The sequence below is a fragment of the Excalfactoria chinensis genome, unplaced genomic scaffold (assembly GCF_039878825.1).
Source record: "Excalfactoria chinensis isolate bCotChi1 unplaced genomic scaffold, bCotChi1.hap2 Scaffold_85, whole genome shotgun sequence".
In the NCBI taxonomy this organism is placed as follows: domain Eukaryota; kingdom Metazoa; phylum Chordata; class Aves; order Galliformes; family Phasianidae; genus Excalfactoria; species Excalfactoria chinensis.
The window spans coordinates 121278-261734 of NW_027315717.1; the positions used below are offsets into that span (position 1 = coordinate 121278).

Genomic DNA, 140457 nt, shown 5'->3' on the forward strand with positions numbered 1-140457 from the left:
TGATGTAGACGCGGCAGAGAGAGGCAGCATCACAGTGAGCAACGTGGGTGGGGTGGAAGGCAGCTGTGGCACCGCCAGCGTTAGGGCCAGAGTGGCAGCAGAAGGCACGGGCGTGCAGGGGGGTCGCGATTTCTCTTCTCCTCACCATTGGGGGGGGTTGGAGCCATGGATCGAATCTGGGCAGGGACTGTTTTCGGCTCTGAGGAGCAGCAGCGAGGGTGGGAGGGAGGGCAGTGGGGAACAGTCAGAAGAGTTTTTTCCTTGTCCAATTTGTTTAAACCCTTCCATCCATTCCAGAATAAACAACACATATTCTGATGGCGTTAGTAACAACCAAGCAATATTACGAGTGTCCAGCTGCATTTGCACATCCGCAGTGAAAATCCATTGAATAATTTGCTTAGAAGCTTTGGATTTTATCCCGTAGTCAGTCACAGTCCTACGAGCCTGTTGTAACAATTTCCAGTCATGCACTTCCCACCAAGCAGCTCCCTGCTGATCGTATATCACCAGACAAGCGAGCTGAGATGCAGCTTGCCACTGTCCCTACAGTATCGCATCTCTAATAGGCCCAGACCAACGTGAAGATGGAGGGCTGCTATGTCAGAGGTAAAAGTGGCATAGGCAGGGTCTGTAAAGACATCAGTGCTCGTAGAGACTGTTGCCTCCTTCATATGCAGTTCCAAGTCCTGCAGATTCTCAGTTAATGTTTTAATATATTCCTCTAACGCTTTCCCATTCCCACCATTATCTGAGTTGCTTTCTCTCTCAGGATCTTCTTGCTGCTCTGCACACTCCTCCCCCCCCCTTAGTCCCTCTCCATTCCTTCCTCACTTGCTGCCACTGGCCCTGCTGGGACATCAAAGAGGTTGAGGTCAGGGGAGTATTCAGAGCTTCTGCAGAAGCCCTAACTTGTGAGGCTGATGAGCAAACTGAGTACGAGACTTCTGGTAACATGGAGTTAAATTCTGACCTTGACTGAGCACTAGGTCCAGATAGGGCTTGTACTGTAGCAGCAATCTGACGCTTGGCTTGCATATTCTTTGATGTATTTATAATCAGCTTCCATGTAGGAACCAAGCCTTGCAAATGCTTAGGTTCCTTATTTTCCAAGATAACAGAGTCCCACATACGGTCCCCTATTTCTCACCATATGGTTATGCTGAACATCAGTGCCAACTCCTGAAGATGTCCACTCTTCTGAGCCCATTTTACCAGCTCAGATATGCCTATAGGAGATACCTGCTCCCCTCTCTTAGAGAGAATACTTATGAGCAGTTTCTCCGCAGCTTCCCACTCCATCGTGGCTTTCAGAGCATGGGATGCGACCCCGCTTCCAGCTACCACAACACTTACAGCTTTTCGCTAGCCAATGCCAACCATCTGCTGCGACCGCTGTCCTCTCACAGTTTACCCACTATCTTTGTTCCAGACAGTGCTTCGGGAGCCTGTCACATCAGCTCAGGTCCCGGTTTCTCCAACTTCACTCTCCCGTTCCTTCAGTGAAGTTTTGAGGTCCAACCTTAAAGTGCCCCACATTGAGCACCAATTGATGGTGAGTGTGAGGGCAAAAAGTCAGAGCGCTGGGACAAACAGCCACACACCAATAAGGTTAAATATAGCTGCATCCATGTATTGCCCAAAAAGCTGTACTTTTATAGCAGACAGAAGAGGGCGTCCAAAAATCACACACAATGACTGGAGGAAAGCTACTGCAATAACAAACCTACCTCCCCTCCTCCCCCCCAGCTTCAAAGCCGAGAGCCATTCATTCTTTTCCTACAGGTGTCCTTGGTTCTCATGCAGTTTATCCTGCTCCGTAGCTGCTGCTCTGTGAAGTCCTTATCTTGATCCATGGGTGCTGCTCTGTAAAATTCTTCTTGTATTACAACAGAATGGCAGTTCCATGGGGTCTCCAGCACACCCCCAGCCAGCTGGAAAATGCAGCTGAGGACCTTCAGGAAATCCATGCCCTGATAGTGTCAGTGCTTGATGAACAACTGTGAGTTCCATAATGCGTCTCGTACCCGTGTGCCACCTTCTGATCATCAGTACCACGGTGTAGATGCAAGGCCCAGCCAGGCTAAATCAAAACATGCTTCTGGAAGGGGATGCTTTCTGAAGAGTCTTTACACTAAGGAGAGGACCACGATCATTCACTCAGCGAGACTGAAATCGCTGTGCATTTGCAGGCCTAGGGTCTTGTTTGGCTCACAGAGACATGGTGGGTTGATTCTCACCTCTGAACTGTAGCAAAGCAGATTCAGACTCTTCATGATGGATGGGCAAGGAAGATGAGGAAAGGCTGCTGCCCTCTGTGAGAGTGCACTGAGCTCTGCCTGGGGATGGCAGAGGAGCCGGCTGAGAGCTGATGGAAAGGGCTCATAGAGAGCAGCAGATTCTGTTCCTTGCTTCCTGATCAGAAAGAACAAGAGGAGGGGGACAGGCAGGTAGCTGAGTTACAGCTGGGATGGCATTGTTTTCTTCAGACTGTCTGCTCTGGTGCAGTGTTTTGGTTCTAGGAGAAAAGTATTGATAACATTGTAATGTTTACAGCTGCTGCTAAGCAGTGTTGTACTAAGCCAAGGCCATGGTCGGTGGAGGGCACATGGAACTGGGAGGGAACAGAGTGAGGACAGCTGACTGAAAGTGGCCAAAGGGATGTTCTGTACCAAATTAGAGTGAGTAAAAGGAGTATTGAAAGGGGTGGGAGTTCATCTCACTCTCTTCTGCTGCCCAAGGCCCAGCTGGGCATCAGTCTGGTGGTGTTGAGCAACTGCTTGTGCATCAGTTGTTACGTACTGTTCCATATAAATGGATTCATACTGATAACTATTACACCTCTCCTTGTATCTCTCTTAGTAAATAGCTCCATTTCAACCCACAAATTGTACTTTGTTTCCCAGTGCTCTTCCCCATCCCACTGGGAAGAGGGCAGTGCACAAAGCACTGTGTGCTGCTGAGTCACCTGCTGGGTTCTGCCACCACCGTCTTTTTGGTGCCTGATGTGGCGCTCCAAGGATTGAGATAACAGCACATCTGTCCAGAGCAAGTTAACACAGGGCTTTGTGGGAGTTGGAGAATTGCTGGCCATGATGCTGATTGTTTCCCTATTTGTAGAGCTCACTGAGACTTCTCATGATGCTGCATTGCACAGCTCCTTGCTTGCTGCTTGTTTTCCCTTCTGCACTGTTTGTCAACTCTGGGGCCATGTTTGGGGTATTTATTTTGCTATGTTGTTTGGCTTTGGTTAATGTTGCGATAAAACTGGCAGCTGTCAAACATTGTCTCCTTAGGGTGCCTGGCTATGGAGGAGAGATGGGAGGACACTTTCCAGCTGTCCCTCAGCCTTCCTCTCACTTATCTTTCCCTGGAACTCCAAATGTAGTTACAACAGCTCCTGAGGATTTTGACTATCCATGGGATGCTCCAACCATCATGCTCTCATTGCTACATGTCATTAATGTGTATCAAGTTGGGTTGTGTCTCAGACTAAAAAATTATTTGAGAATGTCACTGTGGGATCTGCCCCAAGGTGAGACAGCTCTGCATGACAAGGGGTGTTGGATGGTCTGGGCAACTGCCTGGAGCGGTGGGCACCACCAGGGCTTAGAAACTTCATCTCTGAGAAACTGAAGGATCCTGAGAAACGGGTAGAATATTTGTGGAAAGTCTGCTGTGGCCCTGGTAATACCAAACAGGTTCAAATGACTGAATGGTGCCAGGGCCTGGCCCCCTCATACTGAACTGTGTTCAGTATTCTTCAGCATCCTCAAGGAGAAGAGAGCTGGCAGTGCTGCACTCTCTGTAACTCCTGGCACAGACCCTGTAGCAGCTCCAAGGTTTTGCTACACATTCTGCAGTTGCTCCAAGCTCAGGACAGATCTTCCTGTCACTCCATCCCTCATAATGAGCTCTGCAGTCACTCCTGCCACATGTCCTGTAGCTGTTTCAAGTACTGCAATAAGAAAATGAAACAAAACCCTCCCAAGGGAGGTTCACTGTGCCAAGAGGTACAGCCCTGCGGTCGCTCCAACCCCTCCAATGAGCCCAGTGGCTGCTCCAACTTAGTCACAGGTCCTGTGGTGTTTCCAGCTCTGGCAATGAGCTCTGCAGTTGCTCCAGCTCCTGTAACAGCCCGACAGCCACTTCAGCTCCTACAGTGAATCCTGTGACTGCTAAAACCCCTGCAACAAGTCCTGGACTTGCAAACAGATAGGCATAGGGAATAGTATCTTTGCAGATATGCCTGCAACTGCATATGATGTACATGTGTGAAAATGTACTAAATATATTATTTATGTATAAATATTTTTTATCATAATTATTATCCTTTTCTTTTTCTCTTTATCTCAACCTATAAACTTTAAACCACAGCACTGCCCCGAGTCGCTTAAAGATCTACTTGGGACTCTTGAATCTGACCCAGTCACACATGGAAGAGCACCAAAAGATCTCAGGGAGCAGCTCCTGAGGTATATTCCATGCACCAGCTTTGGAAGAGGTCTCCAGTTCTCAGGTCCTGCTCTGAGGAGTCCTTCTTGTTATGGCAGTGCCAGCAAGGAGACCAGCTCTGACACAGCCATTCATATTTCCGGCTACTGACTGCAGCACAGGAGTGCTGCTGTAGAGACATCAGAACTGTTGTCAGACACACAAGACCTTCAGACCTGCACAAATGAAAGTACTCGAGAGAACTGTGGCAGTCTAAATAGAGCAGAAATGAAAGATCATGTTTTGCTGCTGTCCGTGGCTGTACCTCCACCAGATCCAGACAAGGCAAGAAGAGAGAAGAGCTAAGGAAAAGTCTACATTGCAATTTTTATTTATCGCTTAATATATTTAGGGAATCTGGTTACATGTTTACAGGAGCTCATGGAGTGATAAAATATAAAGTAGGTAGAAGTGAGAAAATGTGAAACATATTTCTGCAGATTACTGTATCACACAAAATCAAACTATCAAATATGCAAAAAACATAAAGAACCATCACTGAGAATCATGTGAGGAAGATGTACACTTTATGGAAGCTGAAATAGTGCGTATTGCAACACCTTCCTGAGAGAGTGCTTGATCTCCCTGTTCCTCATGCTGTAGATAATAGGGTTCAGTGTTGGAGGCACCACCGAGTACAGAAGTGACACCAGCAGGTCCATAAATGGGGAAGAGAGAGAGGGGGGCTTCAGGTTGGCAAAAATGCCTGTGCTGACAAACAGGGAGACCACAGCCAGGTGAGGGAGGCACGTGGAGAAGGCTTTGTGCCGTCCCTGATCAGAGGGCATCCTCAGCACGGCCATGAAGATCTGCACATAGGACACAACTATGAAAACAAAGCACCCAAAGCCTAAACTGGCACTAAAAATGATAAGCACAACTTCCCTAAGATTTGAGTCTGAGCAGGAGAGCTTGAGGATCTGGGGGATTTCACAGAAAAACTGGTTGACAACATTGCCTTGGCAGAGAGGCAGTGAAAACGTACTGGCAGTGTGCAGCAGGGAATTGAGAAGCCCAGCGCCCCAGGCAGCTGCTGCCATGGTGGCACAAGCTCTGCTGTCCATCAAGGTCCCGTAGTGCAGGGGCTTGCAGATGGCAACGTAGCGGTCATAGGACATGATGGTGAGAAGGTAATACTCTGCTGAGATGAAGAAGAGAAAGAAAAAGAGCTGTGCAGCACATCCTGTGTAGGAGATGGCCCTGGTGTCCCAGAGGGCGTTGGCCATGGCTTTGGGGAGAGTGGTGGAGATGCAGCCCAGGTCGAGGAGGGCCAGGTTGAGGAGGAAGAAGTACATGGGGGTGTGCAGGCGCTGGTCGCAGGCTACGGCTGTGCTGATGAGGCCGTTGCCCAGGAGGGCAGCCAGGTAGATGCCCAGCAAGAGCCAGAAGTGCAGGAGCTGCAGCTGCCGCGTGTCTGCCAACGGCAGCAGGAGGAACTCGCTGATGGAGCTGCTGTTGGGCATCTGCTGTTCCTGGGCTTGGAGTTCTGTTCAGAGTAAAGATAATAGTGACAAATGCAGACCATTCTCTGAGACACTCCTCCAGCTATACTATAAAAGTTCTCCTTTCTGCTCACTTCTGTTCTATAAAAAATGGCCTTTCCCTTTGGAAAAAGTTCATTTAACTCCAGAACTTGAATTTATTTTCATGCAAAACCATGACAATGAAATTCACAGTCACTTAATGAGTAGAAGATTAGGGACCTCTTACTTTCTTCTCATTTCCTAATCATAGCTCAGCCTCCTGGATATTTTCCTGTTTACTTCAACTGCTCTTCGAGACTCCAGCACCAGTCTCTGTGAACTTCAGCTTCTCGTAGGGAAATCAGACTATTTGCAGTACGTATGAAATATTAATGTCTGCAGAAAACCATAAGAACTGAAACTGGTCGTATCCTTTCAGGAAGGATAGGCTGAATCTACTTTCTTTGTCACTATTCACAAAACAAACGATGGATTGAAGAAATACTGGGGAGTCTCAGAGTTGTGTTTAAATTTGACAGCCCCTTTTAGATTTCTGCCTGGTATCCTCTTTCCTTCTCTGAGAACAGGAAAATGAAAATCCCTGCCTTGGCTCTCCTCTTCAAAAGAACACTCAGAAACATTCAGTTGTGCAGTGGAGCTGTGATCCCCCTGCCCCAGGCAGCAGCTGTGTCAGCACAAGCCCCTCTACCAGGGGCTCCTTCCCCCCACCCGTCTCCCCGCAGCACCCTGGACAGCTCCCCGGGCAGGCTGAGTGCTGAGCCTGGCAGGCGGCAGAGTCCCATAGCCGGCACACAGCCCCTGGGGCACAGCAGGGACCCTGCTCTGCAGGACAGCCCTGGGCACCCGCCTGCAGCCCCATATGCACAGCCTGCAGCCCTGCTGGGACATGCAGCACTCAGGGCTGTGCATTCATACTGCAGAATGAAACCCTCAGCTAAAGCAGAAGTCTTTTTCCACAATAAAGAAACATGCAGTGCCTACAGCCAGATCTGCTATGGGATGTCCCGCATTTAGTTAACCCTCTATGGAAAGCAGCTCACGGTCTGCAGTGAGACTTACCATGTCGTGATCTGTGAGCAATGCTCCTGCACTGAGCTCACAGCCCGCTCACACCATTCACATCCTGCAAGCTCTCTCCCCTTTCTCTCCTCTCTTTCTGTCACCTGCAGGCTGTGCTGTGCACATGAGCTGCTCCTGAGCACAGCTGTCTCTGCAGCACCATCCTCTTTTATGATCTCCCTGAGTCCCAGGAGCCCAGCCCAGCTCAGCAGCAGAGGATGTCATCTTTATCCTTCCCACTCCTCTCCCCTGAGATGTCTGCATCTTCATGGTCAACATCTCCTGAAAGACAAAAGCATCATGACAGTACATTAATATCTGTTTAATTTAACACCAGATTTCTAGTGGTCAGTAACTAATTCCAGACATGTGGTGAGTCCTTCCAGAGAGTGTTTGCAGAAACAAAAAGGGCACACATACAAGGACAGGATATCATAGAATCACCAAGGTTGGAAAAGATTATCCAGTCCAACTGTTCACCTATCACCAATAGCTCCCACTAATCCATGTCCCTCAATACAACATCCAGTCATTCCTTGAATACCTCCATGGTCAGTGACTACACCAACCCCATGGGCAGTCCGTTCCAGGTCCCAAAGTGCAGGATGTGGCATTCGGTCTTGTTGAACCTCATCCCATTGACTTCAGCCCAGCTCTCCAGCCTGTCCAGATCCCTCTGTAGGGCCTCCCCTTTCTTCATAGGGGAGATGCTCCAGTCCCTTCATTACCTTTGTGGCCCTCTGCTGGGGTGTTTCCAAGAGGTCCCTGTCTTTTTTTGTACTGGGGAGCCCAGAACTGGACACTGTTCTCCAAATGATGCCTTACCAGGGCAGAGTAAAAGGGTAGGATCACCTCCCTCGACCTGCTGGACATGCTCTTTTTCATGCACCCCAGAATGCCATTGGCCTCTTTGGCCACGAGGGCACACTGCTGGCTCATGGCCAACCTTTTGTCCTCCAGGATGCCCAGGTCCCTCTCTGCAGAGCTCCTCTCCAGCAGCTCATCCCCCAACCTGTCCTGGTGCATGCAATTATTTCTTCCTAGGTGCAAGACTCAACACTTGCTTTTGTTAAACCTCATCTGGTTTCATACCGCCCAGCTCTCCAGCCTGTCCAGGTCTCGCTGAATGGCAGCACAGCCTTCAGGCGTGTCAGCCAATCCTCCCAACTTTGTGTCATCAGCAAACTAGATGTTGGTGGCCACTGTTCCCTCATCAAGGTCACTGATAAAGATGTTGAACAAGACTGGACCCAGCCCTGACCCCTGGGGAACACCACTACTTACAGGTCACCAACCCGACTCTGCGCCGCCAACGACGATCCTCTGTGCTCTGCCAGTCAGCCAGTTCTCAACCCACCTCACTGTCCACTCATCTATCCCACACTTCCTCAGCTTTGTTATAAGAATGTCATATGAGACAGTATCAAATGCCTTGCTGAAATTAAGGTAGGCTACATCCACCGCTCTCGCCCCATCGACCAAGCAAGTGAATAAGTCATAAAAGGCGACCAGGTTGGTCGAGCATGACCTCCTCTTGGTGGACACATGCTGACTTCTCCTGATATCCTCCTTTTCTTCCAGCTGTCTGGAGATGGCTTCCAGCACAAGCTGTTCCATCACCTTTCCAGGGACTGAGGTGAGGCGGCCTAGCCTGTAATAACCCAGATCTTCCTTCTTGCCCTTTTTGAAGACCGGAGTGACACTGGCTATCCTCCAGTCTTCAGGCACCTCCCCCACTCTTCAAGACCTCTCAAAAATGATAGAGAGCGGTTCAGCAATCACCTCTGCCAGCTCCCTCAGCACTCATGGATTCATCCCATCAGATCCCATGGCTTTATGAACATTGGTGTGGCCTAGGCGCTCACGGACCACCTCTTCCCTGACTAAAGGCAAGCCTTCCATTCCCCAGACCCTCTCACTGGGTCTGGGATTCCTGAGGGAGATCTTTTTCACTGAAGACAGAAGCAAAGAATGCCTTCAGTATCTCCAGCGTCTCAGCATCACTCATTACCAGAATACCCCCCTCACTTAGTAGGGGTCCCACAGTCTCCCTAGTCTTCCTTCTCTTCATAACATACTTTATAAACTAATAAATAAATAAATAAATAAATCTTTTTTATTTTTCTTTTTTAATGAGTGTCAACCAATTTATGTAATACTGTATTCTGCTTGCAAGGAACTGTGTGAGAGATGTGGGCCAATCTGTGCTGTTTCTGGTGTTTATAACTGAATAATACAGACCCTTAATGGAAAAGTTATATGGTAGTAAGGGTGTATATGGATCTAAAAAACAGTATTGTTTGACAAACTGTTTTGATGGTATAAGAAAGTGTAATTGTTGATGGCATATGGAAGTGTACTTGAGGGTGTGTGGAAGTGTAAATGAGGGTACAAATAGTGGAATAGTTTACAGAGGAAAAAAGGGATAAAGAGGAAGTGATTTTATCTGCACTGACATGAGAGCAACTCTCCTCACCTTTCCCCTGCGATCAGATCAGAGCAGAGTCACAGTGCCCATGTATCATGTAGTGTTATTCTGCTTACCAAATGGAGGAGGTCACAACAGAAGAGGCAGGACTTCCTCTCTGCTCCATCTGTGGCATACTCTGGAGTTCAAGGCATTGCAAAGCTATGGCACATGTACTTTCTTACACTGATGACACCTTAATTTGCTCTGGGCTCTCATTTCAATTGCAACTAAATAACTCTGGGGTCATGCCCATTGACAGGAAGCTGGTAAATGTTGTCTCCTTGTAAGGAAGAGCAAGAATGATGACATGGGCAATTATGGACCTGTCAGTCTCACTCCAGTGCCTGGTGAAATTATGGAGGCAATGGTGGTGGGAGTTATGGAAAAACAGCTGAAGGACAATTCTGTCATTGGTCGCAGCCAACACAAGTTCCTGAGGGGACGGTCCTGTTTAACTTCAGGTCCTTTTATGACACGGTTATCCATTTAGCCGACCAAGGTAATCCAGTTGAAAATGGATGAAAACCTTGAGGAATTCAGTAGAGCTTTTGATACTATTTCTCACAGCATCCTTCTAGACAGAATGTCCTGCATGCAGCTAGACAGAAACAGAACGTAGGGGGTGAGCAGTTGGCCAACAGGTCAGTCCCAAAGGATTACAGTCAATGGGATCCATCGGGCAGGTAGATGGTCACTATCAGGGTTCCTTAGGGCTCCATTTTAGGGCCACTTCTCTTTCATGTTTTTGCAGATGACCTGCATGCAGGACTTGGAGTTGTTCTGAGCAAATTTGCTGATTGGAGGTGCTGTTGCGTCCAGTGAGGGTGGAGAGGACTTGCAGAGAGATGTGGACAAGACAGAGAAGTGGGTACCAGTTGGTCCTAAGCACCAAGTGCATAAAGCATAACAAGAACAAGTGCCTGATTGTGCACCTGGGTAGGAGCAACCCTGGACATACACACTGACTGGATATGGGACACTAGAGTGTCTGACTGAAAAGATTGGGGGTCATGGTCAGCATCAAATTGAACGTGAGTCAGCAGTGTGCCCAGGCAGCCAGGAGAGCCAGTGGTCCCTTGGAGTGCATCAAGCAAGGTATTACCAGGTCAGTGAGGGAAAGAATTGTCCCTCTCCGCTCTGCACTGCTTCAGCCTCACCTGGAGCACTGGGTGCACTTCTGGGCAACACAGAACATAAAGGACGTCTAACTATTGGAGGGTGTGTAAAGGAAGGCACTGGAACTGAGAGATCTGAAGTTCAGAGTTTCATTGGGATTGACTGCGTGTTCAGACTGGGCCCTTCTCACATCCCACAGCCTGCCATGAGACACTGGTCACAGCTGGGACATGAACCTCACAGTGTCCCTGCAGCCCATGCAGAGCCTGGGATCTTCTGTCCCCATGTCTTTCATTTAACATCATACTGACCTCCAACCCACTGCCCCAGGAAGGATCCTTAGTCAGCATGAGGTTCTCTCTACCAAGGGTCTGGGGATCAGGGCTTGGCCTGTCTGCTTCATAAGAAAAAGCAGGGGTTTCTCAGCATCAGAGCCACCATGCCAGTGCCTTTGCCTGCCTGTACTCATGGCTTCCAATTATCTGCTCTAACAAGTCCCTGGGGAAGCTTGCTTGTTAGTGTCCCTCAGTGGGCCCATTAATACTCCAAGAAAGTTCACTGTTACTTCTGCCTTTGTCTTGTTGAGCACTCTGTGCAAACTTCTCTCTGCACTGGAGGTTGACGGACTTGTCAACAAGTATCGCCTGGGGCCCATTATCACCTGAAGAGCCTCCTGAGCCTTGTGCCTTCCTGTCATCATCTTAAGGTATTCAGAACCTGTACAGCAAAATAGAGAGCAATATGGAGAGAGCTTAAAGTGGCCGAAGCCAGCAGTCGTTTACTGTTTATTTATTTATATTTGAGTTTAAACAAGTCATTAAAGCAGCACTGTGCAACTGGTATCAATCCGGAATGTTCCCAATGAGTTCTATTCTGTTACTGTGTGGGCAAATGTCCTCCTCAACCTCCCCACCCTATTTCTACTCACATTGGCCCCATGGGACTTGCATCCCTTTTTTTCACATCAATCTTCTCCTCTGCATTCACCCGCTCAGTGTTAAAATTCATATGCACCAGCTCCAACTAGCTTTCCACAGAGAACCAGAAACACATGGTCCATGAAAGAATTCCTTTTGTTTTTGGCCAACAAACAGCAGGAAAAGTGTTGCAAGTGAATGAACAGTAAAACACAGTGGTCAACTGCATGCCATGTCCATTCCGCTTCTGTTGAGGTTTGTCTTTCACTGGGAAAATTTGTACAAGAAATGAGTTAGACACAGTCATGATGCTGTTGATTTTCAGGAGCTGTTGGCCATCAGGACCCAGGGATATCTCAGGGGAGAGGAGTGGGAAGGATGAAAGTGTCATCCTATTCTGTTGTGCTGGGCTCCTGGGACTCAGGGAGCTCATACAAATGGGCAGTGCTGCAGAGAGACAGCTGTGCCCAGGAGCAGCTCTTGTGCACAGCACAGCCTGCAGGTGACAGAAAGAGAGGAGAGAAAGGCGAGAGAGCATGCAGGATGTGAACGGTCTGAGCTGGATGTGAGCTCAGTGCAGGAGCATTGCTCACAGATCACGACATGGTAAGTCTCACTGCAGACTGTGAGCTGCTTTTCATAGAGGGTTAACTAAAAGCGGGACTAAATGCGGATAGTTCTGAAGCAGAACTGGCTTCAGACACTGCATGTTTCTTTTCAGGGGAAAAAGACTTCTGTTTTAGCTGAGGGTTTCCATTCTGCAGTATGAAAGCACAGCCCTGAGGGCTGCGTGTCCCAGCACGGCTGCAGTCTGTGCAGATGGGTCTGCAGGCGGGTGCCAAGGGCTGTCCAGCAGAGCAGGGTCCTTGCTGTTCAGGGGGAGATGTGTGAGTGGAAGGAGTCCCCAGGCAGGGCTTCTGCTGCCACAGCTGCTGCCTGTGGCAGGGAGATAACAGCTCCACTGCACAACTGAATGTTCGTAAGGGTGCTTTGCAAGAGGAGAGCCAAGGCAGGGATTTTCTATTTCCTGGTCTGAGGGAAGGAAAGAGGATTGGAGGGAGAAATCTAAAAGGGGCTTTCAAACATAAACACAGCTCTGAGGCTCCCACATTCTTCTACAGTCAAATGCTTGTTTCGTGAACTATCACATAAATATCCAGGAGGCTGATATATGATTAGGAAAAGAGAAGGAATTAAGAGCTCCATAATCTTCCGCTCCTTAAGTGATGGTGAAGATCATGAAAATAAATTCAAGCTCTGGAGTTAAATGAATATTTTCCATTTTTCTGTCATTCATAGTGTAGCAAGAGGAGTGTCTCTGAGAATGGTGTGGACTTGTCATCATCTTCTGCACTCTGAGCAGGACTCCAAGCCCAGGAACAGCAGATGCCCAACAGCAGCTCCATCAGCGAGTTCCTCCTGCTGCCGTTGGCAGACACGCGGCAGCTGCAGCTCCTGCACTTCTGGCTCTTGCTGGGCATCTACCTGGCTGCCCTCCTGGGCAACGGCCTCATCAGCACAGCCGTAGCCTGTGACCAGCGCCTGCACACCCCCATGTACTTCTTCCTGCTCAACCTGGCCCTCCTCGACCTGGGCTGCATCTCCACCACTCTCCCCAAAGCCATGGCCAACACCCTCTGGGACACCAGGGCCATCTCCTACGCAGGATGTGCTGCACAGGTCTTTTTCTATTTCTACTTTGTCTCATCAGAGTTTTCCGTTCTCACCATCATGTCCTATGACCGCTACGTTGCCATCTGCAAGCCCCTGCACTACGGGACCTTGATGGACAGCAGAGCTTGTGCCACCATGGCAGCAGCTGCCTGGGGCACTGGGGTTCTGTATTCCCTGCTGCACACTGCCAGTACGTTTTCACTGCCTCTCTGCCAAGGCAATGTTGTCAACCAGTTTTTCTGTGAAATCCCCCAGATCCTCAAGCTCTCCTGCTCAGACTCCTACATCAGGGAAGTTGTGCTTCTCATTTTTAGTGCCAGTTTAGGCTTTGGGTGCTTTGTTTTCATAGTGGTGTCCTATGTGCAGATCTTCCTTGCTGTGCTGAGGATGCCCTCTGAGCAGGGACAACACAAAGCCTTCTCCACGTGCCTCCCTCACCTAGCCGTGGTCTCCCTGTTTTTTAGCACTGCCTTTTTTGCCTACCTGAAGCCCCCCTCTGTTTCCTCCCCACTCTTGGATCTGACAGTGGCACTTCTGTATGCAGTGGTGCCTCCTACACTGAACCCCCTCATCTACAGCATGAGGAACAGGGAGATCAAGCACGCTCTCAGGAAGGTGTTGCAGTATGCACTATTCCAACTTCCATAATGTACACGTTTTCCTCACACGATTCCCTGTGATGGTTCTTTATATTTTATGCTTATTTGCTTGTTTTATTTCGTGTGATACAGCAATCTGCAGAAAAATGTTGCAAATTATTCACTTTTTTTCCTAACTACTTTCCATTTTCTCACTCCAAGAGCTCGTGTAAACATTGAACCAGATTCCCTGAATAGGTTAAGAGATAAATAAAAAGCTTTCAAGGTAGTTTTCCTTAGCTCTTCTCTCTTCCTGCCTTGTCTGGATCTGGGGGAGGTACAGACATGGACAGCTGGCCAGTGTCCTCTTTTCATTCCTGCTCTATTTACATTTCCACAGTGCTCTCAAGTCCTCATATTTGTGCAGGCCTGAAGGTCTTGTGTGCCTCACAACAGTCCTGTTTTCTCTACAGCAGCACTCCAGGAGAGCAGTCAGTAGCCAGCAATATGAACGGATCTGTCTCTGTCCATGACAGGGGGGCAGTAGGCCCGTGGGATGCCTGGCTCCAGCAAGTGGGAAGGGTAAGGTATAGGGTTGGGAGATGGGAGCTGGACTTAAGGAAACACACAGAGCAGTGGTAACTACCTAAGGAAGTAAACTTGTTTTACTAACTGTGATATGTGGAATACCAGTAGGAAAATTTCAAAACCATGATATTCCACCCCTTACTCTACATTATTACATCAAGGTTATTATATATACATATATACTCGTATATAAAACTATGATAACTAAATAGTACAATTAAATGTAATATAACTCTAATAACTAAAATACACTACACATGCAAATATATACATAGATACATGGAATTACTGACTGCACTCCCCCAGCATCAAATTCCCTTGTGGAACACACTGAACATCCCCATCCTTCTGCATCACCCACCAAGTGCACCCAGGTCCCAGGGCAAAAACAGTTCCAGAAGTGTCCCTACTGCCCAGAAGTGTCCCTACTGCTCCAGGTGAGGATGTTGCAATGCAGAGCAGAGAGGGATGATCCTTTCCCTCACCCAGCTGGCAATAACTTGCTTGTGCTCCAGGGGACCGTTGGCCTTTCCGGCTTCCTGGGCACACTGCAGACTCACATTCAGTTTGATGCTGAGCAGGACCCCCAATCATTTTCATTCAGAATGCCCTCCAGTGTTCCATATCCAGTCAGCATGCATGTCCAGTGTTGCCCCTACCCAAGTACACAATCAGGAACTTGTTCTTGTTATGCTTTATGCACTTGGTGCTTAGGACCAACTGGTAACCATTTCTCTGACTTGTCCAGATCTCTCTGCATGTCCTGTCCACCCTCACTGGAGGCAACTGCACCTCCTCATCTGGTATCATCAGCAAACTTGCTCAGAACATCTTCTAGTCTTGCATGCAAGTCATCCACAAAAACATGAAAGAGAATAGCTTTTAAATGGAGCCCCGGGGATCCCTGACAGTGACCCGATGAAACCCATTGGCTATAATCTTTTGGGCCAGACCTATTGGCCAACTCCTCACCCACCACGTTCTATTTCTGTCTAGCCATATGCAGGACATTCTGTCCAGAAGGTTGCTGTGAGAAACAGTATCAAAAGCTCTTCTGAAATCCTCAAGGATAACATCAACTGGCTTCCCTTGGTCAGCTAAAGGGATAAACGTGTCACAATAAGACCTTAAGTTAAACAGGACCTACCCCTCGTGAACTTGTGTTGGCTGCAACCTATGACAGAATTGTCCTTCAGCTTTTTTACCATAACTCCCATCATCTTTTTCTCCATAATTTTACCAAGCACTGGAGTGAGACTGACAGGTCCATAATTGCCCCTGTCATCTTTCTTGCTCTTCCTTACAATGAGACAACACTTGCCAGCTTCCTGTCAACTGGTATGACCCTAGACTAATATAGATGCAATTGAAATGAGAGCCCAGTGCATACTAAGGGGTAATCAATGATAGAACTTAGATGTGCCATAGTTTTCCAGTGCCTTGAACTCCGGAGTATGCCACTGATGGAGCAGAGAGGAAGAACTGCCTCTTCTGTTGTGATCTCATCCATTTGGTAAGCAGAATAACACTACCTGATACATGGGGACTGTGCCTCTTCTCTGCTCTTCTCACAGAGGAGTGGTGCGGGGGGTTGCTCTCTTGTCAGTGCAGATAAACTCACTTTCCCTTTAACTCCTTTTCCTCTGTAAACTATTCCACTATTTGTACCCTCATTTACACTTCCACATACCCTCAAGTGCACTTCCATATGCCATCAACAATTATACTTTCTTATACCATCAAAAGTGTTTGACAAACAATACTGTTTTTTAGTTCCCATATACATCCTTAATACCATCTATCTTTCCATGAACAGTTTGTATTATTCAGTTATAAACACATCACAGCAGAACCAGCACTCATTGGCCCACCTCTCTCACACACTTCCCTGCAAACAGAGCATAGTATTATATAAATGGGTTGACACTCATTAAAAAAGGATAATAAAAAAGGTTTATTTATTTATTTGTTTGTTTGTTTGTTTTAAGTATGTTAAGATTAAAAGGAAGACTAGTGAGATTGTGGGTCCCCTACTAAGTGAGGGGGGTGTTCTGGTAATGGGGGATGCTGTGAAGGTGGAGATACTGAAGGCCTTCTTTGCTTCCATCTTCTGTGAGAAAGCTCTCCCTGAACCATCCCAGACCTTGGAGCTTAGTATGAGGGTCTGGAGAATGGAAGACTTGCCTTTAGTCAGGGAAGAGCTGGTCCGTGAGCACCTAGGCCACACCAATGTTCATAAAGACATAGGGCCCAATGGGGTGTATCCACGGATGCTGAGGGAGCTAGCAGTGGTGATTTCTGCACCAATCTCTATCATCTTTGAGAGGTCTTGAAGAATAGGGGAGGTGTCTGAAGACTGGAGGATAGCCAGTGTCACTCTGTTCTTCAAAAAGGGCAAGAAGGAAGAACAGGGCAATTACAGGCTAGGCAGCCTCAGCTCTGTCCCTGGAAATGTGATGGAACAGCTTGTGCTGGAAGCCATTTCCCGACAGCTGGATGAAAAGGAGGTTGTCAGGAGTAGTCAGCATGGGTTCACCAAGGAGAGGTCATGCTCAATCAACCTGACAGCCTTCTATGACATTGTCACCAGCTGTGTGGATGAGGGGAGAGTGGTGGATGTCTTCTACCTTGATTTCAGCAAGGCATTTGATACTGTCTCCTACGAAAGTTTGCTTAGAAGAAAGCTGAGGGCATGTGGGATAGATGAATGGATAGTGAGGTGAGTCGAGAACTGGTTGACTGGCAGAGCACAAAGGGTCGTCGTTGGTGGTGCAGAGCCCAGTTGGAAAACAGTTAGTAGCGGTGTTCCCCAGGTGTCAGTGCTGGGTCCAGTCTTTCTCAACTTCTTTATCAGTGTCCTTGACAAGAGGATAGTGGACACCCTCAGAAAGTTTGCTGATGACAGGAACTTGGGAGGATTGGCTGACATACCTGAAGTCTGCGCTGTCATTCAGCGCGGCCTGGCAGGCTGGAGAGCTGAGCAGTAATAAACCAGATGAGGTTTAACAAAAGATAGTGGAGAGTCTTGCACCTAGGGAGGAATAATTGCATGCACCAGGACAGGCTGGGGGATGAGTAGCCGCATAGGAGCTCTGCAGAGAGGGACCTGGGTATCCTGATGGACAACAGTTTGGCCATGAGCCGGCAGTGTGCCCTCGTGGCCAAAAAGGCCAATGGCATTCTGGGGTGCATACAAAATACGGTGGCCAGGGTGTCGAGGGAGATGAACCTTCGCCTCTAATCTGCCCTTGTAAGGCCTCATCTGGAGTACAGTGACCAGTTCTGGGCTCACCATTATAAAAAAAATACACGGATCTCTTGGAAAGAGTGATGCAAAGGGCTACAGAGATGGTGAAGGACCTGGAGCATCTCCCCTATGAAGAAAAACTATGTGAACTGGGTCTGTTTAGCCTTGAGAAAAGAAGACTGAGAGGGGACGTGATCCAGGTCTATAAATATCTGAGGTGTGGGTGGCAAAGTGGCGAGACCAAACTCTTTTCAGCAGTGTGTGGAAACAGGACAAGGGGAAATGCCAAAAACTGGAGAGTAGGAAGTTCCGCACGAATGTGTGCAAGAACTTCTTTACAGTGAGGGTGACGGAGCACTGGAACAGGCTGCCCAACGGGGTTGTGGAGTCTCCTTGTCTGGAGATATTCAAGACTCGGCTGGACGCCTACCTGTGCGCCTACTTGGTGTTCCCCAGAGGTCAGTGCTGGTGCCTTTCCTCTTCAATACCTTTATTGTTGATCTGGATGAAGGCATCAAGTGAACCCTAAGTAAGTTTACAGATGACACCAAATTGGCTGGGAGTGTGGATCAGCCTGGAGTTAGCAAGGCCCTACTGAGAGATCTGGATAGGCTGGAGAGCTGGGCTGAAGCCAGTGGGATGAGGTTCAACAAGACCAAATGCTGAGTCCTGCACTTTGGGATGTGGAATGGACTTCCCAGGGGGGTGGTGGATTCACCAGTTGATGGTATTCAAGGAATGAATGGATATTGTGTTGAAGGACATGGATTAGTGGGAGCTATTGGTGATAGGTGAACAGCTGAACTGGATGATCTTGTAGGTCTTTGCCAGCCAAGGTGATTTTATGATTCTATGATACTGTGTCCTTATCTGTGTGCCCTTTTAGTTTCAACAAACACTCTCTGGGAGGACATACCACATGTCTGGAATAAGTCACTGACCACTAGAAATCTGGTGTTAAATTCAACAGATTTTAATGTACTGTCATGATGCTGTTGTCTTTCAGGAGCTGTTGACCATGAAGATGCAGAGAAATCTCAGGGGATACGAGTGGGAAGGATAAAAATGATATCCTCTGCTGCTGAGCTGGGCTGGGCTCCTGGGACACAGGAAGCTCATAAAAGTGGATGGTGCTGCAGACAGACAGCTGTGACCAGGAGCACCTCTAGTGCACAGCACAGCCTGCAGGTGACAGAAGGAGAGGAGAGAAAGGGGAGAGAGCTTCCAGGATGCATAAGGTGTGAGCAGCCTTCTGAGCTCACTGCAGCAGCATTGCTCACAGACCATGACACGGTAAGTCTAACTTCAGGCCATGCAGCTGCTGTTCATAGAGGGTTAACTTAATCTGGGACATCCCATAGCAAATCTGGCTGAAGGCACTGCATGTTTCTTTGCTGTAGGAAAAGACTTCTGCTCCAGCTGAGGGCTTGCTTGCTGCAGCGTCAGAGCACAGCCCTGAGGGCTGCATGTCCCAGCACGGCTGCAGGCTGTGCATGTGGGGCTGCAGGCGGGTGCCCAGGGCTGTCCTGCAGAGCAGGGTCCCTGCTGTGCCCCAGGGGCTGTGTGCCGGCTATGGGACTCTGCCGCCTGCCAGGCTCAGCACTCAGCCTGCCCGGGGAGCTGTCCAGGGTGCTGCGGGGAGACGTGTGGGGGGAAGGAGCCCCCCGGCAGGGCTTGTGCTGCCACAGCTGCTGCCTGGGGCAGGGGATCACAGCTCCACTGCACAACTTAATGTTTGTAAGGGTTCTTGGCAAATAGACAGTCAAGGCGGGGATTTTCCATGTCCTGTTCTTAGGGAAGGAAAGAGGATTTGAGGCAGAAATTTAAAAGGTGGTGTAAACTTTGAAAACAGCTCTGAGACTTCCCAGTATTTCTTCAATCCTTTGGTTGTTTTCTGAACAGTCACACAGAACGTAGTTTCAGCCTTTCCTTCCTCAAAGGATAAAATCAGTTCCAGCTCTCGTGGTTTTCTGCAGACTTTAATCGTTCACCTACCCTGCAAACAGCCTTATTTCTCTAAGAGATGTTGAAGTGCATAGAGGCTGGGGTTGGGATGTTGAAGAGCAGTTGGAGTAAAGAGAAAAATATCCAGGAGGCTGGGATATGATTAGGAAATGAGAAGAAATAAAGAGCTGCCTAATCGTCTACTCCCTAAGGGATGGTGAATCTCATGAAATTAAATTTAAGTTCTGGAGCTAATTGTACATTTTCCAAAGGGAAAGGAAATATTTTGCAGTACAGCAGAAAGCAGAAATGAGGAAAATTATAGTACAGCTGAAGGAGTGTCTCTGAGAGTGTTTTGAATTTGTCATCATCTACTGCTCTCTAAGCAGGACTCCAAGCCCAGGAACAGCAGATGCCCAACAGCAGCTCCATCAGCGAGTTCCTTCTGCTGCCACTGGGAGACACGCGGCAGCTGCAGCTCCTGCACTTCTGGCTCTTGCTGGGCATCTACCTGGCTGCTCTCCTGGGCAACGGCCTCATCAGCACAGCCGTAGCCTGCGACCGCCGCCTGCACACCCCCATGTACTTCTTCCTCTTCAACCTGGCCCTCTTCGACCTGGGCTGCATCTCCACCACTCTCCCCAAAGCCATGGCCAACGCCCTCTGGGACACCAGGGCCATCTCCTACGCAGGATGTGCTGCACAGCTCTTTTTCTTTGTCTTCTTCCTCTCAGCAGAGTATTTCATTCTCACCATCATGTCGTATGACCGCTACGTTGCCATCTGCAAGCCCCTGCACTACAGGACCTTGATGGACAGCAGAGCTTGTGCCACCATTGTAGCTGCTGCCTGGGGGACTGTGCTTCTCTATTCCCTTCTGCACACTGCCAGTACGTTTTCACTGCCTCTCTGCCAAGGCAATGTTGTCAACCAGTTTTTCTGTGAAATCCCCCAGATCCTCAAGCTCTCCTGCTCAGGCTCCTACCTCAGGGAAGTTGTGCTTCTCATTTTTAGTGTCAGTTTAGGCTTTGGGTGCTTTGTATTCATAGTTGTGTCCTATGTGCAGATCTTTCTTGCTGTGCTGAGGATGCCCTCTGAGCAGGGACGGCACAAAGCCTTCTCCACGTGCCTCCCTCACCTGGCCGTGGTCTCTCTGTTTCTCTGCAATGTCCTTTTTGCCTACCTGAAGCCCTTCTCCGCTTCTTCTCCATCCATGGACCTGATGGTGGCAGTTCTGTACTCGGTGGTGCCTCCAGCAGTGAACCCCCTCATCTACAGCATGAGGAACAGAGAAGTCAATGATGCAGTGAGGAAAGTGATGATCAGATGTGTTTCAAAAGCAGTGAACTGCCTATCGTTTTTGAATTCATGACATTTAATGCAGCTTTTTACTAAATTGATCTGTATTTTAATGTTTTTGTTTGTTTGTTTGTTTGTTTTTGTGCCATTTTGTATTTGTAATATATGCTTGTTCATTTTTTAAAATACTGTGATGTTTTTCTCCAAAACATCATTACTCATGTCAATTCCTGTTCAGCTTGTTCCTTTCTACATTAGCCCAGACATTCTCTATATAATGAACCAGGCTCTCTGTGATCCTTAACAGAATAAAGGACATGCAGTGTATCTGTCTGTCCTTGTTCTGGAGCTGTTGGGGTTGGATGTTCTCAGAAGCCCACAGTCCAGCAGGAAGCACAAGGCTGTTTATCAAACTGTGTGGTGCCTTCAGCCTGCAAAAGCTGAGTGGCCATCTCTGGGCTCCTGGCTGGGGTCTGTGCTTTCAGGCTCACATCTGTCAGTACCTCTGAGAGGCCAGCAGCAGCAGCTGGTTGGCATGTTGGCTTTCATGTCCCGTCTTCCTCATGTCCTGTGTGTTTTGTCTCCAAGATCTGAGAATTTCTCCTCTTAACATGAATTTATGTCAAAATTTAGACATTTTTCTCTCGAATATCAATTTTTATCCCAGAAATTACAAATTTTCTCTGATAGATATCACACTTGACCTCACCAAAGAGACAGTTTCTCCTCAAAATACTGCTTTTCATCCCCAAAAGAAGACATTTTCTACACACAATTACTCTTTTTAGCACAATATGATGCTTTCATCCCTAATTGCCCTTTTTTGTCTCCAGTATATGACAGTATCTCCCCTGAGTATCGATTTGCAACAATATTTTGACATTTTTCCCTGAATATCACTATTTGTCCCAAAAATAAAGCATTTTCTCTGTTAAATATCACACTTGATCCCACCAAAAAGACATTTTCTCCCCAAAATGTCAGCGCTCAGTCAGGTTAGGGAGCTCTCTTAGTTTCTTGTAGCATCAGAACAGTGTGTCTTTCTTGTGTTCAACATACATCTTATATACCATTCACTTTCAAGCAAGACATTCCTGTTCCTCTAACAGTTCCTCCAATCAGTTAATTGGTCCCAGCTTCTCCCAAACAACAGTGACAAAGGATGAAAGGTTTCTTAAGAGTAACAGGATTAACAATGCATATCAGTGGAACCTCCTGTCCACCCTTAGAAGCAAACAGACACTGCTTGCTCTTGTCTCACACTCTGGTCTCCCAAGGTTTCACAGTGATAAGATCTATTAAAGAGTCTGATAAGCTCTTTGGTGACTTGCTCACAGTTACATCTTCCCCCACACTACATCACCCTCCTTTTACCCCCTCTCTTACTGCAGCCACTTGTCCCTCCTTTGGATCTACTTTAGTCTTCTTGCTTCAGTGCCCCATCACCCAGAACAAAGTCTGCACATGCCCTCCCATGGACACCTCAAATCTCCTGATGATCAGTGAAGCCCTTTGATGACCAGTGACACCCTCTCCTGATCAGTGAAGCTTTCTGATGGTTAATGAACATCTCTGACAACCAGTGGAGCCATACATTGTGGTTTTATTAAAAAAACATGCATTCTCCAAATTCTCCACTATGCCCAGAAGAGACTGTGCCTGTTTCTTGCTCATGGGTGGAAACACAGCCCAACCATTTGCCATGGGTTAGTCCAAACTGTACTGGAACAGGGTGGTGCTTCTGAGCACCTGCAGTACACTGATGGTATTGTTGTGTGGGGCAATAAAGCAGAAGAAGCTTTCACGAAAGGAGAGCAAATCATCCAAATTCTTCTGCCAGCTGGTTTTGCTACTAAGCGAAGCAAAGTAAAAGGGCCTGCATTGAACATTCAGTTCCTAAGTATAAAGTGTCAGGATGGACGTTGTCACATCCCAACAGATGTGATCAACAAAATCACTGCCATGTCTCCACCCACTAGCAAGAAAAAGACACAATCTTTCCTGGGCAAAGTGGACTTTTGGAGGACTCGTGTTCCCAACTACAGCCTCACTGTAAGCCCCCTTTATCAGGTGACACAGAAGAAGTAGGATTTTACACGAGGCCCTGAGCAGCAGCAGGCTTTTGAGCAGATTAAACAAGAGATAGCCCGTGCCGTGGCTGTGGGGCCAGTACGGATGGGTGAAGAACATTCCAGCAATGGGTGGTAGAGCATTTAAGCACTGGGAGAAGCATCTGGCAGAAGCCACTTGGTTGGTCAATACTAGAGGATCTGTCAATCATGATGGTCCTAGCCAATCTAGTCCCCTCCATACAATAGAGAGAGATAAGGTCTCTGTTTTACATGTAAAGAACATGTTGGGAAAAGCTGTTTGGGTCCTTCCAGCCTCTGGAAAGGGCAAACCTTTTCGTGGAACTGTTCTTGCCCAGGGACCTGGGTGCACTTGGTGGGTAATGCAGAAGGATGGGGATGTTCAAAGTATACCATAAGGGAATTTGATGCTGGGGGAGTACAGTCAGTAATTCTATGTATGTATGTATATATATGCATGTGTAGTGTATTTTAGTTATTATAGTTATACATTTTGTTATATTGCACCACGTTTTACAACTTTACATTGATTTTACTCACATTTTACTGTGGGTTTTTCTCACACTTTACTTGTTTAGTTGTTGTAGCCCTTAAGACCACCAACCAGAGCCAGCCAAGTGTTTACCAGCCTGACCCAAGTCAAAGAAAATCAAGATGACAGCCTTCATCTGAAAGACCACCAATGAACCACCAAGAGATTTGCATGTGTAAAAGAACTGAGACTTGGGGAGGGAAAAATGTCCATCGTTTTGGGGACTCATTGTTGTGCGAGATGGAGAGGTCAGCTTGGCCTCACTGAATGACAGTGACAGAAACTAAACTGGGTGACAGTGAGGATCCGGAAAAGAGACAGGAGGTCTGAAGAAATGGGGGTGTGTTGTACCTCAGCATTCAATAAGCTCTCTGCTTGACTTGAGGAATCAAACTCGATAGCCCGAGAGATATAGAGCAGGTATGTTTATTTCAGCGTTTCATGCTGAGTACCTCTTTCTAACTGGCACACCAGCAAGCAAAAGTGTTTCATGTTTGGGAGCCAAGCTCATACATATTCAGCAGATGTCCTGGAAGACATCTACATACTCATAATTTTCCCAGTAATTTATTTGCATACTGCCCCTCCCCTAGGAGCACGCACTGTCCATAGCAGGGGGCTCCTCCTGGTGGTTGCTGGATGAAGGCGCGATGTCTTCCTGGCGAAGGCTGGAAGTCTTCCTCACCCTGCCCTTTTCACCCCGCTGCAGCTTCACAGAAACAATCCGTTTCCAGCTGGTCCCTTGCCCAGTGTTCCCCATAACTCTGACAATGGAGTTTCAAAATATTCTTTTCTTTTCTGGCCTGACATCCTGCTTACACAGTCCCTGTGCAATAGTTAAGCCTTAGATTGTCCCCTTGTTCGAACTCAGTCCCTCCTTTTCTTGGACCTAGCAAATACTTATGCTAGATTACCACATTCCGGGAAAGGGAAGATTTCAAATAACTTCCACTCTCCACTTTCTGTCTTAGTTTGCACTGTTTCTATTCTTCATAGCTATTCCCACAGGTTTTACACTGCCGTAATACACACCTCATTTCAACGTACATTGAAACAAGCAAGATGACTGCAGAAATACAATGCAATAAAAAGTTGCTTTAGCAATGCAAAATTCAGTAGGAAATCAGATAGTTTTTCCATTTTCTGTGAATCCAAATGAAGTGTCATCTGTGAATCCAAATGAAGTATCATCTATCAATACTTGATGAAGTAGTTTAGTATGTTTCCATATAGACTGTAGATTGGATTCTCTCTTTTTTTTTTTCTAGTGAGAAATGTACTTAATCCAATCCACATTGTTGTTAATTGTCACCTACCAGAACAGTGATTCAAACCCTTCAGCAATTGGATTTCTCAACTTAAATTTACCAGAGATACCTCTGGGCACTCCAACTGAATCTATATCTATATACAGCATCATCAAATGAGAACCCTAAGCTCCTTTTGTTCCTTCTGGGTGTGTGTGACATCCCCTTCCTGAATGCCAGGGTGAATGGTCTATTTGTTCCACAGAACACTGGGGCCTGTTCTAGGATTATTCTGTAAACAAACATCACATTGCTGTGCTACCTATTCAGTGGTGGTGTATAACTTCAGAGCCATAATCCATTGGCTCAACTATTGATACAGAGCCTCTGTTCCCCTAAGAGTTTTTCTGTGCTCAGCCATGATTATGGCCCCTAATAGGGATGTAGGAACTATTATTTTGTTTTGAACCCTAACCCACCCTCCTTCACCCACCTGCCCTCCTGAGACCTCTATCAATTTTTGGTATCTTGGTTTTTAATCTCATTTTAAATGTTTACTGTCTGGAACCAAATCCTGCGCCTCCATGTCCTCTGTTTCTGTATACTCTCCGACCCCCAACACCACCCTTCTTCCCCCCCTCCCCAATTAATTTCAGCAGACATGGAGGGAGAAAACTGAAAGACTGTAACTATCCACGCCAGACAGATCCTCTCAACATAATCACGAGACGCCTAGTGTGGGTGTTAGCATATACTATAAAGACCATTGAAAAGCCTCGCCAATACTGAGGTGGCTTGAAATGAGTGGTAAGGAGCCATGGGTTCATGTCTGACAAAGGAGCAGATGGCAAATACAGAGGAACAGACAGCAGAGTGCCAAACGGTGGCAGAGGAGCAGACGGTGGATTGCCAAATGGTGTAAGATCCCATCACTTGTGCGTGGAACCCACTCTATGTCGTCCTGGTCAGGACAATGGGGGGAGACGTCAGGGGGAGACGAGCTGTGCAAAAAGAGGTGAGCGTGAACATGGAGCTGCATCTCACGCGGGAATGGTTCCATGGCAGGCTGGAAGCAGGACAGAATGGGCGGCACATTGCTGAGTGGCTTCTGACAGAGTGCTGTTCTGAGATGGGGGTCCCCGATGGCTCCTTTCTTGTCAGGGAGAGCAAAACGTTTGTTGGGGACTGCATTCTGTCCATCTGGCGTAATAGGAAGGTGCAGCATTGTCACATCTGCCAGCGGCAGGACTCCAGCATCCACAGGTTCTTTCTGACTGACAGCTGAGACTTTGACAGCCTCTACGACTTCATCACCCACCACTGGGAGACACCGCTGTGGTACAACAAAATTGAGATGAGGCTGACAGAGCTGGTGCCTCAGTCCAACCCTTGCAGCAACACAGACTGGGTGCCACGGGATGGCACAAGAGGGACCATGCCAATTCCCATGATAATTTTGTAAGCGCTGTATATGGATATGCTACCAATGGATATAAATCCTCCACTATTCTATTGATAGACATTGAATCTTGTAGTCTCCAGTAGTTCCTGTACAGTTTTATAACCCGGAGGATGTGTGTGTTGTATTTTTGACTCACACTCCACCAACAACCCGAGTTTCTGAAAATGATCAATTACTGGCTGGATTGCTTTCCTGTCTTTGAATATGAGGGAGTACTGTTTAATCCAAACTGGCTGCGCTCCCTGCTTTATTCTGAATGCCATTGGTGCTGCATCCTTGGGTTTGCACCACACACACCCCATGATGAACTAGACCACGTTCTTCATCTGAAATCCCAATCCCTGCAGGGGTAGTGATTATTGCTAAACTAAGCACCTCTATTAAATGTTCTTCTTTTACCTCAGACTCCAATTGTCCTTTAGACTTTATTTCAACTTACATTTGTTCTAGTAAACCTTGCCATAGCAAAGGCTTTGGTGAATGTAACTTTGTGTATTCCTACCTGTTTACCTAGAATAAATAGTAAAGGTTTAAGAAAGTACTCCTTTTCACTTTGGGGCAGTAGTTTCTACTGCTGTTACAAAATCAAGAAGCAACCCTATCCATGAGAAAGCAAACCTCTTTATCATGCTCTCCTAGCTACAGTTTCACCAGTGGATCTGCTAGGGTAAACTTTGCAATCGGAGAAGGTTTCCTCTCCCTCAGCTTGGTAGGATTTCTCCACCAGTGCAGTTTGCACACTGCTTTCGTTCCAATAGGGCAGAGAAATCTTGGGGTGAGCCCAAAGGTTTCCCCCTCTCACCTGGTTCTGCAGCCGAACAGAGCTGGTCCCATCTGGGTCACCAATCTGACATGTGGAATCAAACTCTATAAACCAAGGTTAGGTTACCAAGCAGGGAAGTGTTTATTCAGAGCAGGGTGCAAAGGGGAATCACTCCTCCTGTCTTGCACACTAACATGTAGAATTGTTACATCTTTCAAAGCCAAGCTCATGCATATTCAACAAATGTCAGCTGCATGTCCCGCATTTGCTCCAAGCTCTGGAAAGATTGCGCTGTCACACCACCCCTTATAATGAGCTCTGCAGTCACTCCTGCTACAGGTCCTGTAGCTGTTCCAAGTATTGCGATAAGAAAATGAAACAACTCCCTCCCAAGGGAGGTGCACTGTACCAGGAGGTACAACCCTGTGGTCCCTCCAACCCCTTCAATGAGCCCAGTGGCTGCTCGAACTTCAGTCACAGCTCCTGTGGTGGTTCCAGCTCTGGCAATGAGCTCTGCAGTTGCTCCAGCTCCTGTAACAGCCCAACAGCCTCTTCAGCTCCTGCAGTGAACCCTGTGACTGTTAAAACCCCTGCAACAAGTCCTGGACTTGCAAACAGATAAGCATAGGGAGTAATGTTTGCAACTGCATATATTACATATATGTGAAAATATGCTGTATATAAACATGTTTATATATATATATGTGTATAGATTCATATAATTTATAAATATTATCTTTTTTTCTTTTTTTTCTATTTCTCTGTCTTAGTAAATAGCTTTCATCCAACAAATTCTAAACCTCTGTACTTTTATGAGTCCCTTAAATATCTCCTTGGGACTCTTGAATCTGACCCAGTCACTCAGTGAAAAGCATCAGAAGATCTCAAGGTCTCAGGGAGCAGCTCCTGAGGTATATTTCTTACACAGTTCTGTGCTCCTGCTCTGACGGTGCCTTCTCGTTATGGCAGTGCCAGCAAGGAGGCCAGAGCTGACACAGCCGTTCGCATTGCCGGCTACTGACTGCAGCCCTGGAGTGCTGCTGTAGAATCAACAGGGATATTGTGAGACACACAAGACCTTCAGGCCTGAACAAATGAGAGGAATTGAGAGTACTGTGGCAAGGAAAGAGTGCAGGAATGAAAAGAGAATGTTCTGCTGCCATCCGTAGCTGTAGCTCCCCCAGATCCAGATAAGGTAGGAAGAGAGAAGAGAAAAGGAAAAGTCTTCTTTAAAAGCTTTTCATTTATCTCTCAGCCTATTCAGGGAATCTGGTTCAATGTTTACACGAGCTCTTGGAGTGAGAATACAGAAAGCAGGTAGGAAAGAAATAAAATAATTTGCAACATTTTTCTGCAGATTGCTGTATCATATGCAATCAAATAATCAAATATGCATGAAACATAAAGAACCATTAATGGGAATCGTGAGAGGAAGATGTGCACATTATGGAATCTGGAATAGTGCGGACTGTAACACCTTCCTGAGAGAGTGCTTGATCTCCCTGTTCCTCATGCTGTAGATAATAGGGTTCAGTGTTGGAGGAACCATTGAGTACAGAAGTGCCACCATCAGGTCCATGGATGGGGAAGAGAGTGAGAGGGGCTTCAGGTTGGCAAACGCACCAGTGCTGACAAATAGAGAGACCACGGCCAGGTGAGGGAGGCACGTGGAGAAGGCTTTGTGCCGTCCCTGCTCAGAGGGCATCCTCAGCACGGCAAGGAAGATCTGCACATAGGAAACAACTATGAAAACAAAGCACCCAAAGACCAAACTGACACTAAAAATGAGAAGCACAACTTCCCTGAGGTAGGAGGCTGAGCAGGAGAGCTTGAGTATCTGGGGGATTTCACAGAAAAACTGATTGACTACATTGCCTTGGCAGAGAGGCAGTGAAAACGTACTGGCAGTGTGCAGCAGGGAATTGAGAACCCCAGCGCCCCAGGCAGCTGCTGCCATGGTGGCACAAGCTCTGCTGTCCATCAAGGTCCCGTAGTGCAGGGGCTTGCAGATGGCAACGTAGCGGTCATAGGACATGATGGTGAGAAGGGAAAACTCTGCTGAGAGGAAGAAGACAAAGCAAAACACCTGTGCAGCACATCCTGCGTAGGAGATGGCCCTGGTGTCCCAGAGGGCGTTGGCCATGGCTTTGGGGAGAGTGGTGGAGATGCAGCCCAGGTCGAGGAGGGCCAGGTTGAGCAGGAAGAAGTACATGGGGGTGTGCAGGCGGCGGTCGCAGGCTACGGCTGTGCTGATGAGGCCGTTGCCCAGGAGGGCAGCCAGGTAGATGCCCAGCAAGAGCCAGAAGTGCAGGAGCTGCAGCTGCCACGTGTCTGCCAACGGCAGCAGGAGGAACTCGCTGATGGAGCTGCTGTTGGGCATCTCTTGTTCCTGGGCTTGGAGTCCTGTTCAGAGCGCAGAAGATAATGACAAGTCCAAAGCAATCTCAGAGACAGTCCTGCTATACTATAAAAGTTCTCCTTTCCCTTTGGAAAACGATCATTTACCTCCAGAAGCTGAATTAATTTTCATGAGCTTCACCATCCCTTAAGAAGATTAGGGAGCTCTTGCTTTCTTCTCATTTCATAATAGTATCCCAGCCTCCTGTATATGTTCCTCTTTACTGCAGCTGCTCTTAGAGACCCCAGCCCCTGCCTCTGTACACTTCAAATTGTCTCAGAGAAATCAGTCTGTTAACAGGACAAGTGAACTATTACTGTCTGCAGAAAAAAACTATAACTGAACATTTTAGGAAGGAGAGGCTGAAAGTAATACCTGTGTGAATGTTCACAAAACAACAGATGGATTGCAGAGATACTGGGGAGTCTCAGAGCTGTGTTCAGATTTGACAGCACCTTTAAGATTGCTACCTGCAATCCTCTTTTCTCACTCTAAAAACAGGAAATGGAAAATCCCTGCCTTGGTGCTTCTGTTGCAAAGAGCCCTTAGAAACATTCAGTTGTGCAGTGGAGATGTGATCCCCTGCCCCAGGCAGCAGCTGTGGCAGCACAAGCCCTGCCGGCGGGCTCCTTCCCCCCACACGTCTCCCCTCAGCACCCTGGACAGCTCCCCGGGCAGGCTGAGTGCTGAGCCTGGCAGGCGGCAGAGTCCCATAGCCGGCACACAGCCCCTGGGGCACAGCAGGGACCCTGCTCTGCAGGACAGCCCTGGGCACCCGCCTGCAGCCCCGGCTGCACAGCCTGCAGCCGTGCAGGGACACGCAGCCCTCAGGGCTGTGCTCTGATGCTTCAGCACGGAAGACCTCAGCTGGAGCAGAAGGCTTTTTCCACAATAAAGAAACATGCAGTGCCTACAGCCAGATCTGCTATGGGATGTCTTAATTTAGGTAACCCTCTATTAAAAGCAGCTCACGGTCTGCACTGAGACTTACCATGTCGTGGTCTGTGAGCAATGCTCCTGCAGTGAGCTCACAGCCCGCTCACACCGTTCACATCCTGCAAGCTCTCTCCCCTTCCTCTCCTCTCTTTCTGTCACCTGCAGGCTGTGCTGTGCACATGAGCTGCTCCTGGGCACAGCTGTCTCTCTGCAGCACTGCCCACTTGTATGAGCTTGCTGTGTCCCAGGAGCCCAGCCCAGCTCAGCAGCAGAGGATGTCATCTTTATCCTTCCCACTCCTCTCCCCTGAGATGTCCCTGCATCTTCATGGTCAACATCTCCTGAAAGACAACAGCGTCATAGCAGTACATTAATGTCTGTTTAATTTAACACCAGATTTCTAGTGGTCAGTAACTAATTCCGGACATGTGGTGAGTCCTTCCAGAGAGTGTTTGCTGAAACAAAAAGGGCACACATACAAGGACAGGATATCATAGAATCACCAAGGTTGGAAAAGACCTAAAAGATTATCCAGTCCAACTGTTCACCTATCACCAATAGCTCCCACTAATCCATGTCCTTTAACACAACATCCAGTCATTCCTTGAATACCTCCATGGTCAGTGACTACACCAACCCCATGGGCAGTCCGTTCCAGGTCCCAAAGTGCAGGATGTGGCATTCGGTCTTGTTGAACCTCATCCCATTGACTTCAGCCCAGCTCTCCAGCCTGTCCAGATCCCTCTGTAGGGCCTCCCCTTTCTTCATAGGGGAGATGCTCCAGTCCCTTCACTACCTTTGTGGCCCTCTGCTGGGGTGTTTCCAAGAGGTCCCTGTCTTTTTTTGTATTAGGGAGCCCAGAACTGGACACTGTTCTCCAAATGATGCCTTACCAGGGCAGAGTAAAGGGGTAGGATCACCTCCCTCGACCTGCTGGACATGCTCTTTTTCATGCACCCCAGAATGCCATTGGCCTCTTTGGCCACGAGGGCACACTGCTGGCTCATGGCCAACCTTTTGTCCTCCAGGATGCCCAGGTCCCTCTCTGCAGAGCTCCTCTCCAGCAGCTCATCCCCCAACCTGTCCTGGTGCATGCAATTATTTCTTCCTAGGTGCAAGACTCAACACTTGCTTTTGTTAAACCTCATCTGGTTTCATACCGCCCAGCTCTCCAGCCTGTCCAGGTCTCGCTGAATGGCAGCACAGCCTTCAGGCATGTCAGCCAATCCTCCCAACTTTGTGTCATCAGCAAACTAGATGTTGGTAGCCACTATTCCCTCATCAAGGCCACTGATAAAGATGTTGAACAAGACTGGACCCAGCCCTGACCCCAAAGGAACACCACTACTTACAGGTCACCAACCAGACTCTGCGCCGCCAACGACGATCCTCTGTGCTCTGCCAGTCAACCAGTTCTCAACCCACCTCACTGTCCACTCATCTATCCCACACTTCCTCAGCTTTGTTGTAAGAATGTCATATGAGACAGTATCAAATGCCTTGCTGAAATTAAGGTAGGCTACATCCACCGCTCTCGCCCCATCGACCAAGCAAGTGAATAAGTCATAGAAGGCGACCAGGTTGGTCGAGCATGACCTCCTCTTGGTGGACACATGCTGACTACTCCTGATATCCTCCTTTTTTTCTAGCTGTCTGGAGATGGCATCCAGCACAAGCTGTTCCATCACCTTTACAGGGACTGAGGTGAGGCGGCCTAGCCTGTAATAACCCAGATCTTCCTTCTTGCCCTTTTTGAAGACCGGAGTGACACTGGCTATCCTCCAGTCTTCAGGCACCTCCCCCACTCTTCAAGACCTCTCAAAAATGATAGAGAGCGGTTCAGCAATCAACTCTGCCAGCTCCCTCAGCACTCATGGATTCATCCCATCAGATCCCATGGCTTTATGAACATTGGTGTGGCCTAGGCGCTCACGGACCACCTCTTCCCTGACTGAAGGCAAGCCTTCCATTCCCCAGACCCTCTCACTGGGTCTGGGATTCCTAAGGGAGAGCTTTTTCACTGAAGACAGAAGCAAAGAATGCCTTCAGTATCTCCAGCGTCTCAGCATCACTCATTACCAGAACACCCCCCTCACTTAGTAGGGGTCCCACAGTCTCCCTAGTCTTCCTTCTCTTCATAACATACTTTATAAACTAATAAATAAATAAATAAATAAATAAATATTATTTTTCTTTTTTAATGAGTGTCAACCAATTTATGTAATACTGTGTTCTGCTTGCAAGGAACTGTGTGAGAGAGGTGGGCCAATCTGTGCTGTTTCTGGTGTTTATAACTGAATAATACAGACCCTTAATGGAAAAGTTATATGGTAGTAAGGGTGTATATGGATCTAAAAAGCAGTATTGTTTGACAAACTCTTTTGATGGTATAAGAAAGTGTAATTGTTGATGGCATATGGAAGTGTACTTGAGGGTGTGTGGAAGTGTAAATGAGGGTACAAATAGTGTAATAGTTTACAGAGGAAAAAAGGGATAAAGAGGAAGTGATTTTATCTGCACTGACATGAGAGCAACTCTCCTCACCTTTCCCCTGCGATCAGATCAGAGCAGAGTCACAGTGCCCATGTATCATGTAGTGTTATTCTGCTTACCAAATGGAGGAGGTCACAACAGAAGAGGCAGGCCTTCCTCTCTGCTCCATCTGTGGCATACTCTAGAGTTCAAGGCATTGCAAAGCTATGGCACATGTACGGTCTTTCACTGATGACACCTTAATTTGCTCTGGGCTCTCATTTCAATTGCAACTGAATAACGCTGGGGTCATGCCCATTGACAGGAAGCTGGCAAATGTTGTCTCCTTGTAAGGAAGAGCAAGAATGATGACATGGGCAATTATGGACCTGTCAGTCTCAGTCCAGTGCCTGGTAAAATTATGGAGGCAATGGTGGTGGGAGTTATGGAAAAACAGCTGAAAGACAATTCTGTCATTGGTCGCAGCCAACACAAGTTCCTGAGGGGTCGGTCCTGTTTAACTTCAGGTCCCTTTATGACACGGTTATCCATTTAGCTGACCAAGGTAAGCCAGTTGAAAATGGATGAAATCCTTGAGGAATTCAGTAGAGCTTTTGATACTATTTCTCACAGCATCCTTCTAGACAGAATGCCCTGCATGCAGCTAGACAGAAACAGAACGTAGTGGGTGAGCAGTTGGCCAACAGGTCAGGCCCAAAGGATTACAGTCAATGGAATCCATCGGGCAGGTAGATGGTCACTATCAAGGTTCCTTAGGGCTCCATTTTAGGGCCACTTCTCTTTCATGTTTTTGCAGATGACCTGCATGCAGGACTTGGAGTTGTTCTGAGCAAATTTGCGGATTGGAGGTGCTGCTGCCTCCAGTGAGGGTGGAGAGGACTTGCAGAGAGATGTGGACAAGTCAGAGAAGTGGGTACCAGTTGGTCCTAAGCACCAGGTGCATAAAGCAGAACAAGAACAAGTGCCTGATTGTGCACCTGGGTAGGAGCAACCCTGGACATACACACTGACTGGATATAGGACACTGGAGAGTGGTCTGACTGAAAAGATTGGAGGTCATGGTCAGCATCAAATTGAATGCGAGTCAGCGGTGTGCCCAGGCAGCCAGGAGAGCCAGTGGTCCCCTGGAGTGCATCAAGCAAGGTACTGCCAGCAGGGTGAGGGAAAGGATTGTCCCTGTCTGCTCTGCATTGCTACAGCCACACCTGGAGCAATGGGTGCAATTCTGGGCACCACAGAACATAAAGGACATCAAACTATGGGAGGGTGTGCAAAGGTGGGCACTGGAACTGAGAGATCTGAAGTTCACAGTTTCACTGGGATTGACTGCTTTTTCAGACTTGGCCATTCTCACATCCCACATCCTGTGATGAGACACAGGGCACACATGGGACATGCACTTCACAGCATCCTTGCACCCCATGCAGAGTCTGGTATCTTCTGTCCCTTGTCTTTCATTTAACATCATACAGACCTCCATTCCACTACCCCAGGAAGGATCCTTAGTCAGCATGAGGTTCTCCCTGCCAAGGGCCTGGGAATCAGGGCTTGGCCTTTCTGCTTCATAAGAAAAAGCAGGGGTTTCTCAGCATCAGAGCCACCATGCCAGTGCCTTTGCCTGCCTGTAGTCATGGCTTCCAATTATCTGCTCTAACAAGTCCCTGGGGAAGCTTGCTTGTTAGTGTCCCTCAGTGGGCCCATTAATACTCCAAGAAAGTTCACTGTTACTTCTGCCTTTGTCTTGTTGAGCACTCTGTGCAAACTTCTCTCTGCACTGGCGGTTGACGGACTTGTCAACAAGTATCGCCTGGGGCCCATTATCACCTGAAGAGCCTCCTGAGCCTTGTGCCTTCCTGACATCATCTTAAGGTATTCAGAACCTGTACAGCAAAATAGAGAGAAATATGGAGAGAGCTTAAAGTGGCCGAAGCCAGCAGTCGTTTATTGTTTATTTATTTATATTTGAGTTTAAACAAGTCATTAAAGCAGCACTGTGCAACTGGTATCAATCCGGAATGTTCCCAATGAGTTCTATTCTGTTACTGTGTGGGCAAATGTCCTCCTCAACCTCCCCACCCTATTTCTACTCACATTGGCCCCATGGGACTTGCATCACTTTTTTTCACATCAATCTTCTCCTCTGCATTCACCCGCTCAGTGTTAAAATTCATATGCACCAGCTCCAACTAGTTTTCCACAGAGAACCAAAGGCACATGGTCCATGAAAGAATTCCTTTTGTTTTTGGCCAACAAACAGCAGGAAAAGTGTTGCAATTGAATGAACAGTAAAACACAGTGGTCAACTGCATGCCATGTCCATTCCGCTTCTGTTGAGGTTTGTCTTTCACTGGGAAAATTTGTACAAGAAATGAGTTAGACACAGTCATGATGCTGTTGACTTTCAGGAGCTGTTGGCCATCAGGACCCAGGGATATCTCAGGGGAGTGGAGTGGGAAGGATGAAAATGTCATCCTATTCTGCTGGGCTGGGCTGCTGGGACTCAGGGAGATCATAAAAGTGGGCAGTGCTGCAGAGAGACAGCTGTGCCCAGGAGCAGCTCTTGTGCACAGCACAGCCTGCAGGTGACAGAAAGAGAGGAGAGAAAGGGGAGAGAGCTTGCAGGATGTGAATGGTCTGAGCAGGATGTGAGCTCAGTGCAGGAGCACTGTACACAGATCATGACATGGTAAGTCTCACTTCAGACTGTGAGCAACTTTTCATAGAGGGTTAACTAAAAGCGGGACTAAATGTGGATAGTTCTGAAGCAGAACTGGCTTCATGCACTGCATGTTTCTTTTCAGGGGAAAAAGACTTCTGTTTTAGCTGAGGGTTTCCATTCTGCAGTATGAAAGCACAGCCCTGAGGACTGCGTGTCCCAGCACGGCTGCAGTCTGTGCAGACGGGGCTGCAGGCGGGTGCCAAGGGCTGTCAGGCAGAGCAGGGTCCTTGCTGTTCAGGGGGAGATGTGTGAGTGGAAGGAGTCCCCAGGCAGGGCTTCTGCTGCCACAGCTGCTGTCTGTGGCAGGGAGATCACAGCTCCACTGCACAACTGAATGTTTGTAAGGGTGCTTTGCAAGAGGAGAGCCAAGGCAGGGATTTTCTATTTCCAGGTCTGAGGGAAGGAAAGAGGATTGGAGGGAGAAATCTAAGAGGGGCTTTCAAACATAAACACAGCTCTGAGGCTCCCACATTCTTCTACAGTCAAATGCTTCTTTCGTGAACTATCACATAAATATCCAGGAGGTTGATATATGATTAGGAAATGAGAAGGAATTAAGAGCTCCATAATCATCCGCTTATTAAGTGATGGTGAAGATCATGAAAATAAATTCAAGTTCTGGAGTTAAATGAATATTTTCCATTTTTCTGTCATTCATAGTGTAGCAAGAGGAGTGTCTCTGAGAATGGTGTGGACTTGTCATCATCTTCTGCACTCTGAACAGGACTCCAAGCCCAGGAACAGCAGATGCCCAACAGCAGCTCCATCAGCGAGTTCCTCCTGCTGCCGTTGGCAGACACGCGGCAGCTGCAGCTCCTGCACTTCTGGCTCTTGCTGGGCATCTACCTGGCTGCCCTCCTGGGCAACGGCCTCATCAGCACAGCCGTAGCCTGCGACCGCCGCCTGCACACCCCCATGTACTTCTTCCTGCTCAACCTGGCCCTCCTCGACCTGGGCTGCATCTCCACCACTCTCCCCAAAGCCATGGCCAACGCCCTCTGGGACACCAGGGCCATCTCCTATGCAGGATGTGCTGCACAGATCTTTTTCTTTGTCTTCTTCCTCTCAGCAGAGTATTACCTTCTCACCATCATGTCCTATGACCGCTACATTGCCATCTGCAAGCCCCTGCACTACGGGACCTTGATGGACAGCAGAGCTTGTGCCACCATGGCAGCAGCTGCCTGGGGCGCTGGGCTTCTCAATTCCCTGCTGCACACTGCCAGTACGTTTTCACTGCCTCTCTGCCAAGGCAATGTTGTCAACCAGATTTTCTGTGAAATCCCCCAGATCCTCAAGCTCTCCTGCTCAGAATCAAATCTCAGGGAAGTTGTGTTTCTCATTTTTAGTGTCAGTTTAGCCTTTGGGTGCTTTGTTTTCATTGTTGTTTCCTATGTGCAGATCTTCCTTGCCGTGCTCACGATGCCCTCTGAGCAGGGAAGGCACAAAGCCTTCTCCACGTGCCTCCCTCACCTGGCTGTGGTCTCCCTGTTTCTCAGCACTGCATTTTTTGCCAACCTGAAGCCCCCATCCATTTCCTCCCCACTCCTGGATCTGACAGTGGCACTTCTGTACTCAGTGGTTCCTCCAACACTGAACCCTATTATCTACAGCATGAGGAACAGGGAGATCAAGCACACTATCAGGAAGGTGTTGCAATACGCACTATTCCAGCTTCCAGAAAGTGCACATCTTCGTCTCAGGATTCCCAGTGATGGTTCTTTATGTTTTATGCATCTTTGATTGTTTGACTGTGTGTGATATAGCAACCCACAAATAATAAATAAATAAATAAATAAATAATAAATAAAAATATAAAAAAAATGCTCGAACTTATAAATACAAATGTATTTCACTTCTTTCCTACCTAAATTCCATTTCTCACTCCAAGAGCATATGTAAACATGGAACCAGATTCCCTGAACTGGTTAAGGGATTTTTAAGTGCACTCAGAATAGATTTTCCTTAGCTCTTCTCTCTTCCTACCTTGTCTGGCTACGGGGAAGGGAGCCATAAACAGCAGCACAACGTGCTCTTTTCATTCCTGCTCTCTTTACACTGCCACAGTGCTCTCACATTCTCTCATTTGTGCAAGCCTGAAGATTTCGTGTGTCTGACTACAGTCCTGTTGTCTCTACAGCAGCACTGCTGTGCTGCGGTCAGTAGCCAGCAATATGAACAGCTGTGTCAGAGCTGGTCTCCTTGCTGGTACTGCCATAACAAGAGGACCCCTTCAGAGCAGGACCAGAGAACTGGAGGCGTTTTCCAAAGCTGGTTTAAGGAATATACCTCAGGAGCTGCTCCCTGAGAAGACCTTGAGATCTTCTGTTGCTCTTCACTGACTGACAATGTTAGTTTCATGAGTCCTGAGGAGATCAGGAAGGGACTTGAGGCAGTGCATTGGTTTAGAATTTGCGCGTTATGTTAAAACTATTTACTAAGACAGAGAAAAAGAGAAGGATAATAATTATGGCACATGCATATGCATACATATATAATATATATAATAGATTTTCACATATATACAATATATGCTGTTGCAAATAGATATGAATAGATACTAATATGTATGTGTATCTGTTTGCAAGTCCAGGATCCGCTGTAGGGGCTTTAACAGTCACAGGCTTCACTGTAGGAGCTGGAGTGGCTGCTGGGCTATTGCAGTAGTTGGAGCAACTGCAGAGCTCATTGCCAGAGCTGGAATCACCACAGGACCTGTGATTGAATTTGGAGCAGCCACTGGGATCATTGGAGGGGTTGGAGTGACCATAGGGCTGTACCTCCTGGCATAGTGCATCTTCCTTGGGAAGAACTTGATTCATTTTCTCATCACAATATTTGGAACAGCTGTGGGGAACTGAATCCCCTTTCAACCCCGGGGTTTTACATCTGGAGATGAAACACCCACACTGATTGCCTCAGCTGAATGAACACCCTGCAAAGGGGAATTCAGAGGGTCCCTGTCCTTGTCTGATGTGCGGAATCTGACTCTATAACCAGAGTTAGGTTACAAAGTAGGTACATGTTTATTCAGCGCTGGGCACATGGGGGATGGCTCCTCCTATCATGTGCACCAATGGACAGAAGCGTTAGAAAGTTGTAGAGCAAGCATATACACATTCATCAAATTTCCAAGAAATCATTAACATATTCATTGTTTTTCTGGGAACTCATGTACATGCTGTCCCTCCTACTGACGCGTGCGCAGTCTGTAGTGGGGGTCTCACTCTGGTGGTCGTTGGGAAGAAGTCAGAAGTCTTCCTTGGGTTTCTTTGACCCAGTTCCTCTACTCAATCAGTCAAAGCCAGTTTATTTGGCTACCTTCCCCTTATGCATACCCCAACGGTATTGTCTTAGCTGTACACCCAGCTGTATTGTCCCAGCTGTGTTATCCCAACTGTATTATAACTATAGCAATGTTGACATGTTCCACTAGTCCTTTTCTTCTGACATTCCCCAAAGCCTAGGATACTTCATCTTCATGAAAGGCCCCCATTTACCTGATTCTTCCTTTCAGTCTGCATGTCTTTTTTATTAAGGGCCAGGAGCAGGGCTTTCCAGATGAGGCATTTCCACTTCTGCTAGGCAAACACGATCTGTTAGGACAAACTGATACAGTAAAACAGTTCATCTCATAGTCAGAAGTTAGGTATGTGGGCCCAAAACCAAGTAGGATGTGTAGCTAACATAAAGGAAGAACATCCTGCATACTAAAGAGAACATTGCCCAAGAAGGTGTCCAGTACCAGACAACTTCTATCAAACATGACAGGGTAAAAAGGACAGAGAAAGGAAGACTTTGAGCCTTCGCGAGAAGACATCTGACTTCATCCCCACGAGCACTGGAGGGAGACCACCCGCTACAAACTGTGCATGTGCCAGAGGGAGAGGCAGTATGTAAAAGAGTTACTGGAAACAATGAATAAGTAGTTGGGTTCCAGGAAATCTATTGGATATGTATGAGCTTGGCTTTGAAATATGTAATGCTTCTGCTTCCTAGTGTGCAAGACAGGAGGAGTGATCCTCCTTGAACCCAGCTCTGAATAAATGCATACCTGCTTTATAATACAACACTGGGTTATAGAGTTTAATTCCTCAAGTCAATTTGGTGGCCCAGATGGAACCAGCTCTATTCGGCGGCAGGACCAGCTGAGAGAGAGACACTTTTGGCGCACCCTGAGATTCCTCAGAAGAACTCCCTTTCTCTCCTGGTCACTACAGGAACAGACAAGGACCATCCATAGGCAGACCGGGTATATGTGTATGGTAAGGGGAGCCCATATGTCCTGAGCAGACATCCTACACAGGGTGCAGCCATCCATGCTGCACCTAGGGAGGTGAGCTGTGGGTTGAGTGCTGAGTTCCGATCAGTGTTTCCTTCCTCCTGCGAGGTAAATGGCCAGAGATGATGAGGTGAAAGACTCTGTGTTGTCTGTCCACTCATATGTACTTCCTGCTTGTATGTAAGAAGACGGGAGTTTGTACTCTATAGATTAGGAAGAGGGTCATGAGGAGAAGTGTACATTCCACCCGACAAATGAGTGTCAACCCATTTATGCAATACTATGTACTGCTGTCATGGGTTAACCGAAAATCTACCTGCACCCATGACAGAGGAATAGACGGCCTGCAGGGCCGCTATCCCAAAAGGAAAAGGGAAAAAGGGAAATAAATACAGCGGCAACGATCTAAGGAGGCACACTTATTTACTAAATACTATATCAGAATACAGAATAACACAATATAACACAATATAATTGGAACTAAGGCTAACGAATCAAGTAAAATAAGAGAGAGTGAGTCCCGAAACCGAGAGGCCTACTGTAACTCTAGGCGAAACAGCTGGAACGCTCCCACACGGCTCTCCCCCTGGCTGGCAAGGTCCAAGAGAGCAAGTCCAGCACTGAAGTGAGATTATATAGAGTCCGTGTCATATGACTGACTGTGGTGTTCCCTGGGACATTCAGTCTTCTTTTGTGAGCAGCAGATTCGACAAACTTATCTATGCTTAACATGATGTTATGATGTGGAATACTGATACCAACATTACAACATTGCAAAACCATGACAACTGCTTGTGCAGAAGTGTGTGAGGGATGTGGTTCAATCAGTGCAGGTTCTGTAGTGAAGTGTTTATAACTGAACAATAGGGATTGTTAAAGGAAAGGTATATGGTATTAAGGGTGCTTATGGGAAGTAAATAACAGTATTGTTTGACAAACTGTTTTGATGGTATAAGTAAGTATAATTGTTAATGGCATATGGAAGTGTAATTGAGGGTATGTGGAAGTGTAAATGAGGGTACAAATATTGGAATAGTTTACAGAGGAAAAAGAGTTAAAGAGAAAGTGAGCTCATCTGCACTGAAATGAGAACAACCCCCCGCACCATTCCTCTACGAACTTAGCAGTGCAGAGCAGAGATACAGTCCCCATGTATCAGGTAGTGTTATTCAGCTTACTAAATGGATGAGCTCAAAACAGTAGAGGCATTTCTTCCTCTCTGCTCCATCTGTGGCATACTCCAGAGTTCAAGGCATTGCAAAGCTATGGCACGTCTACGTTCTTTTGCTGATGACACCTTATTTTTGACTTGCGGAATCAAACTCTATAATCCAGAGACTGGTTATAAAGCAGGGATGTTTATTCCAGCGTTGCGCAGCGCCGGGTGCAAGGGGGATAGCTCCTCCAAACTTGCACACCGTAAGGAGAAAAGTGTGTTACAGATATAGGTCAAGCTAATACATAATCAATAGTCTCCTCCCCAGTTTGATGACATATTCATTACATTCCCTATGGCCCCATTCCTCGCAACCCCATTCCCTCTGACCCCATTCCCCGCGACCCTTGTTGTTGTTTTGGGATGACATTCTTCTTCTGTTTTCTTCTTGCTGTTATCTGCTGTTATAGTTCTCCCATGTCAGCGTCGTCGTGCCCGGGTGTATCTAATCCTTCTTCTTGGCAGAGGTCTCCAGACAATTCCTTCTTATCTTTATTTCCCTCTTCTCCGGTTTTCTTTTGACTAAGTGTCTGTAATTCCTCCTTTCTCTGTCCTCCCTTAACATAAACTATCTATCTGTAACTACCCTTTGCCTTAGTGAGGCCCCTTTTCCCTTTCTGTAGCAAAATGTTCCCCTTTCAGCTACTATGGAGTCCTTCTTCACTATTCAATTCCCCCCTTTTCTTTAATCTAGCAGGGCTTCCACCTGCTAGATTATTTTATTTTTTCTTGATGCATCCTGAAATAAGCCCCACTCTCTACCTTTTGCCTTAGCTCATGCCTCTTCCATACCTCATATTCCCTTCTGGTATCCTGGCACAGACACAAAGAGCATCTTATAACAACACAAGCAAAACACACGAAGAGTAGCAAGGTGATGCAGGCTAAGAAAAGCTGTTTTAGTCATCCGAAGTTTGGCAACTAGTAAGTTTATCCCATAGTCCAGAGAAAACCATTCCCAATCAGTGTTATCCCTGCCTACCCCATGTTGCAATTCAACTTTGGATAAACAGGATACCTCCTCTTGGATTGTCCATCAGGCATCTGCAGCAGCATCCTGAACTGTTTCTAAGGTGACAGAAATTTTCATACAGTGATACCCCCCCTTTTTTTTGGGGAGTTCTGTGAAATCAATTTGCCATGGTTGCCCTGGAAGGCCCCTTTGACCCTGTTCTTGGTACTGGGATTGTACTTTTTAGTGTTGGTTTGCCCAATATATTCTCTTATCTTCCCTTATAACCAATTTCCATAAAACACAAAAGGACATAACATTGTGTCCATCTGGGTTTGCACCCATCTGTCAGCTTGCTCTCTTCCCTTCTAAATCATTAATTAGACTCCTGTCCTCTTTAGAATATCTTACAGGTTTTGACTTGGGTTCAGAGATTTTAAGTTTACCGTCTGGAATTGAAGCCCTCTTCAACTGCCTGTTCTGCCATCTGATCTATCATCTTATTCTCTGTTTCCTGTGCTGTGTTACATTTCTGATGTCCTTTACAACCTATAGTAGCCATTGGTAGATTTACATCACGCTGTTTTCCTTGTGTGTGCGCAATCCTTGCTCTTTTCAGATGGTACTATGAGCATGTGGCACCCCAAACACATATTTAGCATCTGTCCATAGAAGTAAGGCTCTTGTCAAGGCAGTTATTTCAGCCTTCTGAGGAGAAGTCCCCACAGCTGGTGACTGTGCTTTGATTACCTGGTCAGTAGCAGTTACTGCATGTCCTGCCTTACAGTCTCCTTGTCTCATCAAACTGCAGCTGTTGGTTAACCAGGTGTATTCTGCATCTTCTAAGGGTTCATCCTTCAGGTCCAACCGACCAGCTGGAATGTGCAGCTTCAGTTGTTTCAAAGCGGTCGTGCAATCTGGGAGTTCTGCTAAGGAAAGATACTGGGTTGACAATATTAGTTACAATTATCTCTACATCACCCTGCATACCAGGATGGGCCTGGTATTTCAGGGATCTTTGGGGTGAGAGCCAATGTCCCCTTTTGCCTCCAATACAGTAAACACTGTATGAGATATTAAAACTAGTATCCTTTGGCCCAGTGTAGATTTATGGGCTTCCTGAATATTGAGCACCAGTGCACCCTGGCTATCCCTTACTCACTTCATGCTGTTTGAAGTTCACCATCAGTCAGTAGCTGTGTATCCATGGTTGGCATCCTCCTGTCATTACTGGGAATGTATGGTGTTCCTTGGCAGTTTGCAGCTCAGGGGTTTAGCAGATGGCTTCTTTCCTGGCAGTCCTTAAGGTTCAAAGCCCAGCTGTAATCTCATATTCCAAATATGTCACTTGCTGTGGAGTAAGTTGTGCTTTCTGTAAACCAAGAAACTCAGCAAACTCTCAGTCTGTTGTACACAGTTCTTTTGTTGCTGTGGCATCCATGTGCTGCAGTAAAGTTCCACCCTAGGATGGAGGATCCCAGGTCTCAAGTTCACGAGTTGACCAGTTCTCAAAAACCATTAAGCTGTTCTCACAATCCTGGGTAACACTGTCCAGGTTAACTGACCTGGAAAGCCCTCTATTAGGGCTTTCTTATTCAAAGGCAAATAACCTTAGGCTTCCTTTGGCCAAACCAGGCAGAGGAGACATCCCTCAAATCCAGAAGGTAAACTCCACCTATTCATTCCTTAATTTGGTTGATAAAGTTCATGGATTTTCCATGGCTGAGTGTACCAATTCAATGATTCCCTTACTTGCCCTCATGTCTTCTACCAAACTAAAGCACTTGCTATCCAAAAATTTAGCAAATTGGCAAAATTGGAGTTTTGTACTTGAATTCCCATTCAATTAGTAATTAAAACTCAAAAAAAAAAATTATCTATTATTTCTTTTATCCTTCTACAGTCACATAACCTCAAAGGGCATCACTTTATCCTGACTGGGTGAGCCCTTGCTTTTACTTCTATTTAGGGCTTCAACTTTGGCCCCAATGCCCACACCCCTAAGTGTCTTATTTGAGATTGCTGTAACTCCTGGGAGTACAACATTGTTTTTTTTTTCCAGTTTGTGTTAAAACCAGACTTACCATTTTAATTAGCTAATATTGTTTGACCCTTAGCTCCAGTTTTATTAAATTTCTTGCCAGGGTAACCTGACAGGTACAAGAATTCCTGTATTCCTACTTGGTTTTTTTTGTTTGTTTTTTTGTTTGTTTTTTGTTTTTTTGTTTTAACTTATATTTAATTAATTCCAAAAGTAAGCCTTTTCTTGTTGGGCAGTAGCTTCTACTACTGTTACAAAACCACCTATGGGTAGTAAGAAGTTCCCATATCCATCAGAAAATGAACTACTTTATCCTGCTTCCCTAGTTGCAGTTTCATCAGTGTATCTGCTAGGGTAAACTTCCCAAGTTCTCATCATTCAGCTTTGCAATCAGAGGCAATTCCTTCTCACTCAGCTTGGTAGGATTTCTCTACCAGTGTCCCATTGCAGTTTGCACACTGCTTTCATTTCAGCCTCCCTGGGCTCTTCCAGCCTCCCCTCCCCCTCCTTCCTCGTGGGGGATCTCTGGGTCCTACGGTCCTACTCTAGCACCACAACAGTAACAGCTGTTATTATTCTCAATTCTCTGAACATCTCTGTTTCTCAATCAGGTGTTTGTTTTTGTTTTGGTTTTGTTTTGTTTTTCCCATATTGTGCACTTCTCTTCAGTCCTGACATCCCGGCTACATCTTACTTATCTTTGCCAGCCTCAACCTGTGTCCTTCCCAAACTTTCGCACTTTCCAAACTGTCATTATTACATTTCACCTCCTCTCCAGAGCCATCCAGTGCTAACACTGGGATTTCACGTTTCCTAGATCTCTGCACATTCTCACTTCCAGTGCCCTGTCCTCTCCACCTCCCCCTTCGCTGTTTACAGCAGCAGTCTCTGATCCTGGCTCTCCCTCTCACTCAGAGTTCTGCTTGCAGGGGAATGGTGCGGGGGGGTTGCTCTCATGCCAGCACAGATAAACTCACTTTCTCTTTAACCCTTTTTCCTCTGTACACTATTCCACTATTTGTACCCTCAGTTACACTTCCATATACCCTGTTACACTTCTGTAAGCCATTAACAACTACACTTTCTTATACCATCAAAACAGTTTGTCCCATTCCCTTCAAAACCCACAGATTAAACAACACAGTTCTTCAGTTTCCGTAACCTGGTGAGCTGGTTTTCCAGCTCAGGGTTCCTCCTTCTTCCCCAGCAGTATCTCACCAATGTGCCAGTATACACCCTATACACCCCAGGGGTGTACACTTGGGGACCTCCTTTCCCTGTGATCCCCCATCATAACTTAATCTAAACCACCGTACTATTTTACAAGTAGCAACACCTCCTCCCAGCTAGCCCCATGTGCGTTTTACGACAGTGTATTTTACAATATCCAGTAACTTATAACACAAAAATAAACACATATTAGAACAAGGACAAACAAGTATTGGGGGGACAACTTTCGCTTCATCCGTCCCCGGCCGTTTCCTTCGTGGGAGGACGGAACCACGGGTCAGGACTCCGCACTCGCCCCTGTGTCTCACTCACACCACACTCACACGACAACAATCATTTGTGAAGCTTAACCAAAGATGTTAAGAACACCGGTGCTAGTTGTTGACTTAGGTCACCTCTATAGACAGCGCTGTATGATACCAATTATCCCAGGATGACCCAAATCACCCTGTAGGAGAGAGCAGACAAGCTCTGCCCTGTTAGCAATCACCTGAGAGCAATAGCTCTTTTACCATGCGTACGACTTACTGGCCCCTTTGTAGGCACTCCCTATGGAGTCCTCCTAACCCAGCCGGCAACCTAACCCGTGAGCTCACATCCCTCGGAGGGGAGCACGCCGACTCCTCAGTGCCCTGCGTAGGACGTCTCCTCACGACTTACGGGTCCCCCATTTCACATACCTGGTCCGCCGATAGAGGGTCCTTGTCTGCTCCTGCAGTGATCAGATGAGGGAGGGGAGTCCTGCCGAGAAATCTCGGGGCGCGCCAAAGGCGTCCCCTTTCTCAGCTGGTCCTGCAGCCGAACAGAGGAGGTCCCATCTGCGGAGCCAAACTGACTTGTGGAATCAAACTCTATAATCCAGAGACTGGTTATAAAGCAGGGATGTTTATTCCAGCGTTGCGCAGCGCCGGGTGCAAGGGGGATAGCTCCTCCAAACTTGCACACCGTAAGGAGAAAAGTGTGTTACAGATATAGGTCAAGCTAATACATAATCAATAGTCCCCTCCCCAGTTTGATTACATATTCATTACATTCCCTATGGCCCCATTCCCTTGCAACCCCATTCCCCCATTCCCCCTGACCCCATTCCCTGCGACCCTTGTTGTTGTTTTGGGATGACATTCTTCTTCTGTTTTCTTCTTGCTGTTATCTGCTGTTATAGTTCTCCCATGTCAGCGTCGTCGTGCCCGGGTGTATCTAATCCTTCTTCTTGTCAGAGGTCTCCGGACAATTCCTTCTTATCTTTATTGCCCTCTTCTCTGCTTTTCTTTTGACTAAGTGTCTGTAATTCCCCCTTTCTCTGTCCTCCCTTAACATAAACTATCTATCTGTAACTACCCTTTCCCTTAGTGAGGCTCCTTTTCCCTTTCTGTAGCAAAACGTTCCCCTTTCAGCTACTATGGAGTCCTTCTTCACTATTCAGGGGTCCCACGGTCACAGCCCCGGGGTGGGGTTACGGGGACGGAGGGGTCCCGGTCCGGCCGCACTCACCGCCCGCCGCCCCGCACACGGCGCACAGCAGCAGCCCCAGCATCCCGCACAGACACAGCGCTTCGCCAATGGTGAAACGGGAGCGTGCGTGACGTCACCGGGCGCCAGGCAGAATGCTCTCCCGCAGATTTGAAGTGAAACCGAAACCCACGGAGACACCACCCTGACCCCAAAAGCCCACGGAGACACCAAGAGAGGCTGCAGCGTGTCTTTAATGGCAGCACCACGGCTCAGGGTCGGGGATGGGGACACGCAGGGACAGCTGCTGACAGAAGGTGTCCATCAGATGCTGCCTGCGGGGACGTGGGGTGGGAGATGGGGTCACTCAGCCCTCACTGATGGCAGTGGGGACAGGGTCAGGTTGGGGACGCTGTTACCTGAAGGGCAGTTGTGACCAGGAAGCGGGGTGTAACCTGTTGGGGAAATAGGAGGGGGGTGAGTGGGGTTCTTATCCCATATTGATGCACAGAGACCCCATAGATCCACAGGGACACATAGAGACCAATAGAGGGAGATACAGAAATCCCACACCAACCCATAGAAATCATCAAAGACAACAGAGGGACCCATAAAGATCCATAGAGAAAAGAAAGATCCACAACAAGCCATAGAGACCCATAGGAACCCCACAGAGACCCCCTTAGAGGTCCATGCAGTCCTTCAGTGTCCCTCCCAAGCACCCACCTGGGCAGGGGGTTGGGCTCACCAGTAGTATCCATAGGGATACAGAGGGACCATTAGAGGGATACGTAGAGACCCCACACCGATACATAGGAACTCATAGAGACCCTGAAGGGACCCATAAGAGTCAATAGAGAAAAGAAAGCTCCACAACAACACATAGAATCCCATAGGAACCCCACCCAGGGAGGCTGAGTGGTGACCAGCTGTACACACAGCCATAACTGAACTGCCAGCCTCACCTGGCTGTGCTGCTGAGCATGCTGGGCTGCCTGGCCCTGCTCTCAACAGCACCTTGTCAGCTCTGGGAGTCTGGGACCAAGGAGACCACATCCCAGCTCATAGGGATGGAATTGGGATAACCAGGATGGGGAGCAGGCAGCCATCAGCATGGAGTAACAGATGGGATGTGATGAGGGATAGGAGTGACACATGGGGGCAGAGTGCATCAGGCAGAAGGGAATGGAAGAGAGCAGCTGGTCCTCAGCACCCGGAGCAGCCAAACCAGGCCAAGGTCCTCTCACCCACCCCATCCCCAAGCACAGCACAGAGCAGAATGCAGGTGGGCTGAGCACAGAACAGCCCAACACTTTATTTCGCAAGAAGCCATGCAGGGAACACATAACAGCATAGGAAGCAGAGGAATATGTGAGAGGTGGAGAGGTCGGGGCAGTGTCCATCACTGATCCCAAGTGCTAGTGTGGCCAGCTGGCCCCTTGCAGGCTGTAGCACAGCACTCAGATGGTGGGGTTGCTCCCTGTGTGGAAGAGAAGAGATGGTGTCCAATATTATTTACAATCAGCGCAATGACTGATATCTCCTCCGATGACAACGACTGCCTGAGGGCCCCTCAATGGCATCACATGTCACAGCAGTAGGAGGGGAGTAATGCAGCTGTGGCATGCAGCTCCCGCTTCTCACATTGCTGCTGCATCACTGCTGATAACTGCAAGGCAGGGCTGCACCCCCCCACCCCCCATCCTTGGTGCCACATTTGGTCCAAAGTACCAGAAGAATTCTGCTCCCTCCCACACCCACGCTGTCATAAAGTTGATTGAAAGGATTCAAGTCAAAAACAAAAGCAGACACAAACCAAACTCAAGAGCTGGCAGAACTCCTGGATCCGTTAGAAAAGCATCAACCTAGGGTATCCAACCACAAAGAAAAGGTTTTTATTGTGTTTTTATACTATATACTATAAGACTACGCAGTTCAACTGTCAATCATCAAGTTCAAGAAGGAGCTCATCCACATCCTTCCCTGGGTCCAAGCCAATTTCTGCTTCCAGGTTCCCTCCTGAGATTTCCCCCATGAACTTTTCCAAGTCATCTTCTACAGATAAGGGGGTCTTCCCAGCCCCAGTGGAGCTCAGCTGCTGCGCTTTGGCCACCGATTGGGAAGAAGCTGAAGCTGAACTCGAGTCCTCCGACTGCTCCACAGAGTCTGCTTGGCTTCCCAGCTGCAGTGCCAGGCTTGGGAGAACAAGGAGGAGAACAATCAGCACACAACATGTCTTAACTGGAGGTACTTATTATTCCTGTGTTGGATTTGGGCATTCTTGAGCCCAACCCCCTGATCCTTCCCACACACCAAAGAGTTTCTGGCTGACGGCAAGACAAAGTGCTGAAGCAAAAGAAGTTGTGCTCCTCACCTGCTGGGGGGTTTCTCTGTGCCAGGCTTGGTGAGCAGGCTGACCTCCGGCAGGGCTGGAGCAGCAGCCTGGCAAGAAGGAAGACAAAGTCAAGGATTCCTCAGGAGATCCTTCCTCTGCAGCGCTTCTCCTTCAGCACTGCTGAGCCTGAACCCAACACGGGGGGCCAAGGGGCTCCTGAAGGACGTCAACAACCACGGGAAGGCTGCAGAGCACCTCAGCTCTTTGCAACAACGCAGCAGGAATGGACCAATCCCTTCACGCCACACAGGAATCCCAGGGCTGCAGAGCATTGTGCACACACTGCCATTCAGCCAGCATCCTGCACACAGCCACTGCTTTGCAAGGAAACCTGCACAACCTTTCAGTTCTCCACCCTTTCTGCAGCACTTGCATCTCAGGCTGAGCCTGACCAGGACAGCACTGACGCTTCCTCCCCTCCTTACCAAAGCTGCTTTTTTAGCTGGAGGCTCCTCATCTTCAGTGCTACTCAGAGGCTTCCCAGCTGCCACAACAGAGCGAGAGATCTCAGCAGCCTTCCGCTTCCGTGCTCGCTTCCTGGGGGTGCTGGCTTTGCCATCCCAAGGCTTCACACACACCTGGCACTTGGCTACAGGAAGAAGAGACAGCGGCTACCATTGTGCCTCCAGAGGACAAGGGAAGCAGCCCTACAGCAGGAGAAAGCAACACACGGTCCCTTTAGACTTTTACCTTGGACTGGTTCTTCAGCAGCAGATGGCACAGCAGCCGGCACAGCAGCCACGTCCTCCTTCAGCTTCTCTGCTTCTCTCAGTTGCAGCTTCTCCTTTCTTGTCCCCTCAAGGCTCTTGGCTTGAGCCTTAGAATTTGGTGTACTCTGATCCGAGGGCTAAAAAGAAACACAGCAAGTGCAAACTAAGAACAAACACCAGGGAGAGTGTATGAAGGAAACACTGGAACACTGTTTCAAACGTGTGCAATTAACAAAGGGGACTCACCTCTGCGGGTGCAGAGACAGCTTTGGGAGAAGCCCTGCTCTGTTCCACAGTCTCTTCCTCTTCTCTTCCAGGTGCTTTCAAACAAGGAAAAAGAAAATCCCTTGGTCAACAGCAAGCAGATCAAGAAACCTGAGTGCCCGTGTTTCCTCCATCTGCTTCTTTCCTCCCATTCAATAACAAAGCACAGAGAGAGGAGACAGCAGCAGTCCAGACATGACCCAAGCATTTGGTAAGAAAGAGCCCAGGCAGTTGGAAGCCAACTCCATTTGCTTGACAGGGGCAGCACTTGAGCAGAGCAGACAGTAAAGCAGCTGGTTACCTGCTGGCTTTGTGATGCGCAGCAACTTCCTCCCTGCTGGGGCAGGCCCGGGCTGTGCTGCTGCTGCTGGCACCTTTTCCCCGCTCTGCTGCATCCGCAGGGCTTTCTCCTGCTTGATTTCTTCCAAGCTTTTCATACGCACTTCTTCCAATGCCTTGATTGGACGCGCTGGCTCTTCCAGTTTCACTTGGCCAGGCACAGATGGACGCACAATTCTCCGCTTCTTGCGCTCACCCTCAGCTCTCTTCTCAGGCAGCAGCTCTTCTCCTTTTGGCTTCTCTGCTTCCAGCCCTTTGTGTTTCCTTTCAGCCAGGGCTTCCGACAAGGTTTGCATGGGAACTGCAGGGGAAGGCCTCAGCCCGGAGCTGGGATCCTCCACCTTACAGCACCCTTCTGCCTGGGGGGCAGCTGGGCTTTCTCCTCGCTGATGAGCTCTCTCAAGACGGATCTCTTCCAGAGTTTTCACGTGGATCTCCCCTGCTGGCTTGGCACCCTTCTCTGTCAGCAGCAAGAAAGGAGAAGCGCAAGGATGTCATACCTGCTTATGATCTGTCTGAGCACTAGTACGGCCCTGTCTCTCCTTCAGAGACTTCACGCCTTCAACCACAGAGCAGAACAAAGCAGGGATGCTGCATCAATGCCAGCTCTGTGCTCCCGTTTCCAAACGGGGCAGGAAAAAGAAGTTCAGATCCCAGGGATGAAGAGCTCAGCAAGCACGCAAAGAGAACGCTGCCAGGAAAGAAGAAGCAGAAAGCCTAGAGAATCTGTGCAGCAAACACAGACGACCATTTACCTCTCCTTGCTGCTCTGCCAACCTCGATCCTCTTCCCCAGCCTTTCTGCAAGGCTGCGCTTCAGCGGAAGGCCGCTGACATCAGCTACAGAGAGAAAACAACAACATTCCTCAGCTCATTTCTTGGGAGAAAGGTTTCTACAACAGTCAACCACAAACTTGGTTTCTTCCAAGGGGATGTTCTCAGATTCACCTTTCAGCTGCTACACTTGTGTGCCACTTGGAGTCATCACAGACCCACCACACACTTTCCTCCCTCCTCCTTCAGCACTGCCCTCCCATTGACGTGCAGGCAGCCAAACAACAGCTCACAAGCAGCCCTTACCTACAGAGGATTTCCGTTTTCCAGGTTTCTCAGCAGGATTCAATCGAACCACGAGCTCCTGCCCTAAAACAAAGGAAAACAAAGGGCTTCTTTGACAGAAACCAGCAGCCAACAGAATGACGGTCCTGTCAGCTCATTGCCCACCCAATTAAAAACATACACCCAAAAGACACCACTTGGACAGCAGCACCAGCAGACTAACATGGCCCAACTAACATGGCCCAACTACCTTGACTGTTACTGATCCCTTCCACTTAGGAGCCACCAAATGCAAACAAAGGTACTCAGCATTACCCGGCTTTGCAGACAGCGTCACAGTTCTGACCACTGTCCGCACCTTCTCCTCTGGCACAGGAACAGTCCGAGATTGGAGCGGATGAGCAGGAACTCCTGAAGGCCCTTCTGATCCAAGGGAACAAACAGACAGTGTTTACAACCAGGAAAAGAAAAGCCACTGCCAACAACAAAAACCAACCTGACAGAACCGTCACAAAGACCAAAGCGCATTTGTTACTCATCGCTGTCCAAGATGCAACAACCACTGCACGTCCATAAGAGAGGTGACTAATTGGCCTCCAATTTGCTCTTGCAGTTCCCATCTAGAAGAGCAGCTGTCTGGATCTCAAACACCACGTTGCATGCTGAAGGAGCTCGATACCCCCAGCTAAAAATCCAAGTCTATCTCTCATGTAGCTCCCAGCCACCAGCAACTGCTGCTCCAAAACCAGCAGTGCAAGATCAAGGTTCCCTTCTGTGAATGGCTCTATTCCCCAACACAGTGCCAGCTATCTGGCTATGATCAGAAGGATCACAAAGTAGGGCACATGAACTCACCGCTTGGTTGTTTTCTTTTGTCCTTTAGTTTCTTCCCTTTGATTCCTTCAGGTGTTTTGATTCCAGCATTCAAAGTGTCATCTGGGAACACAGAGCAGTGAATGAGACTGAGGGACAGAGGCACCCGCTGAGGACCACAGCTCTGCAAACTGCCTCCTGCTCAGAAGCAGCCATAAGAAACCCTGTCAGCAACCCTACGTTCTGTTGTGTTTGTGCAATGAATTGCTTTGGAGTGAATTGGCAAGTCCTTCTGATTCATCCTGCAATACCTTGTTTGGTATCAGCATTCGATTTCCCAGTGGAAATGATCTGCAATCCATCCTGCTTTTCTTCAGCTGGTTGCTGGACAGCTGGTTTTGTTTCTTCTCCCTTCTCAGCAAGCTGGTCTGGAGAGGGAAAGAAACAATCAGCCTCTTCAGTTACGCAGTAGGAATTCAATCACATTTCCCACCTTTATGCAGCTCATACAATGACACTTCAGCCCACAGTTCATATTCTTAAGGACAAACCTAGTGATTACAGATGGGTTCCTTATTTCAACAGCCGTACTTACCTGGTAAACCCACAGAAGCAGTCTAAGATTCCAACCATAAGATCAAAAGCCACATTCAGGATCCAAAGCAGCAGCAACCACACTCACCATCAGCATCACCATCTGCAGCATTGATTCCAGCTGCAGGATGTGTAGGGCTTGGGACATTCTCGGAGTTGTCCCCTTCCATCACTGCCCTCAACTGTGGAGAGGGATTGGACTGCACGGAAAGCTTGCTCTGCTGCAGTGTTGGCTGAGCTGCCTTCAGATCGTCGCCTGCAGACTCTGCTGGACTTGGCAGCGCAGCTACAGGAAGGAAAGGATCATCAGGAATGGAAAACTTGCATCCTAAGTGAATTATCAGAAGCACCCAAAGTTCAGCTGGGCACCCATCTATCAGCTCACCATGAACGTTCCCTGGCACTCTTGACCACACTACACCCACCTGTGAGCAATAGAGTTCATCTTTCGTCCCTAACCAAGACCAACTCACTTTGGCTGGGTGGTAAGGAAAGCCCATTGAGGTGCCGTCCCTTGGTGTGATGAAAGGCACAGTTGGATTTCTGGCAGCCTCCTGGCTGGTTCTCCCAGTAGCAGGGAATCTCACTGCGTTTTTTCTGAGGACGGAAAGGAAGAAAAGCTGCTGGTCATGCGGACCTCAGATTTGCAAAGGGAGACTGAGCTGCAGATGATGCCAGTGAGCAGACTGCCACAAAGCAGCACTCCAACACCACTCTGAAGCGTGCGCAGGCTGGGAGCACCGGGCTCACTCAGCTTTCCTAGCATGCTGTGGGTGAGGACACCAGTTGAGAAGGGCTTCAACTAACACACCTTGCAGAATGCCTGTCTGATGCATGTGCTTCTTTAGCAGCTGTGGACAGAACACTGTTGGGATCTACTACAGGAATGTCCTGCTCTGATTTACCAATGCCATTGAGCTCTCTTCCCTCTGCTTCCTCCCATCCCCCTCTTCACAATAGGAACCATCCTCATCTCAAAGCAAATGGAACCTAATCTGCACAAGCCCATTCAGCCCAGCTGAAGCAATGAGAAGTGGGTTTGGTGATGAACTCTGAGCAGCCAACACTCACCTGGATCTTCATGTGCCTGAACCTGCAGACCTTCCTGAAGCAGCGGCCCTCCTTCCACAGCGTGCAGATGGTTTCATTGCCCAAAGCAGCTTCACAGTGCCGGAAGCGACAGTTGTCTCCCTGGAACCCAATGGAAACACAGAGAGGAAAATGCAATAGTACAACCTGAGAACTGGCCGTGCTTTGAGCTCATTTGTAGCCAGTTGCCCTATTGCGCAGTGCAATGAGTTATTCAGTTTGCCCAAGATCAGTGATGCTTCTACCTATTGCACCCCGTCCTCTGAACTGAAGAACTGAAAGAAATGAAGGGAACAACCCAAGCAGACCTTGTTACAAGTGGAATAGAAGTAGAAATAGCAATCCTCTCCGTTCTTTGACATGCTGGACGAGCTCCCAGAAGCAGTTCTGCTCTCGGGGATCTCTGTGCAGCTCTTCCTCTGCTCTCTCAAAGAGCTGGCTCGTGCTCCCTTGCACTGAGCGTCTTCTACTGCCTTGATCAGTGAAATCTTCTGTTGAGAAGGAACCCTGAGCAAAACAGCAACAAGCAGAAAAGAATGAGGAATGCCCACCCATCTTCCCAGCTTTCTCCTGTTCGTTCCATCAGTCTCTCAGGAGCAGTTGTTTCCAAACATTGCCCTCCTCAACACTGGTCAAACTAGAGGAACATCAGCCTGACTCAGCACGGAGCCCCTGGGGGTGCACGGCTGCAAGGCCTCCAATGGAGCCCCTCCAACTGGATGGCAAAGTTTCCTTCCCTCCTCCAATCCCGATAGAAATGCTGCCTTGTTACCTTTAGTACCTTCCCATCAGATTCCTCTCGGGCACATTCCTATGCTCCTAACAACCTCAGTGCTGCCCAGCACAGACGCCGGGCACCAACACGGCTCTGGACTCTGCACCGTGGAACACCCACCCAGCTCAGCACTTCTGTTCTGCTCACAATGGGAAGGGTTCTGGAATCGGGAGCATCGAGTGCACTAGAAATACCTCACGTCCCTCCGTTCCTTACGAGCCCTTCCCTTTGGAAACAAGAGAACCCCAGACACATCTGTCAGCACAGCAGCCCAAATGCTAACCAGAAACCAAGCACGGAGCCCTGAGAGCTACAGCCCTTGGCACCTAGCAGTGCCATGAAGGGTTGGAAAGGCAGCGCCCCATTGTGCTGAGGGCCAAGAGCCGGTTCAGACAACAGAAGCATTTGTCCACATTTCTGACATGAAGGCTGTCGCCTCCTGATCCGGCCACAAGTCAAGGCTGCCGAGTGCAATACCGTGCCTCCGCACACGGGGAACAGACGGGACTCACACACAGTGTGTAACGCCGAAAGGACCAGTTTAATGCTGTGCCACAAACCGTATATTCTGGTACATGTGACCGCCCGTATCAGATACCCGTGACCTCCCTGACTCCAGCCCTGGTGCACGCAGGCACCACCTACCCAATATCCAACAGGGGCAAGCACAGCTCAGCCCAAAGCGGGATGAACTTTCCAGCCATGTCTTCATGCCAAAGCGGTGCAGATAGCACAGGGAGTGCAAAGGGGAGGAGGAGAGCAACAGTGTGTGATGGTGTCACTAGCAAAGAGTGAGGGGTGGGAGGAGGAGGGATGAGGGGAGGGTATTGGGTAATCAGCAGGGGGGACACTTCTGCACCCAGAGGAGCTGAATCGGGACACAGACCCCTCACCCACCCCATCCCCAAGCAGGGCCCAGAGCACACTGCAAACAGGCTGAGCACAGAGCAGTGCATCACTGTGGGGCTTTATTTCATTGCAAGAGGTGCAGGCAGAGTGCTGCTGTCAGCATAGGAAACAAAAGCATATGAGAGAGGTTGTGAGGATGGGGCTGTATCCATCACTGACCCCAAATTCTCATGTGGCCAGACGGCCCCTTGCAGGCTGAAGCACAGCACTCAGATGGTGGGGTTGCTGCCTGTATCTCCTGAGTTCCCAAAATCTGAGAAGCAAAGGGAGAGGGAGGGACGCCCAGCCACCAAGCAGGTAGCGTGGAGCTCCCAACAACAACAATAAAAGGTGGTGGGGTGGGGAAATAAACCAGAAGAGGGCTGGAGTGCAGCTGAACAATCATATTTATTTGGGTGTGGGGTACAATGTGGGGGGTTATGGAGCCAGAGGGGGCACAGCAGGGACACGAGAGCGTGGGGAAGGGTGAGAGGAGGGATATAAAGAGGGCAAGTTTGTGGGTGAGGATTGTAAAGGCAGCAGGATGGGGAAGGGGAGGGGAAGTGCTGCAGGACATCCAGTTGATTAGGGATAAGCAGGGACAGCTGAGAGGAGCACCAAGGAGAACACATTCCAGCTCTCAGGGATGGCATTGGGAGAAACAAGATCTGATCCAGGATGGGGAGCAGGCAGCCATCAGCATGGGGTCACAGAGGGGAGATGATGAGGAATAGGGAGGGGGGGGGGGATCACAAGGGGGCAGAGAGCAGCAGGGGGAGGGGAAGAAGAGAGAGCAGTGGGTCCTCAGTACACTGAGCAGCCAAACCAGGCAAAGGTCCCCTCAGCCACCCCATCCCCAAGCACAGCACAGAGCAGGATGCAGGCAGGCTGAGCACAGAACAACCCAACACTTTATTTCTCAGGAAGCCATGCAGGGAACACATAACAGCATAGGAAGCAGATGGAGATGTGAGAGGTAGATCAGACGGGGCTGTGTCCATCACCGATCCCAAATGCTCATGTGGCCAGTTGGCCCCTTGCAGGCTGAAGCACAGCACTCAGATGGTGGGGTTGCTCCCTGTGCGGAAGAGAAGAGATGGTGTCCTATAGGGCCGTGTTCACATCCCAACCCTCTGCTCCCCACAGAGGCCCAGCCCAGCCCTGGTGCAGCACCACAAGGAGCACAGGGACCCCTCCCAACTCCCAGCCACACACCACACCTGTGCTTGAGTTGCTGGATGCACCATCCTGGCCTGTAAGAGAAGAGCCATGAGCCCCAGCCCTGTGCTCACTGTGGGGCATGGAGCAGCCCCGAGCACCAGGAAGGGGAACCCTGGGAGAAAGTGGGGACCCCAACACTGCACTGACACCAGGCAGAGGTGGGGGACAGCGCTGCCCTCATCACTCACTGGGAGCCACGTTGTAGCCTTTCTCCTTCTTCCCTGCAGACAGAGAGATGCATCAGCACAGGTTCACATCACAGCCAGGCTGGGGGCTACTGAGGGAGCCTCAAATCACCCAACAGCCCCCACTGTCATCCTACAGCCCTCCACTTTTACCTGCATGCTGTCTGTAGATAAAGAGTCCAACACCAGCCACGATGACTCCCATTGACTCCCATTGACTCCCATTGACTCCCATTGACCCTCATTGACTCCCATTGACCCCCATTGACTCCCATTGACTCCCATTGACTCCCATTGACTCCCATTGACCCTCATTGACTCCCACTGACTCCCACTGACTCCCATTGACTCCCATGGACTCCCATTGACTCCCAATGACTTCCATGGACCCCCAATGACTCCCATTGACTCCCATTGATCTCCATTGACTCCCATGGACCCCCATTAACTCCCCTTGACTTCCATTGATCCCCATTGACCCCCATTGACCTCCATTGACCCCCATTGACTCCCATTGACTTCCATTGACCCCCATTGACTCCCATTGACTCCCATTGACCGCCATTGACCCTCATTGACTCCCACTGACTCCCATTGACTCCCATTGACCCTCATTGACTCCCACTGACTCCCATTGACTCCCATTGACTTCCATTGACTCCCATTGACTCCCATTGACTCCCATTGACCCCCATTGACTCCCATTGACCCCCATTAAACCCTATTGACTCCCATTGACTCCCACTGACCCACATTGACCCCCAATGACTCCCATTGACTCCCATTGACTTCCATTGACTCCCATTGACTCCCATTGACTCCCATTGACCCCCATTGACTCCCATTGACCCCCATTAAACCCTATTGACTCCCATTGACTCCCACTGACCCACATTGACCCCCAATGACTCCCATTGACCCCCATTGACTCCCATTGACCCCCATTGATTCCCATTGACTCCCATTGACCCCCATTGACTCCCATTGACCCTCATTGACTTCCATTGACTCCCATTGACTCCCATTGACTCCCATTGACCCCCATTGACCCCCACTGACTCCCACTGACGTCCATTGACTCCCATTGACCCCCATTGACTCCCATTGACCCCCATTGACTCCTATTGACTCCCATTGACTCCCACTGACTTGTAAATTCTCCTGGCTCAAATTGCATGTCATAGATTAACCTAAAATCTACCTGCATCCATGACAGGGGGGCAGTCAGCCCGCAGGCCGCTGGCCCAGAAGGAGAAGAAAACAGGGAAAAAGGAAATAAATACAGCGGCAACAATCTAATCTTTTAGGCAGGTCCTCCATCCTCTCTCCACTCACATCCTCATTGATTTCCAGTGCCTGAACCCTACTGCTAGTATATTCTGCAACCTATTGCTAGATCGCAAGTGCAATTGTTTGGTACAAGACCTGAGGGCAAGTAATGGAATTGTTGAGTGGATACACTCAGTGGTGGCAAATCCATGCACCTCATTAACCCAGTTAAGGAATGAACAGGTGGAGTTTACCTTCTGGATTTGAAGCACGTCTCTTCTGCCTGGTTCGGCCAATCTGGGGAGAAGAGACTCAGTGAACCAGCACAGTGTTACCCAGGGCTGTGAGAACAGCTTAATGATTGTTGAGAACTGGTCAACTCGTGAGCCTGAGACCTGGGATCCTCCAGCCCAGGGTGGAACTTAATTGCAGCAGGTGGATGCCACAGCAACAAAAGAGAGCGGTGCAATGGTCTGTGAGTCTGCTGAGTTTCTTGGTTGACGGAAAGCACAAATAACTCAACAGCAAGTGACATATTTGGGAGATTACAGCTGGACTTTGAACCTTAAGGATGGCCAGGAAAGAAGCCATCTGACAAACCCCTGAGCCGCACATTGCCAAGGAACTCCATACATTCCCAGGAATGACAGGATGGTGCTGACTGCGGATGCACAGCCATGGATTGGTCGTAAAGCTCCAAACAGCTTGATGAAGTGAGTAAGGGACGGTCAGGGTGTCTGAGGGCGGTGGCTGCACTGGTGCTCAATATTCAAGAAGCCCGTAAATCTACATTGGGCCAAATGATCCAAGTTTTAATACCTCATACAGTGTTTACTGTATTGGAGGCAAAAGGGGGACATTGGCTCTCACCCCAAAGATCCCTGAAATACCAGGCCCATCCTGACAGAGCAGGATGATGTAGAAATAATTGTAACTAATATTGTCAACCCAGTATCTTTCCTTTGCGGAACACCTGGAGAACCAGTATCTCCTGACTGCTTTGAAACAACTGGAGCTGCACATTTCAGACGGTCAGTCAGACCTGAAGGACAAACCCCTAGAAGATGTAGAAGTTCCTGGTGGGTTCTATGGGTCCTAAGAGGGTCCTGATGGGTCCTATGGGGGTCCTGTGTTCTCCTAAGGCGGTCCTGATGGGTCCTATGGGAGACCTGCGTACTTCTATGGGGGTCCTGGTGGGTCCTGAGGGGTCCAAAGTGGGTTCTGACAGCTGCAGTTCTGTGAGACAAGGAGACTGTAAGGCAGTTTATGCAGTAACTGCTACTGACCAGGATCCAAGGACTATTAGCACCAACATCATCTTTGAAATCTGTTGTTCACCTATTTCAAGCTGGGGACTGGATCCTGATCCAGACGGGGAAGGAGACAAAGCTGCAGCCTGACTGGGAAGGACCGTTCCAAGTACTTCTAATGACTGAAACAGCTGTGAGGATGCCGAGAAAGGATGGACTCACTACACACTGGTAAAGGCATCCACCAGCCCTGAGGCGTGGGAACTGTTGCCACAGAAAAACCTTTAAAAGAAAAGAATTAGAAGGAAATCATGACAAGTTTTTCCATATGCATATATATATATTGAACTATTATTTTAACTAACCTTTAACTTCTCCTCAGATAGGTGAATAAATTGCATATGTAAGTGGGAGAGTACTATAACCTCTATAGAACTAATGCTCACAAAAGTTTTTCCATGTTGTAACGAGGAGTTTTTACTGCTGCACCCATTCGTTATCCTGATAATTATCTGGAAAATGTAAAATTTGACAGTAACACAGGGACCAACTGATAGTTTTGATGTGAATGAGGGACTCTTGTAGTGTATGGAATGATGTATGGTGGACAGCTGCCTATTGAGGCTGGACATATACACTCCTTGAAAATACCCAGAATCACAGAATGACCCGGGTTGGAAGGGACCTCAAGGATCATGTAGTTCCAACCCCCCTGCCTGGCAGGGCCACCAAACATACGCCTTTACTAGATCAGGTTGCCCAAGGCCCCGTCCAATCTGGTCTTGAACACCTCCAAGGACGGGGCATCCACAACCTTCCTGAGCAGCCTGTTCCAGGACCTCACCACTCTCCTAGTAAAGAACTTCCACCCAACATCCAACCTAAATCTTCCCTCTTTCAACTTAAAACCATTTCCCCTAGTCCTGCTATTATCAGCCCTTTCGAAGAGTTTGCTCCCCTCCTGGGAGTAAGTTCCCTTCAGGTATTGAAAGGCTGCAATGAGGTCACCCCGCAACCTTCTCTTCTCCAGGCTGAACAAATCCAACTCCTTCAGCCTGTCCTCATAGGGGAGGTGCTCCAGCCCCCTGATCATCTTCGTGGCCCTCCTCTGGACCCTTTCCAACAGCTCCACATCTTTCTTGTACTGAGGGCTCCATACCTGGACACAGTACTCCAGATGGGGCCTCACAAGAGTCAAGAAGAGAGGTTCAACCACCTTCCTATCCCTGCTGACCACCCCTCTCCTGATGGAGCCCAGGATCCCATTTGCCTTCCGGGCTGCCAGAGTGCACTGCTGGCTCATGTTGAGTCAGGTCATTCTCTGCCGAGCTGCTCTCAAGGACTTCTGCTCCCAGCCTGCACAGGTGCCTGAGGTTCTTCCGGCCCAAGTGCAAAACCTTGCACTTTGCTGTGTTGAACCTCATTAGGTTCACCCGAGCCCAGCTTTCCAGTCTGTTGAGGTCTCTCTGGATGGCATCCCTTCCTTCCATCGTATCAACTGTGCCACTCAGTTTGGTGTCGTCAGCAAACTTGCTGAGGGTGCACTCAATTCCCTCATCGATGTCATTAATAAAGATGCTAAAGAGCACCAGTCCCAAGATGGACACTTGGGGGACACCGCTCGTTACCGGCCTCCACCTGGACATAGAGCCATTAACGACCACACTCTGTCTGCGGCCTTTCAACCTATTTCTTATCCATCGAGTTGTCCACCCATCAAATCCACTTCCCTCCAATTTGGAGATGAGGATGTGGTGGGGGGCCATGTCAGAGGCCTTGCTCAGGTCCAGGTAAATGACATCGGTCGCCTTCCCTTCATCCACCATAGCTGTCATTCCATCACAGAAGGTCACAGGATTAGTTAAGCATGACCTTCCCCTGGTGAAGCCGTGCTGGCTGTCTCGGATCACATTCTCATTCTTTATGTGATTGAGCATGTTGTCCAGGAGGATCTGTTCCATGATCTTCCCAGGCACGGAGGTGAGACTCACCTGCCAGTAGTTCCCCGGGTCCTCCCTGCTCACCTTCTTGTATATGGGAGTGACGTGACCCTTCCTCCAGTCATCCAGGTCCTCACCTGACAGCCACGACTTAGCAAATATGATGGAGAGCGGCTCAGCAACCACCTCAGCCAGCTCCTTCAGGACCCTGGGATGCACGCCATCTGGCCCCATAGACTTGTACACATTCAGTCTAAGGAGGCACTCTCGGACTTGCTCTGCCCTTACAGTGGGGAGGGATTTACCTCCTTGGTCCCCACATAGAGGTCTGGGGATGCAGGTCTTAGGGACATGAAAAAGACTAGAATCCTGGCCACCAATGAAGACCGAGGTGAATAACTCATTCAACACCTCAGCTTTCTCTTCATCTGTTGAAGCCAGTTCTCCTTCTAAATTTACCAAAGTAGGTACACCTGTTTTGGCCCGTCTCTTCTGGCCAATGTACCTGTAGAAGGTTTTCTTATTGTTTTTCACATCCCTTGCCAAGTTCAGTTCTGCCTGCGCCTTGGCCTCCCTGATCCAACGTCTGCAAGTCCGGACGGCATCCCTGTATTCTTCTGAGGTGACACAGCCTTGTTTCCAGAGCTTGTACACCCCTTTCTTCGCCCTCAGTTCTCTCAGCAGGTCCTTGCTGAGCCATGCCGGTTTCCTACCTTTCTTATTCAGTGGAGCCCACTTTCTTATTCAGTGGAATGGAGACCTCTTGTGCTTCCAGGAGGGCATCCTTGAAGAGCAGCCAGCTCTCCTCAACATCCTTGTCTTTGAGGGCAGCACGCCAGGGGATCTTGGCTAGCAGTCCATTGAGTAGCTTGAAGTCTGCTCTTCTAAAGTTCAGTGTCCTGATCCTGCTCATTTCCAGGCCCACATCGCTTGAGATTACAACTTGTCAAGTCCTTCAATGTAATTCCATCAATCCCTTCCTATCTCTGTCTAACTCATTTCTTGTACAGTTATTCCCTGTGAATGTCAAACCTCAATAGAAGCAGTTTGGACATGACATGCAGTAGATCACTGTGTTTTACCGTTCATTCAATTGCATCACCTTTCCTACTGTTTGTTGGCAAAAAAAAAAAAAAAAAAAAAAAAAAAAAAAAAAAAAAAAGAATTCTTTCCTTGCCCGTTTGCAGCTGATTCTCTGAGGAAAGCCAGTTGGAGTTGCTGCAAAGGAGACTTAACACTGAGCGGGTAACTGCAGAGGAGAAGAGTGATGTGAGGAAAAGTGATGCAAGTCCCATGGGGCCAATGTGAGTAGAAGTGTGGTGGGGTGGTTGAGAAGATCATTTGTCGACACAGAATAGAACGCATTGGGGACATCCTGGATTGATACCAGATGCACAGTGCTGCTTTAAAACTTGTTTATACCCAGGTCTAAATAAATAGACAGTAAATGTCTGCTGGATTCTTCCTCTTTAAGATCTCTCCAGGTACCCCTCCATTTTGCTGCACAAGTTCTGAAAACTTGAAGAAGATAACAGGAAGGCACAAGGCACAGGAGGCTCTTCAGATTATAATGAGCCCCAGGGTGCATTTGATGCTGAGTCCATCAACCTCCAGTGCAGAGAGAAGTTTGCACAGAGTGCTCAACAAGACAAAGTCAGAAGTAACAGTGAACTTTCTTGGAGTATTAATGGGCCCACTGAGGAACATTAACAAGCAAGCTTCCCAAGGGACTAGTTAGAGAAGATAATTGGAAGATATGACTACAGGCAATGAAAGGCACTGGCATGGTGGCCTAGATGCTTAGAAACCCCTTCTTTGTCTTATGAAGCAGAAAGGCCAAGCCCTGATCCCCAGACCCTTGGTAGAGAGAACCTCATGCAGACTAAGGATCCTTCCTGGGGCAGTGGGTTGGAGGTCAGTATGATGTTAAATGAAAGACATGGGACAGAAGATCCCAGGCTCTGCATGGGCTGCAGGGACACTGTGAGGTTCATGTCCCATCTGTGCCCCGTGTCTCATGGCAGGCTGTGGGATGTGAGAAGGGCCCAGTCTGAACAATCAGTCAATCCCAATGAAACTCTGAACTTCACATCTCTCAGTTCCAGTGCCCTCCTTTGCGCACCCTCCCTTGGTTTAACGTCCTTTATGTTCTGTGTTGCCCAGAAGTGCACCCAGTGCTCCAGGTGAGGCTGCAGCAGTGCAGAGCAGACAGGGACAATCCTTTCCCTCACTGACCTGGTAATACCTTGCTTGATGCACTCCAATGGACCGCTGAGCTTCCTGGGTGCCTGGGCACACTGCTGACTCATGTTCAATTTGATGCTGACCAGGAACCCAATCTTTTCAGTCAGACCACTCTCCAGTGTCCTATATCCAGTCAGTGTGTATGTCCAGGGTTGCTCCTACCCAGGTGCACAATCAGGCACTTGTTCTTGTTATGCTTTATGCACTTGGTGCTTAGGAACAACTGGTTCTCTGACTTGTCCACATCTCACTGCAAGTCCTCTCCACCCTCACTGGAGGCAACAGCACCTCCAATCAGCAAATTTGCTCAGAACAACTCCAAGTCCTGCATGCAGGTCATCTGCAAAAACATGAAAGAGAAGTGGCCCTAAAATGGAGCCCTAAGGAACCCTGATAGTGACCATCTACCTGCCCGATGGATCCCATTCACTGTAATCCTTTGGGCCTGACCTGTTGGCCAACTGCTCACCCACTACGTTCTGTTTCTGTCTAGCTGCATGCAGGACATTCTGTCTAGAAGGATGCGGTGAGAAATAGTATCAAAAGCTCTACTGAATTCCTCAAGGATTTCATCCATTTTCAACTGGATTACCTTGGTCAGCTAAATGGATAACCGTGTCAGAAAAGGATTTGAAGTTAAACAGGACCATCCCCTCGTGAACTTGTGTTGGCTGCGACCAATGACAGAATTGTCTTTCAGCTGTTTTTCCATAACTCCCACCACCATTGCCTCCATAATTTCACCAGGCACTGGAGTGAGACTGACAGGTCCATAATTGCCCATGTCATCATTCTTGCTCTTCCTTACAAGGAGACAACATTTGCCAGCTTCCTGTCAATGGGCATGACCCCAGAGTTATTTAGTTGCAATTGAAATGAGAGTCCAGAGCAAATTAAGGTGTCATCAGTGAAAGAACATACATGTGCCATAGCTTTGCAATGCCTTGAACTCCAGAGTATGCCACAGATGGAGCAGAGAGGAAGGCCTGCCTCTTCTGTTGTGACCTCCTCCATTTGGTAAGCAGAATAACACTACATGATACATGGGCACTGTGACTCTGCTCTGATCTGCTCGCAGGGGAAAGGTGACGGGAGTTTCTCTCATGTCAGTGCAGATAAAATCACTTCCTCTTTATCCCTTTTTTCCTCTGTAAACTATTCCACTATTTGTACCCTCATTTACACTTCCACACACCCTCAAGTACATTTCCATATGCCATCAACAATTACACTTTCTTATACCATCAAAACAGTTTGTCAAACAATACTGTTTTTTAGATCCATATACACCCTTACTACCATATAACTTTTCCATTAAGGGTCTGTATTATTCAGTTATAAACACCAGAAACAGCACAGATTGGCCCACCTCTCTCACACAGTTCCTTGCAAACAGAACATAGTATTACATAAATTGGTTGACACTCATTAAAAAAGAAAAATAAAAAAGATTTATTTATTTATTTATTTATTTATTTATTTATTTATTTATTTATAAAGTATGTTATGAATAGAAGGAAGACTAGGGAGACTGTGGGTCCCCTACTAAGTGAGGGCGGTATTCTGGTAATGAGTGATGCTGAGACGCTGGAGATACTGAAGGCATTCTTTGCTTCTGTCTTCAGTGAAAAAGCTCTCCCTTAGGAATCCCAGACCCAGTGAGAGGGCCTGGGGAATGGAAGGCTTGCCTTTAGTCAGGGATGAGGTGGTCCGTGAGCGCCTAGGCCACACCAATGTTCATAAAGCCATGGGATCTGATGGGATGTATTCATGAGTGCTGAGGGAGCTGGCAGAGGTGATTGCTGAACCGCTCTCTATCATTTTTGAGAGGTCTTGGAGAATGGGGGAGGTGCCTGAAGACTGGAGGATAGCCAGTGTCACTCCGGTCTTCAAAAAGGGCAAGAAGGAAGATCTGGGTTATTACAGGCTAGGCCGCCTCACCTCAGTCCCTGGAAAGGTGATGGAACAGCTTGTGATGGATGCCATCTCCAGACAGCTAGAAGAAAAGGAGGATATCAAGAGTAGTCAGCATGGGTCCACCAAGGGGAGGTAGTGCTCGACCAACCTGGTAGCCTTCTATGACATTTTCGCTGGCTTGGTGGATGGGGGGAGAGCCGTGGACATCATCTATCTTGATTTCAGCAAGGCATTTGATACTGTCTCATATGACATTCTTATAACAAAGCTGAGGAAGTGTGGGATAGATGAGTGGACAGTGAGGTGGGTTGAGGACTGGTTGACTGGCAGAGCACAGAGGATTGTCGCTGGCGGTGCAGAGTCTGGTTGGTGACCTGTAAGTAGTGTAAGGTAGTGAAGGGACTGGAGCATCTCCCCTATGAAGAAAGGGGAGGCCCTACAGAGGGATCTGGACAGGCTGGAGAGCTGGGCTGAAGTCAGTGGGATGATGTTCAACAAGACCAAATGCCACATCCTGCACTTTGGGACCTGGAACGGACTGCCCATGGGGTTGGTGTAGTCACTATCCCTGGAGGTGTTCAAGGAATGACTGGATGTTGTGTTGAAGGACATGGATTAGTGGGAGCTATTGGTAGTAGGTGAACAGTTGGACTGGATGCTCTTTAAGGTCTTTTGAAACCATGGTGATTCTATGATTCAATGATATTATGTCCTTCTTTTGGTGCCCTTTTAGTTTCAGCAAACACTCTCTGGAAGGACTCTCCACATGTCTGGAACTAGTCACTGACCACTAGAAATCTGGTGTTAAATTCAACAGATTTTAATGTACTGTCATGATGCTGTTGTCTTTCAGTAGCTGTTTGCCATGAGGATCCAGGGACATCTCAGGGGAAACAAGTGGGAAGGATAAACATGACATATTCTTCTGCTGAGCTGGGCCGGGCTCCTGGGACACAGGGAGCTCTTAAAAATGGGCAGGGCTGCAGAGAGACAGCTGTGCCCAGAAGCACCTCTAGTGCACAGCACAGCCTGCAGTTAAAGGAAGGAGAGGAGAGAAAGGGGAGAGAGCATGCAGGATGTGTGAGGTGTGAGCAGGCTGAGAGCACGCTGCAGGAGCATTGCTGACAGACAATGACACGGTAAGTCTCACTTCAGGCCATACAGATGCTGTTCATAGAGGGTTAACTTAATCTGGGACATCCCATAGCAGATCTGGCTGCAGGCACTGCATGTTTCTTTACTGTGGAAAAAGCCTTCTGCTCCAGCTGAGGGCTTGCTTGCTGCAGCATCAGAGCACAGCCCTGAGGGCTGTGTGTCCCAGCATTGCTGCAGGCTGTGCATATGGGGCTGCAGGCGGGTGCCCAGGGCCGTCCTGCAGAGCAGGGTCCCTGCTGTGCCCCAGGGGCTGTGTGCCGGCTATGGGACTCTGCCGCCTGCCAGGCTCAGCACTCAGCCTGCCCGGGGAGCTGTCCAGGGTGCTGCGGGGAGACGAGTGGGGGGAAGGAGCCCCCCGGCAGGGCTTGTGCTGCCACAGCTGCTGCCTGGGGCAGGGGATCTCAGCTCCACTGCACAGCAGGATGTCTGTGAGGGTTCTTTGCAAGAGGAGAGTAAAGGCAGGGATTTTCCATTTCCTGTTCTGCTGGAAGGCAAAAAGGATTGTTTGCAGAAATCTAAAAGGGGCTGTCAATTTTGAGCACAGCTCTGAGACTCCCAAATATTTCTTCAATCCTTTGTTTGATTTGTGAACAGTCACACAGAATGCACAGAATGTGCATTTAGCCTCTCCTTCCTAAAAAGATAAAAGTTATCACTGTTTTCTGCAGACATTAATACTACACTTGTCCTGAAAACAGGCTGATTTCTCTAAGAAAAACCAAATTGCACAGAGGCTGGGGCTGGGGTCACGAGGAACTGCTGGAATAGAGAGGAAAATTTCCAGGAGGCTGGGATATGATTAGAATATGAGAAGACATTAAGAACTGCCTAGTCTTCTACTCCTAAAGAGATGGTGAAGCTCACAAAAGCTGGAGTTAAATGAATATTTTTCAAAGGGAAAGGAGAACTTTCATAGTAGAGCAGGAACAGAGATTCTGGGAATTGTCTGTACTGGTCATTATCTTCTGCACTTTGAGCAGGACTCCAAGCCCAGGAACAGCAGATGCCCAACAGCAGCTCCATCAGCGAGTTCCTCCTGCTGCCGTTGGCAGACACGCGGCAGCTGCAGCTCCTGCACTTCTGGCTCTTGCTGGGCATCTACCTGGCTGCCCTCCTGGGCAACGGCCTCATCAGCACAGCCGTAGCCTGCGACCAGCACCTGCACAACCCCATGTACTTCTTCCTGCTCAACCTGGCCCTCCTCGACCTGGGCTGCATCTCCACCACTCTCCCCAAAGCCATGGCCAACGCCCTCTGGGACACCAGGGCCATCTCCTACGCAGGATGTGCTGCACAGCTCTTTTTCTTTCTCTTCTTCATCTCAGCAGAGTTTTCATTTCTCACCATCATGTCCTATGACCGCTACGTTGCCATCTGCAAGCCCCTGCACTACGGGACCTTGATGGACAGCAGAGCTTGTGCCACCATGGCAGCAGCTGCCTGGGGCACTGCAGTTCTCTATTCTCTGCTGCACACTGCCAGTACGTTTTCTCTGCCTCTCTGCCAAGGCAATGTTGTCAACCAGTTTTTCTGTGAAATCCCCCAGATCCTCAAGCTCTCCTGCTCAGAATCAAATCTCAGGGAAGTTGTGGTTATCATCTTTAGTGTCAGTTTAGTCTTTGGGTGTTTTGTTTTCATAGTTGTGTCCTATGGGCAGATCTTCATGGCCGTGCTGAAGATGCCCTCTGAGCAGGGAAGGCACAAAGCCTTCTCCACGTGCCTCCCTCACCTGGCCGTGCTCTCTTTGCTTGTCATCACTGGCTTTTTTGCCTACCTGAAACCCTTCTCCATTTCCTCCCCACTCCTGGATCTGACAGTGGCACTTCTGTACTCAGTGGTTCCTCCAACGCTGAACCCTATTATCTACAGCATGAGGAACAGGGAGATCAAGCACGCTCTCAGGAAGGTGTTGCAGTAAGCACTCTTCCAGCTTACATAAAGTGCACATCTTCCTCACATGATTCCCAGTGCTGGTTCTTTATGTTTTATGCATCTTTGATTGCTTGTGTGTGCTATAGCTATCCGCGAAAAAAAATGTTATCGAACATATAAATAAAAAGTTATTTCACTTCTTTCCTACCTGATTTCCATTTTCTCACTCCAAGAGCTCATGTGAACATAGAATCAGATTCCCTGAATAGGTTAAAATATTCCTAAAAAGCTTTCAAAATAGACTTTTCCTTAGCTCTTCTCTCTTCCTACTTTGTCTGGGTCTGGGTGAGGTACAGCCACTGACAGCAACACAACATGCTCTTTTCATTCCTGCTCTCTTTACACTGCCACAGTGCTCTTAATAAGTCCTCTCATTTCTGCTGGCCTGAAGATCTTGTGTGTCTCATGACAGTCCTGTTGTCTCTACAGCAGCACTCCAGGGCTGCAGTCAGTAGCCGCCAATATGAACGGCTGTGTCAGAGCTGGTCTCCTTGCTGGCTCTGCCATAACAAGAGGACCCCTTCAGAGCAGGAGCAGAGAACTGGAGGCCTCTTCCAGAGCTGGTATAAGGAATATACCTCAGGAGCTGCTCCACGAGAAGACCTGGAGATCCTCTGGTACTCTTCCCTGAGTGACTGGGTCAGTTTCAGGAGTCCCAAGGAGATCTGTAAGCGACTCGGGGCATTGCTGCGCTTTAGAATGTGTGGGCTGAAGTAAAGCTATATACTGAGACAGAGAATAAAAAAAGCGTAATCATTATGACAAGTACATATATATATGTATTTGCACACACACAAGTTATATATATGGTATATTTTCACATATACACAATATATGCTGTTGCAAACATATATGCATAGATACTATTATATATGCATATAAGTTTGCAACTGCAGGACCTGTTGCAGGGGTTTTAACAGCCACAGGGTTCAATGTAGGAGCTGGAGCAGCTGTTGGGCTGTTGCAGAAGCGCATCTCATTGTCATATCTGGAATCACCACAGAACCTGTGACAGAATTTGGAGCAGCCACAAGGCTGATTTGAGGGGTTGGAGCGAACACAGGGCTGTACCTGCTGGCACAGCGCACCTCCTCTGGGAGGAATTTGTTTCATTTTGCTATAGCAGTACTTGGAACAGCTACAGGACCTGTAGCAGGAGTGACTGCAGAGCTCTTTATGAGGGGTGGAGTGACAGTGGAACCATTCCAGAGCTTGGAGCAACCGCGGGACATGCAGCAAAAACTTGGAGCTGCTGCAGGGTTTGTGCCAGGAGTTGCAGAGGCTCCAGCACTGTCAGCAGATCCAACTCTCTTTCACTTGAGGATGCTGAAGAGTGTCGAAAACAGCTCAATAGGTGTGGGCCAGGCCCTGGCACACTGCAGTCATTTGTGCCTCTTTGGGATTACCAGGGCCACAGCAGACCTTCCCCCTATATTCTACCAGTTTCTCAGGATCCTGCAGTTACTTGGAGATGAAGTTCCAAAGCCCTGGGTGTGCCCACTGCTCCAGGCTGCTGCCAAGACCATCCCACCCAGACCATCTGCTGCCCACACCCCCTGCCATGCTGAGCCGTCTCACCTTGAGGTAGATCTCTCAGTGATCTTCTTGAATAATTATTTAATCTGAAACATAACTTGGAACAGATTAACAACACATAGCAATAGGAGCGTGCTGGTTTGGGAATCCCACGGATAGTCAAAATCCTCAGGAGCTATTGGAAATAGCTCTGGAGCTCCAGGGCAAGAAGCAAGAGGGAGGCTGAGTGACTGCTGGAAAGTGTCCACCCTTCTTACCTCTATTGCTAGGCTCCCTGAGGGGACAACAAAAAGGTGTAATTCCTAATCATATCGACAGTATTGCTTCCAAAACTCAAAGATGATCGCAGAGCTGGATGTCCTCAAAACTTCACTTTGTCAGCTGCCTATTTTATCATGATATAAACCAAGGTCAAACAGCATACCCAAATCCAGCCCCCAGAGTTGACAAACAGTGCAGCAGGGAAAACAAGCAGCAAGCAAGGAATTGTACAATGCAGCTTCATGAGAAGACTCAACAAGCTCCACAAATAAGGAAACAATCAGCATCATGGCCAGCAAATTCTCCAGCTCCTACAAAGCTCTGTGTTAACTCGCTCTGGACAGATGTCCCTTGGAGCCCCACATCGGGCACCAAAATGATGGTGGTTGTTGAACCCAACATGTGGCTCAGTAGCACACAGTGCTTTGTGCACTGCCCACTTCCCAGTGGGATGGGGAAGGGAACTGGGGGAAAAAAAAGTACAACTTGTGAGTTGACATGAAGCTATTTACTAAGAGAGATGAAAGGAGAGATGTAATCGTCATGACTATATATCCAGATATATGGTATAGTACATTACAACTGATTCACATGCACATGCTCAGCATCACCAGACTGATGGCCAGCTGGCTCCTGAGCAGCAGAAGAGAGAGTGAAATGATCTCACACCCCTTTCAGTACGCCTTCTGCTTGCTGTCAGATGGTATGGAACGTCCCTTTGGTCGCTTTAAGACAGCTGTCCTCAGTCTGTTCCCCTCAGTTCCTTGGGCACTCCACTGAACATGGCACTGGCTCTGTACAACACTGCTTAGCAGCAGCTGTAAACATCAGAGTGTTATCAATGCTTTTCTCCTAGAACCAAAACACTGCACCAGAGCAGACAGTCTGAAGAAAACAATGCCATCCCAGCTGTAACTCAGCTACCTGCATGCCCCCCTCCTCTTGTTCTTCCTGATCAGGAAGCAAGGAACAGAATCTGCTGCTCTCTATGAGCCCTTTCCATCAGTTCTCAGCTGGCTCCTCTGCCATCCCCAGGCAGAGCTCAGTGCACTCTCACAGAGGGCAGCAGCCTTTCCTCATCTTCCTTGGCAACCCGTCATAAAGAGTCCGTACCCCATTTGCTACAGTTCAGAGGTGGGAACCATCCCACAGTGTCTCCGTGAGCCAAACCAGACCCTAGGCCAGCAAATGCACAGAAATTTTGAGTGCACTGAGTGAATGCCTGTGGTCTTCTCATTGGTGTAAAGACTCTTCAGAAAGCATCCCATTCCAGAAGCATATAGCCTGGCTGGGCCTCGCATCTACACCATGGTACTGGTGTTCAGAAGGTGGCACACAGGTATGAGACACACTGTGGGGCTCACAGTTGTCCAGTGAGCACTGACACTACCAAGGCTTGGCTTTCCTGAAGGTCCTCAACTGCATTTGTCAGCTGGCTGGGAGTGTGTTGGAGGCCCCATGGAAATGCCATTCAAACGTGAGCCCAGAACAAAGAAAGGTGTCACCAGTGAGAGAATGAAGGTGGGTCACAGCTTTGAAATGCTTTAAGCTCTGGAATTTGCAATAGATGGGGAACAGAGAAAGATCTGTCTCTTCTTCTGGTGAGCTCATCCATTTGGTCAGCTGAATAACGCTGTACTCTCAGGTGCCCATTACTCGAAGAGATGTAGTCATTTAGGATGGCCAAGAATACTCCCATGCCTCGTCTGGCTTCCAGCTGACGCTCAGGAAGGTGGTGACTCTCTTAGATGTCATCTACCACAGCTTGCTGGCACTGCTAAACACATCTATGAGCACCACAGGCACCTTCTGCCCATCGAGTGTCTGTATGTGAGCAAGTAACTTCCAGCTGTAGAAAGACCAAGGATTCAGACCAGGGGCTCATGCATACAGGCAACCCCTTGTTATCATCTGCTTCGAGTCAAGAGGAGTCCCATTTCCCATGGGTCTGTGGGGAAGTGAATCTGCTTTCAACCCCAGGGTTTTACATCTGCACATGAGACACCTGCACTGATTGCCTCATCTGAATGACAGCCCTGCAAAGGGGGAGTCAGAGAGTCCCTGTCCTTGTCTGTGTGTCTTTTTTATTAAGGGCTAGGAGCAGAGCTTTCCAGGTGAGGCATTTACACTCCTGCTAGGCAAACGCAATCTGTTAGGACAACCTGATACAGTAAAAGAGTTAGTCTCAAAGGTAGAAGACAGGTATATGGGCCCATAAAAAGGTAGGATGAGCAGTTACATTAAAGGAATAGCATCCTGCACCCTAAATGGAAGAAGCCAGACAGAACCAGACTACTTCTATCAAACATGATGGGGTAAAAGGGACAGAATGAGGAAGACATTGAGTGTTTGCAAGGAAGATGCCTGATTTCATCCCCACGACCACTGCAGGAAGAACCCAGCTACAAACAGCGCATGTGCCAGAGGGAGGGACAGAACGTAAATGAGTTCCTGGAAAATAATGAATATGTAGATGAGTTCCAGGAGATCTGCTGAATGTGGATCATCCTGACATTAAAATAAGTAACACTTCTGCTTGCTGGTGTGCAAGGAAGGACTGATCCCCTTTGCATCCTGTGCCGAATACATGCATTCCTGCATTAAAACCTAACTCCAGGTTAGAGAGGTTGTTTCCTCAACTCCAAACCATGCTTCTGGAATCAGTCTGTCCAGTTTATCTGACATCCAAGAGCCTTTTTCAGAGATGACCCTGCTGTCTATCAGGAACATTCATCTCAGGAGCCCCAGGGAAATCTCCAGAGGAAGCACTGAGGAAGAGAAACTCAAATCCTCTGGTGTGCTGAGCTGGGCTGGGCTCCTGGGACACAGGGAGCTCATAAAAGAGGATGGTGCTGCAGAGACAGCTGTGCCCAGGAGCAGATCTCGTGCACAGCACAGCCTGCAGGTGTCAGAAGGAGAGGAGAGAAAGGGGAGAGAGCTTCCAGGATGTGTATGCAGTGAGCAGGCTCGGAACATGCTGCAGGAGCATTGCTGACAGACAATGACACGGTAAGTCTCACTTCAGGCCATACAGACGCTATTCATAGAGGGTTAACTATAACTGTGACATCCCATAGCAGATCTGGCTGCAGGCACTGCATGATTCTTTGCTGTGGAAAAAGCCTTCTGCTCAAGCTGAGGGCTTCCGTGCTTCAGCATCGGAGCACAGCCCTGAGGGCTGCATGTCCCAGCACGGCTGCAGGCTGTGCATGTGGGGCTGCAGGCGGGTGCCCAGGGCTGTCCTGCAGAGCAGGGTCCCTGCTGTGCCCCAGGGGCTGTGTGCCGGCTATGGGACTCTGCCGCCTGCCAGGCTCAGCACTCAGCCTGCCCGGGGAGCTGTCCAGGGTGCTGCGGGGAGACGTGTGGGGGGAAGGAGCCCCCCAGTAGAGGGGCTTGTGCTGCCACAGCTGCTGCCTGGGGCAGGGGAATCACAGCTCCACTGCACAACTGAATGTTTCTAAGAATTCTTTGCAAGAGGACAGCCTAGCCTAGACAGGGACTTTCCATCTCCTGTTCTTAGGGAAGGCAAGAAGGATTATAGGTAGAAATCTAAAATGGGCTGCCTAATCTGGACACAGCTCTGAGATTCCTGAAATTCTCTTCAGTCTATTGTTTGTTTTGAGAACAGTCACATGCTCTGTGCTTCAGCTTCTTCTCTCTCAAAGGGTGGAACTAGTTGAAATTATTATCATTTCCTCTTGACAAGAATAATGCACTTATCTTGCAAACAGGCATGTTTATCTTATATATACTGGAAGGAACAGAGGTTGGGTTTGGGGGCTCTAAGAGCTGTGTGGGAAAAGATATGAGACAAGAAACAGATGAGAATAACCACGGAGATGGGATAAGATTAGAAGATGATAGGAAGGCTACAACTCCATATGCTTCTTCTGCTTATGGAATGTTGAACTTCATGAAATTAAATTAAAGTTGTGGTGCTAAATGAACAATGTCATAGGAGAATTAAAAGATTTCATAATACAGCAGAAAGAGTGTCTCTGAGAATGGTTTGAACTTTTCCTTATATTCTGCACTCTGAACAGGACTTCAAGCCAAGAAAGAAAAGCAGATGCCCAACAGCAGCTCCAACAGTGAGTTCCTCCTGCTGCCGTTGGCAGACACGTGGCAGCTGCAGCTCCTGCACTTCTGGCTCTTGCTGGGCATCTACCTGGCTGCCCTCCTGGGCAACGGCCTCATCAGCACAGCCGTAGCCTGCGACCAGCACCTGCACACCCCCATGTACTTCTTCCTGCTCAACCTGGCCCTCCTCGACCTGGGCAGCATCTCCACCACTCTCCCCAAAGCCATGGCCAACGCCCTCTGGGACACCAGGGCCATTTCCTACACAGGATGTGCTGCACAGGTTTTTTTCTTTCTCTTCTTCCTCTCAGCAGAGTTTTCATTTCTCACCATCATGTCCTATGACCGCTACGTTGCCATCTGCAAGCCCCTGCACTACGGGACCTTGATGGACAGCAGAGCTTGTGCCACCATGGCAGCAGCTGCCTGGGGCGCTGGGGTTCTCAATTCCCTGCTGCACACTGCCAGTACGTTTTCACTGCCTCTCTGCCAAGGCAATGTTGTCAACCAGTTTTTCTGTGAGGTCCCCCAGATCCTCAAGCTCTCCTGCTCAGCCTCCAATCTCAGGGAAGTTGTGCTTCTCTTTTTTGGTTCAAGTTTAGTCTTTGGGTGCTTTGTTTTCATTATTGTGTCCTATGTGCAGATCTTCCTTGCCGTGCTGAGGATGCCCTCTGAGCAGGGAAGGCACAAAGCCTTCTCCACGTGCCTCCCTCACCTCGCTGTGGTCTCTTTCTTTCTCAGCACTGTCTTTTATGCCTACCTGAAGCCTCCCTCCATCTCTTTTCCATCCATGGACCTGATGGTGGCACTTCTGTACTCGGTGGTGCCTCCAACATTGAACCCTGTTATCTACAGTATGAGGAACAGGGAGATCAAGCATGCTCTCAGGAAGGTGTTGCAATACACACTATTCCAGCTTCCATAAAGTGCTAATCTTCCTCACACAGTTCTCTGTTGTGGTTCTTTGTGTTTTATGCATCTGTGATGGTTTGATTGCAGATGATACAGCAATCTGCAGAAAAATGTTGCAAATTATGTCACTTCTTTCCTGCCTTCTTTCCGTTTTCTCACTCCAAGATCTCGTGTAAACAATGAACTGGATTCCCTGAACAGGTTAAGAGATAAATAAAAAGCTTTCAAAGTTGACTTTCCCTTCGCTCTTCTCTCTTCCTACCTTGTCTGCGTCTGGGTCAGGTACAGGCATAGCCACAGACAGCTGCACAATGTAACCCTTTCAATCCTGCTCCCTTTATAGTGCCACAGTGCTCTCAAGTCCTCGCATATGTGCAGGCCTGAGAGGTCTTGCGTGTCTCACTAAAGCCCTGTTTTCTCTACAGCAGCACTCTGGGACAGCAGTCAGTAGTCGGTAAAATGAATGGCTGCGCCAGGGCTGGTCTCCTTGCTGGCACTGTCTTGGAGTTATCTAGATCAATCTATGTCCATGACAGAGGGGGCAGTAGGCTTGTGGCCCCCTTGGGCCCCAACAAATTAAAAGGGAACAGGGTGGGCAGATGGGAACTTGGCTCAAGGAAACCAACAAAACAGCGGCAACGACCTAAGGAGGAAAACTAGTTTTACTAACCATAATATGTGGAATACCAATAGGAAAAACTACAAAACCATGACATTCCACCCCTGATTCTACATCATTACATCATGCTTAGAAAACATATCTATATACAAATAAACAATATTTAAAGTGCATTTCACACATAGGCCTGTATATATCTATATACATGGAATTACTGACTGCACTCCCCCAACATCAGATTCCCTTGTGGCACACACTGAACATGCCCATCTTTCTGCATTACCTACCAAGTGTACCCAGGTCCCTGGGCAAGAACAGTTCCACGGAGAGGTTTGCCATTTCCAGAGGCTGGAAGGACCCAAACAGCTTTTCCTAGCACGTTCTTTACATGTACAGCACGGACATTATCTCCTTCTATAGTGTGTAGGGAGCTAGATTGGCTAGGATCATCACGATTGACAGATCCTCTAGTATTGACCAACCAAGTGGCTTCTGCCAGATGCTTCTCCCAGTGTTTAAATGTTCTGCCACCCATTGCTTTCAACATAGTATTCAACAACCCATTGTATCATTCACTTTTACCAGAAGCTGGTGCACGGTAGGGGATATGATAAATCCACTCAATGCCTTTTACCCCAGTATTTCTAAGGTAATTTTTGAAAGGTGTCCCATTTTCAGACTCAGTTCTTTCTGGGGTGCCATGTTGCCACAGGACTTGTTTCTCAAGACCCAATATGGTGTTTTGAGTGGTAGCATGGGGTACTGCTTATCTTTCAGGCCACCCAGTGATTGTCACCACCATGGTAAGAACATAAAGCTTACCACTGAGAAATCGTGGCAAGGGGAAATCATCAACCTGCCACGCCTCCCCATATTTATACTTTTGCCGTTGCCCTTCATCCCAGAGAGATTTCATCCTCTTGCCTTGTTTAATTATGGCACATGTTTCACAAGCTTGAATAACCTGAGCAATAGCATCCATAGCTAAGTCCACCCTTGGTCTCTTGCCCACTTATATGTTGAGTCTCTTCCTTGATGTCCTGAAGTCTCATGGGCCCACCGAGCTTGGAATAATCCACCCTTGTTCTGCTAGTCCAAGTCTGTTTGAGCCACCTCAGTTCTGGCAGCTCGATCAACCTGATGGTTATTTTTATGTTCTTCAGTAGCCTTAATCTTAGGCACGTGAGCATCTACATGGCACACCTTTACAACAATATTCCTTATTTGGGCAGCAATGTCTTTCCACAGTTCAGCAGCCCAAATAGGTTTTCCCCTTCGTTGCCAGTTGTTTTGTTCCCACTGCTGTAACCACCCCCATAAGGCATTTGCCACCACCCATGAGTCAGTATAAAGATGAAGCATTGGCCACCTCTCCCGTTCAGCTACATCTAGAGCTAGCTGAACAGCCTTTACCTCTGCAAATTGGCTTGACTCTCCTTTGCCTTCAGTGGCCTCTGCAACTTGTCATGTGGGACTCCATACAGCAGCTTTCCATCTGCAACGTTTCCCTACAATATGACACGATCCGTCTGTGAATAGGGCAAATTTCTTTTCATTTTCTGGTAACTCATTGTATGGTGGGGCCTCTTTAGCATGTGACACCTCCTCTGCAGGGGGTCGGCCTCGGGTCTCTCCTGAGGCTCTCTGCCACAAACTCTAAGTGGGACCTTTCTCTCCAGCAGCAGTTTCGAGGATGTTCTTTCCAACCTGTCTCGTCCGTACTGGTCCCAAGGCCACGGCACGGGCTATCTCTTGCTTTATCTGCTCAAAAGCTTGCTGCTGTTCAGGACCCCATGAGAAATTATTCTTTTTTAGTGTCACCTGATAGAGGGGGCTCACAATGTGGCTGTAGTTTGGGACATGCATTCTCCAAAAACCCACTACTCCCAAGAAAGATTGGGTCTCTGTCTTGTTGGTGGGCGGAGACATAGCAATGATTTTGTCAATCACATCTGCTGGGATGTGACGACGCCCATCTTGCCATTTTATACCTAAGAATTGAATTTCTTGGGCAGGCCCCTTCAGTTTGCTGCGCTTAATAGCAAAACCAGCTTGCAAACGAATTTGGATTATTTGCTTTCCTTTCTTGAAAACTTCCGCTGCTGTATTGCCCCACACGACAATATCATGAATATACTGCAAGTGCTCGGGAGCATTACCCTGCTCCAAAACAGCTTGGATCAACCCATGGCAAATGGTTGGGCTGTGTTTCCACCCCTGGGGTAGACGGTTCCAGGTGCACTGAACACCTCTCCAGGTAAAAGCAAACTGTGCCCTACATTCTGCAGCCAATGGGATGGAAAAGAAGGCATTAGCAATGTCAGTGGTGGCATACCACTTGGCTTCTTTTGACTCCAGTTCATACTGGAGTTCTAGCATGTCTGGTACAGCAGCACTCAATGGGGGTATGACTTCATTCAGACCGTGGTAATCCACCGTCAGCCTCCATTCTCCACTGGCTTTACGCACTGGCCATATGGGACTGTTAAAAGGCGAGTGAGTTTTGCTAATCACTCCCTGATTTTCTAGTTGACGAATTAACTTGTGAATGGGAAGTAATGAGTCCCTATTGGTGCGGTATTGCTGTCTGTGCACCACTTTGGTGGCAATTGGTACCTCTTGGTCTTTTACCTGGAGCAACCCCACAGCAGAAGGATCATCTGACAGATCAGGTTAAACTGACAGCTGCTTAACACCGTTTGTGTTAACAGCAACTATCCCAAAGGCTCATCGATACCCCTTGGGATTCTTAAAATATCCCATCCTGAGGTAATCGATACCCAATATACATGGAGCCTCTGGACCAGTCACAATAGGGTGTTTTTGACAGTCTTTACCAGTGAGGCTTATTTCGGCCTCCAATATAGTCAACTCTTGGGAACCCCCAGTCACTCCATAGATATGAATTGATTGTGTCCCTTGGTGACTGGAGGGCATTAGGGTGCACTGTGCACCAGTGTCCACCAGGGCCCTATATTTCTGTGGTTGGGATGTGCCAGGCCACCTAATCCACATAGTCCAGTATACTCTATTGTCCCTTTCCCCCCCCTGGCCGGGGGCAGGGCCCCTCTATTGGTTACTTTGGTTGCTTGCAGCAACTGGAGCCTTCCATTTTTTAGAAGAGTTCACCTTGGTGGTGGATCTGTCTTGTAATTCTTTCACTCGTGCCTGAAGTGCAGAAGTGGGTGATTTATGCCACTTCTTCATATCCTCCCCATGATCATGCAGGAAAAACCACAAGGCACGATGTACGGCCTTACTGTTGTCATTTGCTCGGACATGAGGCTGTCCCCTTTTTATGACTGAGATATCTGATGATACAGGTTGGGAGGAAATCACGTTGTTTAGCTCTCCCAATAGGCACTCGTGGGAATCCTGGTCCCCATCATCTGGTACCACCATGGATCCATCAACAACAGGCCCGGTAGTCAATCTATCTATAATATCCTTTTGTGTATCCTCCATTTTGTTTAACCTTTCAGTTACCTTGACAATGGCTGAAATATAACCTTCAACTGCTATAGAGCTTACAAATAACTCAAGATCATGAAGTCTACCAACCAGTTCATTCAAATGGGGTCTCCTTGCCTCTTTGCCATATATTATTGCAAGTGCACTGGCATGCTTTTCTGGTTCAGCCCTTGTAAATGCACGCCACATATTTTGCGTAACATGGATTGTCTCAGGATCATGTAATTGGTCTGGGTCATTATGAATGAAGTGGGGGCTGTGTAGCATTTCCACCAAAGCATTTTCTCTCAAATATTGGATACCTTTCTCCATATCAGTCCATTTCTTTGTCTCAGGCATCAAGTCATCTTTGAAGGGGTATCTTTCTTTTACTGCTAACAACATTTGCTTCCAGAGGGTGTAGGTCCGATCTTGGCATGTGCCAATACCTCTGTCCACACCTGAGTCCCTGGCAATGCCACCCAGTCAGCGAGCTTCATTGCCATCATCATGGTTTTGCAATGTTGTAATTTTTTGCTATCAGTATTCCACATCATAACATCACGATAAAGCATGTGTAATTTTGACGAATGTGCTGTGCACAGAAAGAAGACTGCATGTCCCAGAGAACATCACTGTCAGTCATATGACACGGACTCTATATAATCTCACTTCAGTGCTGGACTCGCTCTCTTGGATCCTTCCAGCCATGGGGGAGTGTGTGGAAGCGTTCCAGCCGTTTTGCCTAGAGTTACAGTAGGCCTCTTGGTTTCGGGACTCATTCTCTCTTATTTTACTTGTTTCGTTAGCCTTAATTCCAATTATATTGTATTATTCTGTGTTATTCTGTATTCCGACATAGTATTTAGTAAATAAGTGTGCCTCCTTAGATCGTTGCTGCTGTATTTATTTTCCTTTTCCCTTTTTCCCTTTTCCTTTTGGGATAGCGGCCCTGCAGGCTGTCTATTCCCCTGTCATGGGTGCAGGTAGATTTTAGGTTAACCCATGACAATGGCTTTTGTTCAGTCAGAGGGAAAATGAGCTATAAAAGCAGAGATAGGAAGGAGTTAACCAGCTTCCATTTGATGTGGGATGAGTCAATTCCTAAAAAAGCTGCATTTGCTGGCAACAGAGTGTATCAGGATGAGATGCAGAGATCGGGGGTGACCATCACTGACACAGTCCCCAGCTGTGGTGGCACTTGATGTAACAGCTACTTTAGCAGGGGTTTGACTTGAGGCTTGTGGGCAGTCCTGTGGGCTTCAGTATGAAAGGCAGGTCCTTCCGTGCTGCTCGCGTTGAGGAGCAGTTAGGGACAGCCAGAAATAACACACAAAGCTTTTCCTTTGTAAGCACCTGAGCATCTTACCTGGTGTGGGGAGCAGCCTTAGACCCTGCTGCACAGATACTAAGGAGGAGGCAGGGGCTGTGTCTTCTCATAGCAAGCAGAACCTGTTGTTCTCTCTCCTGCGCAGCTGTGGCCAACACGATAGCTTTGTCAGCTCTCACATGCAGCAGTTCACAACCCCCTCTGATTCACCAGAGCAGTCTTTCAAAGGTCTGTAGTGTAAAACACATCACCCTAAAGTTTCAGATTCACCTCTTTGAAGAGATTTGTTTTTCACATGGTCCCATTTGCAATACAGTTCCCCATATGACAGCAGGCTAAGCAGTGCTTACCACATGACAGCAGGCTGAGCAGTGCTTACCATACGAGTGATGCTATCTAAGCACATCCAAACCCATGATTGCTTCTGAGCAGAGATGGAGAAATGGACATCAACAAACGCAATTCTGGTTTGCCAGGAAGACCTGGTGTGCAAGTTCTAACACGTACCACACAGCAGGCAGGAGAAAACAAACTCCAGATTAGCTGAATTCCTTCTGCAACCAAACCTGTGTATTTGAAAGAGCCGGCTTCAGCACACAAGTGTTTGCAGGAGATCAGTCCTCATTAACTAATAACCTTGGATTATGTTTATTCCCACAGCTGTTCTGCTCAGGTGTTTGTCACAGGGAAGCAGAAATACGCTTTGGTGACACAGCTTGTTCATGGTTCAGCCTACAGTTTTGTGATTTCTTGGCACCTGAGTGATGGATTACTCTTTTCTGAATGAATCTCTTCTCTGAAAGGCCTTCCATGCAAGGTGTCTCGCTCCAATTAAGGAGTGAGGCAAGGTTCTTTTGATAAATTATGCTCGGCGTGAGATTAAGAAGAGAAGCATTCAAATGTTGATCCGACCAGTTTATTGGGAATAATAGACGGCTGAGGGGATGGGGAAGGGAGAGCGGCGGATACCAAAATTAGGGTGATGGGGAAGGGAAAGTGGGCGACAGGAAAGGTAGAAAAGGCAAGAATTACGGAAAGCGGGGAAAGTCACCTCCTGAACGCAGCAGCGTCCCGTTGCACGTCGTTTCGTTGGACCAGGAGGAACAAGCGCAGGGGAGAGCCGCAGCAGAGGGTCAGGCCGCAAGCAGCAGATCGGTGCAGCGCAGAGTGGGAGGTAGAAAGGGCAGCGAGGTATCGGGAGGCAGCGAGGTCTTACGGAGCAGGGTCTCGGGCAGCGAGGTCTCACGGAGCAGAGTCTCGAGCAGCAAGCCCAGGTGAATCCGGTGTCCGCCGTAGGAAGACGTTGGAGGAATCTGAAGCCAGATGCCTACGAGTTCTTCATGCATGCATCTTCTTCAGCATGCAGGCGTTCACGTAGTGAGGCATCTGATGTCAGACAACCTCCTTGTTCATGAAGAGAGGCATCTGATGTCAGAAAACCTCTCCTAAAATCCATGGTTTGTCCATGCTCTATTTATCCTTCTTCTTCCCAGCCTTCGGGACATTTCTGGAAGGCTTGGCTCAGAGTCCTGTGAATACCTCGGAGATGGCCCTCTTCCTTGAGATAGGCCCACACAAAAGACCACTTAGGGGCCATTCATCTGTATCTTATCTCCCTTTCGTAGCTCCCGGACTTGTCCATCTGTCATCTGTCTGTCATCTGTCACGTCACCCTTAAACAAAGGGGGTCTGGAACCGTGGTTCAGACTTGCCTGGACTTGTCCTTCTGTGTGTCTCTGGAACCTTGGCCAGGCTTCCCTGAACTTGTCCATTTCAGCAGACTTTGAGACAGTAATGTAAAAAGCATGGCCTCTTACACCACCCCGTGACTCAAAGTTTGCTTAAGAAATGGACCACTGCTGATCCAGGATGGTGAGAGAAAGATAGTAAGCATGAGGGAAAAAGGAGAGGGCAGGGGAATTAAAATGTTTCATGCAATCATTACAAAGGATTTTTCCTGCTTGGTTACAAATGTTGCACGGATGTGCTCGACTTCCCCATCACTTGATGAGGTTACAAAATACATAGAAGATACAACATGTTGAATAAGTTGAACAAAACATGGTATCATACATGGAAGAAACAGTAGAGTTGCGACAACACAAATCATAAAAGTAATCCCAGAAACATACACATCTCTTGTCAAAACTCAGACACTTTCCAACAACTGTGTTTTGGATGGAACTCCTGAACTGATGTGTTACTGAAAAGCATCAGTGCAAAGGGTTTTATGATAAATTTTACTTTTGTGACCACATCTAAAAGATATTAGATGAGTCCCATTGCTCACTTCCCAATTTGTTAATAATTTGGAAACACCATGGAGGAGTTACATGCAAATCACAATCAGTTTAACCAAAAGGGGTGAAAGAAGGGGTCAGAAGGAATGATATCACTGTGCAGGAAGTACCAGAAAGCCAGAATGATCTGAAAAAACAAAAATCTGAACCAAATTGTGAAGTTTTAACAGATCCAAGGACTGATATCAATCACAACCCACAACAAACCAAAACATAATATTATTGCTTCTAGCATGATCACATCTTCAATTTTTCTGTCACAAAACACAAATGGTTAAAATCAGCTATGAGCCATTCTGTTCAGTCAGTGTCCCACGGGAATCTTCTGAAAAATAAAACAAGACAACAACTTGCCCTTTTGGGGCTTTGTTAATACAATTAAAAAACGAGGGAACAATCCAGTGAGAATATATTTTATATTCCTTTTTTAGGGGTGTCCTTAGCCTTCCAAGGATTTTTGTTAATGTATTTCATTAATGTTAGGGAAATTGTCCTCAGGTTAGCTGAGTCAGTTGACACAGGCTGGCCAGTGTTTCCCTAGTTTATCAGCTTAACTGTATTGTGACTCACAGGGGTAGCTGGTAGGAGTGGTGAGGCCTTGGGACAGAAGGTGTTAAATGGAGAATCTTCTCTTTTTGTTGTGAGCTTTCTAACAAACATCCACCCTCCCCCCCCCCCCCCCCCTCCCCTAGCTCACTTGAGGAGGGTGAAGGAATTAGTTTCCCAATTTCTCAGGTATCTCTTCTGTAACTGTGGGGGGGGACACTAGGAACTGGGGTCTCAAGTTTAGTCGGCCAACTGGTCACCAGCATCTCGAGCCTATCTGTTGATAGTCCATTCATTAGATCTCGAGGAATACCCTTTTGCAGGCCCAGGGTCCACAGTCTATTACGTTTGTGAGCAATGTTTCGCCTACCTGTTCTTACTGGCAATGAAACCTTTTCCATTCTATTAAGTTTCGGGCTAGGTGGCCTAGGAGCAAGGGTGGCTGCTGCAAGCCTTACTCCCTTTGGCTCAAATTTACTGGTAGAAGCCACGGGCCCAAATTTCCTTTCATAATTAATCAACTCTTGGGCAACCTCCCCCCATGTCCATACCTTAAAACCAGACTGTAAAGAGCCTGAAGTACTGGCTCCTTCTAAAGCAGCTCGAGCTCTCTCTCCCTGGGACATGGCCTGTATTTTACCTTGTAACTGTATACCAATAGGTTTCAGCGATTCTGGAAGCCCCCTAATTAAAGGAGTCATCCTTTCAGGATCAACAGGCATCATCATGGGGGATTCGTGCCGTGGCTGCAATTTCCTGTCATACATCATTTGCAGACAGGCAGCCTTTTGAACACTTTCAACCAATTGATCCACTGTCCCATTAATAGCAAGAGGGTCTCCCCTTTCTAAAGGGTTGAGACCACCAGCCCAGTAAGCAGCCCTCTGTGTTAGGGACCAGGGAGCACGATTGTTGCCGGTAGTTAAAAATACTCCTGGCCCCCAATAACCCTCAGCCTCCTTTTCGGTAAGCATTATTTGGTCTCCACCAGTTAGACTGACTCTCCATACATACTCCGTTTCAGATTCTCTTGGAGACCGGCTGAAATCCTTTTTCAATTTAGCTAGTTCAGTAGCTGAGAAAGGAATTTCTTTAACATTCATTTGAGGATCAAGGTCCTCACCATTATCGAAGGTATATTCAGTTTTTATAAGAGGACGCAGAGGGGCTACTGGGGTTTCATTATCAAAGCTTTCTTTTGTTTCTCTCAATTCCTCCTGAGGATAGATTTTCTCTTGTGGTGCACTATGGATAACAGTGTCACCCGTATCTTTATATGATAAGATTTCCTTAAAAGCCATTTGTAACAACACCGAATTATGCTTTTCTCTTTTCAATTGTTCTTCTAGATTTCCAATTTGGTTTTGCAGAGCTTTTACAAGCTCCTGTGTTGTTTTTACCGTTTCTTGTAACGACTGTATTGTCTGGTTTTCCGCCTTAAGTTGCTGGTCTCGGAACTCCACGGCTGCTTTTAAAGCAGCACCGAGTACCGCACAAATAAATGATTTACCTTTCCCAGCTCGGGTACGAGCCCCATGTTGCAAAACACAAATGCGGTCCGAAACAGCCTGCAAATTATGCCAATTTTCTCGTGCCCAGTCCAACCCTGTTAACGATGGCCTAGACGCATGCTTTTCTAGCAAATCAAACAACATATTTTCACCTTCCATAGCGAATATACTTTTACTCACTATCAAGACAACAAAATCTACAACGAAATCTACACTGAGGGAGGAGGTGACTCCTTATCTCCTCAGAGAGGCAAACACTTAGCAAAACAAAACCAGCAACTGCTCAAAACACTCCCTTACACAAAAGACCAAAAGACTCAAATCAACACTTCCAAAGAAAGTGTAAACACCTCAATCGCTCCTGGCTATCCTGTCAGGCCACAAAGAAAAACTTCAACCTTCAAGCCACACAAGTTAAAAAATAACTTCTAGGTTTCTCAAAAGAAATAAACTTCTTGGAGAAGCACACACGTCAAAATAAAAATTACTTCCTCACTTCCCCAAGAGGCGCACACACAAAACTTCAAATCCCGAAGTACGTTACAAGATACTTAAACCACCACAATGCAAAATAGTCTTCCCGGGGAGGCACACACATATAAAACAAAAGCAAATAGTCAAAATTAATCTATACGTCCCCGAGAGGTATACACGTAAGAAAGAAAGCAACAAAGTTTCAGGATATGGAGCGGTCTTCCTGGAGAGGTGCTCACGTCAAAGAAAGTTATCAAATTTATCGCTCCTTGCAACTCCAGGAGAAAAAGACAGAAAAGTTTTAGAGAAACTGGAAGGACAACACTCTCACGACGAGTATCCTGCCAACTACGCCAATAAAAATGTCTCGCTCCAATTAAGGAGTGAGGCAAGGTTCTTTTGATAAATTATGCTCGGCGTGAGATTAAGAAGAGAAGCATTCAAATGTTGATCCGACCAGTTTATTGGGAATAATAGACGGCTGAGGGGATGGGGAAGGGAGAGCGGCGGATACCAAAATTAGGGTGATGGGGAAGGGAAAGTGGGCGACAGGAAAGGTAGAAAAGGCAAGAATTACGGAAAGCGGGGAAAGTCACCTCCTGAACGCAGCAGCGTCCCGTTGCACGTCGTTTCGTTGGACCAGGAGGAACAAGCGCAGGGGAGAGCCGCAGCAGAGGGTCAGGCCGCAAGCAGCAGATCGGTGCAGCGCAGAGTGGGAGGTAGAAAGGGCAGCGAGGTATCGGGAGGCAGCGAGGTCTTACGGAGCAGGGTCTCGGGCAGCGAGGTCTCACGGAGCAGAGTCTCGAGCAGCAAGCCCAGGTGAATCCGGTGTCCGCCGTAGGAAGACGTTGGAGGAATCTGAAGCCAGATGCCTACGAGTTCTTCATGCATGCATCTTCTTCAGCATGCAGGCGTTCACGTAGTGAGGCATCTGATGTCAGACAACCTCCTTGTTCATGAAGAGAGGCATCTGATGTCAGAAAACCTCTCCTAAAATCCATGGTTTGTCCATGCTCTATTTATCCTTCTTCTTCCCAGCCTTCGGGACATTTCTGGAAGGCTTGGCTCAGAGTCCTGTGAATACCTCGGAGATGGCCCTCTTCCTTGAGATAGGCCCACACAAAAGACCACTTAGGGGCCATTCATCTGTATCTTATCTCCCTTTCGTAGCTCCCGGACTTGTCCATCTGTCATCTGTCTGTCATCTGTCACGTCACCCTTAAACAAAGGGGGTCTGGAACCGTGGTTCAGACTTGCCTGGACTTGTCCTTCTGTGTGTCTCTGGAACCTTGGCCAGGCTTCCCTGAACTTGTCCATTTCAGCAGACTTTGAGACAGTAATGTAAAAAGCATGGCCTCTTACACCACCCCGTGACTCAAAGTTTGCTTAAGAAATGGACCACTGCTGATCCAGGATGGTGAGAGAAAGATAGTAAGCATGAGGGAAAAAGGAGAGGGCAGGGGAATTAAAATGTTTCATGCAATCATTACAAAGGATTTTTCCTGCTTGGTTACAAATGTTGCACGGATGTGCTCGACTTCCCCATCACTTGATGAGGTTACAAAATACATAGAAGATACAACATGTTGAATAAGTTGAACAAAACATGGTATCATACATGGAAGAAACAGTAGAGTTGCGACAACACAAATCATAAAAGTAATCCCAGAAACATACACATCTCTTGTCAAAACTCAGACACTTTCCAACAACTGTGTTTTGGATGGAACTCCTGAACTGATGTGTTACTGAAAAGCATCAGTGCAAAGGGTTTTATGATAAATTTTACTTTTGTGACCACATCTAAAAGATATTAGATGAGTCCCATTGCTCACTTCCCAATTTGTTAATAATTTGGAAACACCATGGAGGAGTTACATGCAAATCACAATCAGTTTAACCAAAAGGGGTGAAAGAAGGGGTCAGAAGGAATGATATCACTGTGCAGGAAGTACCAGAAAGCCAGAATGATCTGAAAAAACAAAAATCTGAACCAAATTGTGAAGTTTTAACAGATCCAAGGACTGATATCAATCACAACCCACAACAAACCAAAACATAATATTATTGCTTCTAGCATGATCACATCTTCAATTTTTCTGTCACAAAACACAAATGGTTAAAATCAGCTATGAGCCATTCTGTTCAGTCAGTGTCCCACGGGAATCTTCTGAAAAATAAAACAAGACAACAACTTGCCCTTTTGGGGCTTTGTTAATACAATTAAAAAACGAGGGAACAATCCAGTGAGAATATATTTTATATTCCTTTTTTAGGGGTGTCCTTAGCCTTCCAAGGATTTTTGTTAATGTATTTCATTAATGTTAGGGAAATTGTCCTCAGGTTAGCTGAGTCAGTTGACACAGGCTGGCCAGTGTTTCCCTAGTTTATCAGCTTAACTGTATTGTGACTCACAGGGGTAGCTGGTAGGAGTGGTGAGGCCTTGGGACAGAAGGTGTTAAATGGAGAATCTTCTCTTTTTGTTGTGAGCTTTCTAACAAACATCCACCCTCCCCCCCCCCCCCCCCCTCCCCTAGCTCACTTGAGGAGGGTGAAGGAATTAGTTTCCCAATTTCTCAGGTATCTCTTCTGTAACTGTGGGGGGGGACACTAGGAACTGGGGTCTCAAGTTTAGTCGGCCAACTGGTCACCAGCATCTCGAGCCTATCTGTTGATAGTCCATTCATTAGATCTCGAGGAATACCCTTTTGCAGGCCCAGGGTCCACAGTCTATTACGTTTGTGAGCAATGTTTCGCCTACCTGTTCTTACTGGCAATGAAACCTTTTCCATTCTATTAAGTTTCGGGCTAGGTGGCCTAGGAGCAAGGGTGGCTGCTGCAAGCCTTACTCCCTTTGGCTCAAATTTACTGGTAGAAGCCACGGGCCCAAATTTCCTTTCATAATTAATCAACTCTTGGGCAACCTCCCCCCATGTCCATACCTTAAAACCAGACTGTAAAGAGCCTGAAGTACTGGCTCCTTCTAAAGCAGCTCGAGCTCTCTCTCCCTGGGACATGGCCTGTATTTTACCTTGTAACTGTATACCAATAGGTTTCAGCGATTCTGGAAGCCCCCTAATTAAAGGAGTCATCCTTTCAGGATCAACAGGCATCATCATGGGGGATTCGTGCCGTGGCTGCAATTTCCTGTCATACATCATTTGCAGACAGGCAGCCTTTTGAACACTTTCAACCAATTGATCCACTGTCCCATTAATAGCAAGAGGGTCTCCCCTTTCTAAAGGGTTGAGACCACCAGCCCAGTAAGCAGCCCTCTGTGTTAGGGACCAGGGAGCACGATTGTTGCCGGTAGTTAAAAATACTCCTGGCCCCCAATAACCCTCAGCCTCCTTTTCGGTAAGCATTATTTGGTCTCCACCAGTTAGACTGACTCTCCATACATACTCCGTTTCAGATTCTCTTGGAGACCGGCTGAAATCCTTTTTCAATTTAGCTAGTTCAGTAGCTGAGAAAGGAATTTCTTTAACATTCATTTGAGGATCAAGGTCCTCACCATTATCGAAGGTATATTCAGTTTTTATAAGAGGACGCAGAGGGGCTACTGGGGTTTCATTATCAAAGCTTTCTTTTGTTTCTCTCAATTCCTCCTGAGGATAGATTTTCTCTTGTGGTGCACTATGGATAACAGTGTCACCCGTATCTTTATATGATAAGATTTCCTTAAAAGCCATTTGTAACAACACCGAATTATGCTTTTCTCTTTTCAATTGTTCTTCTAGATTTCCAATTTGGTTTTGCAGAGCTTTTACAAGCTCCTGTGTTGTTTTTACCGTTTCTTGTAACGACTGTATTGTCTGGTTTTCCGCCTTAAGTTGCTGGTCTCGGAACTCCACGGCTGCTTTTAAAGCAGCACCGAGTACCGCACAAATAAATGATTTACCTTTCCCAGCTCGGGTACGAGCCCCATGTTGCAAAACACAAATGCGGTCCGAAACAGCCTGCAAATTATGCCAATTTTCTCGTGCCCAGTCCAACCCTGTTAACGATGGCCTAGACGCATGCTTTTCTAGCAAATCAAACAACATATTTTCACCTTCCATAGCGAATATACTTTTACTCACTATCAAGACAACAAAATCTACAACGAAATCTACACTGAGGGAGGAGGTGACTCCTTATCTCCTCAGAGAGGCAAACACTTAGCAAAACAAAACCAGCAACTGCTCAAAACACTCCCTTACACAAAAGACCAAAAGACTCAAATCAACACTTCCAAAGAAAGTGTAAACACCTCAATCGCTCCTGGCTATCCTGTCAGGCCACAAAGAAAAACTTCAACCTTCAAGCCACACAAGTTAAAAAATAACTTCTAGGTTTCTCAAAAGAAATAAACTTCTTGGAGAAGCACACACGTCAAAATAAAAATTACTTCCTCACTTCCCCAAGAGGCGCACACACAAAACTTCAAATCCCGAAGTACGTTACAAGATACTTAAACCACCACAATGCAAAATAGTCTTCCCGGGGAGGCACACACATATAAAACAAAAGCAAATAGTCAAAATTAATCTATACGTCCCCGAGAGGTATACACGTAAGAAAGAAAGCAACAAAGTTTCAGGATATGGAGCGGTCTTCCTGGAGAGGTGCTCACGTCAAAGAAAGTTATCAAATTTATCGCTCCTTGCAACTCCAGGAGAAAAAGACAGAAAAGTTTTAGAGAAACTGGAAGGACAACACTCTCACGACGAGTATCCTGCCAACTACGCCAATAAAAATGTCTCGCTCCAATTAAGGAGTGAGGCAAGGTTCTTTTGATAAATTATGCTCGGCGTGAGATTAAGAAGAGAAGCATTCAAATGTTGATCCGACCAGTTTATTGGGAATAATAGACGGCTGAGGGGATGGGGAAGGGAGAGCGGCGGATACCAAAATTAGGGTGATGGGGAAGGGAAAGTGGGCGACAGGAAAGGTAGAAAAGGCAAGAATTACGGAAAGCGGGGAAAGTCACCTCCTGAACGCAGCAGCGTCCCGTTGCACGTCGTTTCGTTGGACCAGGAGGAACAAGCGCAGGGGAGAGCCGCAGCAGAGGGTCAGGCCGCAAGCAGCAGATCGGTGCAGCGCAGAGTGGGAGGTAGAAAGGGCAGCGAGGTATCGGGAGGCAGCGAGGTCTTACGGAGCAGGGTCTCGGGCAGCGAGGTCTCACGGAGCAGAGTCTCGAGCAGCAAGCCCAGGTGAATCCGGTGTCCGCCGTAGGAAGACGTTGGAGGAATCTGAAGCCAGATGCCTACGAGTTCTTCATGCATGCATCTTCTTCAGCATGCAGGCGTTCACGTAGTGAGGCATCTGATGTCAGACAACCTCCTTGTTCATGAAGAGAGGCATCTGATGTCAGAAAACCTCTCCTAAAATCCATGGTTTGTCCATGCTCTATTTATCCTTCTTCTTCCCAGCCTTCGGGACATTTCTGGAAGGCTTGGCTCAGAGTCCTGTGAATACCTCGGAGATGGCCCTCTTCCTTGAGATAGGCCCACACAAAAGACCACTTAGGGGCCATTCATCTGTATCTTATCTCCCTTTCGTAGCTCCCGGACTTGTCCATCTGTCATCTGTCTGTCATCTGTCACGTCACCCTTAAACAAAGGGGGTCTGGAACCGTGGTTCAGACTTGCCTGGACTTGTCCTTCTGTGTGTCTCTGGAACCTTGGCCAGGCTTCCCTGAACTTGTCCATTTCAGCAGACTTTGAGACAGTAATGTAAAAAGCATGGCCTCTTACACCACCCCGTGACTCAAAGTTTGCTTAAGAAATGGACCACTGCTGATCCAGGATGGTGAGAGAAAGATAGTAAGCATGAGGGAAAAAGGAGAGGGCAGGGGAATTAAAATGTTTCATGCAATCATTACAAAGGATTTTTCCTGCTTGGTTACAAATGTTGCACGGATGTGCTCGACTTCCCCATCACTTGATGAGGTTACAAAATACATAGAAGATACAACATGTTGAATAAGTTGAACAAAACATGGTATCATACATGGAAGAAACAGTAGAGTTGCGACAACACAAATCATAAAAGTAATCCCAGAAACATACACATCTCTTGTCAAAACTCAGACACTTTCCAACAACTGTGTTTTGGATGGAACTCCTGAACTGATGTGTTACTGAAAAGCATCAGTGCAAAGGGTTTTATGATAAATTTTACTTTTGTGACCACATCTAAAAGATATTAGATGAGTCCCATTGCTCACTTCCCAATTTGTTAATAATTTGGAAACACCATGGAGGAGTTACATGCAAATCACAATCAGTTTAACCAAAAGGGGTGAAAGAAGGGGTCAGAAGGAATGATATCACTGTGCAGGAAGTACCAGAAAGCCAGAATGATCTGAAAAAACAAAAATCTGAACCAAATTGTGAAGTTTTAACAGATCCAAGGACTGATATCAATCACAACCCACAACAAACCAAAACATAATATTATTGCTTCTAGCATGATCACATCTTCAATTTTTCTGTCACAAAACACAAATGGTTAAAATCAGCTATGAGCCATTCTGTTCAGTCAGTGTCCCACGGGAATCTTCTGAAAAATAAAACAAGACAACAACTTGCCCTTTTGGGGCTTTGTTAATACAATTAAAAAACGAGGGAACAATCCAGTGAGAATATATTTTATATTCCTTTTTTAGGGGTGTCCTTAGCCTTCCAAGGATTTTTGTTAATGTATTTCATTAATGTTAGGGAAATTGTCCTCAGGTTAGCTGAGTCAGTTGACACAGGCTGGCCAGTGTTTCCCTAGTTTATCAGCTTAACTGTATTGTGACTCACAGGGGTAGCTGGTAGGAGTGGTGAGGCCTTGGGACAGAAGGTGTTAAATGGAGAATCTTCTCTTTTTGTTGTGAGCTTTCTAACAAACATCCACCCTCCCCCCCCCCCCCCCCCTCCCCTAGCTCACTTGAGGAGGGTGAAGGAATTAGTTTCCCAATTTCTCAGGTATCTCTTCTGTAACTGTGGGGGGGGACACTAGGAACTGGGGTCTCAAGTTTAGTCGGCCAACTGGTCACCAGCATCTCGAGCCTATCTGTTGATAGTCCATTCATTAGATCTCGAGGAATACCCTTTTGCAGGCCCAGGGTCCACAGTCTATTACGTTTGTGAGCAATGTTTCGCCTACCTGTTCTTACTGGCAATGAAACCTTTTCCATTCTATTAAGTTTCGGGCTAGGTGGCCTAGGAGCAAGGGTGGCTGCTGCAAGCCTTACTCCCTTTGGCTCAAATTTACTGGTAGAAGCCACGGGCCCAAATTTCCTTTCATAATTAATCAACTCTTGGGCAACCTCCCCCCATGTCCATACCTTAAAACCAGACTGTAAAGAGCCTGAAGTACTGGCTCCTTCTAAAGCAGCTCGAGCTCTCTCTCCCTGGGACATGGCCTGTATTTTACCTTGTAACTGTATACCAATAGGTTTCAGCGATTCTGGAAGCCCCCTAATTAAAGGAGTCATCCTTTCAGGATCAACAGGCATCATCATGGGGGATTCGTGCCGTGGCTGCAATTTCCTGTCATACATCATTTGCAGACAGGCAGCCTTTTGAACACTTTCAACCAATTGATCCACTGTCCCATTAATAGCAAGAGGGTCTCCCCTTTCTAAAGGGTTGAGACCACCAGCCCAGTAAGCAGCCCTCTGTGTTAGGGACCAGGGAGCACGATTGTTGCCGGTAGTTAAAAATACTCCTGGCCCCCAATAACCCTCAGCCTCCTTTTCGGTAAGCATTATTTGGTCTCCACCAGTTAGACTGACTCTCCATACATACTCCGTTTCAGATTCTCTTGGAGACCGGCTGAAATCCTTTTTCAATTTAGCTAGTTCAGTAGCTGAGAAAGGAATTTCTTTAACATTCATTTGAGGATCAAGGTCCTCACCATTATCGAAGGTATATTCAGTTTTTATAAGAGGACGCAGAGGGGCTACTGGGGTTTCATTATCAAAGCTTTCTTTTGTTTCTCTCAATTCCTCCTGAGGATAGATTTTCTCTTGTGGTGCACTATGGATAACAGTGTCACCCGTATCTTTATATGATAAGATTTCCTTAAAAGCCATTTGTAACAACACCGAATTATGCTTTTCTCTTTTCAATTGTTCTTCTAGATTTCCAATTTGGTTTTGCAGAGCTTTTACAAGCTCCTGTGTTGTTTTTACCGTTTCTTGTAACGACTGTATTGTCTGGTTTTCCGCCTTAAGTTGCTGGTCTCGGAACTCCACGGCTGCTTTTAAAGCAGCACCGAGTACCGCACAAATAAATGATTTACCTTTCCCAGCTCGGGTACGAGCCCCATGTTGCAAAACACAAATGCGGTCCGAAACAGCCTGCAAATTATGCCAATTTTCTCGTGCCCAGTCCAACCCTGTTAACGATGGCCTAGACGCATGCTTTTCTAGCAAATCAAACAACATATTTTCACCTTCCATAGCGAATATACTTTTACTCACTATCAAGACAACAAAATCTACAACGAAATCTACACTGAGGGAGGAGGTGACTCCTTATCTCCTCAGAGAGGCAAACACTTAGCAAAACAAAACCAGCAACTGCTCAAAACACTCCCTTACACAAAAGACCAAAAGACTCAAATCAACACTTCCAAAGAAAGTGTAAACACCTCAATCGCTCCTGGCTATCCTGTCAGGCCACAAAGAAAAACTTCAACCTTCAAGCCACACAAGTTAAAAAATAACTTCTAGGTTTCTCAAAAGAAATAAACTTCTTGGAGAAGCACACACGTCAAAATAAAAATTACTTCCTCACTTCCCCAAGAGGCGCACACACAAAACTTCAAATCCCGAAGTACGTTACAAGATACTTAAACCACCACAATGCAAAATAGTCTTCCCGGGGAGGCACACACATATAAAACAAAAGCAAATAGTCAAAATTAATCTATACGTCCCCGAGAGGTATACACGTAAGAAAGAAAGCAACAAAGTTTCAGGATATGGAGCGGTCTTCCTGGAGAGGTGCTCACGTCAAAGAAAGTTATCAAATTTATCGCTCCTTGCAACTCCAGGAGAAAAAGACAGAAAAGTTTTAGAGAAACTGGAAGGACAACACTCTCACGACGAGTATCCTGCCAACTACGCCAATAAAAATGTCTCGCTCCAATTAAGGAGTGAGGCAAGGTTCTTTTGATAAATTATGCTCGGCGTGAGATTAAGAAGAGAAGCATTCAAATGTTGATCCGACCAGTTTATTGGGAATAATAGACGGCTGAGGGGATGGGGAAGGGAGAGCGGCGGATACCAAAATTAGGGTGATGGGGAAGGGAAAGTGGGCGACAGGAAAGGTAGAAAAGGCAAGAATTACGGAAAGCGGGGAAAGTCACCTCCTGAACGCAGCAGCGTCCCGTTGCACGTCGTTTCGTTGGACCAGGAGGAACAAGCGCAGGGGAGAGCCGCAGCAGAGGGTCAGGCCGCAAGCAGCAGATCGGTGCAGCGCAGAGTGGGAGGTAGAAAGGGCAGCGAGGTATCGGGAGGCAGCGAGGTCTTACGGAGCAGGGTCTCGGGCAGCGAGGTCTCACGGAGCAGAGTCTCGAGCAGCAAGCCCAGGTGAATCCGGTGTCCGCCGTAGGAAGACGTTGGAGGAATCTGAAGCCAGATGCCTACGAGTTCTTCATGCATGCATCTTCTTCAGCATGCAGGCGTTCACGTAGTGAGGCATCTGATGTCAGACAACCTCCTTGTTCATGAAGAGAGGCATCTGATGTCAGAAAACCTCTCCTAAAATCCATGGTTTGTCCATGCTCTATTTATCCTTCTTCTTCCCAGCCTTCGGGACATTTCTGGAAGGCTTGGCTCAGAGTCCTGTGAATACCTCGGAGATGGCCCTCTTCCTTGAGATAGGCCCACACAAAAGACCACTTAGGGGCCATTCATCTGTATCTTATCTCCCTTTCGTAGCTCCCGGACTTGTCCATCTGTCATCTGTCTGTCATCTGTCACGTCACCCTTAAACAAAGGGGGTCTGGAACCGTGGTTCAGACTTGCCTGGACTTGTCCTTCTGTGTGTCTCTGGAACCTTGGCCAGGCTTCCCTGAACTTGTCCATTTCAGCAGACTTTGAGACAGTAATGTAAAAAGCATGGCCTCTTACACCACCCCGTGACTCAAAGTTTGCTTAAGAAATGGACCACTGCTGATCCAGGATGGTGAGAGAAAGATAGTAAGCATGAGGGAAAAAGGAGAGGGCAGGGGAATTAAAATGTTTCATGCAATCATTACAAAGGATTTTTCCTGCTTGGTTACAAATGTTGCACGGATGTGCTCGACTTCCCCATCACTTGATGAGGTTACAAAATACATAGAAGATACAACATGTTGAATAAGTTGAACAAAACATGGTATCATACATGGAAGAAACAGTAGAGTTGCGACAACACAAATCATAAAAGTAATCCCAGAAACATACACATCTCTTGTCAAAACTCAGACACTTTCCAACAACTGTGTTTTGGATGGAACTCCTGAACTGATGTGTTACTGAAAAGCATCAGTGCAAAGGGTTTTATGATAAATTTTACTTTTGTGACCACATCTAAAAGATATTAGATGAGTCCCATTGCTCACTTCCCAATTTGTTAATAATTTGGAAACACCATGGAGGAGTTACATGCAAATCACAATCAGTTTAACCAAAAGGGGTGAAAGAAGGGGTCAGAAGGAATGATATCACTGTGCAGGAAGTACCAGAAAGCCAGAATGATCTGAAAAAACAAAAATCTGAACCAAATTGTGAAGTTTTAACAGATCCAAGGACTGATATCAATCACAACCCACAACAAACCAAAACATAATATTATTGCTTCTAGCATGATCACATCTTCAATTTTTCTGTCACAAAACACAAATGGTTAAAATCAGCTATGAGCCATTCTGTTCAGTCAGTGTCCCACGGGAATCTTCTGAAAAATAAAACAAGACAACAACTTGCCCTTTTGGGGCTTTGTTAATACAATTAAAAAACGAGGGAACAATCCAGTGAGAATATATTTTATATTCCTTTTTTAGGGGTGTCCTTAGCCTTCCAAGGATTTTTGTTAATGTATTTCATTAATGTTAGGGAAATTGTCCTCAGGTTAGCTGAGTCAGTTGACACAGGCTGGCCAGTGTTTCCCTAGTTTATCAGCTTAACTGTATTGTGACTCACAGGGGTAGCTGGTAGGAGTGGTGAGGCCTTGGGACAGAAGGTGTTAAATGGAGAATCTTCTCTTTTTGTTGTGAGCTTTCTAACAAACATCCACCCTCCCCCCCCCCCCCCCCTCCCCTAGCTCACTTGAGGAGGGTGAAGGAATTAGTTTCCCAATTTCTCAGGTATCTCTTCTGTAACTGTGGGGGGGGACACTAGGAACTGGGGTCTCAAGTTTAGTCGGCCAACTGGTCACCAGCATCTCGAGCCTATCTGTTGATAGTCCATTCATTAGATCTCGAGGAATACCCTTTTGCAGGCCCAGGGTCCACAGTCTATTACGTTTGTGAGCAATGTTTCGCCTACCTGTTCTTACTGGCAATGAAACCTTTTCCATTCTATTAAGTTTCGGGCTAGGTGGCCTAGGAGCAAGGGTGGCTGCTGCAAGCCTTACTCCCTTTGGCTCAAATTTACTGGTAGAAGCCACGGGCCCAAATTTCCTTTCATAATTAATCAACTCTTGGGCAACCTCCCCCCATGTCCATACCTTAAAACCAGACTGTAAAGAGCCTGAAGTACTGGCTCCTTCTAAAGCAGCTCGAGCTCTCTCTCCCTGGGACATGGCCTGTATTTTACCTTGTAACTGTATACCAATAGGTTTCAGCGATTCTGGAAGCCCCCTAATTAAAGGAGTCATCCTTTCAGGATCAACAGGCATCATCATGGGGGATTCGTGCCGTGGCTGCAATTTCCTGTCATACATCATTTGCAGACAGGCAGCCTTTTGAACACTTTCAACCAATTGATCCACTGTCCCATTAATAGCAAGAGGGTCTCCCCTTTCTAAAGGGTTGAGACCACCAGCCCAGTAAGCAGCCCTCTGTGTTAGGGACCAGGGAGCACGATTGTTGCCGGTAGTTAAAAATACTCCTGGCCCCCAATAACCCTCAGCCTCCTTTTCGGTAAGCATTATTTGGTCTCCACCAGTTAGACTGACTCTCCATACATACTCCGTTTCAGATTCTCTTGGAGACCGGCTGAAATCCTTTTTCAATTTAGCTAGTTCAGTAGCTGAGAAAGGAATTTCTTTAACATTCATTTGAGGATCAAGGTCCTCACCATTATCGAAGGTATATTCAGTTTTTATAAGAGGACGCAGAGGGGCTACTGGGGTTTCATTATCAAAGCTTTCTTTTGTTTCTCTCAATTCCTCCTGAGGATAGATTTTCTCTTGTGGTGCACTATGGATAACAGTGTCACCCGTATCTTTATATGATAAGATTTCCTTAAAAGCCATTTGTAACAACACCGAATTATGCTTTTCTCTTTTCAATTGTTCTTCTAGATTTCCAATTTGGTTTTGCAGAGCTTTTACAAGCTCCTGTGTTGTTTTTACCGTTTCTTGTAACGACTGTATTGTCTGGTTTTCCGCCTTAAGTTGCTGGTCTCGGAACTCCACGGCTGCTTTTAAAGCAGCACCGAGTACCGCACAAATAAATGATTTACCTTTCCCAGCTCGGGTACGAGCCCCATGTTGCAAAACACAAATGCGGTCCGAAACAGCCTGCAAATTATGCCAATTTTCTCGTGCCCAGTCCAACCCTGTTAACGATGGCCTAGACGCATGCTTTTCTAGCAAATCAAACAACATATTTTCACCTTCCATAGCGAATATACTTTTACTCACTATCAAGACAACAAAATCTACAACGAAATCTACACTGAGGGAGGAGGTGACTCCTTATCTCCTCAGAGAGGCAAACACTTAGCAAAACAAAACCAGCAACTGCTCAAAACACTCCCTTACACAAAAGACCAAAAGACTCAAATCAACACTTCCAAAGAAAGTGTAAACACCTCAATCGCTCCTGGCTATCCTGTCAGGCCACAAAGAAAAACTTCAACCTTCAAGCCACACAAGTTAAAAAATAACTTCTAGGTTTCTCAAAAGAAATAAACTTCTTGGAGAAGCACACACGTCAAAATAAAAATTACTTCCTCACTTCCCCAAGAGGCGCACACACAAAACTTCAAATCCCGAAGTACGTTACAAGATACTTAAACCACCACAATGCAAAATAGTCTTCCCGGGGAGGCACACACATATAAAACAAAAGCAAATAGTCAAAATTAATCTATACGTCCCCGAGAGGTATACACGTAAGAAAGAAAGCAACAAAGTTTCAGGATATGGAGCGGTCTTCCTGGAGAGGTGCTCACGTCAAAGAAAGTTATCAAATTTATCGCTCCTTGCAACTCCAGGAGAAAAAGACAGAAAAGTTTTAGAGAAACTGGAAGGACAACACTCTCACGACGAGTATCCTGCCAACTACGCCAATAAAAATGTCTCGCTCCAATTAAGGAGTGAGGCAAGGTTCTTTTGATAAATTATGCTCGGCGTGAGATTAAGAAGAGAAGCATTCAAATGTTGATCCGACCAGTTTATTGGGAATAATAGACGGCTGAGGGGATGGGGAAGGGAGAGCGGCGGATACCAAAATTAGGGTGATGGGGAAGGGAAAGTGGGCGACAGGAAAGGTAGAAAAGGCAAGAATTACGGAAAGCGGGGAAAGTCACCTCCTGAACGCAGCAGCGTCCCGTTGCACGTCGTTTCGTTGGACCAGGAGGAACAAGCGCAGGGGAGAGCCGCAGCAGAGGGTCAGGCCGCAAGCAGCAGATCGGTGCAGCGCAGAGTGGGAGGTAGAAAGGGCAGCGAGGTATCGGGAGGCAGCGAGGTCTTACGGAGCAGGGTCTCGGGCAGCGAGGTCTCACGGAGCAGAGTCTCGAGCAGCAAGCCCAGGTGAATCCGGTGTCCGCCGTAGGAAGACGTTGGAGGAATCTGAAGCCAGATGCCTACGAGTTCTTCATGCATGCATCTTCTTCAGCATGCAGGCGTTCACGTAGTGAGGCATCTGATGTCAGACAACCTCCTTGTTCATGAAGAGAGGCATCTGATGTCAGAAAACCTCTCCTAAAATCCATGGTTTGTCCATGCTCTATTTATCCTTCTTCTTCCCAGCCTTCGGGACATTTCTGGAAGGCTTGGCTCAGAGTCCTGTGAATACCTCGGAGATGGCCCTCTTCCTTGAGATAGGCCCACACAAAAGACCACTTAAGGGCCATTCATCTGTATCTTATCTCCCTTTCGTAGCTCCCGGACTTGTCCATCTGTCATCTGTCTGTCATCTGTCACGTCACCCTTAAACAAAGGGGGTCTGGAACCGTGGTTCAGACTTGCCTGGACTTGTCCTTCTGTGTGTCTCTGGAACCTTGGCCAGGCTTCCCTGAACTTGTCCATTTCAGCAGACTTTGAGACAGTAATGTAAAAAGCATGGCCTCTTACACCACCCCGTGACTCAAAGTTTGCTTAAGAAATGGACCACTGCTGATCCAGGATGGTGAGAGAAAGATAGTAAGCATGAGGGAAAAAGGAGAGGGCAGGGGAATTAAAATGTTTCATGCAATCATTACAAAGGATTTTTCCTGCTTGGTTACAAATGTTGCACGGATGTGCTCGACTTCCCCATCACTTGATGAGGTTACAAAATACATAGAAGATACAACATGTTGAATAAGTTGAACAAAACATGGTATCATACATGGAAGAAACAGTAGAGTTGCGACAACACAAATCATAAAAGTAATCCCAGAAACATACACATCTCTTGTCAAAACTCAGACACTTTCCAACAACTGTGTTTTGGATGGAACTCCTGAACTGATGTGTTACTGAAAAGCATCAGTGCAAAGGGTTTTATGATAAATTTTACTTTTGTGACCACATCTAAAAGATATTAGATGAGTCCCATTGCTCACTTCCCAATTTGTTAATAATTTGGAAACACCATGGAGGAGTTACATGCAAATCACAATCAGTTTAACCAAAAGGGGTGAAAGAAGGGGTCAGAAGGAATGATATCACTGTGCAGGAAGTACCAGAAAGCCAGAATGATCTGAAAAAACAAAAATCTGAACCAAATTGTGAAGTTTTAACAGATCCAAGGACTGATATCAATCACAACCCACAACAAACCAAAACATAATATTATTGCTTCTAGCATGATCACATCTTCAATTTTTCTGTCACAAAACACAAATGGTTAAAATCAGCTATGAGCCATTCTGTTCAGTCAGTGTCCCACGGGAATCTTCTGAAAAATAAAACAAGACAACAACTTGCCCTTTTGGGGCTTTGTTAATACAATTAAAAAACGAGGGAACAATCCAGTGAGAATATATTTTATATTCCTTTTTTAGGGGTGTCCTTAGCCTTCCAAGGATTTTTGTTAATGTATTTCATTAATGTTAGGGAAATTGTCCTCAGGTTAGCTGAGTCAGTTGACACAGGCTGGCCAGTGTTTCCCTAGTTTATCAGCTTAACTGTATTGTGACTCACAGGGGTAGCTGGTAGGAGTGGTGAGGCCTTGGGACAGAAGGTGTTAAATGGAGAATCTTCTCTTTTTGTTGTGAGCTTTCTAACAAACATCCACCCTCCCCCCCCCCCCCCCCTCCCCTAGCTCACTTGAGGAGGGTGAAGGAATTAGTTTCCCAATTTCTCAGGTATCTCTTCTGTAACTGTGGGGGGGGACACTAGGAACTGGGGTCTCAAGTTTAGTCGGCCAACTGGTCACCAGCATCTCGAGCCTATCTGTTGATAGTCCATTCATTAGATCTCGAGGAATACCCTTTTGCAGGCCCAGGGTCCACAGTCTATTACGTTTGTGAGCAATGTTTCGCCTACCTGTTCTTACTGGCAATGAAACCTTTTCCATTCTATTAAGTTTCGGGCTAGGTGGCCTAGGAGCAAGGGTGGCTGCTGCAAGCCTTACTCCCTTTGGCTCAAATTTACTGGTAGAAGCCACGGGCCCAAATTTCCTTTCATAATTAATCAACTCTTGGGCAACCTCCCCCCATGTCCATACCTTAAAACCAGACTGTAAAGAGCCTGAAGTACTGGCTCCTTCTAAAGCAGCTCGAGCTCTCTCTCCCTGGGACATGGCCTGTATTTTACCTTGTAACTGTATACCAATAGGTTTCAGCGATTCTGGAAGCCCCCTAATTAAAGGAGTCATCCTTTCAGGATCAACAGGCATCATCATGGGGGATTCGTGCCGTGGCTGCAATTTCCTGTCATACATCATTTGCAGACAGGCAGCCTTTTGAACACTTTCAACCAATTGATCCACTGTCCCATTAATAGCAAGAGGGTCTCCCCTTTCTAAAGGGTTGAGACCACCAGCCCAGTAAGCAGCCCTCTGTGTTAGGGACCAGGGAGCACGATTGTTGCCGGTAGTTAAAAATACTCCTGGCCCCCAATAACCCTCAGCCTCCTTTTCGGTAAGCATTATTTGGTCTCCACCAGTTAGACTGACTCTCCATACATACTCCGTTTCAGATTCTCTTGGAGACCGGCTGAAATCCTTTTTCAATTTAGCTAGTTCAGTAGCTGAGAAAGGAATTTCTTTAACATTCATTTGAGGATCAAGGTCCTCACCATTATCGAAGGTATATTCAGTTTTTATAAGAGGACGCAGAGGGGCTACTGGGGTTTCATTATCAAAGCTTTCTTTTGTTTCTCTCAATTCCTCCTGAGGATAGATTTTCTCTTGTGGTGCACTATGGATAACAGTGTCACCCGTATCTTTATATGATAAGATTTCCTTAAAAGCCATTTGTAACAACACCGAATTATGCTTTTCTCTTTTCAATTGTTCTTCTAGATTTCCAATTTGGTTTTGCAGAGCTTTTACAAGCTCCTGTGTTGTTTTTACCGTTTCTTGTAACGACTGTATTGTCTGGTTTTCCGCCTTAAGTTGCTGGTCTCGGAACTCCACGGCTGCTTTTAAAGCAGCACCGAGTACCGCACAAATAAATGATTTACCTTTCCCAGCTCGGGTACGAGCCCCATGTTGCAAAACACAAATGCGGTCCGAAACAGCCTGCAAATTATGCCAATTTTCTCGTGCCCAGTCCAACCCTGTTAACGATGGCCTAGACGCATGCTTTTCTAGCAAATCAAACAACATATTTTCACCTTCCATAGCGAATATACTTTTACTCACTATCAAGACAACAAAATCTACAACGAAATCTACACTGAGGGAGGAGGTGACTCCTTATCTCCTCAGAGAGGCAAACACTTAGCAAAACAAAACCAGCAACTGCTCAAAACACTCCCTTACACAAAAGACCAAAAGACTCAAATCAACACTTCCAAAGAAAGTGTAAACACCTCAATCGCTCCTGGCTATCCTGTCAGGCCACAAAGAAAAACTTCAACCTTCAAGCCACACAAGTTAAAAAATAACTTCTAGGTTTCTCAAAAGAAATAAACTTCTTGGAGAAGCACACACGTCAAAATAAAAATTACTTCCTCACTTCCCCAAGAGGCGCACACACAAAACTTCAAATCCCGAAGTACGTTACAAGATACTTAAACCACCACAATGCAAAATAGTCTTCCCGGGGAGGCACACACATATAAAACAAAAGCAAATAGTCAAAATTAATCTATACGTCCCCGAGAGGTATACACGTAAGAAAGAAAGCAACAAAGTTTCAGGATATGGAGCGGTCTTCCTGGAGAGGTGCTCACGTCAAAGAAAGTTATCAAATTTATCGCTCCTTGCAACTCCAGGAGAAAAAGACAGAAAAGTTTTAGAGAAACTGGAAGGACAACACTCTCACGACGAGTATCCTGCCAACTACGCCAATAAAAATGTCTCGCTCCAATTAAGGAGTGAGGCAAGGTTCTTTTGATAAATTATGCTCGGCGTGAGATTAAGAAGAGAAGCATTCAAATGTTGATCCGACCAGTTTATTGGGAATAATAGACGGCTGAGGGGATGGGGAAGGGAGAGCGGCGGATACCAAAATTAGGGTGATGGGGAAGGGAAAGTGGGCGACAGGAAAGGTAGAAAAGGCAAGAATTACGGAAAGCGGGGAAAGTCACCTCCTGAACGCAGCAGCGTCCCGTTGCACGTCGTTTCGTTGGACCAGGAGGAACAAGCGCAGGGGAGAGCCGCAGCAGAGGGTCAGGCCGCAAGCAGCAGATCGGTGCAGCGCAGAGTGGGAGGTAGAAAGGGCAGCGAGGTATCGGGAGGCAGCGAGGTCTTACGGAGCAGGGTCTCGGGCAGCGAGGTCTCACGGAGCAGAGTCTCGAGCAGCAAGCCCAGGTGAATCCGGTGTCCGCCGTAGGAAGACGTTGGAGGAATCTGAAGCCAGATGCCTACGAGTTCTTCATGCATGCATCTTCTTCAGCATGCAGGCGTTCACGTAGTGAGGCATCTGATGTCAGACAACCTCCTTGTTCATGAAGAGAGGCATCTGATGTCAGAAAACCTCTCCTAAAATCCATGGTTTGTCCATGCTCTATTTATCCTTCTTCTTCCCAGCCTTCGGGACATTTCTGGAAGGCTTGGCTCAGAGTCCTGTGAATACCTCGGAGATGGCCCTCTTCCTTGAGATAGGCCCACACAAAAGACCACTTAAGGGCCATTCATCTGTATCTTATCTCCCTTTCGTAGCTCCCGGACTTGTCCATCTGTCATCTGTCTGTCATCTGTCACGTCACCCTTAAACAAAGGGGGTCTGGAACCGTGGTTCAGACTTGCCTGGACTTGTCCTTCTGTGTGTCTCTGGAACCTTGGCCAGGCTTCCCTGAACTTGTCCATTTCAGCAGACTTTGAGACAGTAATGTAAAAAGCATGGCCTCTTACACAAGGGCTCTGGGGCTGTGTTAATCCAAGAAGAATTTTATAGAGCAGCAGCTATGGTTCAAGATAAGGACTTGACTGAGCAGATAAACAGAGTGAGAACCAAGGACACCTCTAGGAAAAGAATGAATGGCTCGTGGCTTTGAAGAGGGGTTTTAGGGTTGTTATTGCAGCAGCTTTTCTCCAGTTAATGTGTGTGATTTTTGAACACCCTCGTCTGTCTGCTGTAAAAGTATGGCTTTTCGGGCAATAAAGCTGGAGCTTTTGATGTGCTCATATTGAGTCATGTCATCACTTCCCGCCTGTCTGGTATAGTGAACTGACTAGATCTTGGGACCAAACTCTGGGAACTCCACAGCAAGTGTTGCCCAAATAGGGACCCAGGATCGAAGGTCAGCATGTTCACAAAGTGTGAATCAGACAAAGAGCAGATACGTCAGGGGGCAGAGGCGCCTAGACTGACTGAGAGGGGTCTGCATGGTCCGGAGGGCAAGTGGAGAATGCGTCCAGAGGATCTCCAATTTGGGTACTGCAGGTGGTGGGACGCAGAGTTGCAGTGCACCATGGAAAGAGAGGTAGCCCTAAGTCTTTTACAACACTTTTTAGAAAAGAGGGGAATTAAAAGGTTTAAGCATGTACCAGGGCTTATAGCCTTTGGGGCTGCAAAGGGTGATTTAACAATGACAAATCGTATATTAAGGTAGATGAATGGAGGAATTTCTGGGACTCTTTATGGAACTTAGTAGTTGATGATGATAAGACAGCAAAGAAACTGATGAAGCCATGGCAGGAGGTTATAAATAGTTTAAAAAAGTATAACGTAGAACAGCAAGAAGCTAGTGAGAGCAAAAGCAACTTGGACGATGGTGGGAATGGGAAAGTGTTAGAAGAAGATAGTAAAACCTTGAGAAGCTGCAGGACTTGGAACTGCATATGAAGGAGGCATTGGTCTCTCCGAGCTCTCCACCGATGTCTTTACAGCCCCTGTCTATGCTGCTTCCCCGCTCCACATAGCGATCCTCCATCTTTGCGTTGGTCTGGTTACTAAAGACGCAATATTGGTGGGACAGTGGCAAGCTGTGTCTCAGCTCGCTTGCCTGGTTATATGCAACCTGCAGGGAGCTGCTCGGTCGGAGCATATAACTTTGTTAAAGACAAGGATGGACCAGCCACTCAAAGTTTCCTCCAAGAATGAGGGCTTAAACATGTTACAGGCATTGCTCATTCTCCCATGGGACATGCTATCACTGAGCACACTCATCAAACATTGAAATCCATTCTTAGAAAACAAAAAAACAAAAAAACCAAAAACAAACAAACAAACAAACAAACAACCAAAAAAAAAAAAAAAAAAAAAAAAAAAAAAAAAAAACGGGAGACACACCTCAAGAAAGTTTATGTAAGGCTTTGCTTGTACTGAATCTTTTGAATCGTGACCATACAGATACAGATCATGGATCATCATTGTGGGGCCTCCCCAATGCTCAAGGAGTGGCCAAGGGTTAATGCTTGGAATATGGCCACAGGACTTGGGAAGGTCCTTTACCACTGATAACTTGGAAGTTGTGGATATGCTTGTATTTCCACAGGGACTGGCCGTATGTGGGTTCCAGCATGATATGTTCGGCCTCATCTCAAGGTGGAAAATAGCATCCAGCCTTTATAGTAACTGGAATTGTGTGCCTCTTACAGAGTGGTATTGCTTTGTAACTTGTTGTGTTATAGATAATATTAGTAATGATTTGACATATTGTGTGATTTTCAGTGTTACCAGGGCAGTCACAAGAATTAGAATTTTAGGCAAATTTTAGCATTATCTAGGATGTGTGTTTTTTTGTTTTGTTTTGATTTGTTTTGTTTTGTTTGTTGTTGTTTTCTTTTCTATGTTAGTAATAGATCGAATGTGAATTAATCAGGATTTGATGTAATCAATGCTAGAATCTACAGGAATAGACCTTTTAATAGCACTTTTAATGTGTTAGTACTGCTCGGCTATGATGTCATCAGCCTACTAATTAGGTTTTTACTAAATTTGCAAAAACAAAACCTGGAAAGGAATCCCGGGCAAAGGGACAACCCTGTATCATAGAATTAATGCTTCTCAGGGAGCTGGGTGCACTTGGTGGGTGATGCAGAAAGATGGGGATGTTCAATATGTACCATAAGGGAATCTGATGTTGGGGGAGTGCAGTCAGTAATTCCGTGTACATATATGCATACAGACCTGTGTGTGTACTGCATTTTAATTATTGTTAATTTTTATAAAGATATGTTTTCTAAGCATGATATAGCGATGCAGAATAAGAGGTGGAATGTCATGGTTTTGTAATTTTTCCTATTGGTACTCCACATATCATAGTTAGTAAAACAAGTTTTCCTCCTTAGGTCATTGCCGTTGATCTGGTTGTTTCCTTGAGCCCAGCTCCCATCTCCCTACACCGTTCCTTTTGCCATTCCTATTTGTTTGGGGTAAGGGGGCCCATGGCGCTACTGTCGCTTCTGTCATGGACATAGATCTAGATAAGTCCATGACAGTGCCAGCAAGGAGACCAGCCCTGACACAGACGTTCATATTGCTGGCTACTGACTGCTGTCCCAGAGAGCTGCTGTAGAGACAGCAGGGCTGTTGTTAAACACACAAGATCTTCAGGCCTGCTCAAATGCGAGGACATGAAAGCATTGTGGCAGTGTAAAGTGAGCAGGAATGAAAAGAGCACGTTGTGCTGCTGTCCGTGACTGTAGCTGCCCCAGACCCAGGCAAGGTAGGAAGAGAGAAGAGCTAAGAAAAAGTCTATTTTGAAAGCTTTTTTGGCATTTTTTTACCAATTAGAGAATCTGGTTCCATGTTTGCATGAGAAAATCGAAAGTGGATTGGAAAGAATTCGTGAAATAAATTGCAGAGTATTTTTGAAGATTACTGTATCACAAACAATCAAAAATAGAAACTAGCCTAAAACATAAAGAACCACCACAGGGAATCATGTGAGGCAGATGTGCACTTTATTGATGGTGGAGAAGTGTGTATTGCAACACCCTGCTGAGAGCATGCTTGATCTCCCTGTTCCTCATGCCGTAAATAATAGGGTTTAGTGTTGGAGGAAACACAGAGTACAGAAGTGCCATCATCAGATCCATGGATGTGGAGGAAACAGAGAAGGGCATCAGATAAGCAAACAAGCCAGTACTGAGAAATAGGGAGACCACGGCCAGGTGAGGGAGGCACGTGGAGAAGGCTTTGTGCCGTCCCTGCTCAGAGGGCATCCTCAGCACGGTCTTGAAGATCTGCACATAGGACACAACTATGAAAACAAAGCAGCCAAAGACTAAACTTAAAGTAAAAATGATAAGCACAACTTCCCTGAGGTAGGAACCTGAGCAGGAGAGCTTGAGGATCTGGGGGATTTCACAGAAAAACTGGTTGACAGCATTGCCTTGGCAGAGAGGCAGTGAAAACGTACTGGCAGTGTGCAGCAGGGAATTGAGAAGCCCAGCGCCCCAGGCAGCTGCTGCCATGGTGGCACAAGCTCTGCTGTCCATCAAGGTCCCGTAGTGCAGGGGCTTGCAGATGGCAACGTAGCGGTCATAGGACATGACGGTGAGAAGGGAAAACTCTGATGAGATGAAGAAGACAAAGAAAAAGAGCTGTGCAGCACATCCTGCATAGGAGATGGACCTGGTGTCCCAGAGGGCGTTGGCCATGGCTTTGGGGAGAGTGGTGGAGATGCAGCCCAGGTCGAGGAGAGCCAGGTTGAGCAGGAAGAAGTACATGGGGGTGTGCAGGCGCTGGTCGCAGGCTACGGCTGTGCTGATGAGGCCGTTGCCCAGGAGGGCAGCCAGGTAGATGCCCAGCAAGAGCCAGAAGTGCAGGAGCTGCAGCTGCCGCATGTCTCCCAATGTCAGGAGGAGGAACTCACTGATGGAACTGCTGTTGGGCATCTGCTGTTCCTGACCATGGAGTCCTGTTCACTGTGTAGAAGATAATGACAAGCCCAGACTATTCTCTGAGACACTCCTCCAGCTGTACTATAAAAGTTCTCCTTTCTGCTCACTGCTGTTCTATAAAAAATTTCTGTTCCCTTTGGAAAATGTTCATTGAACTCCACAACTTGATTTATTTATTTATTTATTTATTTATTTATTTTCATGAGCTTCATCATCCCTGAAGAAGATTAGGCAGCTCTTACTTTCTTCTCATTTCCTATATCATATCCCAGCCATCTGGATATTTTCCTCCCTACTCCAATTGTTCTTTGTGACTACAGCCCCAGCCTCTGTGCACTTAAACTTCTATTTGAGAAATCAGCCTCTTTGCAGGATAAGTGAACTGTTAATGTCTGCAGAAAACAACAAGAAATGAAACTGGATTGAAGAAATACTGGGAAGTCTCAGAGCTGTGTTCAAGTTTGACAGACCCTTTTAGATATTTGCCTGCAATGCTCTTTCCTTCCCTAAGAAAAGGAAATGGAAAATCCCTGCTTTGGCTCTCCTCTTCAAAGAACCCTCAGAAACATCCTGTTGTGCAGTGGAGCTGTGATCCCCTGCCCCAGGCAGCAGCTGTGGCAGCACAAGCCCTGCCGGGGGGCTCCATCCCCCCACACATCTCCCCGCAGCGCCCTGGGCAGCTCCCTGGGCAGGCTGAGTGCTGAGCCTGGCAGGCGGCAGAGTCCCATAGCCGGCACACAGCCCCTGGGGCACAGCAGGGACCCTGCTCTGCAGGACAGCCCTGGGCACCCGCCTGCAGCCCCATATGCACAGCCTGCAGCCGTGCTGGGACATGCAGCCCTCAGGGCTGTGCTCTGATGCTGCAGCATGCAAGCCCTCAGCTGGAGCAGAAGTCTTTTTCCACAGTAAAGAAACATGCAGTGCCTGCAGCCAGATCTGCTATGGGATGTCCCAGTTATAGTTAACCCTCAATTAAAAGCATCTGCATTGCATACTGCCAGAGTCTTACTGTGTTGTGGTCCGTGAGCATTGCTCCTGCAGTGAGTTCACAGCCCGCTCACACCGTACACATCCTGGAAGCTCTCTCCAGTTTCTCTCTTCTCTCCTGTCCCCTGCAGACTGTGCTGGGCACGATAGCTGCTCCTGGGCACAGTTGTCTCTCTATAGCATTGTCCTCTTTTATCAGCTCCCTGTGTCCCCAGAGCCTAGGCCAGCGCAGCAGCAGGTGATCTCATTTGCATCCTTCCTACACATCTCCCTTGAGATGTTCCTGGGTCCTCATTGCTATCAGCTCCTGAAAGACAACAGTATCATAACAGTTCTTTGAAATCTGCTGAGTTATCCACCAGTCAATTCCAGACATCTGGTGAGTCCTACCAGAAAGTGTTTGATGAAACAAAAAGGACACCCACAGAAGGACAGGGAGGGTTGAACTTCCCCTGTGCAGGGCTGTGATCCAGATGAGGTACTGCATGCAACTCATTCCTAGATGCAGACCCGGGGGCTGAAATGGGATTCAGCGCCCCACAGACCCACAGGAGCTGGGATTCCTCTGCTTCAGCTCAGGTGTGCACAAGGAGTTGCCTGCATGTGAGCTCCTGCTCTGAGTCCTCGGCCCTTCAGCAGGGAGGCAGTTGCTCTCACAGAGATACTCCATAATGCTCAAGGTGCCTGGGGTGCTCCTGGATGTGTGCCATTGCTTGTAAACCATGTGGGAAATCCCTGAGATAGACACCTCCTATCTGAGCATCCTGAGAATTGAGGAGCGAGAAGTAGTTGTAAAGTTACAGGCCTGAGCTCTTGTTTGGACAACAGTGGCACAGTTTATTGGCTTCCACAAATACACTGTAGCACAAGAGGGATACAGAGTCTTGAGTATGGATGGGCGAGGAGAGAGGGAAGTGAGACTGTCCTCTGTTGGACTGCACCGATCTCTGCCTGGGGCCGGCAGAGCAGCCAGGTCAGAGCTAATGGGAATGACAAACAGAGGAGACCAACAGCGACTGTTCCCAGCTTCCTAATCAGGAAGAGCAAGTGGAAGATGCCTTCTGCAGACAGATGAGAGTCTCGTGTTGTCAGGCCCATGTCCCCTTTGGGGGCCTCTTTCAGTCCAGTATGTGCTGCAGGGACAGCACAGCAGGGCATGTGCCATCCAGGAGATCCCTGGAGAACACAGATGGCAGCTTCTTGACCAAGCTGTAGAGGAAAAAAGAAAAAGGAGAGGTGCTTTTTTGGATCTCATACTCACCAGCATGGAAGGGCTGGTGGCTGGTAGGAAATGTGAACATCCAAGGAGCACCGGGTCATGTGAGAGACACAAATGGATATTTATTTATTTATTTATTTATTTATTAAATATAACATTTTAAATTTTAAGTATGAATCTTTGAGGGAATTTTGTGTTTTATTTTTTTCTTTTCCTGTATTTACGATGTTTTCCAGAACTGTGTAGGACACATATGCCTTCAGGTACAGAGACACAGAGAGCGGAGCCAGTGCCAATGCCCTGTGACTAATGCCCAGCATCCACTGCTGCTCCAACCTGCAGCCTATTTGATGCCACTCATGCTCCAGTAGTCTCCCGCTCACGTAAATAAATGGCTGTGGTTCAGGGCATGTTTTCAGCAGGCCATTTGGACACTTGCTCCTCCCACTGCCCTCCAGATTGCTGCATCCATTGCTCTTTGTTTAGTCAGATACCTCCCAACTGTCTGGCTGATCTCTGACTTTCAGGGAAACTACTGGAATTTGCTCCTTCTCCCCAAAGTCTGATGGACTCTGTTGTCACAGAATCGCAGAACCACAGAATGACCCGGGTTGGAAGGGACCTCAAGGATCATGTAGTTCCAACCCCCCTGCCTGGCAGGGCCACCAAACATACACCTTTACTAGATCAGGTTGCTCAGGGCCCCATCCAACTTGGCCTTGAACACCTCCAGGAACGGGGCATCCACAACCTCCCTGGGCAGCCTGTTCCAGGGACTAACCACTCTCCTAGTAAAGAACTTCTCCCTAACATTCAACCTAAATCTTCCCTCCTTTAACTTGGATCCATTTCCCCTAGTCCTGCTATTATCAGCCCTTTCGAAGAGTTTACTCCCCTCCTGATTATAGGATCCCTTTTCGTAGTGAAAGGCTGCAATGAGGTCACCCCTCAGCCTTCTCTTCTCCAGGCTAAACAAGCCTAACTCCTTCAGCCTATCTTAACAGGGGAGGTGCTCCAGCCCCCTGATCATTTCTGTGGCCCTCCTCTGGACCCTTTCCAAAATCTCCACGTCTTTCTTGTACTGAGGGCTCCACACTGGACACAGTACTCCAAATGGGGCCTCACAAGAGCATAGTAGAGAGGAACAATCACCTCCCTATCCCTGCTGGCCACTCCTTTCCTGATAGAGCCCAGGATCCCATTTGCCTTCCAAGCTGCCAGAGCGCACTGCTGGCTCATGTTGAGTCTCTCGTCCATCAGGACCCCCAGGTCCTTCTCTGCCGAGCTGCTCTCAAGGACAACTCCTCCCAGCCTGTACAGGTGCCTGGGGTTCTTCTGGCCCAAGTGCAAAACCTTGCACTTTGCTGTGTTGAACCTCATTAGGTTCTCCGGAGCCCAGCTTTCCAGTCTGTTGAGGTCCCTCTGGATGGCATCCCTTCCTTCCATTGTATTAACCACAGCACTCAGCTTGGTAATTTAGGGATGTTATTGCAGTAGCTTTTTACTTTACAAAGTATTTTTGAGTAAACAAATGAAGGTCACAGTCGTTATCCTTCAGGAAGTTTTCTTCTATAAAATAAAGCCCTGTGGTGATAGTAATACCCATACAGAGTGGTTCATGGCAGAACAAACCCATATAAAGAAGCCGACATTGTGCCATGAAATTATCATTAAGGATCTATTAAACTTATTAGGAGCTATCTGGAGGATGCTGAGGATTTATAGAGCCCTTCATGGAGTGCTGTCCCATGACCTCAGCACTCTCAGAGAAAAGAACTTCCCCCTGACATCCAACCTCAGTCTTTTCTCCTTCAGCTTCAAACCATTTTGCCTTGTGCTGCTGTTATCTACCCTTTCAAAGAGTCGACTCCCCTCCTGTTTATAGGCTCCCTTTAGGGACAGAAAGGCTGCAGTGTAGTCAGCCTGCAGCCATCTTTTCTCCAGGCTGAACAAGTCAAGGCAAACAAGTCACAGCCTTTCCTTCATCCACAATCTCAGTCACCTCATAGAATCATAGAATTGCTCAGGTTGGAAAAGATCTTCAAGATCCTCAAGTCCAGCTGTAACCCAACCGTACTGCCTTAACTCAAACATCCCTCCTCTAAACCATGACCCCGAGCACCACATCCAAAAGGATTCCACTGATGGACTTTCACCACGAATTACAGCACATTTTTCCAAACCAGGTCAGATAAAAAGAAAATTCCAGACTTCCTACTCAAACCTTCACGTCCTTAGGAAGGGTGAATAGAGACAAATCAGAACTGGAGAGAAAAGGAGCTGCTAAAGTCTCTTTGGGTCATTCGTCCCCAGTGGCACTGCTCAGCAGCAGCAAAAACATCAAGGAGTTCCAGCACTGCTTTTCTCCTGAAGTCAAAGAATCCCAGCTGAGTCCAGGATGGTACCCAGCCCTCATTCCATATCACTTACAGATTCCATGCTTTTCCATACATTCCAAATAACTGCTGTCATCTTTCCTGATGGTTTTTTATATACACACACCGATATCATTCCCACAGTCTATGGCCCATCCCTCTAAATTGGCAGTGGTGCCCATTGAGTCCATGCCTTTGGCCTCCATGTGTCATAGCCGTCATTCAGGGCAGGTAGGATGATGTGTGGTGTTGGATTGTTGTGTGCTGGATCCAACTGTGGTTCTATGAGCATTCCTTCTTTTTTTAAACTGCAGAATTTTGACTGGAATACCATTAATGAGGCACAGAGCAATCATAGGAAGGATAATTTGCAGTATAATATGGTAACTAAGACAAAACTGAACGTAGAGACTTCAAAAAGCCAGGGAAGTAGGATCCCTCATTTCCTGTCCTGTGATGATGTGAGAGAATCCCCACACGTCCTTCTCTTATACTGTATAAACTTTGATTCCTTCTGGAAGATGCAGTGGCTTGTGGGATAGTGCAGCAAATCTGGTGGTGCCTCATCTGGATTTGTCTGAGCCAAAACCAGATGCCAACACACAAACAATCAAGTGCTCATTGGAACTACTGGGGTGTATTTCATTCACTCTGCACTATCACTTTCCCCACAGGAGTTTTTTCAGGGCAATCCTCACTTCCCTATTCCTTATACCATAGATGACAGGGTTAAACATGGGGGTCAGAATCGTGTAAAACAGGGCAAGGTATTTGTCAGTGTCTGCAGAGTCCCTTGAGCGGTGTTTGAAGTACGCAACCGTAGCTGAGCCATAAAAGAGAGTCAGCACCATGAGATGTGAGGAGCAGGTGGAAAAGGCTTTGTGTCTGCTCAGAGCAGAGTTCATTTTCAGAATCGTCCAGATAATTCTAATGTAGGAAACGATGATCATGAAAAAGGGAAGGACAACGAATAGCAGGATGATAGTGTTCAGGGTCACACGGTTCCAGAAAGTATCTGCACAGGCCAGCTCCAACAGAGGGGGAACATCGCAGAAAAAATGATGGAGGTGATGGGATGCACAGAAGGGCAAGGTGAACACTTGGTAGGTCTGGCCCACTTGTATTGGTACGGTAACCATCCATGAGACGACCACCAGTCTGACACAGAACCCCCCATTCATCACCAGGCTGTAGCGCAGGGGGTCACATATGGCCACGTAGCGGTCGTAGGCCATGGCGGCCAGCAGGAGGCACTCAGTGCTTCCCAGAGAAACCAGGAAATACAGCTGGGCAACACAGCCAAAGAAGGAGATCCAGACATCTCCCGTCAAGAAACACACCAGCATTTTGGGGAGAGTGGATGATATGTAGCAGATCTCCAAGAAGGACAAGTTTCTCAGGAAGAAATACATGGGGCTGTGGAGGCTCAAGTCCAGCACTGTAACCAGCACAATCAGGCTGTTCCCAATGATGACTGTGACATAAATGAGCAGGAAGATGGTGAAGCACAATCCTGGCAGCCCAGGGGGATCAGAAAACCCCAGAAGAAATCCAGGTCCATCAGTGTGATTCTTCAGGATATTTCTTTGGAGCATTTTCGCTGCATAAAACAACACCAACATCACTGTTAGAGAATTCCCATCCACAGCTATGTACAGCTCCAGCACACAGCCTAGAGACAGCAGAGCAAAACGGACATCAGGATCAGGAGAGCTTGATCAAAATCTGAACGAAGGTATGGAAACCTAATATGGTCCAGTGGACAGATACAAGATGGCACCCAGGACTGCACGGTTGAGCATGGGGCAGAAAGTCCCATGATTGGTCCTCCTTCTGAAAGAGTTGCCTATGCAATGCCCCAAGCATGCAGTGCAGCTGTGAGCCTCTGGCCTCATGCAGCACCTCGAGCAGCAAAAGGCCCCTGTGCTGCTGGGGGTCTCCTTCCCCCCATCACATCTCCCTGCAGCTACCTGGGCAGCTCTCCGGGCAGGCTGAGTGCTGAGCCTGGCTGGCGGCTGAGTTCCTGCCCCAGTACGCTGACCTGGGATGTAGGGATCCTGGCTCTGCAGGACACCTTTACACTTCCATAGGGACGAGATTCAGCTGAATCCATTCAGGCATCTTATCCTCAGGTTGTAGTCCTGGCTCCTGGAGGGGACTCAGCTCCCTCCCATGCCTCCCACACACCCAGACGGTCCAGCACTGACCACACATCTGGCCACAAGCAACTGGCCCCCTGCACCCCTCCTCTCGCACAGCCTTCTTTCTCCTCCATCGACATTCATTCCCATCTTTGCCTGTTGCAGTCACTCTCCAGTTATCAGCTCTCACCTTCTGCATTTCCCTCTTGGATCCCCAGTGCTACCCCCATGCTGGCTGTACCTCCCTCTCCTTGATGGAGCTGCCATCTGTGTCACACGGGTTGTGCTGCACTCGGTGACATCTCGGTGTCTGCTGTAAGACAAAATGCCCTTAAATAGGACATCTCCTTTTTTGGACAGCGATCCTTGAAACCTTCATCTGCAACACTGAGACCTCCCTAAGGAGCAGTTCAGGCCTTGAAGACTTGAGGGAAATGGCTTGTTAGGTCTTTCTGCACTGTAATGAGCCCCACAGTGTATGTGGTGCCTGTGAACTTTGGGGACCGAGAGAAGACTGCTGTAAGCAAATGATGCAGGTGCAGTCAAAATGCTGTCCAGAAATGTTAGAGAGTGTTGGAGCTGTAATTGGTCCCTGTGGGGCCATTACCAACAAAGCCTCCCCACAGCTGTGTTAGAGCAGATACCTGGAGGCTGTGATTACAGGCAGGCCTTCATCTATTTGCTTAGCACCACTACTATGGGGAAGTGGGCTACAAACTTCAGATCAAGATGATCAGCGCAGCACCAATAGATGGTAGCCTGACAATCACACCTGGTTTGACTGTGATGTTGTTGGCTAGTCTCAGTCTTCTCAGTTGGCAAAGCACAAAGAGAAGTTTGTTACTGTCAGACTTTTGCTCTTTCTACTGCCACTATTGATGGAGGGTAGTAAAGGACACCAGACACTCCTTGAATAACTTCTCATTTTGCAGTTTTTCATATACAGCCAGTTGACCATGAAAACTACAGAGCCCATTGGCTGTGTGCTACACCGTGTCAATTTCTGGGAAGCCAGTGAAACATTAGGGCAAGTGAGGCTCTTCTTGAGATAATCCTTTAAAGAATTAAGAATAATTGGTATGGTTGTCCAGGCTGAGCGGCTTATAGTAGACTCCCACAGTGACATCCACTTTATTTCCTTGTCCCTTAATCCATACACAGAGGCTTTCAACCATGTCACTGCTGACTGTAAGCTCCATTCCATCCAGCCCACCACATACAGCACCCCTATTCTCTCTTGCCTGCCCTGCATCTCTGACCTGGAGAGCCCAGAGCTCTCATACAGCACACCCCTCACAGGACCATTCCCACCATGTCTCATGCTGAAGATGCTGAAGCACACAGGGCCTCTACCTTTGGGTGCCAACGTGAAAAACCAATAAGCCTTGCACATGGGCACCCGGGGGGCTGGTTGTTCCCTTGGAAGCTCTTGTCTGTGGCTGTGTGGACAAAGGGCCTTTTCTCCTGGGAGGAGAATAGGAGTGTTGTCAGGGCCTGCAGAGAAGCAGTGAGGAAGGCTAAAGCTCACATGGAGCTGAAGCTGGTGAATGAGATAAAGGATAATAAGAAGGTGATCTTCCTACTGGTTTTAATTTCACTTTGGTTTTCCTCTTTTCCTCTGAAAGCTGTTAGTAACTCAAGCCTTATGTGATATTTGAACAAAGCGTACAGCTTAGACAGATACGATTGTGAGAGGGCCAACACATACAGGAGAACTATTTTGTAAAAATCTCCTAAATAAGCTCATGTTTTGCTTCACTTGTGTATGAGGGTCATTTCACCTTAATGTAACCGGGGGGACTGTGAATCTGGTTGTCACTGACTCAATTCATGGGCGGGACGTGACAGCGTTGAATGAACTAGAGAAGGAATGTAGCTGGCAAAGGACCCTAGAGACCTAAAGGCAAAGGACCCAAAGGACCTAAAGAGACTTTAGCAGATCCTTTCCTCTGTAGTTCTGATTTGTCTCTATTCACCCTTCCTAAGGACGTGAAGGTTTGAGTAGGAAGTCTGGAATTTTCTTATTTATCTGAATTGGTCTGGAAAAATGTGCTGTCATTCATGGTGAAAATCCATCAGTGGAATGCATTGGGATGTGGTGCTCGTGGACATGGTTAAGAGGAGGGTTGTTTGAGTTAAGGTAGTACAGCTGGTTTACAGCTGGACTTGAGGATCTTGAAGATCTTTTCCAACCTGAGCAATTCTATGATTCTATGAGGTGACTGAGATTGTGGATGAAGGAAAGGCTGTGACGTTTGCCTTGACTTGTTCAGCCTGGAGAAAAGATGGCTGCAGTGTGACCACTCCTCAGCCTTCCTGTCCCTAAAGGGAGCCTATAAACAGGAGGGGAGTCAACTCTTTGAAAGGGTAGATAACAGCAGCACAAGGCAAAATGGTTTGAAGTTGAAGGAGGGAAACTGAGGTTGGATGTCAGGGGGAAGTTCTTTTCTCTGAGAGTGGTGAGGTGCTGGAAAAGCCGCCCAGAGAGGCTGTGGATGCCCCGTCCATCCCTGGAGGTTTTCAAGGCCAGGTTGGATGGGGCCCTGGGCAGCCAGGCCTAGTGTTAAATGTGGAGCTTGGTGGTCCTGAATGCTGCATGGGGGTTGGAGCTTCATGATCCTTGTGGTCTCTTCCAACCCAGACCATTCCATGATTCAATGATTCTATGATTGGTACAACACCTTCCACAGCTGCATTACCAACAAACTAGCTGGCTGTTATTATTATTATTAATTAATTAATTTATTTATTTATTTTAATAATGCAGTGAAAAGTGCACGGAAAATTGCCTGGACCAATTTCAAGAAGCAGTTATCAGAGATGTGAGGGTAAGCAAGTGAGAACAAAGTAGTGGTGTCCATCAGGGATTAACAGTAAGGCCAGTGCTGCTCAATGGGTTCACTAATGAGTGAATGCTGGAGTGCAGTGCGCTCACAGGGAGCTTTTGGGGAAACCCAGCTCAGGAGGGTGGTCAATATGTGGGAGGGGAAGACTCACGTGCTAAATCCTACAGATACTTAGTTAGCTGTTTCCCATGAGATTGGTCATATACTTGAACAAGTTGTCCACAGTCACACATCCCACTTCACAGCTGTACTTGGTTCTGTACTGCATGCAGTGTTATATGAGAACTGAAAGCACTGTGAGCTGTTGGGTGTGGTGCCTTCTGGGGTGTTATTGGAGGGCTTTGTGGGCAGCATCCAGAGTTCACTCTACGTGGATGCTGCCCAAGGAAATGACAGTGTGTTAAGGAAACCACACTTTCTGAAAACATATTTCCAAACGAAAGGGTTTACTGGGGTGATTAGAGGCAGACAAAGAAGCAGACTGCAGGGCAAGCACAGGGGACATTTTAACAGTGCTTTGTTACTCCTCAAAGTAAAAATGAAAGAAGGGTTGGAGGAATATCAGCACTGTTTTGTAAAGTCGTGGTTGCATTGCCTCCCATTTTCACCAAACAGCAGTCCGCTGGTTGCAGATTCAACAGGACTTTGGGGGAACATCGGTGTCACTTTGGGGTCACATTAAGGTCACACTGAGGGAACTCTGGGGACACTTCAGGGTCACTTTGGGGTCACATTGGGGTCACTTTGAGGTGCCTGCCTCATAGGGGTGGGTTTTTACTCATGGGAGGGGGCAGGGCTTTGGGAAGAGCACTGGGGCCTTGTAGAGGCAGTCATGGTTTTGAGGGGGTGGGTATGGCCTAGTGGGTGGGGCAGGGGGGCCTAATAGAGTTGTGATGGCTTGATTGGGTGAGGCCTGGTAGGAAACCAATGACTGAGTCACGAAGGAGCCTGACAGGAAGGCGACACCAACAGTGGGCGTCCAACTGGAAACTGAAGTCTTGAAACAATGAATCAGGGCCAGCACTCCATGTAGCGCTCTATAAACCCTCAACACCCACCAATTAACTCCTAATAAGTTTAATAGATCCTTAATGATAATTTCATGGCCCACAGTCAATTCCCTTATACGGGTTGGTTCTGCCATGAATCACTCCGTATGGGTTTTACTATTGCCACAGGGCTTTATTTTAAGAGGCCTTCTTGAAGGATAGTGACTGTGACCTTCATTTATTTATTCCAAAATCCTTTGTAAAAAGTTCATATCACAGTGAGTATTTGTGGACCAACCTCCCCATGGAGCTTCTGATCTCCTTGTTGCATAGTGTGTAGATGATGGGGTTTGTTAAAGGGAAGATGACCGTATGGAAAAGAGCAACGACTTTTTCCATTGGGACGGCCCGGAAGGGGAGGACATAGATATAAATTGCTGGGCCAAAGGTGACCAAAACCACAACCATGTGGGAAATGCAGGTGGAGGTGATTTTGTTCTTGGCCTCAGAGGAGTACGCCCGGAGCTTCAACACTAGGGCGGTGTAGGAGATGAGGAGGATCACAAAGCACACCATGATGACAGAGCCGTTGTTGAGGAACATCAGCATTTCCACTGTGTCAGTGTTGGCACAGGCCAACTTTGCCAGCTGTCGGACATCACAGAAGAAGTTGTCCAGGATGTTGGGGCCGCAGAAGGGGAGAGTGATGGTGAGAGCAAATAGAACGATGCCGTGAATGAGGCCGCCGCCCCACGAAGCTCCGAGCAGGGTGCAGCAAACAGTCTTGTTCATGAGCATGGTGTAGCGAAGGGGTTTGCAAATGGCAACGTAACGATCGTAGGCCATGGCCAAGAGCAAGAAGGCTTCCACTGCTCCCAGGAAGTGAAGAAACAAGAGCTGAGCCATGCAGCTGTTGTAGGAGATGGTCTTTGGGTTTGAGAATAAGTCAGCCAGCATTTTGGGTAGGGTGACAGAGCAGTAGCAGATATCCAGGAATGCCAGATTGGCCAGGAAAAAGTGCATGGGTGATCCCAGTTGGGAATCACCCCAAACTGCGAGAATGATGAGGATATTGCTTGGGAGAACTGCCATGTAGAACAGTAGGAAGCAGGAGAAGAGAACCGACTGCACTCCGTGGGTGTGAGACAATCCCAGCAGAACAAACTCTCTGACTTTTGTTGAGTTCTCGTGCTCCATTTGGACTCTTGAGAGCTCTGACAAACAGTAATAAAGAAACCAGTGCAAACATATTGCAATATTACAGCAACGTGGGCTGTACTTACACTATGCACACCCTACGAGCATTGCTTGGTGTGATGGAACTCCTTATGGGGAAATACTTGAAAGCTGGTAATGGAGATTCCCACTAAGGCAGGCTCTGTACTGCAATTGGGAGCTGAATGTCAGCAGATGATGGGATGGTCCATGTTTTCTCTCTCTGGAAACTGGCTCCAGAATTGATTCTAGGTTGTAGACCATCAGTGCAGTCTCCTGTAGTGCTGCTCTTTGTGGTTTGAGCTGATTTCTAACATCACCAACAGCTGCACAGAGGTCAGTGCCATTCCTTTTCTCCCAAGCCTTACAAATCCACTCAGCTTTTGTGATGGGAGCACTGAGAATTACAGCAATTCCATCTCTGTGTGTAGAATCAGCCACCAAATGCACAACATTGCAGCTGAAGCCCTTTCAGATAACTCTTCCAAATGCATCTCTCTTCCTGAACGCTGTACAGCACAGCACTGAGGTCCACATCCATGCCCAGTGCAGTGGACAACATGAGGAAGGTGAAGGCTCTAACTATCTGTGCACAATGAAGGGCACATGGAGGCCTGATGACACGGCTGTCTGATTTGCTGAGGTTGGCAGAGGTGGAATCTGGGAGGTCTGATACAACCAAGACAGTCTCACATTCCAGGCAATGACAACAACCATTTTGTTCCCAGATTGTCCTGAAATGGCCCCAAATTGTCCCTAAGTTGACTCAAAGTGTCTTCTAATGTCCCCAAAATGACCAAAGGTGACCACAAATTGCCCCAAATTACCCCAAAAGTGTCCCCGTATGTCCACCAATGTCCACAAGTTGTCCTGATTTACCACCTTTTGGTCCACAAATTGACCCATACTTTCCACAAGCTGATACAAATTGACACCAAATGCCCTCCAAGGTCTCCAAATCAACCCAAGTTAGCCTAAAATTGTCTCCAAATTGTTCCAAATTAACCCTGATTGTCTCCAAATTGACCCAAAATGTTCCCTAATGTCCCCAAATTGACACAAACCACCCCCAAATTGCCCCCAAATGTCCTCAAATGTCCACAAATTGTCCCAAATTAGTTCAAAAATGTCCCCAAATTGACACAAATTTTCCCCACTTGTTTCCAAATTGACCCCAAATCTCCTCTAATGTCCCCAAATTGGCCCAAATTAATCCAAATTGCCCCAAATTGACCCAAGATGTCTTTTAATATCCCCAAATTGGCCCATTATCCTCAAGTTGTCCCCAGATAGAGACAAACTGTCCCCAAATTGACCCAAATTGACCAAAAATGTCCTCTGATGTCCCAGCATTGTCCCAAATTACCCCTAAATTGTTCCCAAATGGACTCCAAATTGCCCCAAATTACCCCCAAATTGTCCCCAAATTGATCCCAAATTACCCAAAAACTATCTCCAAGTTGACTCAAAATGTCCCCAAATTCTCCAAAATTGCCCCCCACATGTCCCCACATCGACCCAAATTGACCACCAGGCCTAAAATCACACCCATTCATTAGAAAAGGAAACCAGTTATGAAGCACTCCCATCTGTTGTGAGTCAATGGGGTGCACTCATTTGCCAGCTGCAAAGCAGATCGCAATGGAACACCAGAACACCTTTGTAGTCCATGGTGTCACTGCAGCCATCCCAAGGAATGGGGAATTCCATCCTGGATTTTCCCTGGAATGCATCAATTTGAGTGTTTTCTACACTAATCTATTCTGCCCAGCTGTCTTTCAGTGCAGCTGAGGGTGCTGGGACAGCATTCAGACTTTCACTTTTCCCCACAGAAATTCCGTAACACATCCCAGTTCCTCAGTGAGGCCATCAGAACATTGGAGATGTGAAGAAAAAACAGTTTTCTAAATATCTCTACCCAGTTAATCCATCAGTAATCAGCCATGTGCCCAGCTGAGAGAGCAAAGTGCGCCTTCAAAACCTCACATCGTGCCTTGAAACAGTCTTTAATTAACCATAAGATAATTAAGGTGGGGAAGGAGCACTGAGACCATCGAGCCCATCACTTCCTTTAATTAATCACAGAATAATTAAGATGGGGAAAAAGCACTGAGTCCACAGAGTCCAACCTTCAGCTCATCTCCTTCTTTAAATAATCATTGGATAATTAAGGTGATTAGGCAACACCGAATGCTGTACTTATGCAGTTGGACTCTGCTCTGAATGTCCCACTGACTTCCAATTTTGTCTTTAAGCGGGTTAATTGCATTAAATGCATCTTTGGGTCGATTCCTGGAATTAATTATCCCACAGAAACCCATAGAGACCTGCAGAGACCCATAGTGTTGGAGTTGGGGCAGTATGTTTGGGCTGTGGTTGGAGGGTCCTTACAGATCACAGAACCACAGAATGGCCTGGGTTGTAAGGGTCTCTAAGAGCCTTCAGAACCGCAGAAAGGTTGGGTTGGAAGGGTCCTTAAAGATCATAGAGCCTTGGAACAGCTGGATTGGGTTGGGTTGAGAGGGTACTGACAGGTCTCAGAATCATAGAATCATAGAATGGCATGGGTTGGAAAGGACCTCAAAGTGATCCATCCACACCATTGTCCTGTGCTGGAAGAGCAGCACAGCCTGAGGCACTTTCCTTCCTCACTTCATTTCTGAAGCCCACCCCATGCAGACATCTATCATCAGCTTCAATACATACCCCCCTTTCAGGACCTTTGTGGGCAGTCCATCACCCTGCTCTGAAGCCTCCTCTTTCTTCCTCTCCCGCACACTCATGCATTCAGCAGTGCTGTGCACGGAGCTGATGACTGCTGAGCTCTGGAACCACTCACAGCCACATCTCCCTCCATGTGTGGATCAGCCCACAGCCGGCACTGCCCCACTGATAGGGGCAGATCAATGCGTGGCAGAGGATGGATATATCCTCCCATTGTGCTCTCTGGAGATTGTTTATCTCTTTAAGGAGTTACTGTGACTGCAGTGTTTGTTTGGCTTCAGCGGCAGTGGTTTATAATTATGGCACCCAGCTGTGCTGACAGCTCTGATTCCTTTGGGCCTTAATAAAAGTTGTCAGCTGTTTGTCTGTTAGCAATTGTTCATTAATACTTATTATTATTATTATTATTATTATTATTATTTTTTTTTTTTTTTTTTTTTTTTTTTTTTTTTTTTTATTTTCCCTTACATGATTCTCATCTGGGCATTGCATTCGTGGGTAAAGAAAAGATGGTTAGAAAATGAAAGAAAATCAAAGCCCCTTTGCATTGCAGTTGAGGCTCCCACCCATGGAGTGGTGGAGTCACCGTCCCTGGAGGTGTTCCACAGATGTGGGGCAGTGGGCAGTGCTGGTGTGCAGTGGGTGGTTGGATGAGGGGATCGCTTGGAGTTCTTTTCCAGCCTTAATGACTCAGAGCTGGGGCTCAGTGAGGGCTGGCTGTCCCTGAGAGGTGGATGGTCTTTGGGATGGAGTTGTGTTTTGCCATTAGGATCAGACTGTAATGTGAAATAATTACCCACAGAGGTAACTGTTAGGGTTAGAGTTAAGGTTAGGGTTAGTGTTAGGGTTGGGATTAGGATTCGCATTAGGGTTAGGGTTAGGCCTAGAGTTATGTATAGGGTTAGTGTTTGGGTTAGGGTTAGGGAGCCATCTCCAATGATCTCTCCATACAAAGTGCCACATTGAGGTCCCATTCAACTCATGCTTTTAAGATGGATAGCCTACCAGGGGTGTTGCCCTGATTGACCTCTTCTTCTCTAACAGGTAATGATTGTTGGGAGATGTGAAGGCTGGGGACTGTCTTGGGCAGAGTGTCCATGATTCCAGGTCTCTATTCTTGGAGGTGTCAGAAAGGTAATTAGAAAAATGCTATCTTGCACTTCCAGAGGGCGGAATTTGACCTTTTCAGGATGCTTCTTGCAGGGGTCTCTTGGGAGTCATTCCTGAAGGGTAAAGAGGTCCGGGAAGCCTGGACAACTCCTCAAGATGGAAATCTTAAAGACTGTTCCTGAGTACCATAAGGTAAACTGGGGGGGAAGGAGACTGGTGTGGATGAACCAGGAACTTTTGTTGGGACTCCAGGAGAAAAAGAGAGTCTATGTCCTCTGACAGAAAGGATGGCTGCTTGGGGAGACTACAAAGAATTCATTGAGAGATGCAGGGAAGAAGTTAGAAAGGCAAAAGCCCAACTGCAACTCAGGTTTGCCACTGCAGTAAAAGTGAATGAGAAATCCTCAGGATGAAGTTCAGTCAGGTCAAATGCTGGAAGCAGCACTTGGGCCACAACACCCCCAGTCTGGAGCACAATGGGGTCTGATGAGGAGTGGCTGAGGGAGCTGAGATGGGTCAGTGTGGAGGAGTCAGAGGAGACCACATGGCACTCTATAAGGGAGGCTGTGATGAGGGGGTGTTTGGCCTCTTCTACCAGGCAACAAACAGGACCTGTGGAAACAGCTACAAGTTGTGCCAGGGGAGATTTAGATTAGATATAAGGAGAACCTTTTGCTTACATGGAGTGGTAAGGCACTGGAATGTCCTGCCTAGGGAGGTAGTGAGGTCACCATCTCTGCTGGTGTTTGAGGCATCGGGATGAGTTGCTATGAGATATGGTTCAGTAGCTCAGTGGTTGTCATGGTGATGTAAGGACAATTGGACAGGATAGCCTTCTAGGTCCTTTCCAACCTTGTGGTTCTATGATCTTACGTTTATATCTGCTTAAGTGGATTATAATCTATGCTTCTGATATGCAAATGAGCTCCCAGCCTCAACCTTTCACATTCTGAATGTACAGTTGGATCTGGGGATGCACAGAATGGAAACCCATCATCCACAGTTCTCCTCATCAGTTCGTTTCCTCTCATAGTCACAGAATCACAAAGTTGGAAAGGAGCTACAAGATCATCTAGTCCAACCATCCTCCCACTACCGTAACTACAGCAAACCATTAAACCATGTCTTGTAGCCCCTCATCCAGACACCTCTTGAATACTGCCAGGGATGATGACTCCACCACCTCCCTGGGCAGCCATTCCACTGCCTGACCATGTTGAGAAAAAAAGGTCCTTCTTACATCTGGTCTAAACCTCTTCTGGTACTAGTCCACTGGCAAAGATGCGTGCTTCAAGGAAGTGTCAAATGAACGCAGTGTGGTTTTGTTGGTGATTGGTTGGTTGGTTAGTTGGTTTCTCCCTTTCTTTCTTTCCCCCAGAATCTGCCCCACCGGGCAGGGACAGGCATTGCCTACAGACACCAAGGCTGCTGCTCCGTGTGATTTAATCAGCTCTGGGCCCATAATCCCTCCCTGCATTGTGGGTGATCATTCCCAGTGATCCAGAGGAGATGGAAGATAAGGCTTATAAGCTTATACAGTCATTCGAGTACTGAAAAATTACAGTGAGATTGCCCTGCAGTCCTCTCTTCTCACTGAGCTTCATTTGGTTGAGGTGGGCGACATTTTGGAGCCTGGCCTGGTCCTTTTGGGTGGCATCCCTTCCTTCTATTAGCTGTACTGCTATGCATGATACCATCAGTAAACACTGAATCTAGCTGTCTGCCTCATTGATAAAGATGCTGAAGAGCATTGGTTTCAAGATAGGGATTGGGGGTCCAAACTCATCATCAGACCCCACCTGGATGACACCAGCTTGCCCTGGAGAATCTACCTTGGCAGGTCCATGTGCTAAGGAGCTGGACAGAACATGTTTTTGGAGAGTCAAACAGACAGGTTCAACAAGTAGCCAAGGTGGCCTTGCAAAACCAACTGGTTCTAGACATATTGCTGTTAAAAGAACATGGGGTGTGAGGGACGTTAAGTCACATGGAGCAGCTGGGTGTCCCTTCCCTTTATTAGACCGATTGATTGATTATATTGATAGCCGCTCCTGGAAGAGTCCTGAACAACAGACCTGAAATGGTCAAGTTTCAGGACAAGGCCTGGTGTGACTTCCTTTGATTTGGGTACAGTCCAGTGTCCAGGAATTAAGGCAATTCCAGTTCCAAATAGGGGCTGATGGTATCTGATCTGCTTCCTTTGATATTATAACTAGTTGCTAGGGGGGAGATTGGATTTGCCCTACCTCTGCTGCTGGTCCTGCTTCTAGGTGTAGCTGTTTCCACTCTATGCTATGTGGAACATCCATATTAGCAGGCTTGGTGCTCGATCTAGGACTGGTGATCTCATCACCCCCCCCTCCCCCCCCCCCCCCCCCCCCCCCTTATTTTTTTTGGACCTCCTATTGTTTTTACTAACACAAGTCATACTTGAAGTTCCTATAAACCCTACAAGATGCCTCTTAACAAGTGACCAGCACTGATGGACTTCAGTGCCTAGGGCAAGTGATGCTCTTCCAGACATATCCCTTTATTCCTAAAAGAATAATTAACTGGTATCATCCTCCTGGCTGGGTGGCTTATAGTCAACTCCCACTTTACTTCCTTGTCCTTTAGTCCATGCCCAGAGCTTCTCAGCCATGTCGCTGCTAGCTGTAAGCTCCATGCAGAGGTCAAGTGGGACACAGAGGGCATAGCCTTCTGCTGGGTGGATACAAGTGTTGGTTGAACCGGACGGGACAAAACCTTCCCACCATGCCCTCCTGGGAAAATGGCCACCCCAAGAATGGCATTCTGCCTCCTCCAGGACCCCATCTGCAATGCTCCTGCACTGATTGATTAAAGGGCTTTAAACCAGGTCCAAAGGGGGAAGGGAGGGGAATTGGATGTGACAGAGAAGGGCTGAGGGATGATGTTGCTATTGGAGATTGCAGGGAAAGCCTCTGAGTTGTTCCATAGGATTGTGTGAGGATTCCTCAGAGGTCTTGTTGCCAATACCCCGTCCTAAACCTTATTGTGTACCCTCTGGAAATAACCCCAACTTGCTGCTGCCCTAAAGTGCCTGTAGACCAGTGTGGGTAGCATGGGAAATAAACGGGACAACTCAAGAGAAATCCACAGAGCATTTCCTTTCATGTAGGCTGCTGCTTCTGAGCAAGGCCCTGAACATCAGTACCACGGTGCAGATGCAAGGCCCAGCAAGACTAAATCAAAACATGCTTCTGGAAGGGGATGCTTTCTGAAGGGTCTTTACACTCAATGAAGTTGAAATCTCTGTGCCTTTGCAGGCCTAGGGTCTGGTTTGGCTCATGGAGACACTGTGGGATGGTTCTCACCTCTGAACTGTAGCAAAGCAGGTACAGACTCTTCATTACGATTAGGCAAAGAAGATGAGGAAAGGCTGCTGCCCTCTGTGAGAGTGCACTGAGTTCTGCCTGGGGATGGCAGAGGAGCCAGCTGAGAGCTGATGGAAAGGGCTCATAGAGAGCAGCAGATTCTGTTCCTTGCTTCCTGATCAGGAAGAACAAGAGGAGGGGGACAGGCAGGTAGCTGAGTTACAGCTGGGATGGAATTGTTTTCTTCAGACTGTCTGCTCTGGTGCAGTGTTTTGGTTCTAGGGGAAAAACATTGATAACACTCTGATGTTTACAGCTGCTGCTAAGCAGTGTTGTACAGAGCCAGTGCCATGGTCAGTGGAAAGCTCAGGGAACTGGGGGGAACAGACTGAGGACAGCTGTCTTAAAGAGGCCAAAGGGACGTTCCTCACCATCTGTCAACAAGCAGAAGGAGTATTGAAAGGGGTGTGAGATCATTTCACTCTCTCCAGCTGGGCATCACTCTGGTTGTGCTGAGCATGTGCTTGTGCATCAGTTGTAATGTACTATACCATATATATCTGGATATATAGTCATGACGATTACACCTTTCATCTCTCTTAGTAAATAGCTTCATGTCAACTCACAAGTTGTACTTTTTTCTCCCAGTTCCCTTCCCCATCCCACTGGGAAGTGGGCAGTGCACAAAGCACTGTGTGCTACTGAGCCACATGTTGGGTTCAACAACCACCATCATTTTGGTGCCCGATGTGGGGCTCCAAGGGACATCTGTCCAGAGCGAGTTAACACAGAGCTTTGTAGGAGCTGGAGAATTTGCTGGCCATGATGCTGATTGTTTCCTTATTTGTGAAGCTTGTTGATTCTTCTCATGAAGCTGCATTGTACAATTCCTTGCTTGCTGCTTGTTTTCCCTGCTGCACTGTTTGTCAACTCTGGGGGCTGGATTTGGGTATGCTGTTTGACCTTGGTTTATATCATGATAAAATAGGCAGCTGACAAAGTGAAGTTTTGAGGACATCCAGCTCTGCGATCATCTTTGAGTTTTGGAAGCAATACTGTCGATATGATTAGGAATTACACCCTTTTTGTTGTCCCCTCAGGGAGCCCAGCAATAGAGGTAAGAAGGGTGGACACTTTCCAGCAGTCACTCAGCCTCCCTCTTACTTCTTGCCCTGAAGCTCCAGAGCTATTTCCAATAGCTCCTGAGGATTTTGACTATCCGTGGGATTCCCAAACCAGCACGCTCCTATTGCTATGTGTTGTTAATCTGTTCCAGGTTATGTTTCAGATTAAATAATTTTTCAAGAAGATCACTGAGATCTGCCCCAAGGTGAGAAAGCAGAGCATGGCAGGGGGTGTGGGACGGTCTGGGCAGCAGCCTGGAGCAGTGGGCACACCCAGGGCTTTGGAACTTCATCTCCAAGTAACTGCAGGATCCTGAGAAACTGGTAGAGTATTGGGGGAAGGTCTGCTGTGGCCCTGGTAATCCCAAAGAGGCACAAATGACTGCAGTGTGCCAGGGCCTGGCCCACACCTATTGAGCTGTTTTCGACACTCTTCAGCATCCTCAAGTGAAAGAGAGTTGGATCTGCTGACAGTGCTGGAGCCTCTGCAACTCCTGGCACAAACCCTGCAGCAGCTCCAAGTTTTTGCTGCATGTCCCGCAGTTGCTCCAAGCTCTGGAATGGTTCCACTGTCACTCCACCCCTCATAAAGAGCTCTGCAGTCACTCCTGCTACAGGTCCTGTAGCTGTTCCAAGTACTGCTATAGCAAAATGAAACAAATTCCTCCCAGAGGAGGTGCGCTGTGCCAGCAGGTACAGCCCTGTGTTCACTCCAACCCCTCAAATCAGCCTTGTGGCTGCTCCAAATTCTGTCACAGGTTCTGAGGTGATTCCAGATATGACAATGAGATGCGCTTCTGCAACAGCCCAACAGCTGCTCCAGCTCCTACATTGAACCCTGTGGCTGTTAAAACCCCTGCAACAGGTCCTGCAGTTGCAAACTTATATGCATATATATTAGTATCTATGCATATATGTTTGCAACAGCATATATTGTGTATATGTGAAAATATACCATATATATAACGTGTGTGTGTGCAAATACATATATATATGTACTTGTCATAATCATTACGCTTTTTTTATTCTCTGTCTCAGTATATAGCTTTACTTCAGCCCACACATTCTAAAGCGCAGCAATGCCCCGAGTCGCTTACAGATCTCCTTGGGACTCCTGAAACTGACCCAGTCACTCAGGGAAGAGTACCAGAGGATCTCCAGGTCTTCTCGTGGAGCAGCTCCTGAGGTATATTCCTTACACCAGCTCTGGAAGAGGCCTCCAGTTCTCTGCTCCTGCTCTGAAGGGGCCCTCTTGTTATGGCAGAGCCAGCAAGGAGACCAGCTCTGACACAGCCGTTCATATTGGCGGCTACTGACTGCAGCCCTGGAGTGCTGCTGTAGAGACAACAGAACTGTCATGAGACACACAAGATCTTCAGGCCAGCAGAAATGAGAGGACTCATTAAGAGCACTGTGGCAGTGTAATGATAGCAGGATTAAAAAGAGCATGTTGTGTTGCTGTCAGTGGCTGTACCTCACCCAGACCCAGACAAAGTAAGAAGAGAGAAGAGCTAAGGAAAAGTCTATTTTGAAAGCTTTTTAGGAATATTTTAACCTATTCAGGGAATCTGATTCCATGTTCACATGAGCTCTTGGAGTGAGAAAATGGAAATCAGGTAGGAAAGAAGTGAAATAACTTTTTATTTATATGTTCGATAGCATTTTTTTCACGGATAGCTATAGCAAACACAAGCAATCAAAGATGCATAAAACATAAAGAACCATCACTGGGAATCATGTGAGGAAGATGTGCACTTTATGTAAGCTGGAAGAGTGCTTACTGCAACACCTTCCTGAGAGCGTGCTTGATCTCCCTGTTCCTCATGCTGTAGATAATAGGGTTCAGTGCTGGAGGAACCACTGAGTACAGAAGTGCCACTGTCAGATCCAGGAGTGGGGAGGAAATGGAGAAGGGTTTCAGGTAGGCAAAAAAGCCAGTGATGACAAGCAAAGAGAGCACGGCCAGGTGAGGGAGGCACGTGGAGAAGGCTTTGTGCCTTCCCTGCTCAGAGGGCATCTTCAGCACAGCCATGAAGATCTGCCCGTAGGACACAACTATGAAAACAAAACACCCAAAGATTAAACTGATACTAAAGATGATAAGCACAACTTCCCTGAGATTTGATTCTGAGCAGGAGAGCTTGAGGATCTGGGGGATTTCACAGAAAAACTGGTTGACAACATTGCCTTGGCAGAGAGGCAGTGAAAATGTACTGGCAGTGTGCAGCAGGGAATAGAGAAGCCCAGCGCCCCAGGCAGCTGCTGCCATGGTGGCACAAGCTCTGCTGTCCATCAAGGTCCCGTAGTGCAGGGGCTTGCAGATGGCAACGTAGCGGTCATAGGACATGATGGTGAGAAATGAAAACTCTGCTGAGATGAAGAAGACAAAGAAAAAGATCTGTGTAGCACATCCTGCGTAGGAGATGGCCCTGGTGTCCCAGAGGGCGTTGGCCATGGCTTTGGGGAGAGTGGTGGAGATGCAGCCCAGGTCGAGGAGGGCCAGGTTGAGCAGGAAGAAGTACATGGGGGTGTGCAGGCGGCGGTCGCAGGCTACGGCTGTGCTGATGAGGCCGTTGCCCAGGAGGGCAGCCAGGTAGATGCCCAGCAAGAGCCAGAAGTGCAGGAGCTGCAGCTGCCGCGTGTCTGCCAACGGCAGCAGGAGGAACTCACTGATGGAGCTGCTGTTGGGCATCTGCTGTTCCTGGGCTTGGAGTCCTGCTCAGAGTGCAGAAGATAATGACCACTACAGATTATTCTCAGAAACTCTGTTCCTGCTATACTATAAAAGTTCTCCTTTTCCCTTTGGAAAAAGTTCATTTAACTCCAGCTTCAACCATCTCTTTAGGAGTAGAAGACTAGGCAGTTCTTAATGTCTTCTCATATTCTTATCATATCCCAGCCTCCTGGATATTTTCCTATCTATTCCAGCAGCTCCTCATGACCCCAGCCCCAGCCTCTGTGCAATTTAGTTTTTCTTAGAGAAATCAGCCTGTTTTCAGGACAAGTGTAGTATTAATGTCTGCAGAAAACAGCGATAGGAAGGAGAGGCTAAATGCACATTCTGTGCATTCTGTGTGACTGTTCACAAAACAACCAAAGGATTGAAGAAATATTTGGGAGTCTCAGAGCTGTGCTCAAAATTGACAGCCCCTTTTAGATTTCTGCAAACAATCCTTTTTGCCTTCCAGCAGAACAGGAAATGGAAAATACCTGCCTTGGCTCTCTCCTCTTGCAAAGAACCCTCACAAACATCCTGCTGTGCAGTGGAGCTGAGATCCCCTGCCCCAGGCAGCAGCTGTGGCAGCACAAGCCCTGCCGGGGGGCTCCTTCCCCCCACACGTCTCCCCGCAGCACCCTGGACAGCTCCCCGGGCAGGCTGAGTGCTGAGCCTGGCAGGCGGCAGAGTCCCATAGCCGGCACACAGCCCCTGGGGCACAGCAGGGACCCTGCTCTGCAGGACAGCCCTGGGCACCCGCCTGCAGCCCCACATGCACAGCCTGCAGCCGTGCTGGGACATGCAACCCTCAGGGCTGTGCTCTGATGTTGCAGCACGGAAGCCCTCAGCTGGAGGAGAAGGCTTTTTCCACAAGAAAGAAACATGCAGTGCCTGCAGCCAGATTTGCTATGGGATGTCCCAGATTAAGTTAACCCTCTATGAAATGCAGCTGCATCGTCTGCAGTGAAACTTACCGTGTCATGGTCTGTGGGCAATGCTCCTGCAGTGAGCTCACAGCCTGCTCACACCGTACACATCCTGCATGCTCTCTCCCCTTTCTCTCCTCTCCTTCCTTTACCTGCAGGCTGTGCTGTGCACTAGAGCTGCTCCTGGGCACAGCTGTCTCTCTGCAGCCCTGCCCATTTTTAAGAGCTCCCTGTGTCCCAGGAGCCCGGTCCAGCTCAGCAGAAGAATATGTCATGTTTATCCTTCCCACTTGTCTCCCCTGAGATGTCCCTGGATCCTCATGGCAAACAGCTCCTGAAAGACAACAGCATCATGACAGTACATTAAAATCTGTTGAATTTAACACCGGATTTCTAGTGGTCAGTGACTAGTTCCAGACATGTGGTGAGTCCTCCCAGAGAGTGTTTGCTGAAACTAAAAGGGCACCAAGAGAAGGACACAATATCATAGAATCATAGGATCACCATGGTTTCAAAAGACCTTAAAGAGCATCCAGTCCAACTGTTCACGTGCCACCAATAGCTCCCGCTAATCCATGTCCCTCAACACAACATCCAGTCATTCCTTGAACACCTCCAGGTCTGGTGACACCACCAACACCCTGAGCAGTCCATTCCAGGTCCCAAAGTGCAGGACATGGCATTTGGCCTAGTGAACCTCATCCTATTGGCTTCAGCCCAGCTCTCCAGCCTGTCCAGATTCCTCAGTAGGGCCTTGCTAACCCGAGACAGATCCACACTCCCAGCCAATTTGGTGTAATCCACAAACCTACATAGGATGCCCCCAATGACCTCATCCCTGACATCAATAAAGATATTGAAGAGGACAGGCCCCAGCACCAGACCCTTGGGGAACACCAGGGAGGCGCACAGGTAGGTGTCCATCTTGAACATCTCCAGACAAGGAGACTCCACAACCCCCTTGAGCAGCCTGTTCAAGTGCTCAGTCACCCTCACCATTAAGAACTTCTTGCACACATTTTTGCGGAACTTCCTACGCTCCAGTTTCTGTCCATTACCCCTTGTCCTGACTTCACACACTGCTGAAAAGAGCCTGGTCTTGCCACTTTGACCCCACACCTCAGATATGTATAGACCTAGATCATGTCCCCTCTCAGTCTTCTTTTCTCAAGGCTAAGCAGACCCAGCTCACTTAGCCTTTCATCATAGGGAAGATGCTTCCGACCCTTCACCGTATTTGTGGACCTCCGTTGAACTCTTTCCAAGAGATCCCTGTCCTTTTTTGAACTGGAGAGCCCAGAACTGGACACAGTATTCCAGATGAGGCCTTACCAGGGCAGTTTTGAGGCGAAGGATCACCTCCCTCGACCTGCTAGACATTCTCTTTTTCATGCACCCCAGAATGCCATTGGACTTTTTGGCCACGAGGGCACACTGCTGGCTCATGGCCAACCTGTTGTCCATCAGGATACCCAGGTCCCTCTCTGCAGAGCTTCTCTCCAGCAGCTCATCCCCCAACCTGTCCTGGTGCATGCAATTATTTCTTCCTAGGTGCAAGACTCTACACTTGCTTTTGTTAAACCTCATCTGGTTTCTTACCGCCCAGCTCTCCAGCCTGTTCAGGTCTCGCTGAATGGCAGCACAGCCTTCAGGTGTGTCAGCCAATCCTCCCAACTTTGTGTCATCAGCAAACTAGATATTGGTGGCCAGTACCCCCTTGTCAAGGTCACTGATAAAGATGTTGAACAAGACTGGACCCAGCCCTGACCCCTGGGGAACACCACTACTTACAGGTCACCAACCCGACTCTGCACCGCCAGCGACGATCCTCTGTGCTCTGCCAGTCAACCAGTTCTCAACCCACCTCACTGTCCACTCATCTATCCCACACTTCCTCAGCTTTGTTATAAGAATGTCATATGAGACAGTATCAAATGCCTTGCTGAAATTAAGGTAGGCTACATCCACCGCTCTCGCCCCGTCGACCAAGCAAGTGAAAAGATCATAGAAGGCTGTCAGGTTGTTCGAGCATGACCTCCTCTTGGTGGACACATGCTGACTACTCCTGATATCCTCCTTTTCTTCCGGCTATCTGGAGATGGCATCCAGCACAAGCTGTTCCATCACCTTTCCAGGGACTGAGGTGAGGCGGCCTAGCCTGTAATAACCCAGATCTTCCTTCTTGACTTTTTTGAAGACCAGAGTGACACTGGCTATCCTCCAGTCTTCAGGCACCTCCCCCACTCTTCAAGACCTCTCAAAAATGATAGAGAGCGGTTCAGCAATCACCTCTGCCAGCTCCCTCAGCAGTCATGGATTCATCCCATCTGATCCCATGGCTTTATGAACATTGGTGTGGCCTAGGCGCTCACGGACCACCTCTTCCCTGACTAAAGGCAAGTCTTCCATTCCCCAGACCCTCTTACTGGGTCTGGGATTCCTAAGGGAGAGCTTTTTCACTGAAGACAGAAGCAAAGAATGCCTTCAGTATCTCCAGCGTCTCAGCATCCCTCATTACCAGAATACCCCCCTCACTTAGTAGGGGTCCCACAGTCTCCCTAGTCTTCCTTCTATTCATAACATACTTTATAAATAAATAAATAAATAAATAAATAAATAAATAAATAAATAAATATTTTATTATTCTTCTTTTTTAATGAGTGTCAACCAATTTATGTAATACTATGTTCTGCTTGCAAGAAACTGTGTGAGAGATGTGGGCCAATCTGTGCTGTTTCTGGTGTTTATAACTGAATAATACAGACCCTTAATGGAAAATTATATGGTAGTAAGGGTGTATATGGATCTAAAAAGCAGTATTGTTTGACAAACTGTTTTGATGGTATAAGAAAGTGTAATTGTTGATGGCATATGGAAGTGTACTTGAGGGTGTGTGGAAGTGTAAATGAGGGTACAAATAGTAGAAGAGTTTACTGAGGAAAAAAGGGATAAAGAGGAAGTGATTTTATCTGCACTGACATGAGAGCAACTCTCCTCACCTTTCCCCTGCGAGCAGATCAGATCAGAGTCACAGTGCCCATGTATCATGTAGTGTTATTCTGCTTACCAAATGGAGGAGGTCACAACAGAAGAGGCGGGCCTTCCTCTCTGCTCCATCCGTGGCATACTCTGGAGTTCAAGGCATTGCAAAGCTATGGCACATGTACGTTCTTTCACTGATGACACCTTAATTTGCTCTGGGCTCTCATTTCAATTGCAACTAAATAACTCTGGGGTCGTGCCCATTGACAGGAAGCTGGCAAATATTGTCTCCTTGTAAGGAAGAGCAAGAAAGATGACATGGGCAATTATGGACCTGTCAGTCTCACTCCAGTGCCTGGTAAAATGATGGAGAAAATGATGGTGGGAGTTATGGAAAAACAGCTGAAAGACAATTCTGTCATTGGTCGCAGCCAACACAAGTTCCTGAGGGGACGGTCCTGTTTAACTTCAGGTCCTTTTATGACACGGTTATCCATTTAGCTGACCAAGGTAAGCCAGTTGAAAATGGATGAAATCCTTGAGGAATTCAGTAGAGCTTTTGATACTATTTCTCACCGCATCCTTCTAGACAGAATGTCCTGCATGCAGCTAGACAGAAACAGAACGTAGTGGGTGAGCAGTTGGCCAACAGGTCAGGCCCATAGGATTACAGTGAATGGGATCCATCAGGCAGGTAGATGGTCACTATCAGGGTTCCTTAGGGCTCCATTTTAGGGCCACTTCTCTTTCATGTTTTTGCAGATGACCTGCATGCAGGACTTATAGTTGTTCTGAGCAAATTTGCTGATTGGAGGTGCTGTTGCATCCAGTGAGTCCTGGTCAACATCAAATTGAACATGAGTCAGCAGTGTGCCCAGGCACCCAGGAAGCTCAGCGGTCCATTGGAGTGCATCAAGCAAGGTATTACCAGGTCAGTGAGGGAAAGGATTGTCCCTGTCTGCTCTGCACTGCTGCAGCCTCACCTGGAGCACTGGGTGCACTTCTGGGCACTGAAGAGCATAATAGACATCAAACTATTGGAGGGTGTGCAAAGGAAGGCACTGGAACTGAGAGAGCTGAAGTTCAGAGTTTCATTGGGATTGACTGCTTGTTCAGACTGGGCCCTTCTCACATCCCACAGCCTGCCATGAGACACGGGGCACAGCTGGGACATGAACCTCACAGTGTCCCTGCAGCCCATGCAGAGCCTGGGATCTTCTGTCCCCATGTCTTTCATTTAACATCATACTGACCTCCAACCCACTGCCCCAGGAAGGATCCTTAGTCAGCATGAGGTTCTCTCTACCAAGGGTCTGGGGATCAGGGCTTGGCCTTTCTGCTTCATAAGACAAAGGAGGGGTTTCTAAGCATCTAGGCCACCATGTCAGTGCCTTTCATTGCCTGTAGTCATATCTTCCAATTATCTTCTCTAACGAGTCCCTTGGGAAGCATGCTTGTTAATGTTCCTCAGTGGGCCCATTAATACTCCAAGAAAGTTCACTGTTACTTCTGACTTTGTCTTGCTGAGCACTCTGTGTAAACTTCTCTCTGAACTGGAGGTTGATGGACTCAGCGTCAAATGCACCCTGGGGCTCATTATAATCTGAAGAGTCTCCTGTGCCTGTGCCTTCCTGTTATTTTCTTCAAGTTTTCAGAACTTGTTCAGCAAAATGGCGGGGTACCTGGATAGATCTTAAAGAGGAAGAATCCAGCAGACATTTACTGTCTATTTATTTAGAGCTGGGTATAAACAAGTTTTAAAGCAGCACTGTGCAACTGGTATCAATCCAGGATGTCCCCAATGCGTTCTATTCTGTGTCGACAAATGATCTTCTCAACCACCCCACCCCACTTCTACGCACATTGGTCCCATGGGACTTGCATCACTTTTCCTCACATCACTCTTCTCCTCTGCAGCCACCCGCTCAAATTTAAACCTTCTTTGCAGCAACTCCAACTGGCTTTCCTCAGAGAATCAGCTGCAAACGGGCAAGGAAAGAATTCTTTTTTTTTTTTTTTTTTCTTTTTCTTTTTTTTTTTTTTTCTTTTTTTTTTTTTCTTTTTTTGTTTTTTTTTGTTTTTTCTGCCAACAAACAGTAGGAAAGGTGATGCAATTGAATGAACGGTAAAACACAGTGATCTACTGCATGTCATGTCCAAGCTGCTTCTATTGAGGTTTGACATTCACAGGGAATAACTGTACAAGAAATGAGTTAGACAGACATAGGAAGGGATTGATGGAATCACAGTGAAGGACTTGACAACTTGTGATCTCAAGCGATGTGGGCCTGGAAATGAGCAGGATCAGGACACTAAATTTTAGAAGAGCAGACTTCAAGCTACTCAGTGCATTGCTGGCCAAGATCCCCTGGCGTGCTGCCCTCAAAGACAAGGATATTGAGGAGAGCTGGCTGCTCTTCAAGGATGCCCTCCTGGAAGCACAAGAGTTCTCCATTCCACTGAATAAGAAAGTGGGCTCCACCGAATAAGAAAGGTAGGAAACCGGCATGGCTCAGCAAGGACCTGCTGAGAGAACTGAGGGCGAAGAAAGGGGTGTACAAGCTCTGGAAACAAAGCTGTGTTACCTCAGAAGAATACAGGGATGCCGCCCGGACTTGCAGACGTTGGATCAGGGAAGCCAAGGCGCAGGCAGAACTGAACTTGGAGAGGGACATGAAAAACAATAAGTCCATCATATTTGAGAAGTCGTGGCTGTCAGGTGAGGTCCCGGATGACTGGAGGAAGGGTCACGTCACTCCCATATACAAGAAGGGGAGCACGGAGGACCCGGGGAACTACAGGCCGGTGAGTCTCACCTCCGTGCCTGGGAAGATCATGGAACAGATCCTCCTGGACAACATGCTCAATCACATAAAGAATGAGAATGTGATCCGAGACAGCCAGCAAAGCTTCACCAGGGGAAGGTCATGCTTAACTAATCCTGTGGCCTTCTGTGATGGAGTGACAGCTATGGTGGATGAAGGGAAGGCGACCGATGTCATTTATCTGTACATGAGCAAGGCCTTTGACATGGTCCCCCACCACATCCTCATCTCCAAATTGGAGGGAAGTGGATTTGATGGGTGGACAACTCGATGGATAAGCAATTGGTTGAAAGGCCGCAGACAGAGGGTGGTGGTCAATGGCTCTATGTCCAGGTGGAGGCCGGTAACGAGCGGTGTCCCCCAAGGGTCTGTCTTGGGACCGGTGCTCTTTAACATCTTTGTTAATGACATCGATGAGGGAATTGAGTGCACCCTCAGCAAGTTTGCTGATGACACCAAGCTGGAGGGTGCCATTCAGAGGGACCTGGACAGGCTGGAAAGCTGGGCTCGGGTGAACCTAATGAGGTTCAACACAACAAAGTGCAAGGTTTTGCACTTGGGCCGGAAGAACCCCAGGCACTTGTACAGGCTGGGAGGAGTGATCCTTGAGAGCAGCTCGGCAGAGAAGGACCTGGGGGTCCTGATGGACGAGAGACTTAACATGAGCCAGCAGTGCGCTCTGGCAGCTCGGAAGGCAAATGGGATCCTGGGCTCCATCAGGAGAATGGTGGTCAGCAGGGATAGGGAGGTAATCGTCCCTCTCTACTATGCTCTTGTGAGGCCCCATCTGGAGTACTGTGTCCAGGTGTGGGTCCCTCAGTACAAGAAAGGCATGGGGCTGTTGGAAAGGGTCCAGAGGAGGGTCATGAAGATGATCAGGGGGCTGGAGCACTTCCCCTATGAGGACAGGCTGAAGGAGTTAGGCTTGTTCAGCCTGGAGAAGAGAAGGCTGTGGGGTGACCTCATTGCAGTTTTCAGTACCTGAAGGGAACCTACACGCAGGAGGGGAGTAAACTCTTTGAAAGGTGGCGCAAATTTGTCCAGCAAGCATTGTCACTACCAGGACATGGCTTTCCTGAAGGTCCTCAGCTGCATTTGCCAGCTGGCTGGGGGTGTGCTGGAGACCCCAGGGAACTGCCATTCCAATGAGAGCCCTGAATAAACAAACATGTCAACTGTGAGAAAATGTAGGTGTGTCACAGCGGTGGAATGCCTGAAGCTCTGGAATTTGCAATAGATGGGAAACAGAGAAAGATCTGTCTCTTCTTCTCATGAGCTCATCCATTTGGTCAGCTGAATAACGCTGCACTCTCAGGTGCCCATTACTCGAACATCTGATGTTATTCAGGATGGCCAAGAATACTCCCATGCCTTGTCTGGCCACCAGCTGATGCTCAGGAAGGAGGTGGCTCTCTCAGATGTCTACCACAGCCTGCAGGCACTGCTGCATACATCTATGAGCACCACAGGCATCTTGCGCTCATCGAATGTCTGTTTTTGAGCAAGTAACTTCCATCTTAAGAAAGGCCAAAGGATTCAGACCAGGGGCTCATGCATACTGTCAACTCCTTGTGCACATCTGCTTCGAGTCAAGAGGAGTACCATCTCCCATGGGTCTGTGGGGAAGTGAATCTCCTTTCAACCCCAGGGTTTTACATCTGGAGATGAGACACCTACATTGTCTGCCCAGCTGAATGACAGACCTACCAAGGGGAAGTCAGAGAGTCCCTGTCCTTGTCTGTGTGTCTCTTTTATTAAGGGCCAGGAGCAGATCTATCCAGGTCAGGCATTTGCACTTCTGCTAGGCAAACATGATCTGTTAAAACAGCCTGATATAGTAAAAGAGTTAAACTCAAAGTTAGAAGTTAGGTATGTGGGCCCACAATGAAGTAGGATGTACAGTTACGATAAAGAAAAAGCATCCTGCATACTAAATGAAAGAAGGCGGCCAGAAGCAGACTACTTCTATCAAACATGATGGGGTAAAAAGGACAGAGTGGAAGACATTGAGCCTTTGCACGGAAGATGTCTGATTTCATCCCCATGACCACTACAGGGAGAACCCAGCTACAAACAGCTCAAATGCTGGACAGAGGGGCAGAATGTAAATGAGTACCTGGAAAATAAGGAATATGTAGATGAGTTCCAGGAAATATGTTGAATACGTATTGGCTTGACTATTAAATATGTAACACTTCTGCTTGCTGTCGTGCAAGATAGGAGTGATCCCTTTTCACCCTGCACCGAATACATGCATTCCTGCTTGATAACTTAACTCCAGGTTATAGATTTTGATTCTGCAACTCCAATCCATGCTTCTGGAATCAGTCTGTGCCAACTGTTCAAAAAAATTAACTGACATCCAAATGCCTTTTCCAGAGATGACGCTGCTGTCTATCAGGA

At 47.5% G+C, this 140457-nt stretch overlaps 13 protein-coding genes and 1 long non-coding RNA gene across 14 annotated transcripts; 2 read left to right on the top strand and 12 right to left on the bottom strand.

Annotated features, from left to right (window-relative positions):
• Positions 1-5021: 5021 nt before the first annotated feature.
• On the bottom strand, positions 5022-5957 carry LOC140265439 (olfactory receptor 14J1-like). The gene has a single exon (XM_072361359.1). The coding sequence runs from the start codon at positions 5955-5957 to the stop codon at positions 5022-5024; it is 936 nt and encodes a 311-aa protein (XP_072217460.1).
• A 6969-nt stretch (positions 5958-12926) lies between these two features.
• On the top strand, positions 12927-13862 carry LOC140265367 (olfactory receptor 14J1-like). The gene has a single exon (XM_072361283.1). The coding sequence runs from the start codon at positions 12927-12929 to the stop codon at positions 13860-13862; it is 936 nt and encodes a 311-aa protein (XP_072217384.1).
• An 11828-nt stretch (positions 13863-25690) lies between these two features.
• Positions 25691-29344, bottom strand: LOC140265368 (olfactory receptor 14C36-like). Its single transcript, XM_072361284.1, has 2 exons — positions 28440-29344; positions 25691-25805 (listed from the first exon to the last, which is right to left on the bottom strand). Exons 1-2 carry the CDS (start codon positions 29342-29344, stop codon positions 25691-25693), a joined length of 1020 nt encoding a protein of 339 aa, XP_072217385.1.
• A 19278-nt stretch (positions 29345-48622) lies between these two features.
• LOC140265369 (zinc finger CCCH domain-containing protein 11A-like) lies at positions 48623-54304 on the bottom strand. The gene is made up of 15 exons (XM_072361285.1): positions 54251-54304; positions 53925-54044; positions 53327-53450; positions 52936-53139; positions 52571-52687; positions 52302-52382; positions 51762-51869; positions 51468-51530; positions 51144-51227; positions 50351-50848; positions 50032-50105; positions 49766-49922; positions 49501-49664; positions 49055-49122; positions 48623-48875 (listed from the first exon to the last, which is right to left on the bottom strand). Exons 1-15 carry the CDS (start codon positions 54302-54304, stop codon positions 48623-48625), a joined length of 2169 nt encoding a protein of 722 aa, XP_072217386.1.
• Positions 54305-55675: 1371 nt separating this feature from the next.
• LOC140265436 (uncharacterized) lies at positions 55676-57272 on the bottom strand. The gene is made up of 3 exons (XR_011906258.1): positions 57015-57272; positions 56826-56858; positions 55676-56683 (listed from the first exon to the last, which is right to left on the bottom strand). It is a non-coding gene; the product is annotated as an uncharacterized lncRNA (long non-coding RNA).
• A 1659-nt stretch (positions 57273-58931) lies between these two features.
• Positions 58932-75520, top strand: LOC140265370 (olfactory receptor 14J1-like). Its single transcript, XM_072361286.1, has 2 exons — positions 58932-58993; positions 74716-75520. Exons 1-2 carry the CDS (start codon positions 58932-58934, stop codon positions 75518-75520), a joined length of 867 nt encoding a protein of 288 aa, XP_072217387.1.
• An 8405-nt stretch (positions 75521-83925) lies between these two features.
• On the bottom strand, positions 83926-85741 carry LOC140265419 (uncharacterized). Its single transcript, XM_072361342.1, has one exon. The coding sequence runs from the start codon at positions 85420-85422 to the stop codon at positions 83938-83940; it is 1485 nt and encodes a 494-aa protein (XP_072217443.1). The 5' UTR covers positions 85423-85741; the 3' UTR covers positions 83926-83937.
• Positions 85742-88301: 2560 nt separating this feature from the next.
• On the bottom strand, positions 88302-90117 carry LOC140265422 (uncharacterized). Its single transcript, XM_072361345.1, has one exon. The coding sequence runs from the start codon at positions 89796-89798 to the stop codon at positions 88314-88316; it is 1485 nt and encodes a 494-aa protein (XP_072217446.1). The 5' UTR covers positions 89799-90117; the 3' UTR covers positions 88302-88313.
• A 2560-nt stretch (positions 90118-92677) lies between these two features.
• Positions 92678-94493, bottom strand: LOC140265421 (uncharacterized). Its single transcript, XM_072361344.1, has one exon. It carries the CDS (start codon positions 94172-94174, stop codon positions 92690-92692), a length of 1485 nt encoding a protein of 494 aa, XP_072217445.1. The 5' UTR covers positions 94175-94493; the 3' UTR covers positions 92678-92689.
• A 1137-nt stretch (positions 94494-95630) lies between these two features.
• On the bottom strand, positions 95631-98868 carry LOC140265426 (uncharacterized). Its single transcript, XM_072361348.1, has one exon. It carries the CDS (start codon positions 98547-98549, stop codon positions 97065-97067), a length of 1485 nt encoding a protein of 494 aa, XP_072217449.1. The 5' UTR covers positions 98550-98868; the 3' UTR covers positions 95631-97064.
• A 1053-nt stretch (positions 98869-99921) lies between these two features.
• LOC140265427 (uncharacterized) lies at positions 99922-103243 on the bottom strand. The gene has a single exon (XM_072361350.1). It carries the CDS (start codon positions 102922-102924, stop codon positions 101440-101442), a length of 1485 nt encoding a protein of 494 aa, XP_072217451.1. The 5' UTR covers positions 102925-103243; the 3' UTR covers positions 99922-101439.
• Positions 103244-107598: 4355 nt separating this feature from the next.
• Positions 107599-108534, bottom strand: LOC140265431 (olfactory receptor 14J1-like). Its single transcript, XM_072361354.1, has one exon. The coding sequence runs from the start codon at positions 108532-108534 to the stop codon at positions 107599-107601; it is 936 nt and encodes a 311-aa protein (XP_072217455.1).
• A 5246-nt stretch (positions 108535-113780) lies between these two features.
• On the bottom strand, positions 113781-115492 carry LOC140265371 (olfactory receptor 10AG1-like). Its single transcript, XM_072361287.1, has 2 exons — positions 115453-115492; positions 113781-114793 (listed from the first exon to the last, which is right to left on the bottom strand). Exons 1-2 carry the CDS (start codon positions 115490-115492, stop codon positions 113781-113783), a joined length of 1053 nt encoding a protein of 350 aa, XP_072217388.1.
• A 3878-nt stretch (positions 115493-119370) lies between these two features.
• Positions 119371-120294, bottom strand: LOC140265373 (olfactory receptor 4M1-like). The gene has a single exon (XM_072361288.1). The coding sequence runs from the start codon at positions 120292-120294 to the stop codon at positions 119371-119373; it is 924 nt and encodes a 307-aa protein (XP_072217389.1).
• Between the last annotated feature and the right edge of the window lie 20163 nt (positions 120295-140457).

What these genes read in the sequence shown, in the direction of transcription:
- LOC140265439 (XM_072361359.1), bottom strand. Translation starts at nt 5,957, where the DNA reads ATGCCCAACAGCAGCTCCATCAGCGAGTTCCTCCTGCTGCCGTTGGCA.
- LOC140265367 (XM_072361283.1), top strand. Translation starts at nt 12,927, where the DNA reads ATGCCCAACAGCAGCTCCATCAGCGAGTTCCTCCTGCTGCCGTTGGCA.
- LOC140265368 (XM_072361284.1), bottom strand. Translation starts at nt 29,344, where the DNA reads ATGCCCAACAGCAGCTCCATCAGCGAGTTCCTCCTGCTGCCGTTGGCA. An exon ending in AAGCACTCTCTCAGGAAGGT is followed by an intron (nt 25,806 to 28,439) that starts GTTACAGTCCGC and finishes TCCTGCTTCCAG; the next exon opens with CCTGCCATGGAACCATTCCC.
- LOC140265369 (XM_072361285.1), bottom strand. Translation starts at nt 54,304, where the DNA reads ATGTCAAAGAACGGAGAGGATTGCTATTTCTACTTCTATTCCACTTGT. An exon ending in TCTATTCCACTTGTAACAAG is followed by an intron (nt 54,045 to 54,250) that starts GTCTGCTTGGGT and finishes ATTGGGTTCCAG; the next exon opens with GGAGACAACTGTCGCTTCCG. An exon ending in TTCCTTACCACCCAGCCAAA is followed by an intron (nt 53,140 to 53,326) that starts GTGAGTTGGTCT and finishes TCCTTCCTGTAG; the next exon opens with CTGCGCTGCCAAGTCCAGCA.
- LOC140265370 (XM_072361286.1), top strand. Translation starts at nt 58,932, where the DNA reads ATGGTGCTGACTGCGGATGCACAGCCATGGATTGGTCGTAAAGCTCCA. An exon ending in GCTCCAAACAGCTTGATGAA is followed by an intron (nt 58,994 to 74,715) that starts GTGAGTAAGGGA and finishes CGGCCTCATCAG; the next exon opens with CACAGCCGTAGCCTGCGACC.
- LOC140265419 (XM_072361342.1), bottom strand. Translation starts at nt 85,422, where the DNA reads ATGGAAGGTGAAAATATGTTGTTTGATTTGCTAGAAAAGCATGCGTCT.
- LOC140265422 (XM_072361345.1), bottom strand. Translation starts at nt 89,798, where the DNA reads ATGGAAGGTGAAAATATGTTGTTTGATTTGCTAGAAAAGCATGCGTCT.
- LOC140265421 (XM_072361344.1), bottom strand. Translation starts at nt 94,174, where the DNA reads ATGGAAGGTGAAAATATGTTGTTTGATTTGCTAGAAAAGCATGCGTCT.
- LOC140265426 (XM_072361348.1), bottom strand. Translation starts at nt 98,549, where the DNA reads ATGGAAGGTGAAAATATGTTGTTTGATTTGCTAGAAAAGCATGCGTCT.
- LOC140265427 (XM_072361350.1), bottom strand. Translation starts at nt 102,924, where the DNA reads ATGGAAGGTGAAAATATGTTGTTTGATTTGCTAGAAAAGCATGCGTCT.
- LOC140265431 (XM_072361354.1), bottom strand. Translation starts at nt 108,534, where the DNA reads ATGCCCAACAGCAGTTCCATCAGTGAGTTCCTCCTCCTGACATTGGGA.
- LOC140265371 (XM_072361287.1), bottom strand. Translation starts at nt 115,492, where the DNA reads ATGGGGGTAGCACTGGGGATCCAAGAGGGAAATGCAGAAG. An exon ending in CCAAGAGGGAAATGCAGAAG is followed by an intron (nt 114,794 to 115,452) that starts GTGAGAGCTGAT and finishes TGCTGTCTCTAG; the next exon opens with GCTGTGTGCTGGAGCTGTAC.
- LOC140265373 (XM_072361288.1), bottom strand. Translation starts at nt 120,294, where the DNA reads ATGGAGCACGAGAACTCAACAAAAGTCAGAGAGTTTGTTCTGCTGGGA.